General features: G+C 45.5%; 3 protein-coding genes across 4 annotated transcripts; all 3 read right to left on the bottom strand.

Moving 5' to 3' along the window:
* Positions 1-32,566: 32,566 nt before the first annotated feature.
* On the bottom strand, positions 32,567-60,387 carry MALL (mal, T cell differentiation protein like; the record flags this gene model as incomplete). 2 transcript variants are annotated; one of them, XM_079720772.1, is made up of 4 exons in its annotated part: positions 32,567-32,629; positions 34,639-34,761; positions 40,425-40,592; positions 60,283-60,387. In XM_079720772.1, 4 exons carry the CDS (start codon positions 60,385-60,387, stop codon positions 32,567-32,569), a joined length of 459 nt encoding a protein of 152 aa, XP_079576898.1. The 2 variants fall into 2 exon arrangements, with proteins under 2 accessions (XP_079576898.1, XP_079576899.1); XM_079720773.1 differs by lacking the exon at positions 34,639-34,761.
* Positions 60,388-72,209: 11,822 nt separating this feature from the next.
* Positions 72,210-131,533, bottom strand: NPHP1 (nephrocystin 1). The gene is given in 24 exon segments (XM_079720771.1): positions 72,210-72,646; positions 74,109-74,153; positions 76,056-76,129; positions 78,365-78,477; positions 87,007-87,106; positions 88,040-88,116; positions 89,978-90,060; positions 91,132-91,242; positions 93,088-93,107; positions 93,110-93,139; positions 93,142-93,166; positions 93,168-93,170; positions 93,561-93,635; positions 104,142-104,270; positions 106,677-106,771; positions 108,479-108,566; positions 109,533-109,575; positions 109,905-110,005; positions 113,522-113,623; positions 113,937-114,111; positions 118,403-118,527; positions 119,614-119,674; positions 128,481-128,554; positions 131,463-131,533. Coding segments are annotated over 24 exon segments (2,091 nt in total). The 5' UTR covers positions 131,532-131,533; the 3' UTR covers positions 72,210-72,373.
* Positions 131,534-135,274: 3,741 nt separating this feature from the next.
* MTLN (mitoregulin) lies at positions 135,275-136,284 on the bottom strand (the record flags this gene model as incomplete). The annotated part of the gene is made up of 2 exons (XM_079720944.1): positions 135,275-135,357; positions 135,977-136,284. One exon carries the CDS (start codon positions 136,282-136,284, stop codon positions 136,114-136,116), a length of 171 nt encoding a protein of 56 aa, XP_079577070.1. The 3' UTR covers positions 135,275-135,357; positions 135,977-136,113.
* Positions 136,285-144,179: the final 7,895 nt, after the last annotated feature.

Genomic DNA, 144,179 nt, shown 5'->3' with positions numbered 1-144,179 from the left:
GTGGAACTTGGGTTAAAAATCTCTCCTGAGAAGAAGAAGTAAATAGAAGTAGATAGAAATATACTCGCTGCAACTTTAGATGAATTATTTCATTTCTTTGCCTTGGTTTGCTTGTCTATAAAATGGCAAGAATAATCCCTCTCTCACAGGGATATTTGTGAATTAAATGAGGTAATATGTGTCAGGTGCCCTTTGCAGTGCCTGCCATGAGGTAAACTGCAAGACTTGGAAGTTTGTATGCGTAGATGCTCACAAAATTCCCCTGGGATTCATCATTGCCGTGTGTGTGCCCTTTCACACACCTTCATTCTGGGTCCAATAAGGGAGAGGATAAGTTTTCTCCCTTATTGAACCCAGATTCCATTAGAGAACATTCTGGCTTTTATTCACATCCCTGCATCCCTGCCTGGTTTCCTGGTGGTCACTTCCCGGGTCTGAGCCTGTTTCTGTCCTTTCCTCTTTCAGCAAGTGGGAGTTTCTGTTCTGGTCACTCAGGAGACACTGATAGTGAATGCCTTTAACTCAGAAGATGCCAAAACCCTGGGGCCCGATCCACATTTGGCCTCTGAGACCTATACCAAAGGATTATCCTTGTGCATCACCACTGTTTCACTTTGTACTCTTTAAGGAGTCCTCCTGGCCTTCTAATCCCAGGGAAGTAAACAGGTTCAAAAAGGTCCTACAATTTTCATCAGCAAGTAAAATGTCTCAGCCCAGGAGAGGCCCACCCTTGGCGAACTTGCTCCTCCATGGCTCACTCCCATTGTGCCCACCGTGCCATCAGCTGGCATCATCTCATGATGTGAACCAGGCGCCGGCCAGGGCAGCAGCAGGCAGGTGCATCCTCCCCACCCCACCAGCCTGCTCTGGATATTCCACCCTTGGGTGACCTCCTGGGCCTATGGGGTGAATAAGGGTCCACCCAGCTTGGAAGCAGGGGACAGAAGCAGAATTCCCCCTGGCAGCCCCTCGGGCTTGGCCTTGAGTCAGGCCTGGTCCCTTGGGTGCTGGGCAGCTGCCTTCAGCCCAGAAGGCTCCATCTTGCCTCCACGAAAACCTCTGGCCTCAGCTCCAGCACCTCCAGCTCAGGGGGCCTGGGTCCTCTCAGCCACCCTACGCCTGCACCCAGCTTGCGTCTGAGTCCCGGCCCAGGGAGGTGGGGGAGGGTGAGTGTGGCCACCCTGTCACCTGCTCCTCAGCGCTGTGCTCTCCACCCCCAAGGCCTGCTCACACTTCTGCCGCCCTGTCCCAATTACCATCTGCAGGAGCCCCTCCCAGCCCCCAGGCCCCTCCTGTGCAGCCAGTCCAGGCCCAGCTCAGTCACAATTTCTCTTTCCCTCTCCAGAGATCTCTTGCAGTTCACACAATAGATTTACATCTTTCTTCCAGTGATACAGTGTGGGAGTGTGTGTTCCTAATTGTGGGAACAATAAGGGATCCCTTTTGTTAGTGTAATTCCCTGTGTTCATTAATTTACATACATTCTCTCATTAACAATTTTACTTAGAAAACAACTTTTTTTTTTTTTTTTTTTTTGGTATGCGGGCCTCTCACTGTTGTGGCCTCTCCCGTTGCGGAGCACAGGCTCCGGACGCGCAGGCTCAGAGGCCACGGCTCACGGGCCCAGCCGCTCCGCGGCATGTGGGATCTTCCTGGACTGGGGCACAAACCCGCGTCCCCTGCATCGGCAGGCAGACTCTCAACCACTGTGCCACCAGGGAAGCCCACCTTAACCATTTTTGAGTGTGCAGTTCAGTGGTACTGAGTACATGCACACTGTTGTGCCACCAGTAGCACCATCCAGCCCTGTGACTCTTTTCCTCTTGTGAAGCTGCAGTTCCATAACTATTAAGCAAAAATTCCCCACCCCCCTTATCCCCAGCCCCTGGCAGCCACCATTATACTTACTGTCTTTATAAATATGACTACCCAAAGTACCTCATATAATTGGAACCATACAGTATTTTCTCTCTCTTTTTTTTTTAACATCTTTATTGGAATATTTTGTCTTTTTTTGTCTGGCTTATTTCACTTAGCATATTGACCTTAAGGTTCATCCATGTTGTAGGCTGTGTTAGAATTTCTTTCTTTTTTAGGGCTGAATAATATTCCACTATATGTATATAGCACATTTTGTTTATCCATTTATCCTTAGATAGATACCTGTGTTGCTTCCACATTTAGCTGCTGAGAAGAATGCTGCTATGAACCTGAGTGTACAAATATTTCTTCAAGACCCTGCTTTCAGTTCTTTTAGGTGTATACCTAGAAGTGGAATTGCTGGGTCATATGATCATTTTCATGCTAATTGTTTGAGGAATCCACTATACTGTTTTTCTTTTTTTTTGTTGTTTTTTTGTTTTTTTTTTTTTTTTTTTGCGGTACGTGGGCCTCTCACTGCTGTGGCCTCTCCCGTTGCGGAGCACAGGCTCTGGACATGCAGGCTCAGCGGCCATGGCTCACGTGCCCAGCCACTCCGCAGCATGTGGGATCTTCCCGGACCGGGGCACGAACCCGTGTCCCCTGCATCGGCAGGCAGACTCTCAACCACTGCGCCACCAGGGAAGCCCCTACTGTTTTTCTTAGTGGCTGAACCATTTTACATTCTATATTAGTTTTAACAGCTTTGTTTTTTGGTAGAATATTTAGGGTTTTCTACATGTAAGATCATATTGTCTACAAATAGAGATAATTTTACTTCTTCCTTTGCAATTTGAATGCTTATTTCTTGCCTAAATGATCTTGCTAGAACTTCTAGTACCATGTTGAGTAGAAGTGGTGAAATTGGGCATCTTACCTTGTTCCTGATCTTAGAGGATACACTTCTAGCATTTCACCACTGAGTATGATGTTCATCATGGATTTTTCATATATGCTTTTATTATGTTGAAGAAGTTTCCTTCTATTCCTAATGTGTTGAGTGTTGTTATCATGAAAGTTTGTTGAATTTTGTCAAATGCTTTTTCTGCATCAATTGAGATGATCATGTGGTTTTCTCCCCCTTTGTTTTGTTGATGTGGCATTACATTGATTGTTTTTCTTATGTGGAGCCATCTTTGCATTCCAGGAATAAATCTCACTTGGTCATGGTGTATAATCCTTTTAATATGCTGCCAAATTCTGTTTGCTAGTATTTCGTTGAGAATTTTTCCATCGGTGTTCATAGGGGATATCACTCTATGGTTTTCTTGTAGTGGCTTTGTCTGGCTTTGATGTCAGTGTACTACTGGCCTCATAGAATGGGGTTTGAAGTGTTCCCTCCTCTTCAGTGTTTTGTAAAATTTGAGAGGGATTCGTATTAGTCCTTTTGGTGGAATTTACCAGTGAAGCCATCGGGTCCAGGGCTTTTCTTTGTTGGGATATTCTTCATTACTGATTCAAATTCCTTAATAGAAATAGATCTACTCAGATGTTCTATTTCTTTGTTATTTAGTCTTGGTAGGTTTTGTGTTTCTAGGAATTTGTCCATTTCATGCAGATTATCCAATTTGTTGGTATACAGTTTTTCACAGTACTCTCATAATCCTTTTTATATCTGTAGAGTTGGTAGTTATCTCCCCACTCTAATTTCTGATTTTCGTAATTTGAGTCTTCTCTTTTTTTCTTAGTCTATCTGTCTAAATGTTCATCAGTTTTGTTGATCTTTTTGAAGAACCAACTTCTGGTTTCATTGATTTTGTCTATTGTTTTTCTATTCTCTATTTCATTTATCTCTGCTGTAATCTTTATCATTTCTTTCCTTCTCCTAACTTTGAGTTTAGTTTGTTCATTTTTTCTAGTTTCTTAAGTTGTAAAGTAAGGTTGTTTATTTGAGATATTTCTTATTTTGCAATATAAGAGTTATAGCTATAAGTTTCCCCCTTAGCACTGCTTTCACTACACTCATAATTTTTGGTATGTTGTGTTCTAGTCTTCTTTTATCTCTGAGTATTTTCTAATTTTCTTTCTGATTTCTTCTTGATTTATTGATTGTTTAAAAGTGTGTTGCTTAATGGAGAAAAGACAGCCTCTTCAATAAGAGGTGCTGGGAATACTGGACAGCTACACGTAAAAGAATAAAACTAGAACACTACCTAACACTATACACAAAAATAAACTCCAAATGGATTAAAGACCTAAATGTAAGACTGGACACTATAATACTCTTAGAGGAAAACATAGGAAAAACACTCTTTGACATAAACCACAGCAAGATCTTTTTGACTCACCTCCTAGACTAATGAAAATAAAAACAAAAATAAACAAATGGGGCCTAATGAAACTTAAAAGCTTTTGCACAGCAAAGGAAACCATAAACAAGACGAAAAGACAACCCACAGAATGGGAGAAAATATTTGCAAATGAAGCAACGGACAAAGGATTAATCTCCAAAATGTACAAACAGCTCATGGAACTCAGTATCAAAAAAACAAACAAACCAATTAAAAAATGGGCAGAAGATCTAAGTAGACATTTCACCAAAGAAGACATACAGATGGCCAAGAGGCACATGAAAAGATGCTCAACATCACTAACTATTCAAGAAATGCAAATCAAAACTACAATGAGTTATCACCTCACACCAGTCAGAATGGCCAGCATCAAAAAATCTACAAACAGTAAATGCTGGAGAGGGTGTGGAGAAAAGGGAACCCTCTTGTACTGTTGGTGGGAATGTAAATTGATACAGCCACTATGGAGAATAGTATGGAGGTTCCTTAAAAAACTACAAATAGAATTACCATATGACCCAGCAATCCCACTACTGGGCATATACCCTGAGAAAACCATAATTCAAAAAGAGTCATGTACCAAAATGTTCATTGCAGCTCTATTTACAACAGCCTGGAGATGGAAACAACCTAAGTGTCCATCATTGGATGAATGGATAAAGAAGATGTCAAGCTCTTTAAATTTCACCAAACCAATGGGTCTGAGATGTTATATAGGTGTTCTTTATATTTTCAAGTACTAGTCCTGTGTCAGTTTTATCCTTTGCAAATGTCTTTTCCCAGTCTATGGCTTGTTTTCTGACTAACAGAAATTTTGTTTTTTGGTTTTCGTCTTTTACTTGTTTGCTGTGCCGTGCAGCACGTGGGATCTTAGTTCCCCGACCAGGGATCGAAGCCGCACCCCCTGCATTGGAAGCACGGAGTCTTAACCACTGGACCGCCAGGGAAGTCTCAAAGTTTGTTTGGTTTTTTTTGTTTGTTTGTTTGTTTTTTGCGGTACGCGGGCCTCTCACCATTGTGGCCTCTCCCCTTGCGGAGCACAGACTCCGGACGCGCAGGCTCAGCGGCCATGGCTCACGGACCCAGCCGCTCCGCGGCATGTGGGATCTTCCCTCACCGGGGCACGAACCCGTGTCCCCTGCATCGGTAGGCGGACTCTCAACCACTGCGCCACCAGGGAAGCCCAGTTTGTTTGTTTTTAATGAAGTAGATACATTTTTTCAGCCTTCTCCCTTATGGTTTGTATTTTCTGTGTCTTAAGAAATTCTTCCCTATCCCAAGATTATGGTTTTTCTTTTCTCATTTAGGACTTTAATCCACAAAGAAGTGACATTTGTGTATGGTGAAGGTAGGGAGCCACTTTCATCTTTTCATACGATGGACCACTGTCCCAGCAACATCCACTGAATTGTCTGAACTTCCCCCACTGTTCTTGCACCTGCTTTTAGATGCCTGTGATATTTTGGACACACGCACAAGGACCTGGTAGCTGCGGCTGCCTCCTGGGAGGTAAGCTGGGTGCCTGGGGGAGACAGACGGAAAGAAACTTATTTTTCCCCATTCACCCTTTTGTACCTTTTGAGTTCTATTTGAACTAATCAATAAAATAAAAAAGGATGATTTATTTTAACAACTTAAAAGACTATGCTTTTCTCACCATAATTTGATGCTACTTGGAACCTGAAATCAGCTGGCTCAGAGACCCGATTCTCTCGGAGGGCAGGAGAGAGTGACAAGGAACACGTTTACACTCTGAATGGATGTAAGTATGGGGGCCCCTGGGGAACTGACAGGCCAAGAACTGACGTAACAAATCTCCTGAATCTTTCTTGGTTGTTGCTCTTCCTTCCTCCCTTCCTTCCTTCCTTCCTGCATTGGGTCTTCGTTACTGCGCGCAGGCTTTCTCTAGCTGCGGAGAGTGGGGGCTACTCATCATTGCGGTGCGCGGTCTTCTCATTGCGGTGGCTTCTCTTGTTGCGGAGCACCGGCTCTAGGCGTGCAGGCTTCAGTAGTTGTGGCACACGGGCTTCAGTAGTTGTGGCGCACGGGCTTAGTTGCTCAGCGGCATGTGGGATCCTCCCGGATCAGGGATCAAACCCACATCCCCTGCATTGGCAGGTGGATTCTTAACCACTGCGCCACCAGGGAAGTCCTGGTTGTTGCTCTTCTTAACAGGCAAAGGACAGCTGGCTTCCTGGAATTTCCGAATAACTTGTGGATAGCCACAGGGACTTTGTAAGCACTGCTAAAGTCAGTATTCATAAGTGATAAGTTTGGTACTAGAGTTTTCTGAGGCCTTGTTCAGTATTTCTCTAAGAAATCTGTCTGCGAGGAGTGTTTAGCTAAGGTGCCCATTGCTAGACCTGCACATACCCACACGGTGGTTATAATTTTTATAATTTTGAGAAAGGTCACCATATCACAAATATCACCCTGAGTTTCTCATGGGTTTCAAATGTTACTACACTTGTATTAATTAATACGCCTTAGAGTAATTTACTGCTTTCTCTTGTTGATTGCTTTGTTCCTGTGTCGACGCATCATTTCCACTTTGTTGTGGTCTTTGTGGGCACCAAGTTCTCTCTGCATCAGAAAGCAGGAACCACTCCGGTGGCTGGCCACCAAAAACCTTCCAACTCTTGGTTCAAAAGCCCACAAGCTGGGGCCAGAAGGAAAGTTATATTCTTAGCTCCCGGTTCTGGGTTCTGTCTGCCCATACATCCAGTAGAGAAAAGTAACAGCTTGCATTTGTTTTTATCAGCTGTGGCCTGATGGGCAGAGTTGATGGCGTGGAGAAGAGAGCCCAGCCCTTGAACGAGCAGTAGAAACTGCAGCTCTGGGTGGGCCAGGGGGGCAGGATGGGACCCGTGCATAAGCAGATGGTGGGAAGGAGGGCACGTGGAGCCCTAGAAAGCAGCAGTGAGACTGAGGCCAGAAGGCGCCGCTCTCCTGCCAGATCCCCAGGTTTGTGGACACTGTCGGGCGGCTTGACTTCCCTCTCATCATCCTCACACCAAAGCCCATGGAGACCCCAGAAGATTTCACCCTCCGTCCAGTCTCTCCCTCTCCCCCACTGCCCTGGTCCAAGCCCGAGACCTTCCTCGCCACTGCCACTGTGCAGCCTCTGTGCTGGTCTGGAGGTGCTTTCTGCAGCCGTGCTCAGGGCACATCAAGCCTGTGCTTACAGGCTTCTGGTGGCCTCTCCTCCCCAGCACTGCCTGGCTGCCCTGCCCACCCCCCACCCCGACCCGTCCCTCCTCTCCACTCCTCGAGCAGAGGAAACAGGTTCCCACGTCCAGACCTTTGTGCTCTCCCCACCTGATCACCTCTTCCTGGAGGGCTCAGGCACCTGATCTCTTAGAGACCTTCCCTGAGGAACCCTCCTCCCTAGATCATTTATTCTGTCCCCTGATCATTTCTCATGGCACTTTCTTCAATTGAAAATCATCCACTATTTACTTGTTTAATGAACGTTTGCCCTCTGGGACACCTGCCTTGTTCTCCAAGCCTGGAATACCTCTGACACAGAGAGGGTCCTCAGTCACAGGTGTTGCGTGCGTAGATGAATCTCATCAGGTAACATGGTGAGATCCTTTGAGAAACGGGAACGAGGCCTGATTCAGGAAGCATTGCTGGTCCTTCATGTTTCTACACACGAGAATGAGTCTGCAGTTAACAGGATGCTGGAGCTGCCTCAGAGCAAGTGTCAGCAGCTGCGCCCTGGGATGGGGACTGCGGGCTTGTGAGTGGGTCGGGGAGCGGCACGTTCTGAAGTGCCTGGAGTCTGGTTCATGATCTGCGCTGCCTCCACGAGGCTGCCCTACTTTGTAAGATCTCCGATCAGCATCTCATTTTCTCTGTTGATGCGCATGTCCTCTCCCTTGGAGATCAGCCGGAATTCTGTCCACGTGCACTCATTTTGCCCTTGAACTGATGTCTGATGTGAGGCTCACAGGTGACCAGAACCTTCCCTGCCTTGTCTGCTTCTGTGCATTCACCTCCCGCCTCTCCTCCACTTGTTGCATCTCGACTCCAGGTACCCACTCCCTGTGTGGTCCCACTATCTCTCCTTCCCACACTCCCAGGGCAGCTCCTTCCCAGGCCTCTGCTGGCACTCTATTCACTCAGCATTTCTCCTATAGTAATATCTCCTATAGTAAAAAGCAGTGAAAGCACCCAGATCGGTATTAACAAGACCAAGAGTTAATAGCATGGCGTGTAGTTGTACCAGACAGGCTTTTCGGGTCTGCTGTCGATTTTCCCCTGGCATGTGTTATTACAAATGAGGGATTGGCTGGTTTCATCATTATGGGATGCAGTGATTTTTATTTACTGAGTGGACCTTTGGTCTTTTTATCTCTCTTTCTGGTAGTCCACACTATCTGTGGGAACGGCTCTGAGGAAGTAATTACACTTTCCTGGAGAGGATCCTTGGGGAAGCCTGGATGAATTATGCACCCTTAGAACCCAGTCGTTAAGGAAGGAGTGTTGGACGGTGGAAATTTAGTTTCCAACGGGCCCCAAAGCAGATGGGCAGGTGCCTGGCCCATGAGACAATCTGTGGTCAATGCGTCCCGAGGGAATATATGCCCCTGATCTGGCCTCCAGCCCTATGGGATGGGGGCAGGATTGAAAATCCATACAGATAAGGAGAGATGTGAGTAAAGGGCCTCATGTGTAATGAGTCTTCATATATATGAAGTTGAGACATATCTCCCTTTAAATATAGGAAAGGGTAATGGGAATGTATTTTTAAGGTTGGTGTATAATTTCTATATATAATATACATATGTATGAACCTCCTTCTGTATCCAGGTTTCTTTCTTCTGGGGGGCTTCTAGCAGCCTAAAGCTGTGGTTTTGTAGTCTTTGTCTGTAAAGCTGATAGTGTAGGCCTTCTAGGAGGTTAAGGAGAAGGAGTGGGGAAAGGGCCTCCCCCTCCCAGAGATGGGGCTTTGCATTTAGAAGAGCGATAGCAGCCTCTCCTTGGGACAGCACAGCTGGGCCCTCAGTCTGAGGGATCAGTCCCTTTGCATGTTAATAGTTGGGGGCGCTTCGTCAGGCCCAAGCACACGTGGCTCGGGCAGGGGCTGGGGGTGGGTGGGAGAACGTGTAACTCACAATACCCCTGAGGGTCTGGGGAGCGGGGAGTGTGCAGGTGAGAGCAGTGAGGTATGCAGCCACCAAGACACAGAGGCCGCCAGCGCCACCTGAGCAACACAGACAGTGAGACGGGGCCCATTTCTCTACCTCGGGGTGGGGGGTCCAACCAACACATCTTTCCACGGGGATCACCCAAAACACACAGACAAACCAGAGTCCCGCCCCAAAGGACAATTAAAAAAACGGCACCGAAGACAGGATGAGGTCCTGGATAAATGCTGGAGAAACATTGGAACAACCAACCCAGACAAGTGCTGCTCTGGTGACCCACATCACTCCTGTGGCCCTGAAGTGGGCCGCCTGAGGGGGTAGGCAGTCCCCAGAGCTTGGCCAGTTAACACCCTTCATTTGAATGTTCCCATGCCGAGGATGCTTGGGTGAGGGCAGAGGAGCAAGCACACAGCAGCAGCAACAAGCCCGACACGCGAGCCCCGGTCCTGTCCCAAGCCCTCTCACCGTGGTCTACAACCAATAAATAAACCAAGAGCGGTCTCCCGAGAAAGCTCTCCAGAAGCCAACGGTCAGGGCCCCGCCATCCTGCTCACAGCACCAATTGTTTCCTAAGACTTAAAGGTCCCTTTGATGCTGGCCCTAACACAAAGATCCTCAGATATATGAAAGGCAGACTCTGTTACTTACGGCTCCAAGCCGGAGCAAGCTGCCAGGCAAGGCCACACAGGGGCTCGTACCCGGGGACCAGGCAGCTGGAGCTGTAGAGGGCAGCTTGTGTGCAGCAAACGGTTAGCTAGGTTTCTCGGGCTCCCTGTGGACTGGCTGGCTTGAGGAATTTCTCATCTCCTAGAGTGAAGCCCTGGGCTTTCACTCACGTCACGGTGACCCCACCATCTCATCTCCCCAACTGCAGAGACCCCCCGCCCCAGCCTCTGATGTGCAGGGAGCTGGAGATGCACAGCAGCCGTGTACACACAGGGGTGGGGGCGCCAACCGGCTCCAGGGTGTACAGCCTGGCGAGAGACCCTGGAATGTAATCTGGGTTTCCGTCATTCCACAGCCGGAACAGGACTGGCCCTCGCCGGCCCGTGCTGGGCTGGGCCACGGGTCACTGGGTGCCTTTAAGTCTCTGTCCGTGGTGGAGGACTGGAGCCCAGTGAGCCCACGGTGGGACGGACTGGGGCAGAGCTGGGCCCCCGCCCCTGCAGCTCTGCCGCCTGCAAGAGTGTTGTACCAAGTGCTCACGGGAAGGCCTGTTCCGACTCCTGGCCCCTGGGGTGGATAGTATGGGAGTTGTAGGGCAGGGACAACGGGGATCTCAGGAAGGGGCCCTCAGTGGGAGCTGTGAAGTCTGCTGGGTGTGGGTCACATAGCATGAGTTCAAGTCCACTTCTGTCACCTGGAGGCTGCATCAAGTCATTTCACGCCCCGAAGAAGCCTCAGTCTCCTCACTTGTGAAGTAGACACACTTGTGGTACCTCCCCTTGGGGCTGCTGAGGGATTAAACCAGCCTTTCCTACCTGGAGCCCATCCCACCAGCGGGCTAATCAAGGACAGCCTCAGGCACTCGTGATGATGCAGACACCTTCCTGTCTCTCCTCTCTGTAAAGCCCACCCAGCCTGCATTCCCCCCACCACGCCGGCCTTCCCTGTGTCCTGGCCCAGATGGTCCCTTCCTCTTCATCCCCAATTCCTGCTCCTCCAGCAAGCTCTTCCATGAGCCTTCCAGACGGCAGGGACCTCAGGGGCACAGGTTGGAGACACCATCTGAGACACTGCTTTGACCGCAGTGGAGCCAACGGAACAGTGTGGTGTTGAAGAGGCTATTTCCAGGTTGAAAGACGCCCTCATGCACCCCAACCTGCCAGGGAGGGGAGGCTGCTTCCCTCTCAAGGTGCCACACTGCTTTCTAGACAGACAGCTGCCACAGAGACAGGATACAGCAAGCCAAGCTAGAGGCAGTTTCATCACCCCTGCCTTGCAGAGATTCTGGGATCTGCCATGTGGAAACTCTAATGTGAACCTACAGTGACCTGGAGAGATGTTCAAATCTACTACATGGAAGGGAGCGTGTGTAGTAAGAGCCCATTTAGCTGCACACGTGCGCAGCGGATGTTAACACAGAAATGTCAGTTTAGGCAACCATGGACGGTAGATGCTGTGTTTCACAGGAGAGGCCGGACCCCACTGGGTAGAAGGAGGAGGGGGCCAAGTGCAACCTACTAGAAGTCAAGAGGCCTGGCTCTGAACTTGACTGAGGACATGGAGGATGTTGGGGCCCCGGTGCACAGCTGCGTGGAAAGGAAAATGTTCTAGAACAGAGACCAGAGCGACTGCTCAGAGTGGAGCCATCTTCATGGGAGTGAGCACAGCACCATGAGGTCATGTGTGCTAACGTCCATGCATTTACTCGACGAGGAAACCCGGACAGGACCCAGGGAGGTCATCCCTGCAGCAAGGCCGCCACTTTAGGTCACACTGTGGGAAGCTTTGGCCTGGCAGAGAGGGAAGTTCTCATGGGAACCCCCAGGCACGCTGTGCCCTGGAGCTTTGGAAACAAAGCGATGAAAATCAGTTACAAGACTCCTAACAGTGGGCTCACGTCACGGGGTAAAAGGCTGAGAGTTGGAAATGAGAAGGAGTTTGGCGGGCCTCAGGAGCTGATCCCCAAGGGGACGGAGTGGGTACTAACTGCTTCAAGTGCAGGGCTTTAAGGAGCCTGCTTGAAGAGGCTAACATGTGACCCCATGGTTTGGGGAACACAGGGACTGGTCTGGGATTCCAGCCTGAAAAATCCAGAGAGTGAGTGACCAGCTGGTGGTCTGCTCTCCTGCTGGAGCCCCCAAGTGTCGTGGCAAAGGATGCTGGGAAGGTTGACTGTGGACCAGAGAGTGAGGGAGGGGCCTCACATGGGCTCACATGGGAAGAGGGCCACATTGAGGGGCTGGAGGCAAGGCTGGCTGCCCAGGGCTCCTCAGTCAGCAGCCAGGGTGCACAGAGACAACCTCCCTCACTGCGGGTCTGGGGGTCACAGGTGCACAGCAAAGCACTTGAAAGGGGTTGGGGATCTCCCTAGAAGTCATGAAAACACCTGTCTAAGAAAGAGGCAGCTCCCATCTCTGCCAGTGCCCGATCACACCACAGGACCCGTCTGGTAAATCTGGTAAAACCTTTCCCACTGCCATTCCTTCCTCTTCCCTGATTCACCTGGAAGCAGCAGAAACTGCATTGGCAGAGGAAGTGACATAACCAAGGAGGAAGAAGTCTGCAGCAGGCTGGAGCTGGAGCAGGTGGGATGGGGGGAGTGGGAAGGGATGCCGCATTGGATCCAGTCTTTATCACCTAAGAATGACCTGACCACCTGTCTTGGCTGGTATCCAGGATGAGAAGTAGCCCTGAAGAGTGAGTTGAAGGGACAGGGAAATGAAAACGCAGCTGCTTTTCAATTGCTTTGCACAAGTGCCCATGAACATCAGTCTGTTGGAAGGGCTGGGCTTGGTAGGAAAAAGAGGAGCAACTTTCTTTCTCTCTCACCCCACCCTTCAAAGGCCAGTCAGCATCCTTCCTCTCCCCACTCCTGGATGAACTCTCGGCTTCTCTCCTCACAGCAGCGCTGTCCAACAGAAAGCTAACGTGAGCCACAGTTGCCGCCTGCTTAAATCTAACATTCTAGTAACCACAGTAGAAAAAACAAAATGAAACAGGTAGAATTAATCCATTTTAATAATGTCTTTTATTTAACCCAGTATATGTGAAACATTATCATTTAAACATGTAATTAATATAAAAATTGAGCTATACGTTTTTTCCATACTAAGTCTTTGAAATGCAGTGTTTTAAAAAATTTTTTTGTTGATGGTTTCCTTGGCTGTACAGAAGCTTTTCAGTTTTAAGTAGTCCCATTTGTTTACTTTTGCTTTCATTTGCCATTGCCTCTGGAGTCAGATCCAAAAAAAAATACTGCCAAGAGCAAGGTCAGGGAGCTTACTGCCTATGATTTCTGCCTGGAGTTTTATGGTTTCTGGTCTTACATTCAGGTCTTTAATCCACTTTGAGTTAGTTCTGTGTGTGTGGTGTTAGAGAGTGTTCTAATTTCATTCTTTTACTTGTAACTGTCCAGTTTCCCCAACACCAGTTATTGAAGAGACTGTCCTTTCCCCAGTGTGTATACTTGCCTCCTTTGTTGTAAATTAATGGACCATAACTTTATGTTTATTTCTGGGCTCTATTCTGTTCCATTGATCTATGTGTCTGTTGCTAAAGGAAACAGAACAAATGAACAAAGAAAACAAACCAAAACAAAAAACCTCATAGATACAGAGAACAGATTGGGGGTTATCAGAGGGCCAGGGGCTGTGGGTTGGACAAAAGGGTGAAGGGGCCAGTTGTGTGGTGTCGGATGGGAGCTAGACGTTTGTGGTGGTCACTTTGCAGTGTACACACATATCGAATGATTATGTTGTACACCCGAAACTAATGTACTGTTAACACTGCTTTTACGTCAATTAAAAAAATGAAATGCAGTATGTATTTTACAAGTCCAGCACATCTCGGTTCAGACCAGCCTCATTTCAAGCACTCAAGAGCCTCATGTGGCTCTCAGACATCGAGGAATGGTTTTGTTTTCAGGTCTTAAAAACTCTGGTCTAGTCTGGAACCAAAGCTGCGATCGTTTATCCCATTCAGAAGTCCAAACAGACTTGGGCTTGGAAACCAGCAGGAGAAGACCAGAGGGTGGCGGGGTGGAGGGCTGCTTTTCTCCCTTCCTCACTTCACCTGTTCTCCCACTGACAGGCAGTCGTCCTGCCCCTCCGCCCCACCCCCCTTCCTCTGCCCAGGACCGGGGGCAGGGGCCATTACAGGACAAGAACAGAATCCTGGGTCGCTGTGTCTCTCCGAAGTTGCTCCTGTCAGGGTAGCACCCTGGGCTGTCTTCTGCCACCGTGGGCTTCCGTGCTGGGGAGTAGCCACCCCAGGTTCCTTGACAGGGGCTCCTCCCCTGCTGGCTGTTTGCACTCAGCTCTGGGCTGCTGGCTGCTCTCCACTCCTGGATTCCCCCGGGGGAGGTCACCTTGCCTCTCCAGGCCTCCCGGGCTCTTTGGAGATGCCTATTCCTGAGACTGGCCCTGCTGCCCACCCACGGAGGGCAGTGCCCTCTCTGCATTACTCTCCCCGCTCTGCTCTAGGGGCAGCTCCAGCCCAGCTCTTGCTCTTAGATCCTCCAGGCACAAGTCTGGTGCTGCACCCTGGCACCTACCTCCCCACCCCCCAGGCGACCCAGCCAAGTTGTCTGGCCGCTCCTTTGATGCCCCTTTGTTTGCTTTGCGGGTACTGTCCTCCCTTACCCCCTACCATCAAAGTGGGTAACGGACAATAATAGTGGTAGAATATCCCTCTGATAAAACCTACGTGGCTGGCCTTCCCATCTCTCCACGGAGACGCCAAGACCCCATTATCACCCCGTCACATTTACAAAGACCGATAGGAAGGGCACGCCCGCACCAAATTATTAACTTTGGCAGTCCCCAAGGTAGAAGCGTTCCAAGTGAGTTTTATTTTCACTTTTGGCACCTTGAAATTTCCTAAAATATTATTAAAATGTCTGCAATTTACTATTTCTATCATGAGTTTTTTTTTTTTTGAGAAAACCAATGAGCCTAGGAATCAAATAAGAATATGAATATTCTAGAGAAAGTACGCATCAGGAGTGAAGTAAATAGCCGGTGTTTGTGTTCCGGGTCTGTGCACACATGTGTAAACAGGCTGCTGTGTATTTGGAGAGTAAAACTTCTCACCCAGCAGCTCTCCTCCCTTCCTGGGCTCTGTTCTGCGTCATCTCCCAGCCTCCTCACTGGCTGCTGGTGTTTTGGTATCTTTGGCCAATAGCAGAATCTAGCAGGATGTTGGAAGGCGGCGGAAGGAAGGAGCAGCTGTTCTTTCGCTCTGCTTCTGGCGGTCGTTCTGGCTGAAGCAGCAGCCCTGGGCTCCAGGGGCCTCGGGGATCCCCTGTGGCCGTGTCCCACTGCAGCAGTGTCAGCAGCAAGACCTCCTGGCGTCTCCACCTCCCCTCCATGTTCCCCTAGCACTTACCTCCTGCGGCTACTAATCTCTGGGTTACCTCTCATTCCTCGTTTTTGTTCCTTCGGCCCTTCAAACCATTGGTAACAACTTCCCTGAGTTAAACCCCCTCTCTGTGGAACACCTCACGCGGTTGCATTTCTCCGCACCGCACTCTGGCTGATTCAGTCAGCCAAGCGCTTTCCCATCATCAGCCTGGGTAGCTATGTGGGCACAGCGTCACAGTCCGCTTGGCCGCTGCTGCCTCTCTGCCTCCCAGGTCGTAACAGGGAGCGCCTGGCCCTAGGCCAGCTTGTCCCTGGCCGGCAGCGCCGAGTGACCGCTGCAGGCCCGGACTCCTGGTCCCTGTACCGGACATCCTGCGCCGCGCCTGCCCCAGGGCCCCACCCCCAGGGACAGCTCACACCCCTGGAGACCTGTCTGTTCCATAGACCCAAGGGGCCTCTCACCTGTGGCCTCGGGTCACACTGACACCACAGCTACGACTCCAGACCGTCCACACTGAAGGACCCCTTTGGGACATTTAAACCTTTATCTTCTGGGTGAGGGAATGAAATTGACACGGAAGCAGAGAGAAGTGATCTGTCCAGGGTCACATAGGGACTTGATGGAACAGCCAAGGCCAGATCCCAGACCTCCTGCTTCCTGATCTTAACCACTTAAAAAAGAAGCAAGGGGCTTCCCTGGTGGCGCAGTGGTTGAGAGTCCGCCTGCCGATGCAGGGGACACGGGTTCGTGCCCCGGTCCAGGAGGATCCCACATGCCGCGGAGCGGCTGGGCCCGTGAGCCATGGCTGCTGAGCCTGCGGGTCCGGAGCCTGTGCTCCACAACGGGAGAGGCCGCAACAGTGAGAGGCCTGCGTACCAAAAAAAAAAAAAAAAAAAAAGCAAAAACTTTTAATTTTAGATCATTGCAGATTCCTATGCAGTTGTCAGAATAATACAGAGAGACACCTTGGTACCCTCTGCCCAGCGTCCCTCAATAAGAACATGTTGCAAAACCACTGTACGGCATCACAACCAGGATGTGCCGCTGGCACAGGCCACTGGTCCTGCTCAGATTTCCCCAGTGTTATTGTACTTATTTGTGTGTGTGTGTGTGTTTAGTTCTGTGCAGTTTTATCACATGTAGATTTATGTACCCACCACCACAGTCAAGATATAGAACATGTCCACCATCACAAGGAACCCTCATGTGTCCTTTATCATCACACTCAGTATTCACCTGCCCACCCCCTCCTTAGCCCCAGGCCCACTGATCTGTTCTTTATTTCTATAACGTTGTCATTTTTAAAAAATTTATTTATTTTATTTACTGATTTTTGGCTGCATTGGGTCTTCGTCGCTGTGCGCGGGCTTTCTCTAGTTGTGGCGAGCGGGGGCTACTCTTCATTGCAGTGCCCAGGCTTCTCATCGCGGTGGCTTCTCTTGTTGTGGAGCACAGGCTGTAGGCACGCGGGCTTCAGTAATTGTGGCACGTGGGCTCAGTAGTTGTGACTCACGGGCTCTAGAGCACAGGCTCAGTAGTTGTGGCGCACAGGCTTAGTTGTTCCATGGCATGTGGGATCTTCTTGGACCAGGGATTTAACCCGTGTCCCCTACATCGGCAGGCGGATTCTGAACCACTGCGCCACCAAGGAAGCCCCTATAATGTTGGCATTTTAAGGATATTTTTTGATAGAATCACATACTATGTAACATTTGGGGATTTCTTAACTCAGCATAATTCTCTGGAAATTTATCCAGGTTGCTGTGTATATCAATTGTTCTTCCTTTTTAATTACTGAGCAGTGTTCCATGGTATGGATGTACGACTGTTTGCAGAACTAGTCACCTGTTGAAGGGATCTGGGTTGTTTCCAGTTTGGGGCTGTTACAAATAAAGCTGCTGTGAACACTCATGCACAGAGTTTTGTGTGAATATAAGTTTTCATTTCTCTGGCGTAAGTGCCCAGGAGTACGATTATTGGATCATAAGGTAGTTGCATGTTTAATTCCATCGAGTGCTATGCCATTTTACATACACTACCATCAACAATGTATAAGTGATCCAGTTTTTCCATATCCTTGCTAGCTTTTGGTGTTGCCATTGTTTACAATTTTAGCCATCCTGATAGATGTATGGGTTTAATTAACATTTTCTTACTGGTGAATGAAGTCAACTTTGCATGTGCTTATTGACCACTTGTATACCTTTTTTTTCATTCAAATCTTTTGTCCACTTTTTAATGTAGCTTTGTCTTTTTACTATTGAGTTGTAAGAGTTCTTTATATATTGTAGATACAAGTCCCTTCTCAGATATATAATTTGCAAATATCTTCTCCCATTCTGTGAGCTGTCATTTCACTCTTTTAATAGTGTCTTTTGAAGCATAAATGCTTTTGATATTTATCAAAGCCAATTTATTTATTTATTTATTTTGCTTGTAGTTTTGGTGTCTTATCTAAGAATCTATTGCCTCATCCAAGGTCATGAACATTTACTCCTATGTTTTCTTATAAGGTGTTAGTAGTTTTAGCTCTTACATTTAAAAAATATTTTATTTTATTTATTTATTTTTGGCTGCGTTGGGTCTTCTTTGCTGCACGCAGGGTTTCTCTAGTTGCGGCAAGTTGGGGCTACTCATTGTTGCAGTGCGTGGGCTTCTCATTGTGGTGGCTTCTCCCGTTGCGGAGCACGGACTGTAGGTGTGAGGGCCTCAGTAGTTGTGGCATGTGGGTTCAGCAGTTGTGGCTCATGGGCTCCAGAGCACAGGCTCAGTAGTCGTGGCGCACGGGCCTAGTTGCTCTGCGGTGTGTGGGACCAGGGCTCGAACCCATGTCCCCTGCATTGGCAGGTGGATTCCTAACCACTGCACCACCAGGGAAGCCCTTAGTTCTCACATTTAAGTCTTTGATTCATTTGGAGTTAATTTTTGTATCTGGTGCAAAGTAGGAACTCAAGTTCATTCTTTTACACGTGGATATCCAGTTGTCAGCACTGTTTGTTGAAAAGACAATTCTTTCCCCATTGAATTGTCTTGGCACTCATGTCAAAAAACAATTGACCATAAATGTGAGGGTTTAATTCTGGATTTTCAACCCTATTCCTTTGATCTACATGTCTAACCTTTTGCCAGTACCACAATGTCCTGACTACTGTACTTTGTATTGTTTTAAAATTGGGAAATGTGAATCTTCCAACTTTTTCAGAGTTGTTTTGGCTATTCTGGGTCCTTTGCAGTTTCGCATGAATTTTGGGGTCAGCTTGTCAATTTCTACAAAAACTGCCACTGGGATTTTGATAGGGATTGCACTGAGTCTGTTGGTTAAATGGGGGAATATTGCTATCTTAACAATATTAAGTATTCCGATGCATAAACATGGGATATCTTCATATTTGTTTAGGTCTTTTAAAATTTCTTTCAGCAATGGTTTGTAGTTTTCAGTGTGTACAAGTCTTGCAATTTATAAATTAAATTCATTCCTAAGTATTTTTTCTTTTTGATGTTATTTTACATGGAATTGCTTTCTTAATTTTATTTTTGGATTATTCATTGCTAGTGTACAGCCAGCAATCACTTTTAATGGGCCTTTGACTAACATTTGTTTTCAACTGCAAACTTACTTAAGGAAAACTCTTCTAACATTTAAAACTGTATAAGTTTAATATATGTTTTCCTTTTTAAGCATTTCAATGGTCTGATGACAAAGTCATTTTGAGACTTTTAATTTCAAATTCTGAATTTGAATATGATGAACCTTACATTCTCTTAAATATTCCAGCACTGTTTACAAACTTAGATTTCAGCCTAAACCACAAATCTAAAGCAATTACACACCAGAGTCTGAGAGTCCCCAGTCTCTAATATATTACTTGCAAAAAATTCCAGATATGAGACTCCTTCCTGACACCCAGCCCCAAATACCCAAACATTTCTGAATTCATGCGGAGTCCTTCTGATCTCGGCATCCAGGTGCCTGCTGGCAAGGACAGTTCTTGTGCCAGTTACCTGAAGACCTTGGGGGCAAATGCACTCACTCAACTGAGAAATGATCTAAAAGTCTTGATCAGGAGCTGATTGTAGCCAGTTCAGACAAACAAGCTTACCCCCAAAGGTATGTACCTAAATGCAAGTGCAAGTTTTCTTTTTTTGAAAATGTATTTTGATGTTTCATACCAATTCCACATTTAATATCTCCCCCAAACTTTTTTTTTTTTTTTGCGGTACGCGGGCCTCTCACTGTTGTGGCCTCTCCCATTGCAGAGCACAGGCTCCGGACGCGCAGGCTCAGCGGCCATGGCTCACGGGCCCAGCTGCTCCACGGCATGTGGGATCTTCCCAGACCGGGGCATGAACCCGTGTCCCCTGCATCGGCAGGCGGACTCTCAACCACTGCGCCACCAGGGAAGTCCATCCCCTAAACTTTTAAATTTATCTTTATAAGATAATGTAATGAATTTTTTCATTAAGCCCTATATAGTTATCTCAGTTTATCCCAATGTGCAAAAAGAGTTGTATTATTTTCTATGTGTTCCACGATGTGTAAAGGATTGGGAAGTAAAATGTAAGGAGGTTCTACTATGTGCCTGGCTGTCGATCCGCATTACCTTACTTCTCACCTCTGACTGCTGACCAGTTGGCTGTCAATAAACATTGGTGAAGGAAGGAATGGCCTGTGCCTGCCACTTACATTTTGGTGTGAAATTATTTCTAGAGCATTACTTCACCTCTATGTGTGACATGAAAGGCAAAGGTTTCATTTAACCTGCATCAGTAAGAGATGCCCGTGGGACTGGCTGGTTTCAGCCACACAAGTGTTTCGACCCAGGGCTGCAGAATACTCTGGCCTGATTGGGCACTGAAAACCCAGAAGGTCTGTTGATCTTGGGCAGATGCATCCACCTGCCTTGGGGACGGTGACTTCAGGCAGAGGGGAACCAGCAGCTTCCTGTGGTAAGCCCACTGTTTTGCCCACTGCTTTGGCCCCAGAGCTGGGGTCATTCATGCCCTGCTTTTTCCCCCTATCTTTCTTTTCTTTTAAAATTGAAGTATAGTTGATTTACAATATTATATTAGTTTCAAGTGTACAGCACAGTGATTCAACATTTTCACAGATTATACTCCATTAAAAGTTTTTACAAGATAGCAGCTCTAATTCCCTGTGCTATACAATGTATCTTTGTCGCTTATCTATTTTATACACAGCAGTTTGTACCTCTTAATCCCATACCCCTAATTTGTCCCTCCCCGCTTCCCTCTCCCACTGGCAACCACTGCTTTGTTTTCTATATCTGTGAGTCTGTTTTGCTATATTCATTCGTTTTATTTTTTAGGTTCCACATCAACCCTTGGGGACTAAAACATATGCTACTAAAAAAAAAAAACCCAAGAGGTTAAAGAAGAAGCCAAAGAGGAAATCAGGAAACACCTTGAGACAAATGAAAATGGAAACACAACTTTCCAAAATCTATGGGACGCTGCAAAAGTAGTTCAAAGAGGCAAGTTTCTAGTGATACAGGCCTAACTCAAGAAACAAGGAAAATCTCAAATAAACAACCTAACTTACCACACCCTGCTTTATCTTGCCCTTTCTGGAATGCATGGGAGATATTACTAGCCAGTTTCTCACAGAAGCCACCTGAGGTCAAGGGCGGAGCCCTTGTTTCCCTCAGCTTCCCCTCAGCTGTACAGGCCCTGGGGACCTTCGCCGGTCAGAGCCAGGCCTGAACGTGGCAGTGCCCCTGGTCCTCTGCTTCGTGAACTGTGGCCTGGCTGGGTCCCCCCTTCCACCACCCATAAGCTCTCAGCCCACACCGAGCGAGGACCCAAACCTCCATCCCAAGGAAATGGGCACCGGGCGACTGACTCAGCTGGGCGACCGCAGGCGTCCCGGAAACAAGCCCACATGAAGCAGGGCTGTGCTGGGGGCAGGATGGCCCTTCTGGCATCTTTGCAGGTTGCCCGTTGCTCGTCACCTGGCCTGCTCCTTCCCCTCCCTCCTGAACAGAGGAAGACGGAGGCGGACGGGCTTTCCCACAAGCCCTGCAGGTGTTCCCTGCAGCTTCCAGCCAATCCGAACAACACAGTACTGGGCGACAGCTGCTCTGGCCTTTGCTTGTGGGCTGAGCCGAAGAGGAAAGGCTGTCGTGTCCACAGGTGCGAGTTCAGGCTCAGAGATCCCACTGTGGGCAGCACCCTACGCTGAGGGTGTGTGTGTGTGTGCAGGTATGTGTGCAGGTGTGCACACACGTGTGAGCTATGCAGGCTGTAATTTCCAAAACCAAAATGGACTTTTCCCTGCTTTGCACATTCTTTTACATGAAAGAATTTTACGGAAGCATAAAAATGAAATCATAGTCAGCTATGGTTCTAGTGGGTCACCTCTGAATAAAAGCAAAAAATTACTTTCTACGAAATTGGGGCTCTTCTAAGAAACTCCAAGATTCCCAGCACTAGAGATAGTGGCTAAAGACAAACTCAGGCCAATGGTTAAGTGGCGGGAGGGGTGTAGGAGCAAGACAGGATCCATGGCCTGGTTTGGCCCTGAAGATGGCTGTCCCTGGTGGTGGCCTCCGTGACGCCCACCTCAGAGCCCTCAGCACTTTGCTTGGCCTCTTTCCCCTGGTTTCTCTTTTCAGGGGTCTGTGAGCCCCTCAAGGGCAGAGGCCATTTCTTACTCATCACGGCATCCAGTGCCCAGTGCCCAGCCTGGGATGCAGTAGGTGCCCCGAAATTGTCAAGGAGTACCTGAGACGGGGTCCTGGGTTGGGGGGAACAGATGGTCCGGATTCTGTGCTTTGTCCCCTCCTCAGGCCCCAGATCTTCTTACTCTGCACCTTCACATTTCAAGTGACCTCCAGCCAGGACCAAGGCCTCCCGGCCTCCTTGGAGACGTGGGCTCCGAGTGAACTTGGGAGAGGCCCGTATTTGGAGCACCCCCCAACCCTGCTTCCGAGCTGGAGCCTCCTAGGAGCTCTAGCGTGGGGAGCATCTGGGGCCCTTGGAGATGTGGCCCTGGCGCCAGCCCCACCCCTCCGCCTGGAAGGCCCCACCAGAAGACAGCGCTTCCCACTCACTTGCTGGGAGACAGCGAGGCTGTCCCTTAAGACCTGTCACGTCTCCTCACAAGTAGACACCCCGATGGCCAAGGGTGAAGAGTCCATGTGAGGGCTTGGGTCTGCAAGGCTCTATGAGAGGGTTGGCTATTATTCTAAATTACTGATCTAAATTACCAATTTATGACGAATATGAAAAGTGTAATCCTCCTTATATATGTATCATGATGTGGAATCCAAAGTAGTAGTGTTTTGTTCTTGGGGAATTCAAGGATACAGATTTTTTTTGGCCACACCCCGTGGCTTGTGGGATCTTAGCTCCTCGACGAGGGATCGAACCCGGGCCCTCGACAGTGAAAGCACGGAGTCCTAACCACTGGACCACCAGGGAATTCCCGAGAGTACAGATTCTTAACCAGGACACAAGTCTCCAAAGATGCTCTGGTCAGCAGGGTGGCCAGTGCAGGCACAAGGGTCAGAACTCCCTGCTTAACCCGCACCTCTACCCCGAGGTCCTCATCCCTGTGGGAGAATCGTGGTAACTGCTAAGACCTGTGAGCCCAGGCGCTGTCATAGTCCCCCTCCCCACCCCGGCTGCTGTTGGCTCCAGAAACACAGCTGCTTTGGACTCGGAGCCCTTCCTTGCACTGTTCCCCATCCCGATGGCCCTCTTCCACCTAAAGGCTGCATCCCACCTTTAGGACCCCAGCCTGCGACTCCAGGTGGGGGAAGGACTCCAGGTGGGGGAAGGACTCCAGGTGTTTGAACGTGCTGGTAAACTTTCAGGAGGTCCCATTTTCTAGGAGGCCCTTTGTAAATCCCTCCCTGCTATTTCTGAGGCAAGAGATAGATGGGCCCCAGGCCGAACAGCTGGAGTTGGTCCCCTGTGGACAGAAACTCCAAAATAGCAGGAGGGAGGAGAAGCTAAGCCCTGCCCAGATAAGAGATAGGAGACCACATATTTCTCATTCTCAAAGTCAAGGGGACCTTCCAGACTATAAAGCTTCTTGGAGGTCGAAAGGGGAGTGATGTCGAGCTACCCATAGGCCTCTTCCCTGGGATCCATCTTGGCTGAGAGATGTGCGCACACACAAGGGAGGACCCTGAGATAAACCGAATATGGACTCAGAACCAGACAAGTCAAAATGATTGGCCGAAGGAAACCCGGAAGAAATGCCCCATATAAGTGATTTAAACTACCACGAGGGCGCGACTCTCTCTGAGCCCGCCTGTGTGTCTATCCACACGTACCCTTTTTCCTCCTAATAAACACTTGGCTTGTTTCACTACTTTCTGTCTCTATGTGGAAATTCATTTCTACACAGCTGACGGGCCAGGGCCTTGTCACTGGCCACTGGTCCCTGGTGGTCTGAGGCTAGGATTCAGTGCTTTCACTGCCACAGCCTGACCTCAATCTCTGGCGGGGAACCGAAACCCTGCTTCAAGCCGCTGCAGGCCGAGGCCACCCGAGATCACTTCCAGTTTGGGTCAGTGCCCCATTGCCCTAAGACGTGAGCCCTGTGGCCCCTGCCACACCCCACTCCTGAGTCCTTGACAGCAGAGCCCTGCCCAGGGCCAGGCATACAGCAGACACTCAGCAAACATGCAGGCGACACAAGAAAACCTGTGAGTTTTTGCTGACAGCAAACATCGAGAGGCTGCCCCTAGGAGGCATGTGCCCTGCCCCAGAGCTCTCAGCTGCTCCCACCCCTGTCTCCCGAGTCCGCACCAAAGGAACCTGGCTCGGACGGGACCCCCCGGGTTTGACTTGGGCCTCATGACCTGCCCTCCCAGTGCACAAAAGTGGCCTGGGGTCTCCGTCCTCGATTTTCTCCTCCACCCTCCCTGACCACCTCTCTAGGAGGAAGCAGTGGCCCCAGAGGGCCTTCCAGGGCATCTTTGCATCCACAGAGAAGCAGACCAAGGCACAGAGTGAAGGCACATGTCCAGGGTTGCAGGTGTTAGTGCACGCTGGGGGCCCCTCCTTGGACCCAGCTGCAGAATTTCAGCAATGGGTAGGGCCACATAACAGGGCCGGGGCCCAAAAACACCTGCATAAAGGTATCTGTTCAGGGGCGCTGGAGGGGGCTGGGGAGCTGGGTGGGCGGGGTCAGCGATGCCCCTGGAAGCGTCTGGAAACCTGGGCATATACCTGATAGAAGCTGATTAAAGGAAAGGCTGGCTTTTAACATCGTGCTGTAACCCTGGGATCCTCCATGCTCCGCCCTCCCTCCCTCAGTGGCCCCTGGGAGCAGCCTTAGCTCAGCTCCCACCCAGCATGTGTCCATCCCCGGCACAGGCTCATCACCCCAGGGCCCAGGAGTTTGTGGGCGCTCGGTGAACATAGCCCAGTGAAAAGAGTGGAGTGGGTGGTGATGGCTGGGAGGGCATCAGACAGAAGTCCCTCCGCCCCCCTTCCAGGCAGAGCAGACCTCTCCCCTGGCTTGGGCACAGCTATCCCCCCGCCACAGCAACGGTGGATGGACAGAGGGGACCTCCGTGTGACACCCGCCCCCTCTCCTTCAGCCCTGACCCAACATGCAAACTGTGCCAGAGCAGGTCCCTGGGCCTCCTTCCCCATGTGTGAGGCAGTGGGTAAAGCTCCGAGGGCAGGGAGCATCTCTGCTGTCTCCTGCGGCACGGGCCGCCTTTCCTGGCAAAATCCCCAAAGACGCCCGCCTGCGTCGGGTCCCCACTTCCCGCCACTTCCGGCCCGACCACCTCCCGCCACCGGGAAGGTCCGCTCTTTCCCTCATCGGAGCGGAGCCCGCGCGCCACCCAGTGGAGCACTCGGGTAACTGCACCGAGTTCCTTCAACCAGTTTCCCACCTCAGTCTGGCTTCTGAATTATTTTCGCTTAAAAGGAGTCAACTGTGAAAGGAGAAATAGTTTCATGATCTTAATGGAGGTGGAGTCGTTTCCTATTGTTGCTGAAGGAAGGGACCTAACCTCGCGGGCGCCCTCGTGGGTTCCTGCCAAGTCCGATTACACAAGTCAGTAATTATCCCACTTCACAGGTTCCCATCCTACAGCTGCCATGGCGTCGACAGGTGCCCCATAGCTGACCTACACCTTGAGATAACTTGGCATGAGTACACCATAACATAAGCACATCCTGGTATAGCTCCACTGAACCCTGACATAACACTCCCTGACATATCTAAACCTTGCATAACTGCATCTTGACATAAATGCACCTTAATATTACTCCACCTCTGCGTAATTATAGCTTAACATTAGTTGTTCCTGGACCTAACTTCACCTCGGCATAAGCCTACCTTGACACAGCTCCTCTTGATGCAACTGCACCTAGATATCATAGTGTAGGGATCCCGTGCATCCCACTTTACAGATTGGAAATGTGAGGCCTGAAGCGGTGACGCGCCTTGCTTGAGTTCACAAGGCTGGAAAGGGGCAGAAGCAGCCTCCTCTGCACAGCCTTCCCTGCCCTCCACCATCCCCCCACTCCAGGCCTGCTGGAGTTGACCCCCAGAGAGATGGCCCCTGCGTTTGTTTCTTCCTAAAGACCTCCTCTCCAGGTAAAGAAACAAAGACATGAGGAAGGAGGTGCCCTAAAAAGAGCAGCCGTTGGGCCTCCCTGGTGGCGCAGTGGTTGAGAGTCCGCCTGCCGATGCAGGGGATGCGGGTTCGTGCCCCGGTCTGGGAGGATCCCATATGCCGCGGAGCGGCTGGGCCCGTGAGCCATGGCCGCTGGGCCTGCGCGTCCGGAGCCTGTGCTCCGCGGCGGGAGAGGCCACAGCAGTGAGAGGCCCGCGTACCGCAAAAAAAAAAAAAAAAAAAAAAAAGAGCAGCCGCAGCCCGAAGCCAGGGTCCTCCTAGTGCAGAGGGGAGGACCTGGCTCCCAGTAACACCCGAAGCTCACAGCTCCCAAATCCCCGTGCTTCTCACGTCTGGCTCTGACGTTTCTGGAGGCATTGTCTTAACAGTCCCCTCGGAGGAGCCGCCTCTATACCCGGGCCCTCGGAGCTCTAGGGCGCACTTAGTGCCTTTTTATCCACCCTACTGTGTGCTGGGCCCGGAACCAGTGTGGACCAGGAAGCAAGCGTGCCAGATGGGTAGCTCCAGCCGACTGCAGCAGGGCCACCTGTGCTGGACTGGGCCCTGGCGGTGGCACACTGGGCTCTTCCTCATTGTAGATGGGATTCTAGGGTGAAAGGAGCTGAACTGTCATGTGAAAGTCCAGGAAGAAAAGGGACAGGGCAGAGAATACCTGTTTGCCCCCAGGAGGTCAGACCGGGGGCTGGAGGTGAGACCCGGGAGGGAGGGCTTGGGAGCCAGCTCTGCCACCAGTCCCTGCAGGCTGGCAATGGCCTTTGCAAGGCCGCATCTCTGTCATCAGAGCCGGCCAAGCACTCAGAGCTGAGGTTAGGGGGCCCTGGCAGGGGACAGTAGGGAAGGGCAAAGACAATAAAAACATCCAAGACCCAAACCCCTGCCCTTGAAACGTCCTGGTTTGGTGGGGGGACACCACAGCATTTGGAGCAACGCAGTGGGACGGCAGCACACGCCCCAGGTACAGAGGCGGCCTGAGAAGGCAAAGATGAACTCCAAGGGACAAGAAATCCATCTTGAAAGATAAACAAGAGTTTTTTACGCACGCAGCAAGGTCAGGGCCTTCGAGTTCCCAGGAGGAGGGAATAGAACGTCCACCACAGGCACAGACACAGCGACAGTGCTGAGCTGGACTATCAGAGCTGGGTGAGTCCAGGGTGAGAGCCAGGCAGCGATGCAGCTGGACTTGGGACAGGGGTCAGACCTGCATTTAGAGCCTGGGCGGTCACTTTCCAAGGGGTTTGGACTTTATTCTGAGGGCAGTGAAGGATTTGGAGCCAGGGAGGGACAGAATCTTATCCATGACTGGCTGCCTGGCTCTGGGGACCTAGGTCCTGGGATTCCCAGTGATGAGGACCTGGGAGGTAGCACAGAGAAGACAAATTTCAGATTCATTCAGGACATAGGGTGTCTGGGGATAGCGCTGAGGGGAGGCCAGGCTTTGCGGGTGGAGGGGACGGCAGGAAAGAATACAAGTCTCAGGCAGCTGTGCGTTCAGCCGCTGTATCGGCCAGCAGACCACGGTGGATTAAGCAAACAGGGAGTCATCTTTCTCACATAATGAGAAAGAAGTCTGAGGAAAGACATGACTATGTTTGTCCAACAGTCATCAGTGTCTGGGCCGATGTCTTTGCCCTCTCCTTGACAGTAGCCCGGCCATGATGTTCTTATTCACGGCAGGAAGGGACATGGCCGAGCAGTGGGCATGGTGGTGCCTGCCCAGCCCACCTCTTCACACTGATGGACATGCCTCCCTCCCCTCTGGAAACGACCTGATACCAATGATTGCCAATGATGGCTGATGTGGGAGACAAAGGCTCCGCCCTCTGGACTCAGGCAGGGCATCCCTGCAAGGCGGCCAGCTCATCCACCAAGGCCTCGGATGCCACCTCACTGCAGACCACCTCCTCCCTCTGCCTGGTCCTGCGTCTCCCACCTGTCCCAGGTGCATCTCCCAAGAGCCCTCCCCAGTGAAGCTGCACACACACAGCCTCGGTCTCAGAGTCTTTCCCCGGGGAAACTCAATCTAAGACAACCAGTGATGTCTGACCCTTTTATCCAGAGAGCAAAAGGTTTCCCCAATCTTGTACCCCACCCTCCACTGGAGCAGACCTCTGCTTCTCTCTCAGGAGCCAGAATCGAGCCCCAGCTGCAAGGCAGCCTGGGTACATTGCTGCTGTAAGCAATAGCTGGATCCTGCCGGCAAAGGGGGAGCCAGACATGGGTGAGGGAACCCTGACTGTCACACGCGCTTAATTTAACAACTCGGCGCTAACGTGAAAGTGAGAAGAAAGTGTGATTCAGGGATGCACAACCTTCCTGGGATGACTTTCTGCATCTTTTGATAAACTGGGCCATATTTTTCTGTTTCCTGTGCTTTGAGAACGTCTCCTTACAGCTAAGGGTCAAGGCAAGGAAGAAAACTTGGAGAAACACTGGGGCTTTGAGCTATGACTTGATGGTGCAGCGTTCTAGATGTGAGATCCAGATGTCTTCCTCTTCTGTAAGGTAAGGATGCACCGCCTCTGAGGGGGCTGATACAGGGAGGAGGGCTGGTGCAGAGGCCTGGGGGGCGGGGCTGGGAGGGGAAGGATGGGCCAGAGATGACCCTCCTGGCTTGAACCCTGCAGGAGATGCAGCCAAAGGCCCTGGAGCAAGGGTGGAAGTGGGGTACTGGGGCCAATGGGACACTTTAAAGTGGGCAGAAACCAGTGTGCTTCTTGGAGGCCCTGGTGGATAAGTTAGAATAAAAGAGGTGTCTAGGTGGGGTCTTGACTCATCCCAGGTGCTTAATCACTACCTCTAACATTTCTTCTCTGATAAGACACACACACAGAGGAGATAGAGGGTCTTACACGCCCCTTCCAGATTTGTAAGCAGAGGTCAATCCCAACGCAGTCAGGCTGATTAGGTCAGTACAAGTTCCTGGGAGTAAAGCCTCTGTGCAGGGGAGGTCCAGCGTCACCATGGAAATGTCACCCACAGCCTCCACCCCCCGGACCGCGAGTCGCTGAGAGGTGATGGGCCAGCTGCTGTGTAACGACCAGGCTAGGACAGAGGCAGGGACATGCGGCCTTGGAGATGGTTGACCGAGGGACAGGAGTGCTGGGAATAGGATTCATCATCTTCTGGTGTCCCAGGCAGCACCGGGTCCCACCCGGGAGAATCTAGCAGCAGAACGTGGGGTGTGAGCTCTGCAGATGTCGGGGGACGTCGGCACTGCTCCCCCACTGCCCGTCATGTTGATCAAGGGCTGCCTGAGGTCCCCCATGGTCAACATCCAGCTTTCGCTGAGATGTGCTCCCCGGCAAATCCCTAACGGGAAGGTCAGTGACAGATCTGGGGGCAGGAGGGGACAGGAGGGTGAGGGTAACACCCTGTCAACTAGGGATTTTCCATTCCTGCTAAGGTAGACCCCAGAGCTAAGTATGTTGTTTATTTTTCAAATTTTAATGGTTGTTTTTTCTTATCTCATTTAAAGAGCACAGCCCAGTTATTGGTCAAAGCAGACCTTCGGCTGTCTGGACAAAGCTGCCAATCAAACCTGCTACCGACTTGTTCAGCCAGGACCATAGAGTGCAGCGGGCAGGACCCTGCATCCCAATGCCCGTGGCCCCAGTGCCCAGCATGGGCTTGAGGCTCAGGACAAGGTCGTGGGATTGAGGTAGGAGATAGATGGGCCCCAGGCTGAGCTCCAAAATAGCAGGAGTGAGAGAGGAGCTGAGACCTGCCCAGATAGGAGATAGAGACCACACATTCCTTGTTCTCGAGGTCAAGGAGACCTTCCCGACTATACGTGCTCAGGAGGTCCAAAAGGGAGTGATGTCAACCTAGCTATACTCCTCTTTGCTAGAATCCATCTTGGCTAAGAGATGCATGCGCACACATGGGAGGACCCTGAGGTAAACCAAATATGGACTCAGAACCAGGCAAAGCAAGATAATTGGCCAAAGGAAACCTGGAAGAAATGCCCCATGTAAGTGATTCAAACTACCCTGAGGGCGCAGCTCTCTCTCTGAGTCCACCCCTGTGTCTATCCACACGTACTCTTTTTCTTCCTAATAAACACTTTACTTGTTTTGCTACTTTCTGTCTTTGTGGGAATTCATTTCTGCAAAGCCAAAGGGTCAGGGGCCTTGTCACTGGCCATCGTGGTGTAGAGGCTAGGAGTCAGCGTTCTCACTGCCTTGGCCTGACTTCAATCTCTGGCTGGGGAACCGAAACCCTGCTTTAAGCTGCTGCAGGCTGAGGCCACCTGAGATCAGGATGTCTTAGTCTGAGCTCCCCTGAAGAAGTCCACCCTGAGGCGAGGACTTCAGTGCAGGATCCAGGGAGCCCAATGGGAAAGCAGGGGCTCCCTGGATCCTGCCGGGTGAGAGCCACCCAGCAAAGCCCAGCCTGGCTCGGCCCAGGGGGTGCACCCCTCTGCTGGGAGCTCTGAGGAGTCTGGTGGGCTGCCTCGGGTCTTCCCCACAGAAGATGAGAGCTGGGGAGAGTCCTAGAGAGAGAGAGGACAGCCGTCCTGAAGGCAGGAAGGTGGCCGGGAGCTACAGCAGCTGCAGGTGAACTAGGGGGTGCCGGGGCTCAGGGCTGGGTCCACAGTGTCTGCCCAGTGGGTGGGGGGCTTTGCAATGTGATGGGAGGACAGGACAGCACCCCATGAAGGAGAGCAGGGACATGAGGACAGAGGGCTGGGCAAGGGGTCTTCTCCTGCCCACCCAGGCCTCTGCACCTCCCAGGCCTGGCCAGGGCATCCCTGACTTTGCTTAAGCTGCATGAGTTTGGTTTCCGGAACTTGCACCCAAACTATTCTTACTGAAGTGGAAATGACACCACAAACCGGAGCCCTGGAGACAGTCTCAGTGTCCCTGTGTAGCTGCCCTAGAAGCAAGGCCTGGTGGGCTGGGCCTTAAAACCCTCCACGGGGTGCTTTCTGTGCAATTGCTGTCGGGACCTGTCACCTGGTGGCCCGTTCCAGTGCGGACACCACGAAATCGACCAACTCCAGGCTTTTGACTGTACAAATGACTTTTATTTGGATGTGGCTACTCAGTAAATATTTAACAATGACCATCTCAGATAGCCACCAGGCAAGACTGTGAGAGATGAACGGTGGCTTTTCAAGCTACGGGGGTGATTAGAAAGTGAGCTGTCAGGGAATGAAGCCGGAGTTTTCTCTCTGGTGACTTTCCCTCCTGCCTCCCCCTCCCCTTCAGGAGCAGAAAAGAGTCAATACAAAACTGTAAGCCCTAGAATAGGCTAAGACAAGTCCCTTCCACATAATAATTTATTTCATTTCAAAACGGCATCGTGCCCATGCAGTTAAGGGGCTGAGCCCTGACTCAACGTTAGAGATTGAGGCCAAGCAGCTGGAACCCCAGCACAGGGACAGAAATGCCAGAGGGCACAGCCTACTTTTGAAAAACATTTACTTGGGAATCCAGCACCTCAATTGTACATTTCTCTGTGCCTTTTCTTTGAGAATGGCCCCGAAGTGCAAATGCATTGGCAAGTCCTGGCCCCTGGGAGCCCTTCAGTGCAGGAGGCTGGCTGGGTGGTTCCAGGCCCCTCCCAGCTGGACCACTCAGGGATGCGTGGGAAACAGTAGGAACCCTGGGATGGGTCCTTTCCGGCCTCATCGATGTCCCACGTGTGACAGGAGCCCAGAGGAGAATCCTGGCATGTAACGTCCTGCCGGCTTCCTTTTCTGAGGGACAGGGTGACTCCCAGTCCTTAGGGGGTGGGGTCTGGAGGCCTGACCCAGGGGTCCTGCAGCCCTGCAGTTCTCTGAGCAGCGCGGCCTGACTTACAGTTACAGAGAAGCGGGTTACACCCTTCCCTCCCCGACCCCTCCCGTAGGTCTTGCTGTGTAAAAATTCTGTAGAACCAATCTCTTATTTCCCCCACAAATCTACCTTCAAAGCTGATTTTACACAGACTTCCCTTGGCTCCCAAAGCTGGGGAGGAAAGGAGAGGGGATGTGAATGGGGGTCGGGCAGCGGGTTTGGACCACTGCTGAGAAGCAGAGACAGGACCACGGGACAGAAACAAGGTTTGTGGGCCTTCAGGTATGAAGGCGTTGACAGCACCATTTCGATTTTAAGAAAATTATGAAGGTTCCCGTAGACCTGCTGTGGGGAATCTCGTTGCTGAGGCAGGATCCCCAAACAGGCCTGATGATGGTAGACCTGGAATTGTCAGTAGTGAGGGCTTACAGATGTTAGTTTTCTAGAAGACAGAGGTTCCTTGTCAGATAATTCCAAGAGACAGTTACTTTCCCAGGCAACACAAAACAAAACACAAAACAAAACAAAACAACAAAGCCCTCCTCCCAGCTTTTTCATATTCATCACAATGAATTAAAATGTCCAAACAGATCTGCCCAGCATGTGATTTCATCACTCGTTCTGAGAAGATGGTCTGTTGATGCAGTGATGTCATCGCTGAGCTTCTGTTTATCACCCAGATGGCAAATGCTGAAAACCAGCTTCTGGGAGCGGATACTCCAGGCTTCCAAAGAGCATCTCCCATGTCGGCCCAGCTCCCTGCTTCTTCAGTGGTAATAGATGCTGAAGGCATGGAGGATGTAGAGCAGGGAGGTGACGAAGGCGAATAACTGGAAGAGCCCGGGAGTGACCTCCTTAGGGATGCTGGTGATCGCCCCCCGCTCCCAGCCCACAGAGGCCCTTAGCTGCTGGGAGGCCCTTGTTCTGACCCTGCTGCATCGCCTCTCTGCCCAAGCCCTGCCTGGCTTAAGGGCGGCAACCACTGGCCAGCCTCTCATCCTCCTTGAAACGCTCCATCCCCGTGTTCCACTGTGACTGTGCAGCGTCCCTGTCACCTGCAGACGTGGGCTCCTCTACCTGGCCATAAAGTGGGTCCATCTCCATCCCTGCCCTGGACCCACTCCCCCTCTTCTCTCTCTCTCTCTCTCTGTATCTCTCTCTCTTGCTGTCTGGTTCTGGGCACTCTCCCCCCACCCACCTTCAGCCACTGTCTGGGCTCTGATGACGAGTTTCACTCACCGGTCCAGAACTCAACTCTGTGCACCCACCTCTCAGCCCCTCCGAGCCTCAGAGGCCCCACGAGCTCCCTGGGGTCCAAACTGAACTCCTGAGATTTCCTCACAAGCTCAGTCGGCCCCAGGACCCTCATCTCATCCAGCTACCCAAGCCACAAACCTGTGATCCCTCCCACCCCTCCCTCCCCAGGGGTCCCTCCCCAACCCGCCACGTCCAAAGCCATCCGCAGAGTCGCCCAGCTGCACTGCCTGATGATGTCCTGGCCCAGCAGACGACTCCAGCCTCACTTGAACCCCCTGTCCAATCACACTCTGTTCCATTCATTCATTCATCCAACAAATATCTTGTAAGCACCTGCTGTGCTTCATGAGCAACTGTGGCTCTAACGCTGAACAAAAATTCAACAATTCCTGTCCTCCTAGAGCTTACATTTTAGTGGCAGAAGCAGAAAATAAGCAAGATAAACCAGTCGAGTAGTATGGAAGGTGGGGCTAAGCGCGCAGAAGAAAATAAAGCAGGAAGGGGACGGGGAGGGGAACGGCCTCACCCAGAAGGAGACGGAGCTGCGGTGCTTGTCCTGGGGCCAAGGCCGAGGCGAGAGCGGGTCCAGGGGCAGCAAGGAGACGGATGTGGCTGGAGCAGCAGAGCAAGGGCGAGCAGCCGGGCTGGGTGGGGGTGGGGGTGGGGGGTGGGGGTGCAGAGCGGTGCTGGGCCAGGAACGGGAGGAAGCAGACAGGCCGGAAAGGCAGCCAAAGTCCCCTGAGGCCTCCTTAGTGGGTCATCTCCCTTGCCTGGCATCCTTCTTACAGTGGGGTCAGCACCCTGCGCCACACCCCTTCCTCCTGCTGCCTGACCCCTGTGGGAGTCCCCGACTGACACAGGACCTTTCCGGTCACAGCGACAGGTGGGACCCAGCCTGGGTATTAGACCCTCCTGGGAAGGTGTAAGGAAGGGTAGGCGGCTCCAGAGGTGACATTCCCCAGCTGTGAGCCACCTGCCACGTGAGGGCGCCATCCCACCAAGAGAGGAAGGAGGCTGCCTCGCGGGGTCTGGAAAGGCCGGGCCCTGCTGGCCTAGAGTCTCCGGTCCCAGTGGACCTAAAGTCCAGGGGTCCTGCTCGTCCCATGACTCGCCTGGACCACCTTGCCTTGGATTCCATCAGCCAATATGTTACCCTGTGCACGTCTGTCGTTGAAATAAAAGGACACGGGAACTTGAGCCATGCTGAGGAATTCCGGCTCCGTTCCAGCAGCAATGGGAGTCACTGAAGAGTTTTCAATAAGAGATGTGTATTTTGGAAAGTTTACGTTTTGGAAAAACATATTCTGAGGGCAGCGTAGTGGGTGTAAGAGAGGGCAAGAAAACCAAGACGAGAGATGACACCTGAACTGGGGCTTGGTACCCTGCGAGCTTGGGCACACCTGATTGCGTGCGTGTGCGTGCACACACACACACACACACACACACACACACACCCCTCCTCCTATCCTGCAAGGCTCCTTCAGCCTGAGGGCTCAGGAACATCTATTCTGCAGGAGACAGAATTAAACCTCATGCATTTCCCTCCATGGTGGCAGCTGTCATGCTCTTGTCCAGCACTCACCGAGGCTGCAGTGTTTATGTAGTAGTTTTTCAGGTCCGAGGTCTCAGACACGATCGTGGCATGTACTTGTAAGACGGCGGCACTCATGTACAGGATGCCAGTGGTCCCGTGGTACAGGCTGTCCTGGAAAGATGGAACAGAGGCCACGGCCACAGTCACGCGGACACGCGAGCAGGCAACACTTTCCTCTTTGACTACGTAGCTGGGAAGAGGCGGCAAAAGAGACTAGCCTTCTCCCGAAACTCCTGCTTTTTTCTTTTGCAGTGTTTCTAATGAAATTTCTATGTGGTGAACAATAGTGGATTAATATACAGCAATAATAATACCACTATGAACCAACATATTGGTTGGTTATTGAGTGCTTCTTCCCAGCCAAGCTCTAGGCTAAGCCTTTTCCCCATTTATCTCATTTAAACTTGTCAACTACGAGGTCGCTACTATTTATCATTAGTGCCATTCTGAGGAAAGAGAAATTCAAGGTTAAAGTCAGTGAACAAAAGCTGAGCCAGGATTTGAGCCCAGGCCACATTAACACCAAGCCTGTGCTCCTAACCATTAGGGCTATGAAGACCTGCTGTGTGCTGGGCGCTGTCCTAACAGTATACACATGTGTCATTTCATCTTCACAGCTAATTTCATAAGGCTGCTACTATTAACATCTCCACTTTACAGATGAGAAAACTGAGGCTTAGCTGAGACATGGCAGAGTCAGGCTAATCTGACTCTAGATTTCAATTTTTGAACCTCTATGTTAAACTCTCAGCAGAGTTTTCAATACCACAAGGATGTCATAGTTATCAATTCTGGGAGAAATGTCATAATAGGTAAATCGGCATTTTGCAGCCCCTAAAGAATATTCATCAGTAGATGAAAGAAAGCATTAGGGAAAAAGTTGATGGGGTAAGGTTGTCACAGTGAAAGAGGGACCACCAGTCCCTGTGTGTGATGTGACTTGAAGCCACTTCTGAAGCCTTCTTGCCAGAAAGGTTTAACCCATCTTCAGTTTAGCCTTTAGATGCTAACTTCCAGCTCACAGAAAATTCAGGGACTAGACGAGCAAGTCAAATCACACCAGGAAGAAGCAAACAAACCCAAAATGTGGGACCTTCTACAGGACAGCTGACCACCCAGTTTCTTCAGCAAGTCCCCGTCAGGGGGAATCATTCTAGATTAAAGGTACCCAAGAACCATCACTACCAAGTGCAAGTGGGCGTGGTGAGGACCCCGATTCAAACAGGCCAACTGCAAAAAGATGTTTCAGTTACAATGGGGGAAACCTGAATGTGACCTGCGTCTTTGATGATACCGAGGAATTATTGTTCACTTTATGTAAGTGTGATAATATAAGAAAATTTGTGTATTTTTTGGAGGTATACTGACGTGTCTGGAATGGAATGACATGATGTTTGGGGTTTGCTTTAAAATTCTTCAGGGGGAAAAATAAAGGCTAGGTGAAGCAAGTGTGATAAAATCTTGAAAATTCTGGAATCTGGGTTATGGTTACATGAGGGTCCATAATATAATCCTCCCTCCTTTTTGTATATGTTTTGACTTGTTCAATATAGAAAAAATTTTCAGTGGTTATCAAGATGATGTGATGAAAAAAGTTAACGACATAATATTAAACGAAAGACTCTACATCCAAGATGATTGGTTCAGTGCGATTTATACATTTTGCATAGAATTTGCCGGGAATATGGAAGAATGGATTGTGATAGGTGATTGTGGTAGGATCCTGAGATTGGGGTGATTCTCTTTCTACTAGCCTTTCCTTCAATGCTGCTCCAGTGCTTTTACCATAAATTAAATCTAGAGGGAAAACGCTTCCGGAGGCGCTTGCTGCAGGAGTAGCCAGGCCATGGGTATTCCCTAATGAGGGAGGCAATGGGGGGCGTACAGTGAAGGATGGACTCTGGCAGAGGAAAGCTTTCATCCCGACCTAATAGTGAACACATTGAAACAAAAAGTCGGGGTTCCCTAGGCCAGGGGTCCCCAACCCCTGTTAGGAACCGGGCCTCACAGCAGGAGGTGAGGGGAGTGAGCAAAGCTTCATCTGCCGCTCCCCATCGCTCCCCATCGCTCCCCATTGCTCCCCATAGCTCCCCATAGCTCCCCATCGCTCCCCATAGCTCCCCATCGCTCCCCATAGCTCCCCATTGTTCCCCATAGCTCCCCATCGCTCCCCATCGCTCCCCATCGTTCCCCATCGCTCCCCATCGCTCCCCATCGCTCCCCATCGCTCCCCATAGCTCCCCATCGTTCCCCATCGTTCCCCATCGCTCCCCATCGCTCCCCATCGTTCCCCATCGCTCCCCATCGCTCCCCATCGCTCCCCATCGCTCCCCATCGCTCCCCATCGTTCCCCATCGCTCCCCATCGCTCCCCATCGCTCCCCATCGCTCCCCATCGTTCCCCATCGTTCCCCATCGCTCCCCATCGCTCCCCATCGCTCCCCATCGCTCCCCATCGCTCCCCATCGCTCCCCATAGCTCCCCATCGTTCCCCATCGCTCCCCATCGCTCCCCATCGCTCCCCATCGCTCCCCATCGCTCCCCATAGCTCCCCATTGTTCCCCATAGCTCCCCATCGCTCCCCATCGCTCCCCATCGTTCCCCATCGCTCCCCATCGCTCCCCATCGCTCCCCATCGCTCCCCATCGCTCCCCATAGCTCCCCATCGCTCCCCATCGCTCCCCATCGCTCCCCATCGCTCCCCATCGCTCCCCATCGCTCCCCATCGCTCCCCATCGTTCCCCATAGCTCCCCATCGTTCCCCATCGCTCCCCATAGCTCCCCATCGCTCCCCATCGCTCCCCATCGCTCCCCATCGCTCCCCATCGCTCCCCATCGCTCCCCATCGTTCCCCATCGCTCCCCATAGCTCCCCATCGTTCCCCATAGCTCCCCATCGTTCCCCATCGCTCCCCATCGCTCCCCATCGCTCCCCATAGCTCCCCATCGCTCCCCATCGCTCCCCATCGCTCCCCATCGCTCCCCATCGCTCCCCATCGCTCCCCATCGTTCCCCATCGCTCCCCATAGCTCCCCATCGTTCCCCATCGCTCCCCATCGCTCCCCATCGCTCCCCATCGCTCCCCATCGCTCCCCATCGCTCCCCATCGCTCCCCATCGCTCCCCATCGCTCCCCATCGTTCCCCATCGCTCCCCATCGTTCCCCATCGCTCCCCATTGTTCCCCATTGCTCCCCATCGCTCCCCATAGCTCCCCATTGTTCCCCATTGCTCCCCATCGCTCCCCATAGCTCCCCATTGTTCCCCATTGCTCCCCATCGCTCCCCATAGCTCCCCATTGTTCCCCATTGCTCCCCATTGTTCCCCATTGCTCCCCATTGTTCCCCATCGCTCCCCATCGCTCCCCATAGCTCCCCATTGTTCCCCATTGCTCCCCATCGCTCCCCATAGCTCCCCATTGCTCCCCATTGTTCCCCATTGCTCCCCATCGCTCCCCATCGCTCCCCATAGCTCCCCATTGTTCCCCATTGCTCCCCATCGCTCCCCATAGCTCCCCATTGTTCCCCATCGCTCCCCATCGCTCCCCATAGCTCCCCATTGTTCCCCATTGCTCCCCATCGCTCCCCATAGCTCCCCATTGTTCCCCATTGCTCCCCATTGTTCCCCATCGCTCCCCATCGCTCCCCATAGCTCCCCATTGTTCCCCATTGCTCCCCATCGCTCCCCATCGCTCCCCATCGCTCCCCATCGCTCCCCATAGCTCCCCATTGTTCCCCATCGCTCCCCATCGCTCCCCATCGCTCCCCATCGCTCCCCATCGCTCCCCATCGCTCCCCATCGCTCCCCATCGCTCCCCATAGCTCCCCATCGCTCCCCATCGCTCCCCATCGCTCCCCATAGCTCCCCATTGTTCCCCATCGCTCCCCATAGCTCCCCATTGTTCCCCATTGCTCCCCATTGTTCCCCATTGCTCCCCATTGCTCCCCATAGCTCCCCATCGCTCCCCATCGCTCCCCATCGCTCCCCATCGCTCCCCATTGTTCCCCATCGCTCCCCATCGCTCCCCATAGCTCCCCATTGTTCCCCATTGCTCCCCATTGTTCCCCATTGCTCCCCATTGTTCCCCATTGCTCCCCATCGCTCCCCATAGCTCCCCATTGTTCCCCATTGCTCCCCATCGCTCCCCATCGCTCCCCATAGCTCCCCATTGTTCCCCATTGCTCCCCATCGCTCCCCATAGCTCCCCATTGTTCCCCATTGCTCCCCATTGTTCCCCATTGCTCCCCATTGTTCCCCATCGCTCCCCATCGCTCCCCATAGCTCCCCATTGTTCCCCATTGCTCCCCATCGCTCCCCATAGCTCCCCATTGCTCCCCATTGTTCCCCATTGCTCCCCATCGCTCCCCATCGCTCCCCATAGCTCCCCATTGTTCCCCATTGCTCCCCATCGCTCCCCATAGCTCCCCATTGCTCCCCATTGTTCCCCATCGCTCCCCATAGCTCCCCATTGCTCCCCATTGTTCCCCATTGCTCCCCATTGTTCCCCATCGCTCCCCATCGCTCCCCATAGCTCCCCATTGTTCCCCATTGCTCCCCATCGCTCCCCATAGCTCCCCATTGCTCCCCATTGTTCCCCATTGCTCCCCATTGTTCCCCATCGCTCCCCATCGCTCCCCATAGCTCCCCATTGTTCCCCATTGCTCCCCATTGTTCCCCATTGCTCCCCATTGTTCCCCATTGCTCCCCATCGCTCCCCATAGCTCCCCATTGTTCCCCATTGCTCCCCATCGCTCCCCATAGCTCCCCATTGTTCCCCATTGCTCCCCATCGCTCCCCATAGCTCCCCATTGTTCCCCATTGCTCCCCATTGTTCCCCATTGCTCCCCATTGTTCCCCATTGCTCCCCATCGCTCCCCATCGCTCCCCATCGCTCCCCATCGTTCCCCATCGCTCCCCATCGCTCCCCATAGCTCCCCATTGTTCCCCATTGCTCCCCATCGCTCCCCATAGCTCCCCATTGCTCCCCATTGTTCCCCATTGCTCCCCATCGCTCCCCATCGCTCCCCATAGCTCCCCATTGTTCCCCATTGCTCCCCATCGCTCCCCATAGCTCCCCATAGCTCCCCATTGTTCCCCATTGCTCCCCATTGTTCCCCATTGCTCCCCATTGTTCCCCATTGCTCCCCATCGCTCCCCATAGCTCCCCATTGTTCCCCATTGCTCCCCATCGCTCCCCATAGCTCCCCATTGTTCCCCATTGCTCCCCATCGCTCCCCATAGCTCCCCATTGTTCCCCATTGCTCCCCATTGTTCCCCATTGCTCCCCATTGTTCCCCATTGCTCCCCATCGCTCCCCATCGCTCCCCATCGCTCCCCATCGTTCCCCATCGCTCCCCATCGCTCCCCATAGCTCCCCATTGTTCCCCATTGCTCCCCATCGCTCCCCATAGCTCCCCATTGTTCCCCATTGCTCCCCATCGCTCCCCATCGCTCCCCATCGCTCCCCATCGCTCCCCATCGCTCCCCATCGCTCCCCATCGCTCCCCATCGCTCCCCATAGCTCCCATCACCGCCTGAACCATGGCTCGTATCACCGCCTGAAGCACCCACCCACCCCCCACCCCGGTCCGTAGAAAAATTGTCTTCCACAAAACCGGTCCCTGGTGCCAAAAATGTTGGGGACCGCTGCCCTAGGGGCCCAGGCCAGGAGAGGTCTCTGGTTCTCCTTACCGCCCAGGAGGCCTGCTGTCCTCACCACACCCGGGACGTTGGCCTGGGAGGAGCCTGAGGGCCTGGGTCGCTCTCACTTGTTCTTACCAGGATTTTCCAGGACTCCAAACTTTTGTAAAACCCGAACACATAAGAGAACAGGAGCATCAGAGAGATGAGGAACGAGGTGAGCGAGACGTACATCACCCATCCTTGTAGCAGGGGGTTTGCTACCTGGGTGGCGGCCACCAGGATCCAGACCCAGCACCCAAATATCTGTAAGAGAAAACCACAGGAGAAGGGGTTTTATTGGCGGGTGTGGGGCATGTTTCCCTTTGCAGGTCACCTCTCTCCTCCTCTGGCTCTGGTTAAACGCTCTTCGGGTGGAGTTAGTGGGGTTCAAGAGGGAAATGGGGAAGGAAGGCTGGCCCCTGAGTCAGAGTCGATTTTGTGAGGAAAGTCACCTGGTTAACACAGAGGTTTCCAGGGGAAGGACTTGGTTAAATTTGGGCTGTGGATAGGTCTTCTTGGCCCAAACAGTGTTGGCATATAGAGTTTTTGAAACATTTCTGCGTAAGTTGACAACATTTAAAACGGGATATTTCACACAAAAAATTCAGATTTCAGACATTTTCTTGAGAAATCCATAGTTCTGGCCACAGTGAACCCATTTCCCAGGCCAGAGTAGCCTGAAACCAGTTGTGACTGGCTCTTTAAAAAGGACCTGGACTTCTCAGTGGACCACATCCCCAACCTTCCCAATCCCTATGCCATTGTGTGGCACATTCCCGGTTGCTCACTTTCACTGAGGAATAGTATTCTCCTTCTGGCTCCCTTCATCCACTGACAGTGCCTGCCTGGCCCTGTGGCTATTTGGTTTGGAGCCTCCTGGGTATAGTATCTGGCGCCCTGGAGTCAGTTACCAGTTGGGCCGTACAGTTCCAGTTAAATCACCTCTCAACTCTGTCTAGCCACTTATTATCCCTTTGGTGGAAAAGCCAAAACTTTTTCCTGTTGCCTCGGGCTCTGCATTTGTTTGCTTTGGGGCTGGGCTTGCAGCCATGTTGGTGAGCCCAGGGAGGAACTAAATGTCCACCAGACAGCACATTCAGTTAGAGGCCTGGAGGACAAGGGTTTACGGGCACATGAGCACCAAGGAGTTTTGTTCTTGGTTTGTCTCCTCTCCTTCCCGGCCCTCCTTAGAATGTCCTGGCGAGTCTCCTGGGTTCCCCCTGTCTTCACTCCTGTTACATCTGTGCTTTTAAGCACCACATGGGCTGGCGATCCCAGGAACCCAGTGCAGGACATTTCTCTCTCTGCAGCCTTCAGCCCTGCATGCACGCTTGATGTCTCTACTTGGACATCTCTCTGCACTTGTATGACCCCTGAGAGCAAGTGCCTCATTACAATTTGCACCCTAGGCACCCCACTTGCCTCACCCCACTCCTGGCCCTGCCCCCCAAGCTTTTCAAGTCTAACAGGTACAAAATCTGAACTCACTGCCTCTCCCCAATTCCTTCAAGACCCTCATCCGCACCTCCTGAGAATGATCCTTCTAGAGGAAGAGACTTATGGGATTGGGAACGAGTGTACGGTGGCCTCCAAAGATAATGATAATGTTCTATTTCTTTCACTTCATAGTAGGTACATGGGAGTATATCTTTTATTAAGTAATACAATAATTCTGAAAAAGAAGAATTTGTTGGACTATGAGACCACTGGGGATTCGGAGGGATGGGAAACGGGGAGCCAAGGATGTCTCTTGGGTTTGTGCTTTGGCGGATTCACACTACTAGATTTAAAATTTTTTTTCTCTAAAGTTACAGCACTCAAAATAGTTGTCAGTGTGGGTGACTCACATTTCTGTCCATCTCAGGAGAAAGCTCATCCCCTTCCCTAGTCCTATTGTCTTTTCACACAAATTTTATTTTAAAATTTTTTACTTAAGAATTTTATTTTATTTAGTTTTTGTCTGTGTTGGGTCTTCTTTGCTGCGCACGGGCTTTCTCTAGTTGTGGCGAGCGGGGGCTAGTCTTCGTTGCAGTGCACGGGCTTCTCTTTGCCATGGCTTCTCTTGTTGCGGACCATGAGCTCTAGGCGTGTGGGCTTCATTAGTTGTGGCACGCAGGCTCAGTAGTTGTGACTTGAAGGCTTAGTTGCTTCACGGCATGTGGGATCTTCCTGGACCAGGGATAGAACCTGTGAGCCATGGCCACTGAGCCTGCACGTCCGGAGCCTGTGCTCCACAACGGGAGAGGCCACAACAGTGAGAGGACAGCGTACCGCAAAAAAAAAAAAAAAAAAAAAAAAAAATGCATTCACTCAGACGGCCTTATTTCTGTACAGCAATTCTAACTCCCTTGGGCTTTCTAAGACCAGAGAGCTGCCACTTGACACCTGCCGCCACTTACTGGCAGCTCACCTGTGCCAGGCCCGCGGGAGCGGGAGAGTGTGCCTCAGCCCCAGCCGGCCTGTCAGTGCTGGCAAAGGGGTCCCCGCCCAGCTCCTGCCATCAGAGGCCACACCGGGCAGACACTGCTGCATGCACGCAGTCTATATGTCCCCACTCATTCTCACCACGGTCTGTGAGGTGCTGCTGACCTGGAGGAGACTGAGGTCTGAGGCCACGCAGGACACAGGGTAGGCACCTGTGCGTCTCGCCTCACAACCAGATTTCACACCCCAAAGGTAGGGCCTCTGGTCATTTGGGAATCTACTCAAATTGCACGGGAATCTTCTTGGCGTAAAGGTTGCATAATCCATAATTAACATTACACAGAGGAATGTTACTTACTTTTTATTTCCACGCCCTCTACCTTCTGAACAGTTGAAGGGACCAGGGCCAAGGACAAACTCCAGGTGAACTGAAACCCAGTGGAGTTTGTTATCCTGTTTCTGTCTCAAGCAGCCTAGGTTGGATTCATTACAAGGAAGGCAATTTCGAGTATTTGTCTTGACTTCTTTTTTTAACTTATATTTAGCTTTCCAAATTTTCTTTGGCAACCTAAACTGCTGTCTCCTTTTAATCCTCATTTTGTATTTCTCAAGAGCAGGAGATATTTTTAGATGTTTGGGGCTGGCCTTCAACTCAGAAGAATATTTTATTAGAGGCAGACATTTTGAGCAAGTGTATTTCAAATACAGTTCTGGCAATTTCTTAAGCCTGTTCCTTAAGACCAAACGCAGATTACTCATCTATGCATTTTCTAAAGGCTGAACCTAAACTGGAAAGGATCACTTAAGGGAGGACAGAGCTTAACAAGAAGTTTATTAATTTCTCATTCTTCTCTAAAACATGGAGAATAGCTCCCTCACGTTTAGAGAGCTGGTTAAAGACCTAGAGGATGAGAACCGGGGTAACAGCTCCCAGATGGGAGCGACGGCTGATTCCAGGTCTAGGGTGGGAAGTTGGGCAGGATACCTCATCACAGCAGGTAGCAAAGGCTTCTGGGGTTAGGTCAGAAGGATTCAGAAGGTTCCTGCTGGCCAAAGATGGGACAATTTGACCTCGAACTAAATATAATAACTACTATGGGATTGGACTCTATCAACCAGTCACAAGTCATGAGTTGAAAATGATACTCTTTAAAAAGCCCTACTTTGGTCACTTTTGGAGGATGCTTATTATTTTGGAAGTCATGAGTTGAAAATGATACTCTTTAAAAAATCCTACTTTGGTCACTTTTGGAGGATGCTTATTAGTTTGGAAGGCAGCTATGTTCACCACTATACCGCCAATAATTATTATTTTGAAAAATGCTCAATAAAGGAAAAGAATTAAGCCAAAAATATGGCATAAGGGTAAGGAGCTTCTAAAATACATGGATTCCTGAGTCTTAACCCTCAGAGCAGCACCCTGAGTCTTGCTACTCCTGGAACCATCCGGGGACTTTGAGGAAGCCCCAAGGTCTGGGTCCTGCCCCAGAGATTCTGATGGAACTGGTGAGGGAGGCTGCGTTGTTAAAAGATCCCCAGGGGCTGCAGCCAGGACTGAGAACCCCCAAAGCCCCTCTCTTTGCTTCCAGGCTCATCCACTTCAGTTCATCAATGTTCCCGGATTCGAATCCTACCTCTGCCTATTGGGCAGGTTATTTAACTCATCCACGTGTCCATGTCCTGGTCCATCAAACAGAGGAGGTGGGGATGGCTTCTCTCTCCTGGTTTCTGTGAAAATTAGATGAGTTTCTCTGGACAGGGGGAGTGTTGAGTAACCATTTTTGGCCATGTGATAAGCTATAATGAGATTGGAGGGTATCTTCCCTGAGAAAGACCCAGAAGAGGGAAACTCCAAGGCCAGCCTTCCTGAGGGATGGGAGGTTCACTTCTGTCAGAGCTGGAAGACTAATTAGCGGGGTGAGTGAGAACATTCAGCGAGCACAGACCCTTTTACGGAGTTGATGAAAGCTTTGGTCACCTAGAAAAATGTACCGATGTATGTGCACGAGTTTTGTCTACAAATCTTGGGACTCACAGACCCTCAAAGCCCACCTGCAGCCCCCAGGTTGAAGTCAATTGCCATTGCCATTGCCAGGTTAAATAACGGTGCTGTCAGCCAATCTACTATTTTGACAATATTGATCAAGACATTAAATGCACATATTGTTCGACCCAGTAATTTCACTTTTTGGAATTTGTCCTATAAATAATGCACATGCACAAAATGATGCATGTATAAGGTTGTTTATTAAAGCCTTGCTGCAGAAATAGAGACACAAATGTAGAGAACAAACGTATGGACACCAAGGGGGGGAAAGTGATGTTGGGGGTGGTGGTGGTGGGATGAATTGGGAGATTGGGATTGCCATGTATACACTAATATGTGTAAAATAGATAACTAATAAGAACCTGCCGGGGACTTCCCTGGTGGCTCAGTGGTTAGGAATCTGCCTGCCAATGCAGGGGACACGGGTTCGAGCCCTGGTCCAGGAAGATCCCACATGCCACGGAGCAACTAAGCCCGTGCGCTAAAACTACTGAGCCTGCACTCTGGAGCCCGCAGACCACAACTACTGAAGCCCGCGTGCCTAGAGCCCGTGCTCCACAACAAGAGAGGCCACTGCAATGAGAAGCCCGCACACTGCAATGGAGAGTAGCTCCCGCTCACCACAACTAGAGAAAGCCTGTGTGCAGCGACGAAGACCCAATGCAGCCAAAAATAAATAAATAAATTTATATATATATAAAAAAGAACCTGCTGTATAAAAAATAAATAAATAAAATAAAATTTAAAAATTCAACCCCCCCAAAAAAAAGCCTCGCTGGCTACAGAAAGATAAAGAAACATCTCAAATGTTCATTCAGACGGGGCTAGTGAAAACAATTATGTCTGCACAATGAAACACTCAGCAGCCTTCAAAAAGAATGAAAACTCTGTATACCAAAATGAAATGAACTCTAAGAACTGTACAAGGCAGAGACCAGCGTGCCCAGTGTGCTATGATTTATATAGAAAAAGAAGAAAATGGATGTGTGTGCGCTTGTGTATTATGTGCATTTGTTTGTAGATGCACAGAATGTTTTTGGAATGAGACTCAATAAACCAATCAGTGCCCTGGCCTCCTGGGAGGAAAATTTCTTGGCTCAGGGACAGGGTTGGGAAGGTTTAAACTAATCCAAATCACCAACATATACACTGAAAAAGAAAGAAGAAAGACGCTGTGCTGGATGATGGATGCTCGTTTCAAAAGTCAAAAGATTTTGTAGCAACATGGATGGACCTAGAGATTGTCATACTGAGTGAAGTAAGTCAGAGAAAGACAAATATCATAGGATACCGCTTATATGTGGAATCTAAAAAAATGGTACACATGAACTTATTTACAAAACAGAAATAGAGTCACAGATGTAGAAAACAAACTTATAGTTAGCAGGGGTGAAAGGGAGGAGAGGGATAAACTGGGAGATTGGGAGTGACATATACACACTATTATATATAAAATAGATAACTAATAAGGACAGCACAGGGCACTCTACTCAATACTCTGTAATGACCTATGTGGGAAAAGAATCTAAAAATTTTTTTTAAAAGAGTGGATATAGGTATATATATAACCGATTCACTTTGCTGTACACCTGAAACTAACACAATATTGTAAATCAACTATACTCCAATAAAAATTAAAAAAAAAAAGATTTTGAATGGGAGAGACAAAAACAGAATTGCCTTTCCTTTGGGGAGAATTGCCTTTCCTTTGATCTGTACACCTGGACAGAGCAGCAGAGAGCTGAGGGGCCTCCAAAGGGCCCATGCAGGGGCTGGGCTGCCACAGGGCAGTGAACTTCACACCCTGAGAGCTTCTGAAGACAGAGCTGCCCTAGCGATGACCCCATGTGAAGGGGGGAGGAGGAGCCAGAAGACACCTGGCTCAGGTCTGCACCTGGGCTCCTGGCTGCACCTGGCAGGTGTGGTCCAGGTGGGGCGGACCAGGTACTGAGAACCAAGAGGAGATACTGGCGATACTACAGGTGATACTACTGGTGATACTACAGGTGGCAGGTTTTTCTGCATAGCTGGGCAGTATTTCAGCCTGGCTGGTCCACTCACCACCAACACTGCATTCCTTTTCTTACCACTTGCCTTAATCTTCATGAAGCGTTCATGGCCCCTCCTTCCCTTTCCTGGTACTCGGGTGAACGCAGACCGTACCACAAAGCCTCAGAAACTGCAGGCTGGGAGGAAAAGGCCTGACTCAAGATGGGGAGGCCCAGGAGGTCAGCAGTGCCAAGTGAACTGGGGACTCCCACCCGTTCTGATGGCCCGGGAGGAACTGGCTCCATGAAGGACAAGTTCTGGCCTTGAACACGGTGGGAACCAGAACTCCCTGAGGGCTCCCTCTGATGCTGAGATGTCTCGAGATGAAGAAAATGATTGTCCCTCACATTCAGGTATCCATGGCCCACGTTGTGTAAGTCCAGGGTCTTTTGGCCATTGTTTACCCCCCTTCCCTTTAAAAAAAACTGTGGTAAAACACACTGAACAAAATTTACCATTTAAACCATTTTTAAGTGTACAGTTCAGTGGTATTAAGTGCATTCACGTCATTGTGTAACCATCTCCACCATCCATCCATCTCCAGAATACTTTTCATCTGGCAAAGCTGATACCTTGCACCCATTCAACAATAACTTACTACTTCCCCCCTCCCCAGCCCCTGGCAACCATCCTTCTTTTGTCCCTATAAATGTGACGCCTCTAAGTACCTCGTATGTGTGGAATCACAGAGTATTTGTTCTTTTGTGTCTGGCTTATTTCACTCAGTGTATTGTCCTCAAGGTTCATCCATGTTGTCAGAATTTCCTTCCTTTTTAAGGCTGAATAATATTCCATTATACCATGTACCTATTTTGCTTATCCATTCATCCATCGATGGACACGTGGGCTGCTTCCACCTTTTGGCTATTGTGAGTAGTGCTGCTGTGAACATGAACGTACAACTACCTGTTTGATGCACCTCCTTTAAATGGGAAAAATAAGAGGAGATGCATCCAGGGGCTGCACTTTGGACCCCATCGGGCAGTTCTGGTGCAAATGCCCGAGAGACACAGCTCCTTTGAACAGAGCACCCCTGTTTGTGCCACTGTGGCCAGAGCACACGTCCCTTCGGAGTTTGGTACCGTCCACTCAAAATGCCTTAACTCCGGGGTGATTTTAATGGCTTAAACGGCATGCCAGGAATTAGATCTGTTATTATTTTTCAACCCTAATATTTTAAATTGATTGTAAAAATAATGTTAGGGGCTTCCCTGGTGGCGCAGTGGTTGAGAGTCCGCCTGCCGATGCAGGGGATGCGGGTTCGTGCCCCGGTCCGGGAAGATCCCACATGCCCCGGAGCGGCTGGGCCCATGAGCCATGGCCGCTGAGCCTGCGCGTCCGGAGCCTGTGCTCCGCAACGGAAGAGGCCACAACAGTGAGAGGCCCGTGTACTGCAAAAAAAACAAAAAAAAAACCCAAAACAAAACAAAACAAAAATAATGTTAGTAGCAAAGGAATTTTTTAGTATGTTTCTTCCCAGGCCTAGTGCTGGTGTATACATATTCTTTATAAAGTTGTAAATCATAGTGAATATACATTTTGTTTTCAACTTTTCATATTTTTCTATTTTGCTACGTGGCTCAGTAATACAGTCGATTCTTGTCGTTCAAGGTAGTTCTGTAAAGTTGCCCTCAGCACTGGCAAATTTAGTTGTGAATTGTGAAGCATTGCTCCTGGGAAAATACAGAGCTAGGTTCCTGTGAGATTGTGGTCACAATATTTTCATCAATTGATCAACACATAACTTTGTTTTATGTGTGTTTCTGTTTAAAGACACCTTATTTTAATATATACTGTTGATCCATTAACATTGAGCTCTCAGCCAACAGCTCTATAACTATAAGCTTATCTAACACGTATTTTCTACATAAGGCAAATCACTGCCTTGTCAAACTTAGGAACACTAGAAATAAGTTCAGCAGAGGACTTGGGGCTATTTTAAACAGCAAAATCACCAACCAAAAGCACAAAAATATGCATGACATGGCACTAACCAGGCCTGGGAAAGGACCTTGTTTATAGCATGAGCTGTAAGAAGGCAGCTATCAACCTCAGGTTTACCGTGTGTGTCTCAAATTTGTGACTTAAATGTTTTTCCACTCTGCACATGTCCTCAAATGCCAGTGACAACACTGCAAGCATTGACTTGGGGGTTACACATACATTTTAGTAAGTGAATTTGCAAATGCAGAATCCGTGAGTAATGAGGCCTGACTATACTTTCAATGCCACCATTACATTCCATCAAGTTGATAAAACTTCATTTACTCAATGAGGCCCCAGGGCAAGGAGGTTGGATGTTTCTAGCTTTTCCCTGTTATAGATGATGCCACAGTAAATAACACTGCAGAGATAGTTGTCTTCTTTTAAATTCTTTCTATGGAGGAAATTGCCCAACTGGGCGTACTGGTGGGTGGCGTGGGGAGAGAGGGGATGTAGTGGGTGACTTTCCAACATGCGTTAGGTTCAACGCATCCCTTGGCTGGGACACATACGTGACTGCCCTGGCCGGTGAGATGCAAGCCTTCTGGGGACTCCTGGGAAGGGCTTCTTCCTGCCCCAGTGATGAGACAGTCCCACTCCTGCTCTGGCCATGGCTGTGTCTGGTATTAGGCCTGAAGCTATGATGAGGAAGAGGAGAGAGAGAGAAGGAAAGATGCATGGCACAACTGCACTGCCAAAGAACCAGCCCTGGCAGAGCCTGCCTAACTTCGGGCTTCCCGGGACATGAGATTGTCTACCTCCCTTCTGCTGGAGCCAGTCTGAGCCAGCGACAGCTCTTGTCATAGCCCTGCTGAGGACGTGGGATGCGAGTCTGCACACATCACCCACACCCCTCACCCCCTCACTGGCTCCCCGTGACCCCCAGGCCACACTCGGCTACCACCCAGCAGGCCCTGCCTGTGCCAGTCTCCCTGAGGCCCCTGCAGTGACCCCAGCATCGGGCTGAGATCTGTTAGTGGGTGTTGAAGTCCATCTAGTCACCACCAGCGTTAAGAGGTTAAGTAAACTAGCAGCAACGTGGATGGACCTAGAGATGATCATACTAAGTGAAGGAAGTCAGGCAGAGAAAGACAAATATCGTATGATATCACTTAGATGTGGAATCTAAAAAATGATACAAATGAATTTACTACAAAACAGAAGCAGACTCACAGACATAGAAAGCAAACCTATGGTTACTAAAGGGGAAAAGGGGGGAAGGATAAATTAGGAGTTTGGGATTAACAGATACAACCTACTATATGTAAAATAGGTAAACAACAAGGACCTACTGTCTAGCACAGGAAACTATATTCAATACTTGTAATGACCTACAATGCAAAACAATCTGAAAAAATATATACATATAACTGAATTGCTTTGCTGCATACCCGAGACTAACACAACACTGTAAATCAACTATACTTCAATAAAAAGGAGCTTGTTTTGAAAAAAAAGTTAAGTAGACTAGAAGAAAAACTACAGTGCATTGTCCATAGAAAGGGAAATACTGTTTCCTGAATCTTTTGTTTCAGCTACACACACACACACACACACTCACACACACACGAAGTTGCCATGAAAATACATTTCTTCAGTGCATCACAGTCAGCTGTGGAAACCCCAGCTCCAGCCTGCCTTCCTGCCTCTGGCCCTCTCCACAGTCCCTTCCTGCACTGTGCCAGCAGGCGGACACTCCCCCGGCATCAGCTCAAAGCCCTGGCAGCTGCTGCAGCCAGAGCCCCATCCTGCGTCCTGGGGGGGCCACGCTGAGGCCTGTGTGGGAAGCGTGAGCCACTGAGAGGGAGGGAGAGGGCACGGTGGGTTGTCAGACACGCGGGGGAGTCCTGGAACGTCCCCTATCTGCGGTGATGGGACTTAGCATAAAGGCACTGGCGGCCTCCACAGCTGGGGGGTTGGGGCCCAGCCTCCTCCAGGCCGCACCCCCCCACTCCGTGGGGTCAGGCACCCCTCAGCAGTCCTCCCCTGGCCGCAGGCCTCCCTGCGGGCAGCGCAGGGCCCCCAGTGCCCACGTGGGTCCTCTTTAGCACACACGAGGCCACTCCCATTTCCACACCTGGGGCTCTCAGCCTGTGAGGATCTCTGGGCTGACAGGTCACCTCCTCTGACCCGGGAGGAAACCGGTTTGAGAGGCGGAGCGACTTCCCCGTGGGGGCGCGGCCGGCCCGGGCTGCCGTCCCGGACCCCGAGGCCAGCCAGGCCACTGGCATTGCGTGGAAGCGCTACGCTCCATAATTCAACCCAGGACCCTTCCATACAGCAGCCGCTCCATCCTGACTCCCCGAGTGAGAATTTTCTCTCTGTGGCTTTAAGGTGAGCAGGAAGCTGCCGGCCCAGGCCCCTTGGCCTCCACGTGAGGACCCCTGTCTTATTCGGTCCAATCCAGGAACAATGGTGCGGGCCAGAGCTGCGGCCCCGGCAGAAGAAGTCATATACGAACCCCTGGTACCCACAAGGGCTCGCAAGACTGGGCTGGCCGCGCGCCAGGAGATCAGCCCCTGCCCTGGGGTGTGAGCCTGGGAGGGGCAGGATGCCGCTGGGAGGGGCTGGTGAGTCAGCGGCCAGGCCTCCTCTGCCTTCCTCCCCTCGCCACCACCCCCCCGTCGGCTTCCTCCCCTCCCCATGGGCTTCCTCCCCCCACCACCATCGGCTTCCTCCCCCAGGACCGCGCCTGCCCATTCAGACACCCACCCCCACTGGCCCCGCTTCTCATGGACTCAACAGTCCAGATTTACGATGTAACATAAACTAAGGTAATAAAAACCTTATTCCTCCAAAGTCTAAAGGGCTTAAAAAAACAAACAAAAACCTAAGAATTTTAGGGGCAAATTTGTTTCCTTTAAAAAAAAAATTTGAGCACCTTAGAAAAGTTAGAAAGTACAGAAAAGATGTGAAGAAGTGGATAAATACATCCCACTCCCCGCAGTGGTCCCCATTTCCTAGGCCTCCCCCGGTCTCTCCCTCCTTGGCTCCCACTATGTTTATTAACCTTGGCTCCCTTCACACGTCCCCAGGAAGTCCCCAGATGAGCCCTGGAATTGGGCTCAGGGGAGGGCCCCACCTTCTCCTTCCCTCAGGAACCGCAGACATCCTGTGACCCGTGGCCACGTTCCTGCCCCTCACCAGGCACCGAGGACCCACCCACTCTAGTTCCAGTTGACTCTTGCTCAGCTTGCCCTTCCCCTGCTTGTCTAAGACCAGACCCTCGAGGGCAGGGACCAGACCAATTGTCACCTCCTCCAGGAAGCCTCTCCTGCCTACTCCTCCCCAGTCCCTGAGCTCCTGGATGCAGGACTCTGACCTGTGGTCTTTGCGTCCCCGATGTGGGGCACGGAGCCTGGCATGAAGCAGGTGCGCAGCACGGGCTATTGATCCACTCCAGAGGCAGGTGGCAGCTTGCTGGACTCTCCCCTCCTGGCAGCGCAGTCTCATCTACCTGGGCCTGATTCCCACACAGGTGGCAGTACCTGATGCCTTCTGGGCCAGCCACTGGCCCAGCCACGGACTGGCATTTCTGCCAGGAGCCGGGACCACATGGGAACCAACACCCATCTGTTTCATCCTCACGCATTTCCCGCTCCATCACCTCCCGGGCCCTAGAAGTTCTCTAGGTCGGGAGCATCTCCCCTGGGAGAGCAGCTGGGCTTCCCTGGAAAGCTTTTCCAACCCCCTTCCTCCTCCCCCGGCACAGCACGTAGGAAGGACTGGGCAAGAACGTGCTGTCGGAGAGGACGGTGTTCAAATAAACACACACACTCCCACTGCCACCCAGCATCACGTGGGCAGAGAGAGGGGCCGGGTGTCAGGGGCTGGAAATGTAAGCAGTAAGCAGTGCAGGCGCAGAGAAGCAAAGCTCAGAGAATCCCTCCAAGGGAAGGGGCTGGGGGGCGACGTCTTCGTAATAGGTCAAAGGACTCTGGAGCCCCAAAGCCATGATGTCTGGCCCCCGCTGGGTGGGGAGTCCACGGAGGCCCCACTCTGGGGCCTACCTGGTACCTTCTGGGTCCAACCTGAGGCTGGAGGTTGGGGGCAACTGTGGGACATGGGCACCGGCCGACTCTGCTACAACAGGGCTGGGCCGAGATGGGGAAGGTCTGACCAGGTGGCGACAGCTGAGGGGCAGGCAGGCTGGCTGGCAGGTAGGGAAGGAAGCAGGGAAGGGCTGGGGAGACGGGAGAGGGGTCCAGTCCAGGGAACCGGCGTGGGGCTCCTCCACCCCGCGCTACTCTGGCCTGCTTCCCTGCTCTGCCACTTGCCCGCCTGGACGACACTCTGGCAGCCTCTCCTGCCTCCCACGGGGAAAGTTCCCCAGGAAAGTTCCCTTGGAAGGGCACTGGCAGAGGTGGAGCCTTCTTATCAGTGAGGCTTCTTATCTGGGGCTCCCTCAGCCCAGCGGGGACTCACTGTGCTGGGCCGCTCCCTGGTTCCCTCTGCCCGGGGGCCCGGTTATTCCCTTCAGGGCACCTGCCGGTTAAGAGAAGTCCTCCTGGTGGGCTGACCTTCCAGCAGCAGCCTTGGTGGCCTGTCTTGTCTGAGCTGAGAAAGGCCACCAGCTCAGGGAAGGTTGCTTATGGTTTGACTGAATGGTCGGGGGAAGAACGGGACCAGACGTCCAGACACAGGCAGAGGGGAGTGTGCAGCTGTGGGCATGTGGGCTGTTTGTTAGTTAGCTCTGAGGGTCTCAGCTCAAGCCCATCCTGCCGTGCTGTGCCCCGCCATGCGGCTGGAGCCCTGCAAGCCACGTTTCCCGGTTCCCTTTGAAGCTGGATTCTTGCTAGGTTCTGGCACTGGGAGAACTTGGAGGGGACTGGAAAAGGAGACTTTTCCAGGTCCTGTCACTGTCACGCCAGCAACAGTTGGCTCCAACCCCAAGGTCCCTGTGCCTCTCCTCCGGGGCAACCACTGCCTCACTGCAGCCCCACCGCACCCCCGCCAGGGCTGGGCTTCCTCTAGAGGCTGGAGGATGCACGGTGCTTGCTTTGTGTACTCATCACTCTCTGGTGCTTCAGCATCTCCTTGCCGCTCCGTCAGCCTTTCAACAACTGCAGGAACAATTCCCTATGTCGAATGCCCTCTGTGGGCAGAACGCCCTGTGCTTTCCGTTCCCTCCTGCATTGAAAGGCACCACTTACTGGTCGCCTTGGCTTGTCTCCATCTGCCCCCATTAAGCATCAAACTCCCTGAGACGGGGCCATGTCTGTCTTCTTCCTCATTATATTCCCGTGGTAGGCACAGGGTAGGGGCTCAATACATATTTGTTGAGTGAATACATGGGATTTAAGTGGGGCCGACTTCTTCTTTCCTTACAGCTTGATTTTATATATTTGTTAACCTCTCAGACCTAGGAAGTCTTAGTCTGAACAAGCAAATATCTCATCCCTAATCCAAGCTCTTTAAGAATGCCAAGCCCTCACCCTGAGGGAGCTTGTCCTGACAACTTCTCTAGTGGCAGGAGCCTTTGACAAGTGAGGCTGTGCACCCCTGCTTTTTACCCTGTTTCCTGTCTTGGGATGCTCCTCAGTGTTCATGCATCACTCCTTTAAGACAGGGTCCGGGATTTACCATATCCCTCTTATTATTACATTTTGATTCTTGTATGCCCCTGAAAGCAAAGCATGGGGCTAGAGCAATAGTAGAATCTCAGTAAATATTTCTTGGTTTACAACTGGGATTTGCTCACAAGAGACCCACGCTTTCTAGTAAGAGGTCCAGACGACCACCAACAATAACATAGTATGGGCTCACATTTCTAGAACAGTTGTTACTGAAACCCCAGAGCCGTCTTAGGAGATCTTTGCTGCTGCTGCCTCCTTGTTGAGGCTCAGAGTGGTTAAGTAACCTGCCCAGGGTCTCACAGCCGTTAGGCGGCAGAGCCAGGCTCACCCCTCCCAACTGACTCTATTTTACTGAACCTGAACAGCACAGGGGTGGGGGCGGGGGGCCTCCCAGGGTAAGGGCTGGGCCTGGGGCCAGGAAGCCAAAATGGGTCCAGGCAACTGGGGAGGCTGACATCCGACTCCTTTCCACACGGCGCCTCCCATCCTCCTCAGGATGCTTGCTCTTCCCAGCACCACACTTTGATTTACCTTCCCTTTGCCCTGTCCGCCCTCCCTGTCGCAGCTTTCCTGGGGCCTCCTTGGGCATCACTGCGTTGGGTCTCAGTGGCGCCCTGGCCATGGAGGCCGTTGGCCCCTGGTCCTGCAGGGGCTGGGCAAGGTCAGGGGGGAGGCTGGGGACCAGGTGTGGAATGAAGGGAAGGCCAGACGCCACCAAGAGGAAGTAAAGCTGGGGCACATTGAGCTTACTTTTACTGATCCCCAGAAGTATGCAGAATTGAAAAGGGAGCAGAGGGAAACAAGAGAAAGGATCTTTCCTTTTGGAAAACTCAACTTCTCAAGAAGTGTTGTAACAAAGGGGAGGTACCTGCCCTAAGCCAGGCCCAAGATGAGCCCTAATTCCCTCTCTCAGCCCCACACCGTTGACTGACGGTTCTGGGGCTCAGTAAGCTCTCAAACGGGCTTTTACATGTAAACAGAGTAGAAAAAGAAACAGGCTGGGGCTTCCCTGGTGGCGCAGTGGTTGAGAGTCCGCATGCCGATGCAGGGGACACGGGTTCGTGCCCCGGTCCGGGAAGATCCCACATGCCGCGGAGCGGCTGGGCCCGTGAGCCATGGCCGCTGAGCCTGCGCGTCCGGAGCCTGTGCTCCGCGATGGGAGAGGCCACAACAGTGAGAGGCCCGCGTACCGCAAAAGAAACAAAAAACAAAAACAAGCTGAAATGAAGGGGAAGCTGGGGATCTGGATAAGATATAAAGGTGAGCTTCCCCAGCGGGAAGGTTCTGGAATGAGCTTCTAGGGTGGTCAGAGTATTTCCTTCTGACCACTGTGTGGGCAAATTAAACAGCTGAAAGCATCAGACACCAGAGTGTCCAAACTGACTCTCCTTTTAACTGGCTGACTCTCTAGAAACCTTCTTAGCTGTTTCTTTGTAATTAGTCAAGTATCTAATTAATAAGTTAACTAGTGAAAAGCTTGAAAATTAAAAGACTTCCTTGGACTCTTATTTACAAAGCTGTCCCTCAGCTGTAGTCACCAGGGCCAGCTGTGTGTCCACCTTTCATCTTGTAAAAAAGCTGATGAGCCAACTCACAGCAGGCGGGTAACAGTCATGTGATCCCTGCCCCAGGCTGGCCACCCACACGCTGTTTGCTCTGAAGAGCCAGGCAGTGGGGCTGTGAGTCACCTGGTCCCCAGCCCACCAGGCACTGGCACCAGCAGGCTCCCACACTCACTGAGGAAAGGAGGGAATAAACAATGTCTGTTCACTGAATGAAGGAGCAAGGAAATAAACGACATCTGTTCTCACCTTAAAATGCACTGATTCAAAGGCTCCTCACGCTTGGAGCTTACGTTTTGAAATTAATATTGTTTTCAGATGAGAAATCTGAATTCAACTGTAAACCAGACGAAATACAAACTTTAATGTTAAAACCCCCAAAGTCTTATCCGTTGCCGGTGGGAATGTAAAATGGCCCAGCCACTCCGGAAAACAGTTTGTCTGTTTCTTAATAAAAATGAAGCAGACACTTTATTATACATACAACCCAGCAATCACACTCACTCTGGCATTTCCCCAGAGACGTGAAAATTACATCCACCCAATAACCTATATGAGAAAAGAATCGAAAAAAGAATGAATAAATGTATATGCCATAACTACTGAAGCCGGCGCGCCTAGAGCCCATGCTCCGCAACAGGAGAAGCCAGCACAATGAGAAGCCCGCGCACCACAACGAAGAGTGGCCCCCGCTCACCACAACCAGAGAAAGCCCGCGGCAGCAATGAAGACCCAACGCAGCCAAAAATAAAAATAAAAAATAAATAAATTTATAGAAAAAAAATTATAGGGATGGAATTAATAGTCTCCAGGGGTGAGAGAGAGAGTGAAGGAAGACAAGATGGGGTGACTATGAAACAGAAACAGGAGGGGAGATCCTCACGGTGATGGAACGGTTCTGTGTCTTGGTGGTAGGGGTCACGTAAATCTACACGTGTGAGAAAATGGCATGGAAGTAGAGACATAGCTTATAAATGTCGGCTCTCTGGTGTCATATTGTAAGAGAGAGCTATTACAAAAGGTGTGACTACAGGAAGAGGCTGGGGGAAGGGTGTGGGAGGCCTCTCGGAACTATGTTTGCCTATCAATGTATAACTATGACAAAGGTTTGAAAATGTGCATTTTAGTGTTAAAAGCTCTAAAATAAAGCCACTTAGGCAAAGATGGTTCACAGCAGGCTGTGGGGAGCTGAGCAGAGCCCCTGGTGTCTGGGCCATCCTAGCCTGTCGTCATCGTTGATACAAAATAGCTGGAGGCTGTTGGCAGCGGGGCTGCCGTGAGGCCCCAGGGGAGCCTTCTGCTGTCCCTGTGTTTTGGGGCCCTCGTTTTATAAGAAGACCTTCGCTGTCTTAGGAAACAGTGGCTGGAGGAAGCTGTGCCTGCAGTCACCCCTGATGTACACCCTGGCCGCCCCCATCATGGACCACATCTGAATCCAGGTTATAGAGTTTGCTTTCTCTGCCCCTTTTGGCTGGTCGGAGCTCCCAATTTGAGAATCCACTCTCTGGACTCATGGCCTTAGAAAAGCATACGCCTGTCCCTGATGCCTTAGGCCCCCCAGACTGAGAATCTGGGACCCCCCCAAGGTCTGGGGCTCTGTGGTCAGACCCACGGGTGGCAGCAGGCAGCATACCCAAGCGGCCGGGGACAGAGGGGCTTCTGCTAGGCTGATCCTGCACTCTTCTCTCCAGCCCAGCACATCTCCCGCTCAGGGGGATCAGAATCAACCACCAGGGCGTTCCCTGGTGGTCCAGTGGTTAAGACTCCGTGCTTCCACTTAAGGGGGCGCAGGTTCGATCCCTGGTTGGGGAACTAAGATCCCTCAGGCCACGCGATGCGGTTAAAAAAAAAAAAAAGAATTAACCACCAACTGGACATTCTCCCGTCCTTGCCCGTTTACCTTCCCATCCACACCCCAGATGTGATGCACACTTGGTCCTATATTCCATGCTAGGAACGCTGGTTTAAGGAGAAAGCAGGTACAGAAGAGCATGTACCGAATAAACCCATTAAACATATACTCATATGTGTATAAATACAAATATATGCATATACATGGATTATAATTCTTCCTGTATTTTCTAAGTGTTCAGCGATGAACAAGGATTACTTACGAATTAAAACTGAAGTTGTAATGAGGAAACATCAGACAAGGCCAAATAGAAGGACATTCTACAAAATAACTGATCAGTATTTTCAAAAGTCTCAAGACAAAGATGGAGGGAATCGGCCCAGATCAAAGTAGATGAAGGAGTTACGGCCACCAAATGACATGCAGAATTCTGAACTGGATCCTGGACCAGGAAAAGGACATTTGTGGGGAATTCAGCACAATCTGAACAAGGTTCATTAGAACAGTGGCTAGCATGGTATCAATGTTAATTCCCTGATTTTGACAGTTGTACTATGTAAGATGTGGCCCTTAAGGGAAGCTGAGTAGAGAGTATATGGGAACACTGTTCTACTGTTACTAGCGTTGCTATAAATCTAAAATGATTTCAAAAGAAAAAGAAATGAATGATGTGGAACCAGTGACATCATCCCATGCCCTGGGATACTCAAGGCCCCAGAGCCCAGCATAACCAAGCACTTTTCTTCCCTGCCGGGAATTCGCTGCAGGAGCCCAGCGTCCTGGGGCTGTGGGCACCAGATGGCCCTTCTCACGACTGCCGGGTATCTTCCTGACTCCTGAAGCCCCATCCCTCCAGCCTCCTGCCTGCCAGCCTCTCCTGGGGTCCAGGCCTTTCCCTCTCCTGCCCCCCAGCCTGGAAATCCAGCCTGTCCTTTGAGGTCCAACTGCAAAGTCACCTCCTCAGTGACAGGCTCAGACCCCTCTCCGAGGTGACAAGGTCAGATGGCCTCTCCTTGCTGGTGTCACAGCGCAGGACCTTCGCCCCCTCAAGCACCGTCTGACTGTAGCGAGGAAGTGCTCACGGGCCTCTGTCCAGCAGACAGAGAACCTGGGAGGGCATGGGTCCTGTCGCCAGTGGCTGGTGTGACTGACACGGAGCATGTGCTCCATAAAAAGGGGAGGGGTCGACCCCGACCCTGTCCATTCTTGTGGCTGTTCTGAGGCGAGGGGCGCGCCTGGTCCAGAGAACTCGCAGGAGCGCTGAGATGCTATCAGTCTGGTGGGATGCCCTGACTTGTATCCCCCTAGGGGCCAGGCTTGGCAGAAACCTGCTTCTTGGGTGGGGTTTCAGCTGGAGCCACCCAAACGTGGGGCCCACCCTGCCTGGCTTCCCTTTCTTTCTTTCTTTCTTTTTTTTTTTTTTAAGGCAGTGCCACACGGCATGCAGGATGTTAGTTCCCCGACCAGGGATCGAACCTGAGCCCCCTGCAGTGGAAGCGTGGAGTCCTAACCACTGGACCACCAGGGAATTCCCAGGCTTAGCTTTCTTGTTGCCATCAATGGGCTCCCTTTAGCCAGTTTGCCAAAAGATCACTCAATCAGGCCAGCCTTCCAGGCAGATGACAGGGTGACAGGGCCGTCAGTTCCAACTGGAAGTTGGAACCACTTTCTTTTTCTCCCTGCCTGGAGGCAGCACTGCCAAACTCAGAGTTGGTAAGAAAATATCACCCACAAACTAGATATTTCAGAAGGTGCTCGAAAACCAAAAGAAACTTCTCTGCCCTAAATTGTTCACCAGACTTGTGATCCCCGTCAGTGAAAAGGACATGGTGACAGCCAGCTCGGAGTGGACTCGAATTCTGTTGAACACTCTGGACCCAGCAGGGATTGGGACTCCGTTTCAGCCCAGGGACCCAGAGAGGAAGGCAGTGACAGGTCGTTGAGAGCACCCGGGGCATCTCACACGACTGTTCTATGGCAGATGTTGTCATAAGCAACTTCCCACACAGCTCCAAGTTCAACGTTAGCTGACGTGACAATTAAGAAAATCCTGGAAGAGCTGCTCTCAGAAGGAAAGACAGAGTGCCCCCGTTGTGAACTTTAGAAAAGCACAAACAACAAGTAGTTGGAGAAAAGAAACCACATAATAAAAGTCCGTTCCCAACATCTTCCTGAGGACCCAGGATACTTCAGCAGTTCGCCCACACCTCCGATCACCAGGTCGCCTGCCCAGTTACCCCGGTGGGTTTCATTTTGGGAGGAGGTGACCCACCCATACTGCAGAAGCCCAGAGGCGCTCAGGGAAGGATTAGGGGACACCCAGCCTGGAGCCCCGTGGGGGAGACTGGAGGCCACGGCAGCTCTGGCCTTGGAGCCTCTTCCCCAGGGAGCTGCTTCCAGCTCCAGGCCTGCGTCTCCCAGCCCCGGCTTTATGCAGGTGGCCCCCACGGGCCGCACTCACCAGCTCGGGCAAGAAGAAGGCGTAGGGGATGGTGAGGAACAGCGCGACCCCCGAGGGCACTTCGGGCTGGGTGTAGCTGGTGGGAGGTGGGTCGCGGGAGGCCATGCTCTCACCCACTGCCTGGCGCCCTGGCTCCACAGCCTGTGCCCGCAGCCCTTCAAATATCACCTCCTGCCCGACACACCCATCAGAGGACGTTGCCTGGAAGGAAAAAAAAAAAAAAAAAAAAAAAACCGTTCCAGCCCAGCAGGTCCTTCCACTGGCTCCAGCCAAGAGAATCCTCAGTGAAATGCGGTTTGTGCATCAGACAGGCTTTCGCCCGGGCTGAGGCAGAGTCGCTAAGGAAGGAGAGCCGGAGCCTCTTCCTAGACTTTTCCTCCTAAGGAAGTTTTGAGTCCCAGGCGTGCTACTCCAGGGGAGGCCGGCTATAGCCACCACCCCAACCGGGTGCCCAGAATACAGGCTGAGCCGCTTGAATGACAAGGACCGTTTATTGAGGAGCTACTAGGAGCTAAGAAATCTGCAGTCAACTCTGGTGCTCCCACAGCCCGGCACGTGACTGGGTGGCCCCTTTCCCAAGTGAGGAGACCAAGAATCTGCCAGGTCAAGTCAAGGTCACAGCATGCCCTGCCCCCGCCTTCTCCATCCTTGGGGGCCTCAAGCCAGAGGGAGAGAAGCAGCCCTCACTTCCAGCTCCTGCCCCGTCCTGGGGACGTGGCACTTCCTTCTCTCTCTGCACCCTTGTCACCATCCTCCTCTGCTACTTTTCTCTCCCAGCAGAGGAGGAGGCCTCCCTCTCTGGGAAGAATCCGCCCCAGTGGGCACCCGAGCTCTCCTCCCCTCTCTGCCCCAGCGCCCCAGCCGGTGCTTCCAGGAGCCAGGCTTGGGGCCAAGCGGTTCCTTCCTGCCTTCCGCCTGCCTGCTGGCCGAGCTCCAGGGCTGCGACCCAGCGACCAAGTGATATAAAGAAAGGGCCTCTAAAGAAAGGGCCTGGAGACGTGGGCCCTTTGCCTGTCAATCTGAGAATCTGCCACCCTGCAGGAAGGCCCGGTGCCCCAAAGTCTGCTGGGGATGCTCGGGGTTTGGAGGTCCATTCTCCCTGCCCTCCGTGGCCTCAGCCCTGGAGTGGAGGGGATGTGGGAGGACCGCTCTGTGTGCTGGGGTCAGGAGATGTCCACCACAAGGGGCCAGTTCCTGAACAGCCAGGACCGGCCCTCCCGGGCACAGGTCGGGGTGGCAATCTGCTGGGCCTTCGCCTGGTTGGGAGAGAGCTGGGTGAGAGCCAGGGGCCAGGGGAGTTTGGACAAATGAGCCCAAAGCAAAGTCACTGCAAAGAGAGGCAAAGGGCACATGGAGTAAACGTCAAGCCAGCCCGGTCATGCCCTCCTTCAGGCCTGGGGGGATCCAGCGGGGAAGTGAGGCCCTGATCCCACCTGCCTTCCAGCCCCACCTCATTTGCAGGATGAACCCAGCACAGCAGGCGCTGCCCCAGGAATCCCACCTCTTGCCTCCTCTCCGGACTGTTGTAAATCAGCCATGGCCACTCTCTTGGGCTGTAGGATGCCCTGGACTCAGCCACCGACAACATGGCACATAGTCTATGGGAACAGCTCAGGGAAAACAAGAAGGAAAATAACCTTTCTCGGGTTATGAAGTAGAGTTAATACCAGAACCTGGACAGGGCCTGAGCCACTTCTACCTTCTGAGACAATTCATATGTTTAGAAGGGAAGATGCGACAAAACAAGGCTGTACAACATTTGGCATAGTTTAAACATTTTACGTTTAGCCAAGTCATGTTTAATTATATGCGATGAAGTATAGCGCACTCTACTGAGGCTCTTCATAAGAAAGCTGTAGGATTCATAATGCACCACAGGCAACGGGATGCCGGGACGAACAGAGGTTTAGAGCTGTGAGAACATCTTCGCCTTCCAGTCCAGTTGATGCCTCGCTGGGGCTGTAGGTGTGGATGCGCTGTGAGACAAGGTCAGAGCCTGGTGTGAGGCTGTGGGGTCACATTTTCTCCTTTGTGTGTTGGGGCGAGTTAAATGAGATACAGTCTATTTGAAAACTTCCAGGACAGTTCTGGCTACCGGCAGACGCTTTACAAGTAGTTGTTCATCTAATTCTAATCCTGAAATCACTTCTCTTTGCTTCTCCTTTCCATAGTAAGACCAGCACCTTCTCTGTTAATATTTCCATCCTGATTTTTTAAAAAAATTTATTTAATTTTGGCTGCGTTGGGTCTTCATTGCTGCGTGCGGGCTTTCTCTAGTTGTGGCCAGCAGGGGCTACTCTTCATTGCGGTGCATGGGCTTCTCACTGCGGTGGCTTCTCTTGTTGCAGAGCAGGGGCTCTAGGCGTGTGGGCTTCAGTAGTTGCAGCACTCGGGCTCAGTAGTTGTGGCTCGCAGGCTCTAGAGCGCAGGCTCAGTAATTGTGGCGCACGGCTTAGCTGCTCCGCGGCATGTGGGATCTCCCCAGACCAGGGATCGAACCTGTATCCCCTGCATTCGCAGGTGGATTCTTAACCACTGTGCCACCAGGGAAGTCCCTCCATTCTGATTTTAAAACATCATTTCAAAATTGTTTTTGTTGATGTATAATATGCTTACAGAAAAAATGCACAAAACATACAGGCCATGAAACCACCACCCAGAGCAAGAACTAGAACGTTGCCAGACTCCACCCAGTCATTTCACCGTCCCTTCTCCCCAGATGTCTGCTCCCACGATGTCTAACCCTATCACTCAGTTCTGCTTGGTTTTGCATGAATTTCTGTGTGTCTGGCTTCTTTCGCCCAACATTATGCCTGGGAAACTCATCCACGTTGTTGTGTGCTGCTGTAGTTTACTCACTGCTGCACAGTATTCCATTGTATAAATATTCTACACTTTATCCATTCTATTGTTTATGAACATTTGGGTTATTTCAATTTGGGGTCTTAATTAGTAACACTGCTATGGAAATTCTAGAACATATCTTTTAGGGCATATAAGTATGCATTTCTATTGGGAATATCTCAGGAATGGAATTGTGGGTCATGTGGTGTGCGTTTTTAGAAAATGTCAAGCTATTTTTCAAAGTGGTTAAACCATTTATACTCCCACCAACAATGTATGCAAATACTGTTGCTTATAATTGATGTTTGTGTGTTTATTATAATACACTTGGTGTTTGCATGATATATATGTTCCTACTCTTTTACTTCTAACTTACCTATATCACTATATTTATAATGGTTTGTGTGTGTGTGTGTGTGTGTGTGTGTGTGTGGTTATGACAGAGTTGGGCCTTTGTTTTTAATCCGTTTTGCAATTTGCTGTTTTTTTTTTTTTTTGTCTGTGTCACACAGCCTGTGGGATCTTAGTTCCCAGACCAGGGATTGAACCCTCGGCCATGGCGGTGAAAGTGCTGTGTCCTGACCACTGGACCACTAGAGAACTCCCAACAATCTGCTGCCTTTAATTGGTATTTTTAGGCTATTTACATTTAATGTAATTATTGATATATTTGGATTTTGGACTACCATTTCATTTTTTGTTTTTTATTTGTTTGCTCTGTGTTTCATTTCTTTGTTTCATCTTTTGGGCCTTCTTTTGGATTTTAAAATCATTTTTAGTATTCCATCTTAATTCATCTATTGAGTTTTTTACCATGTCTCTTTGTATTATTTGTTTAGAAGTTGCTCTAGGAGTTACAGTATACATACTTAACTTTCCAGTCGACTCAAGAGTACTTTGCCACTTCGGATGCAGTGAAGACCATACAGGTCCCTTTACCCTCTTCTTTTCAGTTGTAGTTGTCATTCATGTTATAAATGCATATGTTGAAAACCCCATCAGACAATGTTATGTTTTTTGCTTTCAACCATCATACATATTTTAAAGAACTTAAGAGAAAAATTTAATCTGTTTACCCAGATATTTACCATTTCTGTTGCTGTTCCTTCATTCTTGATGTTCCAAGCTTTCCTTTGGTATCATTTCCCTTCTGCCTGAAGAACTTCATTTAGCATTTCTTTCAGAGCAAGTCTGTTGACAATAGATTCCCTTAGTTTTCCCTCATCTGAGAATGTCTTAATTCCACCTTCGTTCCTATAGGGTATTGTTGCAGAATATAGAATTCCGGGTTGCCAGTTTTGTTTTTTCTTTCAGCACTTAAGAAATGTTTTGGCCTCTGGTTTTGATGAGAAATTCTCAGTAATTCAAACTGTTGTTCCCTCTGTTGAATGCATTGTTTTTCTTTGGTTGCTTTCAAGACTTTTTTTCTTCGTGTTTAGTTTTATAGTTTGATTCTGATATGGCTGTGCATGGCTTTCCCTGAGTTTATCTTTTTTGTTGTTCACTAAGCTCTTGAATCTGTAACTTTTAAGTCTTTCATCAAATTTTAAAACTTTTCAGCCATTATTTCTTCAAAAAAACTTTTTTTTTTTTTCTGTACTACACTATTTCTCCCCTCCTACTGAGACTCTGGTGACAAGAATGTTAGACCTTTTGGCATTGTCCCATGGGTTCTTAAGGATTTGTTTATTTTTTCAATCTATTTCCTTTCTATTCTTCAACTGGACAATTTGTATTGACCTATCTATATTGATTTATGTTGACCTATTGAACTATCTTTAAATTTACTGACTTTTCTATCATCTGCATTGTTACTGAGTTCATCCAATTAATCTTTTTCATTTTGGTTATTGTATTTTTTATTTCTAAAACTTCAATTTGGTTCTTTTTATATCATGTTTCTCTGATGAGACTATTCATTTCGAGGGGATTTGCCCTTACTTCTTTTTTTTTTTTTGGTACGCGGGCCTCTCACTGTTGTGGCCTCTCCCGTTGTGGAGCACAGGCTCTGGACGCGCAGGCTCAGCGGCCATGGCTCACGGGCCCAGCCGCTCCGTGGCATGTGGGATCTTCCCAGACCAGGGCACGAACCCGTGTCCCCTGCATCGGCAGGCGGACTCTCAACCACTGCGCCACCAGGGAAGCCCCTGCCCTTACTTCTTAGAGCATGATTATAACAGCTGCTTTAATGTCTCAATTCCAACAACCATGTCATCTCAGACTTGTTGTCTCTTATTGTCTTTTCATCTTTCCCCTTTGAGAGATTTTCCTGGGTCATCAAATATCAAGTAATTGTGGATTTTACCTTGGACATTTTGAATATTATGTTATAGGATTATGGGTCTTCTTTAAATCCTATAGAAAATGTTGATTTTTTTGTTTGCTTTAGCAGGTGACCAACCTGGTTAGAGGTAGGCTGCAAGTAAGTTCCTGTCTACCTTCTCTGGTCTGAAACCACCTGAACAATGTCAGTTCAGTTTTTAAGGCTTTGCAGTGCTACTGAGATCTGTTTGGTGTGTGTGCTAGTCTTGGACCTAGGATCAGTCTGGGACTGTGCTGCTCAGTTCTAAAGTCCTTTGGCATGCTGTTTAGGGGCAGCTAAGACATTCACACACTACTTTATGGGATCACTTTCTTTAGCTCCCTCCTCCCCATGATCCCCCCCCACCACTTTCCAGTTCCCAGGTGATCCTGACCCCTCCACCCTCACCTTGGTCCCCTGGCTAAAAAGCCAGGGTTTTACTTTCCCTGCTCTACTGTGACAAAAAGCAACAAGATATATTTACACAGAGAAAGAGAGAGAAAGAAGGATTTCCCCCCATGCTCTTAGGACCACAGTTCCTTTGGTCAGAGAGAAGGGTGCCCCTCCTTAGAGTTTAGTCACCTGTCTGGCTGCCACTGCCATTGTCACCCCTACTGTCACTAGATTGCCTGGGGGCAGGAAAGAATGGAAAAACTCCACAAATAAACAGGGGTTTTCTATACCCTCTCTGACCTATACGGGCTCTCTTTCCCATTCCTAAGCCCAGAAATGGAGGGCTTTTTCGGAGACATTTTTGGTCTGTATCCTGTACACAGTTCTAGGTTTCATGTTGTCTGAGCCCAGGCCTGAAGAATCTGGAGGGAAAAAATGGGAAACTCACCACCACTTCGGTAGTATTTTCAATTCTGGTTTCCTTCCCAAATAGTCCCACTTCTACTTATTTTTCAGAGTCCTCAGAAAGCTGTTCCATGTATCCTGTCCAGGGCTTTAGTTGCATTCAGTGGGGAGGAAAGGGTAGAATATCCATCTCTATTTGACCAGAACCAAAACTCTACCAGCCTGTTTTGATTCTCTGTATAGCACTTATCACTACCTCGTATTTTTGTTTATTGATTCGTTTGCATATTGCATATTGTTTGTCTCCCGCCCCTGCCCTCCCTCGGATGTTGGCTTCAGGGGAGTAGTAACTTTGTTTGTATTGAATATTGCCTGGCACACAGTAAGCACTCAATAAATGTTTTCGAATGATTGAATCTACCCTCTCCATCAGAAAGACTTTGGAGACAACTGCTTCTCTCTTTTTTTTTTGTCTCTTCTTCCTCAAACTCTCTCCCCACCAATAAATCGCCTTATACATTTTTCATAAGAGCTTTATTGGTTGCCTGACAGATAAGGGGCAGGCCAGGAGAAAGCCAGAGATGCTTGGAGAAGGGACAGCGTATCCATTCCTCCCACTGCACGTGTTAGAAGAACCCATCCCACCTGGCTCTAACAACCAAGGGAATTTATTACCTCAGGTAAGTGAGAAGTTGGGGGAATGTTGGCTTCAGGTGAGGCTTGATCCAGGGACTCAAACAATGCTACCAAGGACCTAAGATCCCCTGTTTGGTCAGCCCTGCCTGCCTGTCGCTGTCACTACCATTGGCTTTGTTCTTAACCTCACTCAGTGCTACCCCCATGTACACACAGCTCTAGGCTTTCACTTCCCAGTAGTAAAATCGCTGCAATACACAGTGGCTCCAGATCTCACATCTCCTGCTACACTGGGCAGGGAAGGAGAGGGCTCTGGAGTAAATCTTCTGGGGTTTGCTCTCTATTGGCCCATTCTTAATCCAATGACTGTGACCAGGGGAGTGGCATATCCTGATCTTCTTGAGCCAATCATAGCCCCTCCTGGAGCTGTGATGAAAAGAATGAAAGGGTGTGGTGTAGTGGGGGGAGGGCTCCTCCAGAAGGAGAAGGGGGGTGGAGCTACCAGAAGTCTATGGATACTGGACAGCAAATGCACCAGATGTCCATGCACTTGCTTCCCCCTGTAGAAGGAGTAGCCCAGCCCTCCCCCTTCACCCTGCAGGGACACTCATGTCTCACTGGCTCTGGCCTGCTCATTCAGACACAGCTGGATTGCAGCTACTATCTCTACAAATCAACCTGACTCCCAAATGGGGGAGTTAGAAGGCACACACCCACAGGACCAGGCTTGGGAGGAGGCTGCGGTTAATGCTGGTTGTGGCCATCAGGAAGAACTGAGTCTGGTTCTCAGCGTCCTTGGGGTCTGGGCAGGCACAGAATGCTTCAGGGTCAAAGGACAGCTGGCAGGAAAAAGGACAGACTCATGGGATAATGACTGGGTCCTCCAGAGAGACCTCCCTGGAGAATGGCTCAGAAAGCCTGGAGCCTTTTTTGTTATCTCCCCAAGTGGCCTCTTCGAAAGGGCAAAGTTCGGCAAAGTTAATCTTTGTTGGCAAAGTCAAATACAAATGAGCAGGTTAAGGTCCAGTCTGTCTCCAGAGCATGAGAAATGGACTACCCAATGGCCATATTACCAAAGTCCCGAGTGCAAGCTGTTTTCCATCCATGATTTCTGATTTCCATTTTATACTCTGCCCGCACGCCTGCACGCCCTCATTCAGTGTCTGTCACTGAGACATAAATTCCGAGGCCTCCGTTTTCCTACCCATCATGCACAGCCCTTCACTCACCATTCATTTATCACTCCTCCCATCCCTCCCCGTCCAAATCTATGTGATTACTCGATTACTGCCTTCAAGTATCAGAATTTCTGCTAGCAAGTCTGGCTCTTGAGGGACCCACATGTTATTAAATCCACATATTCCTGAGTTTCAGACAGCAAACGGTGGGAGTGCAGAGAGTGAGGGATTCATCCAGAAACTGAGTGGAAGCCAGCTGGTCCCCAACGTGGGATGGCGGTGTCTGGGGAGAGAGAGCACGGTAAGAAGGACCACCTGTGCTGATCGCTTACTCGGTGCCCGCTGCAGGGCTCTTAACCCTGCAGACACGGGATGGCTGGAATTTAAATATCACGGCAGCAACGGAAAGACACAGCGAGAGGCCCTTCCAGCAGTCTGTGCCCTTCTTCATGGTTCTCATGTGTGATTACGTCCACATCGTGCATTGTAAGTCAGGACAGGGATCTCATCAGGGCTGCTCCCACCGGGTCCTCCAAGCCGATGCTGTGCCTGGAGCATAGTAGGTGCTCAGCAAATGCATAATGAATGAATGAATGAACGAACGAATGGGCGATTATAAACCTCAGATGTACGGTGCCTTGAATCAGTAGGGCTCTGTCTCAGATTCTCTGTTTTGAGGAAGTAGAACACAAAGCAGCTAGGTTACAGCCAGCTCTGGTCACCTCCACGCCCAGAGAAAACCTCCCAGCTTGGAATGCTTCACACCAGAGGAAGTGAGCAAGTCCACAGCAAAGGATGTCCTGTAACACTGTAAACTGACAAAGCCCTGGGCTGGCAGATGTCACTTCCAGCGCCCTCCCTGGTCCCTGGAGGTTTCCCAGATGCTGCTGGGTTGGCAAGTCAAACCTGCTCCGTTTGTATGTGGTATCATGCATTTCAACCACTCCCTTGTGAGTTGTTCTGGCCTCAATCTTAGACCATAAAACCACTGGCGACTGAGGTGGTACCTGCTCTGTAGTACACGCCCCGTCCCTTGCCATCCAGACGGGGCCCCCAGGCCAGGGAATTGCAACAATTTCCGCCTCCAGCAGATCTGATGGATATGATGCTCAATCCATTGTATGAGGCTGGAGGTGGAGGGAACGGGCCAATCCCCCCGTCCTCCACAATGGTTCTTTTTTCTTTTTTTTTTTAAGATTTTTTTTGTTTTTTGATGTGGACCATTTTAAAAGTCTCTATTGAATTTGTTTCAATATTGCTTCTGTTTTATGCTTTGGTTTTCTGGCTGCCAGGCATGTGGGATCTTGGCTCCCCGAGCAGGGATCGAACCCACACCCCCTGCACTGGAAGGCAAAGTCTTAACCACTGGACCACCAGGGAAGGTCCCCCTGCCCCGACCCGTGATTCTGATGCGGGGACCCCCCCTCACAGGGAGGCACCCCGTACTTGCTGCCCTCTTCCTGCTCCCCCGCGTCAGTTCACGGTTAAGTTGGTGTGTTGCCAAGTCACGCTCCTTGACACGCGGACCCCCAAGGGCTCATTTCCAGGATGTTTTTGGCTCCTTGCCAGCCTCTTCCTGTTTTGGAAGCTAAAAGGTGGCATTAAAAAGCCAGAGAGGTTTCATTGTTTTGAAAAAAAAAAAGCCTCCACTGACTGAGGAGGTAATTTCAGCCTCTCGATGGCAGAGACACGCTCACCCTTGCGGAACAGCCTCCTCCGTGCGGGCCAACTGCCTCCGCGCTTTCCTTTTGGGCCTGAGCATGACTAAAACTGTTTTCTCTCCTGTCTCCGTGTTTTGCTTATGTGTCAGAAACCCTGAAGTTGGCCGCATTCGTCAAACACGACACATTTCAAATGAACACAGAAGACAGTCTGTGAAAACACCCCCTAAGGAAAGCTCCCTCGCTCCACGCCGTGCATTCACTGAAAGGAATTCACCAGCAGTATTTTCTTTCACTCAGAATGCCCCACCTCTGGCTTGATGCTAAGAATAAGCTAAATGATTAGAAAAAGTAAAAGGTGGCAGCTAGGAATTAAAGAGTCTACAGAAAAATGACCTTCGCAATGGGGAGTGACATGGTTTCACGTTCTCTCAAACGAGACAGCAGGGACCTCAGATGAAACACCTCTGACAGACGGGGAAATCTCTGTACACACGCCCGCCACCTCCGTTTACACAGGCGGGGACCCCTCTGCTGCAGCAGGAGCTGTGGAGGGCCGTGGTCCCAGAGGGAGAGAGGCACCGCCCTGGGAAGGGGACAGGCAGCTCGTCATGATGGCTTCCCACACGTCACTGAAGGCATGGGGTGGGGTCTGGGGCGGGGGCGGTGGAGACGTAGCGAAGTCTCTTCTCCAAGGCCATGTTCTCTCATGACATTTGTGGCTGGGAGCCCTTTCATGCCATGTTAAGTTCGGAGATGAAGGCCCACGCTGAGTTTCGGTTAAGGGTTTAGCGGAAGCTGACTAAAGATGTAGCCCAGGAGTTTCATAATACAATGGATCTCTAAAAGTAAATGCCTCCTTTAAGGCAGCACGCTGTCAAAAAAAGTTCCTCAGTTGGTGCTCTGATAGTTTAGGTTAAACTCTAATTTGATCGTCTTTTTCTTCCAATAGCCTTCTCATGTTTTATTTTCACATGCAATTCTTTTTTTTTTTTTTTTTTTTTTTTTTTTTTTTACGGTATGTGGGCCTCTCACTGTTGTGGCCTCTCCTGTTGCGGAGCACAGGCTCCGGACACACAGGCTCAGCGGCCATGGCTCATGGGCCCAGCCGCTCCGCGGCATGTGGGATCTTCCCGGACTGGGGCACGAACCCGTGTCCCCTGCACCGGCAGGCGGGCTCTCAACCACTGCGCCACCAGGGAAGCCCTCACATGCAATTCTTAAATGTTTGCACTGATGAGGGGAATGTCTTAGGTTGTAGATTATACATGGTCTCTCTACGAGGTACATTAGCTGTGCCACTTACTAGCTCTGACTTTAGGACAGTTATCGAATCTGCCTGGCCTGTTTCTTCAGCAGTAGTAATACAGGATAAAAACAGTGCTGGCCTCCTATAGTAGCTGTGAGCGCTAACCTAGTAAATGAGAACACACGCAGCAGGCGCTCAACAAATGCCAGCTGTACTGTTATTGTTAACAGTGAAGCCTTGGGACAATTTACTGGCAGTCACCGGTTTATTTGAAATGCAACAAAATCTTTGTTCTTTGACACAGGGGTGGGTTAACTTAGTCTCCAAAGCGTGGAGGTGTTTTGTTTTATTTTCTTTTTAAGAGCACCAATTATATGGACTTGAAAAGGTAAAACTAGGTTCTGTTTTTATATCTAATTAGAATAAATCACATTCAAATATTAGACTGAATTCAGTGATTAATAACACAACTTTCTCAAATAGATTATTACTCTGATTTCCCCTACATTTCACAACACAAAGTTTATTAGCAAAATCGTATATTTAATATATTCTGGGTCCTAGACTCTTATCAGATATATCATTTGCAAATATCTTCTCCTATTCTGTGGATTATATTTTCACTTTCTTGAATAGTCATAAATTTAGCTTTTGATAAAATCTTGCTTTCATACAAATCTATAGATACAGTTAACTTAAATTTGTTACTTGGTATTACATACAGAATGGACGGACAACAAGGTCCTACTGCATGGCACAGGGAACTATATCCAATATCCTATGACAAGCCATAATGGAAAAGAATATAAAAAAGAGTGTATATATATGTATAACTGAGTCACTTTGCTATACAGAAGAAATTAACACAACATTGTAAATCAACTATACTTCAATAAGAAAAAAAGAAACAGACTCACAGATATAGAGAACAAATTAGTGGTTACCAGTGGGGAGAGGCAAGATAGGGGTAGGGAATTAAGAGGCACAACTATTAAGTATAAAATAAATAAGCTACAAGGATATATTGTACAGCACAGGGAATATAGCCAGTATTAATAACTTTAAATGGAGTATAATCTTTAAAAATTGTTAATCACTACATTGTACACCTGAAACTTTCATAATATGGTAAATCAACTCTACTCAATAAAAAAGAAAAACAAAACAAAAATTTGTTAGTTGGTTTTTGAAAAAAAATTCTTTAAATTTAGATATAATAGTATTTCTTATAAAAATTTACTTCATTGTATTAACACATATTCAAATTACCAGATAAATATTTCTTATAGAATGTGGCCTGGACAAAAAAGAATAAAGCCTAAGTTATGATGGGACAGTTACTTCTGGTTTTGTCATGCGATGCAGGTTGTCATGGAGGGTCTATCAGATTCAGCGGGAAGTGGAAGGTCAAGGGGCACCGCTGTCAGGCGGCGATCTTTCTTATTTCACCCAAGAAGTCATAGGTCTGCTCTGAAATGTCGAAAGGCTCATGGAGCCCCGCTGGCGACAGCAGAGCCTGGAGGGCGCCCTCGTTTTCTCGGTTTTGCTTGAGGAGGTCGGCGATGACCTTCCATCGGGCAGCCTCGGTCTCCTCCTCTGCCCACCTGAACGGGGGCAGGAGCGCGGAGTGGAGGAGGGGGAGCACGCAGTCGTGGTAAACCAGGAGGAACACGGCCTTCAGGAGCTCCTTGTCTCTCTGGGAAAACAGCGGCACCACCAGTGACTGTGAGTGGACCCAGCTCATTACTCCTCACGTGTTACACTGTATGAGCTCTGTTCACTAGAAGCCGCCTAGGGGGTGGGAGGGAGGTGCCATCAGTGTCTGGCAGGGAGTCGGCTCTGAATCGGCTGCTCAGTCAGGACGTGGAGAGAGACAAGTGGTTCTCTCTGAGGGTCTGCAAGGTGCTCCTTGAGGCCAGGGTGCCCCCTGGGTGCCACGGAGTGTATCGGACATTCCATCAAGCAGACTGGGGTGCCAGAATCTAATTCCGGGGACAAGGGTGCGGTTCCAGGTAAATGGAACTAAGACACAGTGTGACATCAGCTGTATTGCTGAATGAGGTCAAGGTGATACGGGGGTATCAAGGGCTCTGCGTGAAATCCAGAGAAAGGAGCCCCGAGCAGTAAGAACGTGTTGTCAACCCCGCCTCCCCATAACAAGAGCTGGGCAATATCCACACGGGTAAGCAGCCCGGCTCCGACAGCTGGGGTGGGAATCACAGCCGGGGTGGTGGTCTACACTGCGATGTGGCCCCCGCAGGCTACCGTGTGTGGAGAGGCAGCTTCTACAGGCCCGAGGCCCAGCACCTGTCCACTGCCAAGCTAGGAGGGCATTAAACCTGCCAGTTTTAGTCAAACAAAAACTCAAACAAGGATACAATATATACACTTTTTTTGTTCAATTTTTAGTGTCTTTGTTTGTTCTCCCACGATTCCTTGAGGATAATGAAAAGTTCAGATTAGTAGTCCTAAAACCATGGACCATGGGCCCAATGCAGCCCACTGCCATCTCTTTTTAGAAATAGTTTTACAGAAAACAGCCCTGCCCAGGTGTTTACATATTGCCTGAAGCTGCCTTGCATTACAGTGGCAGAGCTGGGTGTTTGAGACAGACCACATGTGGCCTGCAAAGCCAAAAATATTTACTCTCTGGCCCTTTACCAGAAAAGTTTGTCAATCCCAGACTAGAGCAGTCAAGCCACTGCTCACTGCTCACTGCAAGTTCTGTTTGGTAATGACCACATGCTCTGGCCACGTAAGCACAGCCATGCATGCTTTCAACGTGTGCTACAGCTTGTGCCAATTTTCTTCCTCCTTCTCCTTACCTGATATGGACTTTGAGAGCTAGGGGAATTTTTTTTTTTTTTTTAATGAGAGAAATTTGATAGCCAACTGGGACACTTTGGCTTAGAAAGTTCCCCTCAGTTCAATAAACTCAGTGATCTGAAATGACTGTCTCCATCAAGTGTTTCTCTTTACACTTGGAATCCATCACCCATACCCTTCTTGGAAGGTGTCTTTGCAACCGTAATAACACCGTTTAACTGTCAAGAGGGATTAGGACCACGGTTACTTCAGCTAAAAAAGAGGCACGATTAGGGAGTGCAGCAGACACTGAGCACAAAACGTGTGAAGCTCGGGGTGCACAATCACGTTACCTTCTCTGATCTTTTTAATGTACTCTCTTTCTCAGCCCAGGAACTCTAAAAAGCAAATAGAAATATTATGTTAATCCGAGTATTCACAAGTCTTTGCCACACCTCTGCGACTTCACTCTGTAACTACACTTACGGACAGGATTACAAACGCTGTACAGATCCTGCACGTGTAAGGAGTGAATCTCTAATTAGGCATCAAGTGCTAATGACCCAGAACCAGACTGACTAGGCGGGATGTATCAGTGAACGATTCCTCAGAAGCCCGTGATTCTTACAAGTCAAAACTAATTTAAGAACAGAATCAGTGCAACGCTAACACATGCATGCAAACTGCACCAACGCAGCACCTAAACAATAAAATACCATTAAGCTTTCAAGGTAAGACAGTCATGAAAATAGAACAGTCTGTCAAATACCATACTCCTTGACAATCCTGTTGGCCGTGATGAGGAAGATGGTCAGGGAGAGGTGGGATGAAGTATAGCTTTGCTAGTAAATATTTCCAATCTGTGCACAAAGTTTCACAAAAGCTTCTTTAAAGAAATAAAACACCCAGAGTTCAATTAACCCCACGGAAGTATGAATCAGAGACCTTCCAGGGCCCAGCATGGCGCCTTAGCCATAGTGGGCTCTCGTGAAATATCTGTTGAATGAATCAATGTATGTACGTTTTGTATAACGAGTAAATATTAATATACTAATGCTTTATAGGGGAAGAAAGAGAAATTCTGCATTATCTAACTACAGTGCCAGATGAGCTTGTCTGAAATTACAGATAAGCATACGCCAAGAACATTTTCTTACATCTTTTTGCTAAAACATCATTACTGTTGACACCCCCCCGCCAGCCAAACCAGCACGTGCAATCAGTTTCAGAGTCTAATAAAAACCTCCGTAGATGATGCTCCCTCCTTCCAACTCCACCAGGCCGTGACCTCCCTCCTTAGCAAGAGGACTCACCTCCCAACACAGCTCCCCTCCCTCCTGCGCATGTGCTTCTCCACGGCTCTGTGCTGTCCGGGGTCCCTAAAGCAAAACGCTTCATGGGTTGCCCACCACCTACCACACTCTTCACCCACAGGATGAGACTGAGATCGCCCTTGACCGTCTACACACGACATCCGACAGGCCAGACTGGGTCATCTGCTCTCCTCAAGAACACGCCCTATTCCCTGCTGCCTCAAACTGTTTGCCTGTGCTGATCATCCCATGTGTGATGTCTTCTTCTCCCAGCTCAGGATGTCGAAACCCGACTTGGCCCCCAGGCTTTCATTAGGTGCATCTCCCTGAGGACCTCTTTAATGAAACAGGCTCCTGATCCTCAGAGGCTGCCTTCTTTAAATCTGCAAGGACCTGGATTACACATCCCCTACGGCACTTATGTTATCTGAGTATTTGCCTCACAGGCCTAATGTTTGTTGATTCTAATATGTAAGTTGAACTTTGTGAAACTGCCGTTTTTGAAGGCCAATAAATGGCTAAAAATTAGAGATTTCACATGGTTCAATCTAATATCCAGCTGCTTTTTCATACAACAGATAACATACTTCAAATTAAAATAAAAATGATATGCATGCTCTGATTCGCCCCTGAAAACTCAGTCAATTTATCTAACAAACCATTTTGGATTTTTGCTCTTAGGACACAGTTGGTGGCCATCTTAAGTCAAGGAACAAACAATAGGGAGGAGATAGCAACGGGGTAGACGGCAGGCACTCCATCTGCTTATTGGGTCAGGGAAGGCAGCCCTGGGGAAGTAACATCCACATGAAGAAAGGACAGATGAGACCAAGTTAGCTAGATAATAGACAGGGATCGGGAGACATCATCCAAATAGGGAAGAAACAAACCCCACAAAAACCTAGAGCTGGTGTCAGAACTCATTATGCAGTAAGTCTAACCGCTTTTAGAACCCGCCGGGTTTCCACCATGCCGCATACTACTCACCCTGAGTGCATCCATGATGTCAGGCTGCTCCAAGAGCTTGGGGAAGGTGGCCAGCACTGGATTACTGATTAAATCTGAAATACAAAAGAATCAAAAGGATTTTATATAACCTTCAGCCAATGTATTTTATAGCAACGGACATAAAAACATTCATTCAGATTGAAATTACCGTGCCACGTGATCTGTTGATAACACATCCTACCCACTTGACCCTCTCGGAGGGCTGGAAGCTGCCCCCTCAGCCTCCATCCGCCCCTATATCCACACCCCGGGGAAGTCTGAAATGAGTCTGGTACCAAGGAGATAAAGCTTTTAGGTGGGAGTAAAGTGGCTCCGAACAGAGTAAGACAAGAACATGTTGTTCTTCTTTCTATGTTTTTTTTTTCAACCTCTCTTTCCTCCTCACGACTGAAGTGTGGTGTGGTAAGAGAAATCTTCCAATTAGGAGGCTCCCGCACTCTCAGGAGGCTGAGTGGGAACCAGGGGGCACCAAGGGAAAGGAGGTGGAGGGCGGGCAGCTCCTGCCCAGCCTGGGGCCAACGGACGGTGCTGGATGACATCGGAAGGAATGAGGAGTTGGGGATTCTGACCACGTGCCTAAATACTGTGCAGGAGAATACTGATATTACACAATCAATAATGGCACGTGGAGGGCTGTGCAGAGAGGCCCACCAGGAAAGACACTTCAGAAACGGCAAGGGCAGTGACTTCTATAATTTTGTGTCCTCAGTAGAGAAAAATCCTCTCTCTAGGTCTTACTAAGTATATTCTGATGCACAGATTCAAATGAAGCCAACAATTCTGAGTAGGCTTCTCCCTACCTACGGGAAAACTAATAAGCCTTCTCCTCTTTAAGGAGTCAGGTCGTTCGTGAAGTTTTTCTAGAGTCATTGAAACGAATTCAGAGGCAAGTGATGACTAAAAGGCTTAAACTGTCCTTCCTTTAGAACTACAATTATTCCTTGAGAAATGTTGGTGCTTCTCTGACTCTAGGTAGTTCCATTTCTATCTACCTATCCAGGTGGTGTGTCCCTGGGAGGGGACTCGTGTCTAACTATGAACTCCACTTGTCCATGAGAGCCGAGTCACCATGGGGCTCTCTCTCCCTCTCACTCGATTCCAGCCACACTGGCCTGCCTTCAATTTCAATCCTTCCAGTGCACTCAGGTTTTCTTGCCTTGGGTCTTCAGACATGCTGGTCCCTCTATCAAGAAAGGATCCGCCCCCAGCCATCTCCCCTGTATGTCTAACTCCTCTCTCAGGTCTTATCTTAAATATTCCTTGGGCTTCCCTGGTGGCGCAGTGGTTGAGAGTCTGCCTGCCGGTGCAGGGGACACGGGTTCGTGCCCTGGTGCAGGAAGATCCCACATGCCGCGGAGCGGCTGGGCCCGTGAGCCGTGGCCGCTGAACCTGCGCGTCCGGAGCCTGTGCTCCGCAACGGGAGAGGCCATAACAGTGAGGGGCCCGCGTACCGCAAAAAAAAAAATTCCTTGTCCAGAGAAGCCTTCCCTCATCCTATGAATTAATTCAGGTCTTCCTAGGGTATGCTCTTGTTGTGTATTTCCCTTCAGAACACTTGAGGTTGAGAAGGATTATTCATATAATTTTGTGTTTGAAGTCTGTTGCTCCACGAGAGTAGGGATGATGGTGCCTGTCTCATTCATCACTGGGTCCTGGCACAACGCCTGGCATATACTAGGCACTCAATAAAGAATATCCAATAAAATTCAACTTTCTCTGGAGGTAATTCTTACAACACATGCATATCTCTGTGCAAGTTCAATCATGTGTGACAGCTCACTGATTTTTTAAAATTACTTTTTAACATTTTACTTGGAAAAAGTTTCAAGCTGACAAAAAAGTTGCAAGAATAAAAATAGAACCCCTGAACACCGCTTACCTGGATTCACCAATTTTATTGATTTTTAAATTTCTTGCATTAAGAACCAGTTATTTTGGGTAATTTTGGTCTCTTTCCAAAAAGATGATATACATATCAAACACGTAGTAAAAACATTATTAAAGACATTAAAGGAAAATATGATTATATCTGAAATTTAGGATCTCAAGTCCCCAGAATCTGAATGGTAAAAAGTGTATATTGTAAAGAACGGAACACGTACGGAGCTCACACAGGATGCACACTGAGCACAATGCTTTGCATCTGAAGTAAGTGATTGACTGATGCTATTCTAAATATTTTATTCCAAATGTCACCTTCAGAAGCAGAAGATAAAGGCTGGCAGAGGTTACATTTACTCAAAGCATGATGCACTGTTGTATGTAAGGAAACTGCAAAGACTTCTCACCAGCACTGTGCATGCTCATCCTGTCTTTCAGGAGCACGTCTCCAAGAATCTGGCGATAAAATATCAACAAATGAACGGAGCACATACTTCCAATTAATGTTTCCGGCAGTAGACTATTAAAGAAGAAAAAAAAATGTATTCATTAAACAATCCCCTATGATCCAAACTATGGTGTTTTTAAAATGTATACTTATTACTCGAATGAAGAGTTTCAAGTTTTGCTTCATTGAAAAAAATTTTTAATAATTTTGAGGAAAACTTCCACTATAAGTTGACCACGTTAAACTTCAGAAAACTTTTATTTTTACGTGTATACTTTCAAGTTGCAACTCTGAGTTACCATTTCTGTGTTTCCATGTTCGCATATACACCCATGTTAAATGTCGAATAAAAAATAAAAGTCATCAATTATGTGTTTTAGAAAGAACGGGACTAGTCAGCTACAAGTTTTAACAAAGCCATGTTGCCACCCCACCTGACGTGACGAATGCAGAGGAAACGAGTTCAGACTGTTCCCGGTGCTGGGTGGAACACAGCAGGGTGTGGCAGATCAGACTGATTCTGACTTTGCTATGCTACCTCCTAGCTATGTGATTTTGGGTTAATTATTTATTCTCCTTGTGTTTTGGTTTCTTCATTTGTAGAACACAGATAGTCATAGCTGCATCTCAGGTTACTAAAAGGATTAAAATGAGGTAAATGTGGACTGCTTAATGCAATGCCTGGTACATACTGTAGTAAGGTCTCAAGGACAAGAAAATTTCAATATTGAAGTTACATTGATATCAGTTTAAAATAGACTGTAAGAATTTTAGGATGTTGTATGTAATCCTCATGGTAACCACAAAAAAATGTACAGAATATACACACAAGGAAATCAAAATGTATCATTACAAAAAAAATCAATTAAAAACAAAGGAAGGCAGTAAGGGAGGAAAGGAGGGACAAAAAAAAACCCCTTAAAACATATAGAAAACAAATAACAAAACGGCAATTAAGTCCTTCCCCATTAGTAATTATTTTCAATGTAAGTGGATTAAACTCCCCAACCCAAAGACATAGATTGGCAGAATGGATTAAAAAAACAGGATCCAACTATATTGTGTCTACAAGAGACCCACTCTAGATCTAAGGACATTCATAGGTTGAAAATGAAAGGATAGTTAAAGATATTCCATGCAAATAGTAAACAAAAGAGAGCAGGGATAGCTATACTAACATCAGACAAAACACATCTTAAGCCAAAAAGCTGTTACAATGAAAGATATTATATAATGATAAAAGGGTCAATTCATCAAGAAGATATAACAATTATAAACGTATACAACAAACATCAGAGCTCCTAAATATAGGAAGTAAACAGTGACAAAAGTGAAGAGAGAAATAGATCTACAATCAGAGCAGGCGACTTCAATACCCCACTTTCAATAAGGGATAGAACAACCAGACAGAAGATCAATAAGGAAAGAGAACTTGAACAACACTGCAGACCAACTGTAACTGACCGACATATACAGAACACTCTGCCCAATAGCAGAATATACATTTTTCTCAAGCGCACACGGGACATTCTCCAGGACATTCTCCTAACATATGTGGTCATATATTAGGCCACAAAACAAGTCTTAACAGCTTAAAAGACAAATTATACAAAGTATATTTTCTTTTTTCCAAAGTATATTTTCTGATCACAATGGAATGAAACTAGGAATCAATAGCAGAAGGAAAACTGGAAAATTCACAAATATGTGGATATCAAACAACATACTTTTAAGCAACCAATGGCTCAAAGAAGAAATCACATGGGAAATCAGAAAATATCTTGAGACAAATAAAATGAAAATACAACACACCAAAACTTATGGGATGCAGTGACAGCAGTGTTAAGAGGGAAAATTTATAGCTATAAACACTTACATTAAAAAAGAAGAAAGATTTCAAATCACCAACCTAACTTTACACCTTAAGAAACTTGAAAAGAAAAACAAATGAAACCCAAAGGAAGCAGAAGAAAGGAAATAATAAAGATTAGAGCAGAAATGAACAAAATAGAGAATAGAAAACAACAGAGAAAAATCAATGAAAGCAGAGCTGGTTCTTTGAAAAGACATAAAATTGACAAACCTTTAGCTAGGTTGACTAAGAAAAAAAGAGAGAGACTCAAGTTACTAAAATCAGAAATGAAAGGAGACATTATTACTGATTTTACAAAAATTACAAAGGATTATAAAAGAGTACTATGAATAACTGTATGCCAACAAATTAGATAATCTAGATAAAACAAACTCCTAGAAACACACAACCTACCAAGACTAAATAATGAATAAATACAAAATCTGAACAGACTTATAACTAGAAAGGAGATTGAATAGTAATCAAAAGCCTCCCAACAAAGAAAACCCCAGGACCAGATGGCTTCACTGGTGAATTCTACCAAACATTTAAAGAAGAATTAATACCAATCCCTTTCAAACTCTTCTGAAATGAAAGGAATACTTCCAAACTCATTCTGTGAAGCCAGCATTATCCTGATACCAAAGCCAGACAAAGACACAACAAAAAAACTACTAACCAATATCCCTGATGAATACTGATGCAAAAAATCCTCAACAAAATACTAGTAAACATAATTCAACAGCATATTAAGTTTTATACACTATGACCAAGTAGGATTTACTCTTACAAGGCGAGGATGGTTCAAAATAAGAAAATCAATCGATGTAATACACTAGATTAACAGAATCAAGGGAAAAAAAACACATGATTTTCTTAGCTGATGCTGAAAGCATTTGACAAAATGCAACATATTTTCATAATAAAAACACCCAACAAACTAGGAATAGAAGGAAACTATCTCAACATAATAATGGCCATATGTGAAAATCCCACAGCTAACCTCATACTCAATGGAGAAAGACTGGAGGTTTTCCCTCCAAGATCAAGATCACGATCAAGATCAAGACAAGGATGCTCGTTTTCACCACTTTTATTCAACATATTACTGGAAGCCCTAGCCAGAGCAGTCAGGCAAGAAAAATGAATAAAAAGCATCTAAGTTAGAAAAAAAAGAAGTAAAATTATCTCTGTTCACACACAACGTGATTTCATATGTAGAAGATCCTAAAGATCACACACACACACACACACACAAAACTGTTAGAACTAATAAATGCAGCAAAGTTGCAGGATATAAAATCAACATACACAAATCAGTCATGTTTCTATATACTAACAATGAACAATTTGAAAAGGAAATTAAAACTTTAATTTCATTTAATAGCATATCTAATAGCATTGAAAGAAAGAAAATACTTGGGAATAAAAAAATAGAAATAAAATTTCAATATTGAGATTTCAAAATATAATCCGGAAATACAACAAGTGAGTGCTTTAAAACCTGACACCTGGTACACACTAAATACTTACTGGGAATATTGAGCACCAGAATTAACCTTAGCAGATACTCAAGAAAATGTCTTGAATCATTCTAAACACACATTTTCTGTGTTATTTTTAGAAATACATGAACTCTGTCACTAAGCATGAAGAATGACCATATAGGATATCTCGAAAACCTTGCAAACAATGTCCTCTACCAAGAGGAAGATGTCTTTGGGCTAAGGGAAACCACCTAAAGTTAAAAGAGACTTTAACTTCAGAAAATAATCCTTCCTTCTAACTTCTAGGATGAGAATTTTAGAAGGGAAAATTCATCACAGAGGTAACATCCAGGCTTCCAGCCTGCTGAAAGAGAACAGAAGGAACGTGACCCTGGGGATGGTGCAGGAGTAATGGGTCCCTATGACTAGTTTCACGGAATTTAGATACGTATCCTTGACCACTCCCTAACCCTTGCATTTCTAGAAGTGCCCCAAAACACAAGATAGATTCTCTTACCACACTTATGTTCATATAGAGCATTTCATACACAGAGCCAGAAGCCATCCTTTTCCAGCCCTGCTAAAATTCTGATCGTGTATATACCTGACCTAGATTTCAGGTTGGCTGCAGGGGAACATTTAAGCTGCCTTGATGCCACCACATGCCTTCTCGGTGTTCATGCTGTGATTCCCAAGGGTTGTTCTACACCCCGCCCTCTGGTCTATGGCTCATGTGGGCAGTGTTTCAGCAGCTTGCCCAAACTCATGTCTCATGCTGATAAACAGACATTAATTTTCCGAGGGGAAGGGGTGGAACCTTCCTTCCATTCTCTCCTCCCCTTCTCTCCCAGACTGGCCTGCACTGTCTGGCAGGCATCGCGGCCAGCCTGCAGTAGAGGCCTTCAGCGCCCACAGTGCAGGCACTCCTTTCCTTCTGGCACCTCCCCATAACATGAAGCAATGCTGCTGGCTCTTTATCAGAGCTTCCTTTAGGGAAATCCTTTGATTTTCCCAAATCCAAGGTGACCAGGAAGCTCTGAGCTGAAGAAGTAAAGATATACTTCTTTCTGACCTCACAGACAGACCAACAGAAGGGCAATAAACATGATACTGGGCCCCCCTCAAGCAACACTATTACTTCATTTATTTTTAGCAATAATACAATGAAAGTAAAAGAGAAAAAAAGATGGCATACGTCAAAAAGGCAAAGGAAAATAAACAAATTTGTAGCAAATTTATATACAGGCATGTAGCCTACTGCCACAGACCAGTATGTCTCGGTATTCAGAACCCGTGCTCTGGGAGTCTGGGTCTAAATTCAGGGCTTTCCCTCATCAGAGGCTTAAAAGCATGCATTTGGCCAAATCACACCAAGTTAAACCCCATCAAAAAAACAGCTCCAAAATCAGAAAGGCAAGTCCTGGTGAAACAGGAGGATCTATTTGCTCCTCTTCCATCTCAGCTGAGGGTCAACATGATCAGAGTTGTCTCTGTAAAAGGAGACCCAGGGACAGGATTCTGGTGTTGTTTCTTTGGTCAAGGAGATGAGTCCACATTGATTCATCGGATTTTCACAGGGCTCCTGACAGCCAAAGGAGACACACACGGAAGACTGCTGGCTAGTGAGAGGGCAGGATGAAGCCAACCAGCAAGGATACTGGGGAAACTGGGCACTAATGCAGATTATAACTGGGCTTCCCACCCTTGGCCCTGCCCGCAGTTTTGTAGGTCCCTTGGCATAACAAAAAGAGTCCCTGTCCTTTCTCCTTCAAGCAGAGAACTTGGCTAAACAAAGATGAAGGGTTTATTTATTTATTTTTTTATTTTTATTTTTATTTTTTTTAACATCTTTATTGGAGTATAATTGCTTTACAATGGTGTGTTAGTTTCTGCTTTATAACAAAGTGAATCAGTTATACATGTACATAAGATGAAGGGTATTTTTGTTTGTTTGTTTTGTTTTTTCTTTTGCGGCACGTAGGATCCTAGTTCCCCAACCAGGGATCGAACTCGTGCCCCCTGCAGTTGAAGCGTGGGGTCTTAACCACTGGACCACCAGGGAAATCCCCAAAGATGAAGTTCCTAAGCAAGGGAGAGTGGGGACAGAGGCGGGACTGGCTTTTGGAGGAGAGAAGGAGGAGGGCTGTTGGTAGCATCATCCGCCTTCTTTCCCCACTTGCTGCGGGTGGCAGGTCAGGGAGAGGAGACTGAGAAGGGTCAGCCCCGCCTCAGGCTCCACCTCCAGGGCGCACAGGCCTGATCCCAGCCTCTCATCCTGGACCCACAGCACAGCCCTCACACCCCAGCCCATGGCCCGGCAGTAGGGCCCAAGGCCTCTGGCTTCACCATGCCCACGGCCTGCCTCTGGGAGAGCCTGCCCGAGGCCGGCGGGCCCTGCGGCCCACGCTTGACACTACCAGGAGAGCAGAGTGCATTTCTGAATCAGGCAAGGTGGAGCGGCAATTTCAAGACGGTGCTCAGGTCTCTGGGAGGAGACAGGAGCGCACACCAAGACAAGGTGGGGGAGGCCAGGGACCGCAGAAGGCAGAGCAGAGCTCCCGACCTCTTTTACACCAGCAGGAAGAGCTCTACTTGGAAATTATTTCACAAACATTTTTCGGGTGCCTACTGTATGCTGTAACCAACAAGGGCTCAGCTCCTGAGGTCAGGGGATGCGGACCTGGGACCCTTCTTTGAGAACCCAGCATACAGAAGAACATTCATTGCTTTGGGAGAATGGGCCCGCCCATCTGACCGCCGCGCACCCAAGTCAGATTTGATCTCTAGATTGTAAAGCATATCTGCAAACTGATATTTGGGGCCAAAGAAACACTATTAAGAGCTGTACTTGACAGACACGCTTGGGAGTGCTTCGGACTCTCGAAAGCTTATCAACAAGAGGTGTAGCGGGAGGCTGAAGAAGTAGGAAGAATGGGGCCAAACAGGATTCTAGCTTTTCTTCTACAAAGACCGCTACTGTGCTGCTTTTATTAATCTTGAAAAATAAAAACTGTCCAAGGAAAGATTGGCCAAAAAAAGGGAATTTATAGGCTCTATGAACATCCAGGGAAAAAAAGAGCCAAGAGAATGAATACTACCCATGAACACATAATTAATGGTTATTGAAAGATTTAACTGTTAACACTATAATTATGATACACATTTCAGTACTAGAGATAAGAACAAGGGATATTTAAACTGGGAGCATGGTCTAGAATGAGAAAAGCAACCATTCACAGAGGTGGGCCAAGGTTCCCTGCTTTCTGATAATCCGCGAGCAGAGAGCAGGTCACTGGGGACCAGTCAACTGCATCAGTCTCTGTTCCCGAGCCAGGCTCTTCCCTCTGCCCCTCCTGGCCACTGTGTACTCTCCACATCTCCACGTCATCAAATGGTACCTCTTCCAAACCTTCAAAGCTTATTTTTTTTCCAAAGCTTATTTTGAATCCCCCTGATCCTACCAGCTACATAGCACATCCTCATTTGAACAAATTTGATGGCAGTGCCAGCCACCTGTCATTATATTTACATTTATCTAGACATATGATAATAATAATAGTAATAGTAATAGCTATAGCTGTTTATAATATAGCTATTACTATATAATAGTAATAATTATAGCTGGTACTTATTGTGTGTTACTGTGTGCCATGTACTAGCTAAGTGTTTTATATATTTTCTTTTCCTTAAACCTCTTTAGAGCTTGATGGGGTTAATATTATTATTATGCCCATTTTAAAGACATAAACCTTGAGACCCTGAGAAAGATGGTAAATGACTTGTCCAGGAGGTTACTGAGTTAGAAATGGATTGACCTGGGATTCTACCAGTGCAAAGTCTCCCTGAAGAAAATGCAAATTAAAACCACCAACAGCTACCACTAATCATTTATTAAAATGGGCAAGGACTTCCCTGGTGGCACAGTGGTTAAGAATCTGCCTGCCAATGCAAGGGACACAGGTTTGATCCCTGGTCCAGGAAGATCCCACATGCTGTGAAGCAACTAAGCCTGTGCGCCACAACTACTGAACCTGTGCTCTAGAGCCCGCAAGCCACAACTACTGAGCCCAAGTGCTACAACTACTGAAGCCCATGCGCCTAGAGCCCGTGCTACACAACAAGAGAAGCCACCGCAAGGAGAAGCCCGTGCACCACAACCAAGAGTAGCCCCCGCTTGCTGCAACTAGAGAAAGCCCGCGCGCAGCAACGAAGACCCAATGCAGCTAAAAATAAATAAATAAATAAATAAATAAATCAAATGGGCAAAACAGAAAAAAATTGATCATATCAAATGTTGTCAAGAATACGGAATAACTGGAACTCTCATATGCTGCTGGAGAGAGTGTAAAATGGCCTAGTCATATTGGAAAACAGTTTGGCAGTTTCTTATGAAGTTAAACAAACACCAGATGATCCAGTAATCCCACTCCTAAGTACTTATACCCTCGAGAAAGGAAGACATGCCCCCACACACAAAAAAACTCTTACGCAAATATATAGAGCAGCTTTATTCATAATTGCCCAAATCCAGAAACAACCCAAGTATCTATCAACTAGTGAATAAATAAACACATTATGGTATATCCACCAAATGGAATACTAGTTAGAACAAGAAGGGAAAAACCACTAGCACATGCAACAGCATGGGTGTATCTCAACTGCGTTACACTAAATGAAAGAAGCCAGACTCAAAAGGCTATGTATTGTGTGAGTCCATTGGTAGGACATTCTGGAAAAGGCAAAACCGTTGGGAAAGAAGACAGAGGAGCAGTAGCCTGAGGCCAGAGCTGGAGAGCTGATTACAAAGGGGCATCAGTTCACTGTTTATAGTGATGGAAATATTCTCTATCTTGACTGTGTGGTAGTTATATGACTGTATATACTTGTCAAAACGCAAAGAACTTAAACTAAAAAGGGCAAATTTTACTGCGTGTAAATTATACCTCAACAAACTTGACATTAAAAAAAGTTCCCCAAAGTTCCCTAAGGGTAGGACTGTGGATAATATGTCCCGCTGACTCAAAAGTTTCTATACTATTTCTGACCGTACCTATCATTTGTGCTAACTGGTAAACAGAAGAATAAGCTAATCTGAAATGTATTATTATTCCATTTCCCTACTGATCCTTGGCAGAAGAATTAGTGACGAAAAAAAAATAACTAACAAAAGGTGACCAAGCACGTGGAGAAGCCAGAAGCAGAGATGGTCCACAAACGCTGAATGGGCCCAAGTTCACTGGACAGGTAACAGCAGGTACCAACCTTAGCATGTTCCTTGATCTTCTGTTCAAAGATCTCAGTTTTACTAGAAGCTGAGGCTGCCTTCTCACTGTCATCATCTGATGGAAAACACTACCATGTGCTTTAAAAAAATAAAAAAATACATCTCAAAACTTTAAGTGCTTAGGCAGTGAATATAATAAAATAGAGTATTTTATATTATTTTTTATATATAAAAATAAGACAAAGTTTTTTTCAGCACCAGTGGGGCTGAATTGTATGAGAGGCGGGAGTCGTCCATATGCCCTAAATGGACTGATGAAGTATGATGTGCCCTAAGGACCTTCAGAATGTACCCAACCAGCCCACCCCTGGAGCTGCCACTACATCAGATACCGTGACAGCATCACTGTTGCCAGATGACCAACAAAAAGGGAGTTTAAAAAGCACGTCTGACTCCAAGTAGAACCAGCTGCATCCCAGATCCCAGCTCCTTCCTGTTCCAAGGTGGGACTGGTATTGCTGGGGCGGCAGCAGTGCTGTGTGTCCTAAATCACGAAACAAGGAGGGGGATGTCTGAGGAGCAAGAGGGGAGTTTCAAACCCATCAGGCTCTGAGCTCCAAGAGGCAAGGGCCCTATCTGCCTTACTCTCCATTTTCCCTTTATCTAGCACAGTGCCTGGTCAATGAACACATTAAAAGATGCTCAGTATTTTTGGAGGGCAACCTGGTATGTATACCACAATTTCAAATGTCTACACCCTTTGACCTAGCAATAGGCAATCACTGCATTGGCCTATTCTATCAATTCTGTGGCCCAGTGTTCAATGAAAAGGAACCAGTACAGGGTCCTCATGCATCCTAATTTCCTACGTTACAGTCTCAAATATGCTACCAAGAAAATAAGCACTTAGATAAAAATGATTAAGATTTTAACATCAAACGACATATTTAAAAAAATGTGAATTCACGTGATAAGTGTTACGCTTATTATACTATAGGTATCTTCTCTGATGCATCTTCTGCTTGTTTAATCTTTAAGGAAAGGAAAGAAAGCAACACAGAAGAGTGGTACCTCTTCTGGATACTGAAGGGTCCACTTCAACACCTTTTTCATAAGGGGTGCCTCCATTCAAGAAGAGTTCATAAGTTCTACAAAAGAAAAATATACCATGATGGATACATGTTATGGACATTGAGAAACAGTAGAGTCAGCAGTGGAACATTTTTTAGCACAGATGCATTCACAGACATTTTGTTTATGCCTCACTGGTAAATGAGAATGAAAGTTGTTGATACCTCCATGGGGTTATCATCTCAGTAAATAAAGTCTCTTAACTATGAACCACAGAAAATACATTTTTCTACATAAAAATGAGAAAGATTAATTGATGTCATTAAGGTCTTTTGACTTTAATGACTCGTGTTATTTAAATGCATTTTTCAAATGTTTCAAATCATCATTGGAAATAAAGCTATTATGAATTCATACTATGTTTAAAATATAAAAGTAACATGTAGATTGTTGTAAAAAGTTCAAATGGCATAGAAATGATAAACAAAAAATGAAAAATCCCTCCCCCCTTCTTTCCCCCCTAGTTTGGGAGCCCCTTGTCCTATCTGTTTCAATACAAATGGAAACAAACACATACATTTAACCAGTAAATCTCAAACTGACACACGTTTAAAGCTGCGTATTCCGTAAGTGTGGAAGCAGAAGGTAAGAGGCCTCCTTAATCCTGTGGCACCACCTCCCCAGTTCTGCTCCCCAGAGACAACCTCCGGGAACAGTTTACACCCACGCACACACACACAGCTCTTCGTGAACAGAAGTGGAGTCGGCACACACACGATTCTGCAACTTGCCGTTTTCATATAATAATATACATTGGAGATGTTTCTGTATCAATATGTAGGCCTCCACCTCATTTAAAAAAAATAGCTATGACTTCACTTTAAGAAGGATAGGATAAACACTTTTCCCTCCCACTAAGCACAGCGAGAAACCCTGAACAGTATTAAAGACAAAAAACAAAAGCAGAAAAACAAAAAAAACCCACAAGAAGCCTGGGCCTCTACATCTACAGGCAGTGGCTGGGGAGGTTGGGTGTGATAGAGTGCCCCTCCCCCTCCCACTGGGGTAACATCAGAGGAGGGCTTTTACCTCTGTCCAGTGGTAAGGAGGTCACGCCCACCCCTGTGGTATCAGTAAAGATGGAAGACGGGAGCATTATCTGAATTAAACCTTTGGGCTTGGGAACTATTATGATCCCATTTTAAAGATGGGGGAAGTTGAGGCTTGCAGACAACCTGCTTACAGTTACACGGACAGAGCCCAGGCTACAGCCCTGAATTTTACCATTCCAAATCTGGGATCTCAATCATCATCCTAGTGACTGCCCATCTGTATCTCTTCTGTGGGTTTCTTACCTTCCAGACTTAGATTTGTGTGTGTGTGCCCATTTTCAAATTTGGATTGTCCTCTTTTTAATTTTTGAAAGATCCTTTTGTATTAGGGATAATAATCTTGTGACTGTTAGGTATATATTGCAAATGCATTACAAATATTTGTTTTTGGTCTTAAATTTGTTTACAGTGGCTGCTGCTACAATTTCCATGTACCACCTACGGAAGAAAGGGGGAGTCACGGAGGACCTGGGGACCCCAGACTCAGCTTTCTCACTCTTTGGTGAGAATGAGGCTCTATTCCAGCACTGTGAAATGTACTAATACCACAGGAAATCACTGAAAGAATATTCTCAGCAGACAACCGGTGCAAATATCTTTTAAAATACCTTTGCTACATGTGTCATTTCTTCCCTGCTAGGATGAGATCATGTGTACTGTTTTCATATACTACCTAAAAGAACATTAAAGTCAACATTAAAAGCCCTCTCCACACAAGTTACTGAAATGTAAATAATACACTCTAGAAACCTAAGGTATCTAGATTCTAAAAAAAATGAATTTCCACAAAATTACCCGTTTGGAAGGAATATATAAGCCAACTTACTTTGCTGGAATAGGAATTCCACTGGCATCAAAAAGTTTAAGAAACACCCAGCCACAACTTAATTCTCCTCTCTCACCAGTTGACTAGAAAATAAAAAAGTGTATGAAACTTAATGTCTGAATCAGTCAAATCTATAAGCACATACCAAGTTCTTCTAAAAGGAATAAAACTAGTATTTGCCTTTAGAACTAAAAAATTCTTCACAAGAAAACAAAGTGAAACCCAGTGGAGTCCCATTTGACTTGCAGGCCAGATGGTACAGGCAGGATGTAAAATGAAAATCTCTCATTAAATTGCTCCTGAAAAACCCCTAAAGCTGATGATATGACAACTGTTACTATTGCTTCTTGAGTGACATAAATATGCTGTGGGATGATTCCAGATCGCCTCAATATACATGAGAGTGGGAGGTTCTGTCTCAGTAAGAAATGGGATGAGCCACTTAAAGCATTCAAGGGTCCTTCTGCTCAGAACTTAACCCCACTGTCAATTGTCAGAGGCATCTGGGGTTCACCTGTGGGAGCTGCTCCTGTCCTACCCACCCGCAGCAGACGGATGAATTTGCCTTAAAGAAATGAAAGGACGGTATTACACCATTAACATAATAAAAATTGGCTCTCTGGGTTATCACGAGGCCAAGCACACATACTACACCTATCAAGCTATTACTGGAATATGGAAATATATAATTATTACCACAGACCCACACCCACTGATTCAATAGTCTATATGATGTAAATTAATCCAAGTTTCTGGTGTTCCCTTTATAAAAATTACCCCTCTGCCAGGTCCCTTCATTAGAACCCTCATTTGCAAGGTTAGGGGCACTCTGACCCTCCAGGACAGAGCTAAAGCACTGTGCTGCAAAGCCGCTGAGCATCTTTTATCACTTTCTGCAAGGTCTCATGTTTTTCCAATCTTCATTCTTTAAAAGCACTGGAGTTTGCTCAAGCTATAAATGTAAACAAGTACACTTATTTTAAACACTACTGGAAAAGTAGCATCATAAAAAAATTAGAATCACTGTCACTCTCATTCCTCAAGAGATTAAAATTCTATTACACATAAAAACCTCGACTATTTTACTAAAGACAGACATAAGGGAAAACTTCCCCTTTGACACATTAGAAAGCTGTATCTTTCAACTGACATACATTGCGAATATAAGAAATTCCAAGTTCAAATAATATTCCAAGATCTGGAGAAGAAGAATTGGACCTGATGAAACAGTCACCATCAAGCAAGCAGGGCAAGATGCCAGTAACCTGAAATGATACCAAAAACGAAAATTACTAATAAACATGAAAAATGGTTGGAGGATAAACAATGAGGTCCTACTGATAGCACAGGGAACTATATTCAATATCCTGTCATAAACCATAATGGAAAAGAATATGAAAAAGAATGTATATATGTGTATAACTGAATCAGTTTGCTGTACAGCAGACGTTAACACAACATTGTAAATCAACTACACTTCAATAAAATAAATGTTTTTAAAATGGAGGGAAGGTTCAGCTCTATTCATCTATAAATAGTTTATGTCGCTGCATCATAATAAAGGTCTCTTAAAGGAAACAAAAAGCAGATGGACTGGACTCATCTATACCAATGATTTGAAATTTTAAAATGTAATTTTTGTATTGAAGAAAACTACCTTTACGTTCACTTACTCTATGCTTAGAGCAGAGGCTAATGTGAAACAAGCACTGTACCAAGGTCTTCAGAGGTATCACAAAAATAGTTTGATAAGATTTTTTTGGCGGGGGGCTGTGCCACGCGGCACGCGGGACCCTAGTTCCCCAACCAGGGATCGAACCCGTGCCCCTTGCAGTGGAGGTGCGGAGTCCTAACCACTGGACCGCCAGGAAATCCCCTGATAAGATATTTATATTTGTATTAACCGCTGTCCTTTGGAAACAGAACTAAAATTGCGGACTGCACACACACTTGCTCAACTTTCCTCAGGCACGCCTTGGAAATTTTCCTTTCCTTCCCTTCTGCCCTCTCCATTCCCCCTCCCTGGACAACTACATCCCTCTTCCTTGCCTATAAAATCCTACCCATCCTTCAAAGTTTTGTTTCTCTTCTAGAAAACCTTCGCTGAGCCTAAGGACTAGAATTAATTTCACCCTCCTCTGTGCTTCCACAGCACTTGGATCCCTAGGTGCTGCCTGTGTGACATTACATTCTGCCTACGTGCCAGTTATCAACAGCACCCACTCCTTAGAGCGACTCCAAGGATTAGATGAGAAAATGCACATCACGGCCTACCTCACGCCTGGCACGTGGTCAGAGCTCCATAAATAGAGGATATTGGTGTTTTATGTGTCTTCTCTACTAACGTGTAAGCTCCCACAGTACCTAGGAAGAATGCCTCACACCTAAGGACGCTTAATTTCATTCAACAAAGCAACATACACATATTATTTATCCCTCAAAACAGTTCATCTTTATATCCAGGAAAACCTTGGAAAATTCTACCCTAACCACTTCACAGGCACAGAGACGCACTATCAGAACTGTGAAGTACTGTGTTAAAATGAAAGCAGTAGGGGGACTTCCCTGGCGGTCCAGTGGTTAAGACTCCACCCTTCCACTGCAGAGGGTGTGGGTTCGATCCCTGGTCGGGGAACTAAGATCCCGCGCTCCGCGTGGGGCGGCCAAAACATTAAAAAAAAAAAAAAAAAAAAGGGAAATTAACAAAAAAAAGAGTAGAACAATTATATTGTTACAATTTAAAAAAATGTAAGCAGTAGGATGCTTAGAAGATCAAACTGGGCTTGTAGGAGTCGTGTGGTAGACAAGTGTGGACACACACAGCCCACAGGTGAGGTGACTGGGCCTCCTCCACATGCTGTGTCCTCTCAGTGAACCTCTATCTTGCTGTAAGATCTTCTGATGCAATAGGAGGAGGTTAATGAAGGGTTCTCAGGGGCAGTGACATAAGGGAGTTAGTTGTGGGAGGGAAGTAATGAAACTCTGGAGGTAGAAAAAAAAGTAAAGTAAATAGAACTATAGAAAGTTAATATTATTAAAAGAACATAAAGATATCTTTGTCTCCACTGGCATCTATGTGGCACTGACTCGGTGGTTTCAAGCCACTTAACCTCATTCCAGCCTTTGTTTGTCCCAGTCTTGACAGTTGCTGGGTGTAATGACCAGTTCCCTAGGCGTCACCCTTGATTTTTATCTGAAGAAAGCACAATTCTCATGGGCACAGTTGGAGACTGCATTTTTGAAAAACACGTCCTAAATTTTCTCTTTCTGTTTTCATTTTTCATCAGAGGGAATTTTCTAGAATTAAACCTTGTGACCCATTGAATGAGATGATTCATAGGCATTATAACTTTGGTGAGTCAGAAACATGAGTAATTGTTATCAAAGTCCTCAAAGAACATTAATCTAAGGATTCAAATCTGGCCCCATATATTCTGTGTTAAATACACATACATTATTTCAGGAATACACTTTGACAATCTTGCCTTAGAAATTAATCATATAATACTTATCAGGTAAAAAAAGAAGTTCATGTTTCATTCCAGTCTGCTTACTTCCATTCACAAGTAAGCAGATTACTTACCTGGGGAGAAAAGGTCCATGTTTTGGGTTTCTTAGGTTGCCACGTGGCCCTGACTGTATGAATGTTGCTCAGAACCTGAAATGAGATTTTCCCATTGGAATCATATCATAGAAGCTCTCTGAAACATTACCACTTCCAGGTCCCAAACACTTAACAGCTGGGCAGAGAGAGAGGGGGATATTTTATTTCTTACTTTGTGTAATTCTGTAATTCTTTTTTCTTTCTACATCAGGTATTATACATACCTAACACTTAAAATGATGAACAAAAACACAAGTGTTACAGCACTTATAACACAACGGAAGAACTGATAAATGAACTCAGACTCAGATCTTTGCACTAGTGATAAACTGTATTAAGTGAAATACTTAATATATGAGATACATTAACCAGAAAATTCAGAGAAATGTTAGGTATGAATGACCTTTTAAGAAATATGACCCACAAGAGCATTTTATGTGCAATCCATTACCCTGCCATCAAGACAGACCCTGCTACCAGCTCAGATACACGGTTACAGTTTTCTTCAAGATCCCTAGGCCCATAAAGTATATTTTTCCTGGAATTTAATCTCTTATAAAATGCTATTGCAAGAAGTTAGTCCTATAATATACACAAATCAATAGAATACAAAAAGAGCAAAAACTGTAAAAAAAAAAAAAAAAAAAGAGTTCAAATTCTATAAAGTTATGGCCCAAACTGACATTTTCCAGAAGAAGAGATAATATACAATTTTTATTTTAGATAAAAATATCTTAGTATAGCATTTCTAAAACTAAGCTTTAAAAATAATTAGAAATCATCCTGAACGTGTCCTATGAGGTAAAATTCAATTCACTGCCCTCTGTGTCGCTATTGGTAGGCAGCTAGGAGGGTCTCATGGGCAGCTAAGTTGTTTTCCACAGAGAAAGTCTCCATTTCCTTCCACAACTAATATAAATGAATTTATTTAAACCCTTTCTAAAATGATATATATTCCCAGACTGGGCCCTTGGAGTACAAACTCCTTTTGATTACTATCTGGTGTCTAATCTAAGACGGCATTTTATTTATTCTAAGGTCCTTCTTGGTTTTTCAAGAAGGGTTCCCCGCTTCTAATATCTAAGAAGTCCTCTGCAATCATTGAAATTAAGATCTCATACTATCGCTGCTTTTATCTTCTCAACTTGGAGAATGCTGATTTTGATTGAGGAATAACTTCTTCTGCTTGATAATTTTACATCCTTCTTGAGTTACTGACTCTGAGAGCTAAAAAGGACTTAGTCCAAACATCTCATTATACATTTGAGAAAACTGCCTCGAGAGAGGGTGAATGATGGGCTCAGAGCATAAGGATGAAATAATCAAGGTTTCAAAATTTTAGAGATTTTTCCACTCAGCAAACGGCATCAAGAATGCATAAGGGGGACTTTCCAGATGGTCCAGCAGTTAAGACTCCACACTCCCAATGCAGGGGGCCCGGGTTCGGTCCCTTGTCAGGGAACTAGACCCCGCATGCCACGACTAAATATTCCGCATGCCGCAACTAAAAGATCCCGCGTGCCGCAACGAACATCCCGTGTGCCGCAACCAAGACCCGGCGCAGCCAAATAAATAAATAAATATTTTACAAACAAACAAACCAAAGAAGGCGTAAGGGCTTCTGCTCAAGATGAATTTATGCTCCAACACAGCTGCTCTGCTTCAAACATAAAGCAGTGACGCTTAAAAAGACAGAGGAGGACTCGAAAGTGAGACGACTATTTCAGTGGCCCATAAACAGAAGAGAAAAACAAAGAACCGGGCGAGACTAAAACTGGGGGTCTCCTGGGCTCTGAGTCTAGAGCGGGATGTGGTGACAAGGAGCCGGATTTGTATGTTACAGAGGCTAATGGTACTCAACACATGAGAGAGGAACAGAGACAGCCTGATTGCTTGAAGCCAGTAGGATGGAAGAAGGATGGTGGCCAACCCTCCTCCTCATAGGAAGTAAAGAGCCTAAGCTGGAAGGAGGACAAACATGGAGCTGTGACACCAGGATCAGAACCAAGTAAACAAGTGAACCTTTAAGTGAATCGCTGATGTCCCTGACATCACCTTAGATCAAGAACAGTAAACTTCACTGTAAGATCTGGTTCTGGACTGGAGTTTGGAGGTGGGGGTAGTATTGGTGGTAGCAACCACAACACCATTAGATTGGTGGGGCTTGGCTGGCGGGGGAAGGGTAAAATATCTTCTGCATAAAATGTGCTTCTAAGGACACACGAAGAAATCAAATACTTACAATACAAGAAACAACCCTGAGCATAGATATTAACAAAATATGTCACTATACATAATTACATATTTATTGTTTTTAAAAAAACAGATTTGTTTGCATTAAAAAAAAACCCAAAAAACTTCTAGGCAACGATGACAAGATGGGGCCGTAGGTAGCTAAAGCATGTCAGTATCTTTGGTGTGTTAGGAGAAAGAAACACAGAGTTTAGATTTATGAGAATAATCTACAGCTAAGTAGGTAGGCTAAACATTTACATATTGCAAACTGAAAGGCTTCAATAGAACTAAGTGACAAGGCCATGGGTAGCTGCTATGCTTTTTTCTTCATGTTTCTATGTATTTGAAATAGTTACTAATTTAACAAATATTGCTAATTCCAGTAAAAGTCAGATTGTGGTATAAAATACATGTAAAAGGAAAAGAATAAACAAACTGGAAGATTGTAATGTTCTAAGATAAGAGTCTAAATGTGAGATTTACACTTGTTTTCTATTTCTTTTATTATCGGCAAAACTAATACGATTACTTGATGTATTATTTCTTACTGAGTTCTTAAGGGTTTTCAATCAATTTTTAAGGATGAAACACACAATGGTGGTTAATTATGAAATGTGTCAACTATATCAGACAAGTTAAAAGAAACTTATAGTGAACACCCATAAGCTCATCACCTAGATTCTGCCATCAATATTTTACTATACTTGCTTTACCACATATATCTTCTGTCCATCCATCAATTCATCCATCAATTGCAGTGTATAATTTTTTGATACACTGCAAACTTGCAGACATAAGTAAACTTTCCTCTAAATACATTAGCATGCATATCATTAGCTAGAGTTCATCATTTGTTCACAGTTCTTTTTTTGATCGAAAATTTAACACAATGAAATTCAGTAACCTTATTTTTTATCTTCTTGTAATGTCCAGAATGGAGACAGGAAAGTGGGCTGACTAGGGGTCATAGGTCCTGAGGAATGACACAGTGAGTGCTGTCTCTGGAGGCCTAGAGAGGAGCCTGAACTTCCATTAGGGCCCAAAAGTAAGGAGGCACATCTACCCCCAGGGGTGTGGGCAGAGGCCAAGTGGGGAATCTGGACTTCCATTCTCACCTAGCAGTAATAGTGTCAGAGGCCTGCTAAAATAGAAGTTAGACTTATTAAGATCCAGAGACTCCCAACACTCAAAATGTCCAGGATACAATAAAAAAAAGAAAAAAATCATTCATTATACCAAGTACCAGGAAAATCTCAACTTGAATGAGATTGGTACCAAAAGATACCAATACTGAGATGACACAGATATTGGAATTATTTGACAAGCATTTTAAAGCAGCCATCTAAAAATGTTTCAATAAACAACTATGGAGATGCTTAAAAGAAATTTAAAACATAGAAAGAAATACAAAGTCTCAAGAAAGAAATAAGGACATCTCAACAAAAAAATGAAAGATAAAGGAGACCCTAATGGAAATTCTAGAACTGGAAAATACAATAACCAAGATTAAAAACAGACACACACGCATACCTACACAAGTCACTGAATAGACTCAACCACAGAATAGAAAAGAGAGCAAAGAATCAGTGAACTTGAAGACAGGAAAACAGAAACTATGCAGTCTGAACAACTGAGATAGAATAGACAGGAAAAAATGATCAGAGCCTCAGGAACCTGTGGGATTATAACAAAAGATCTAACTAACATTCATGTCATCGGAGTCCCAGAGGAGAGGGAAGTTTGGAGCTGGAAAAGTATTTGAGAAAATAATGGCTGAAAAATCCCCAAATTTGGCAAAAGACATAAACCTATGGTTTGAAAAGCTGAGAAAACCCTAAACAGATTAAACCCAAGAAGTCCATGACAAAGTACATAAACTTCTAAAAACTAAACATGATATCTTGAAAGCAGTGAGAGACAAACAACACCTAGATTCACCCATAGGGAAAAACCAATTCTCATCAGACAGAGGCCAGAAGGAAATGGAACGATATTTTTTGAGTGCTTAAAGAAAAGAATTGCCAACCTAGAATTGTATGGCTAGTGAAAATATCCCTCAGGAATAAAGGGGAAACAGGCATTCTCAGATAAAGACAAACTAAGAGAATTTGTAGCCTGCAGACCTACCCTAAAAGAATGGTTAAAGGAAGTTCTCTAAATAGAAAAACATGATAAAAGAAATCTCTGAATATCAGGAAGGAAGGAAGAACAGTGGAAAGAGTAAAAACAAGGGTAAATATGAGAGGTTTCTCTTAAGTTTTCTAAATTATGCTTGGCGGTTGAAGGAAAATTATAACACTGTGTGATGTGGTTCTCAATGTATGTAGAGGAGATATTTAAGACAATTAGAAAGCAGGGCGGGTAAAGAGGTTTAAAGGGAGGTAAGGTTTCTACATGTCACTTCAACTGGAATGTTGACACTAGCCATCTGTGGGAAGTTATGTAGGTATAAAGTCATACCAAAAGCTATACAAAGAGATCCGCTCAACAGCACGGCAGACAATTCAGAATGGAGTTCTAAAAAATGTTCAGGTAACACATAGGAAGACAGAAAAAAATAAAACAGAGGAATGAAAAAGAGCGAACAAAGAGAAGAAATAAAACAGCAGACTCAAGAGTTAAAGATGCCCCTCCAGGACCTGCCTGCTTTGGGATGCTTTTCAGAGCCCTGAGAGAGTTGCTTTTCATATATTACCCAAAATTTTACAGTTCTCATCACTGGGCAAGTTATTTGGAGAGGAGCTTACTCAGTCATTATTGGAAGTAGTGTCTCATTAACTAGTTCTAGTAATAATGCTTTTTATTTGTAACTTGGCTTAGGCTTATTAAAGAAGTATTCTTGGGCTTCCCTGGTGGTGCAGTGGTTGGGAGTCCGCCTGCTGATGCAGGGTTCGTGCCCCGGGTCCGGGAAGATCCCACATGCCACGGAGCGGCTGGGCCTGTGAGCCATGGCCGCTGAGCCTGCGTGTCCAGAGCCTGTGCTCCGCAACGGGAGAGGCCACAACAGTGAGAGGCCCGCGTACCGCAAAAAAAAAAAAAAGTACTCTTAAGTAAATAGCATGAGTATGTAACTATTAAATATGTTCTCTAACTCCTCAACTTGGAAAATTTGGCATAAATTTGTTTCATAAACTAACTTCTATTATTTTTATATAAAAGAACTTCTACTATTTTGATATATTATTCAAAATAAAATTCTAATCTTTGTTTTATGTTGTCATGTATGAGAATAGCGAGAGGTACAGCAAAAAGTGTGGAACCAGATCTGGGAAAAAGAAGGCAATTCATCCTTTCTTGGTCACTGGCGACGCCTACTGGCTCGTTTTTGGCAGTGATCTTGTGTAGAGCATGTAGAAGGAAAGATCCTTACAGTAACACAAGTTCATTTATTTACCCCCAGTGCAGATGAAAGAAAGGCACCTTCCTCATGCTGCGAGTTAGAAGTACACTCAGCAGCAGGAAAGATATCTATCAGTGTTCTCTATCTCACTGCACGTCACCACCATCCACCCAGATGTGGAAGTCAAAAACCTAGTGTCATGCTTGGCGTCCCACTCTCTGTCACCTGCCACATCCAACCCACCACCAACCAAACTGTGTTGGGTTTTGCCTCCTCAATATCCCTCCGGCCACAGCTCTCATCTCCACTTCCCTCATCTAAGTTACCATTGTCATCTCTCATCTGGTCAACTTTTGATGTTCCATGTATTGGTCTAAGTGCTTCACTTACATTAACTCATTTAGTCCTCACATCGACCCTAAGGGATGCATATGAGACAGAGAGCAAGGTCGAGTCATTTGGTCAGCGTCCCACACCCAGCTGGCGGAGCCAGGGTTAATTCCAGGCAAAATGGCTCCAGATTTCGTTTTCTTGAGGCGACACTTGCTGCCCTTTGACCACCACTCTGTGACATAGCCCCCAAGTGATCTACTCAGATCCCTCTGACCCCCGCCCGCCTTCAATCCATCTCCAGAGAGGAGCCAGAAATCATCCCCAAACGTAGGTCTAAGTCATGTCCTACCTCCAATGACTTTCCCCGCTTTTAGGGTAAAGACGAAACTCCCTACATCATGACTCACAACGTCTTACGCTGTATCTCCTGCTCCATCCCGTCCTACACCTCCTCTGGCTGCCCCCACTCAGCCCCCTTGGCTCCCCTTCCCGAGTCCTTTCGTGCCAGGGCCCTGGCCTGTGCTGCTCCTTCAGCCAGGTACACACTCCCCTTGTCCCCTTTTCTCTTCATCTCCTTACGGCGTGTTCACCCCTCAAATCTTGGAGGGGTGGGATAGGGAGGGAGACGCAAGAGGGAAGGGATATGGGAACAGATGTATATGTATAACTGATTCACTTTGTTATAAAGCAGAAACTAAAAAAAAAAAAAATAAAAATAAAAAAAAAAATCTCAAGGCAAGCATCACCCCCTCAGGAGGTAGACTATGGAACTGAGAATTCTTTTTTTTTTTTTTAACATCTTTACTGGAGTATAATTGCTTTATAATGGTGTGTTAGTTTCTGCTTTATAACAAAGTGAATCAGCTATACATATACATATGTTTCCATATCTCTTCCCTCTGTGTCTCCCTCCCTCCCACACTCCCTATCCCACCCCTCCAGGTGGTCACAAAGCACCGAGCTGATCTCCCTGTGCCATGCAGCTGCTTCCCACTAGCTATCTGTTTTACGTTTGGTAGTGTATATATGTTCATGCCACTCTCTCACTTTGTCACAACTTACCCTTCCCCCTCCCCATAACAGAATTCTTTTCTGGTGCTACAAATTTCCCTCTAAGCAATGCTTTCGCTAACATCCCACAAATATTATGCTGCATTTTCATCTTTTTGCTCAGTTCAAAATATTTCCTAATTTCCCAATTTCCCTTGAAATTTTCTTTTAAACCATTGATTCTTGAGAAATCTGTTGTTTAATTTCTAAGTAAGGATTTTTCCAGTTATCTTTCTGTTTCTGATTTCTAATTCAATCACATGTGATCAAAGACCGTACACTGTATGATTTCAATTCTTCTAAATCTGCTCAGGACCATCTATTTTGCTGAATGTTCCATACGCACTAAAAAGAATGCGTACTTTCCTCTTTGGGGGTGAACTGTTGTACAAATGTTAATTAGATCCAGTTTGTTCATGGTGTTATTCTGTTCTCTTATATTCTTACTAATTTTCTGTCTACTTGTTCTACAGTACTGTAGAGAGAAGTATTAAAGTCTCCAATTATGATTGTGGCTTTGCCCATTTCTCCTTTCAGTTCTATCCATTTTTACTGCATGTATTTTGAAGCTCTGATGTTAGGTGTATACACATTTAAGATTGTTACATCTTCTTGGTGAATTGTCCATTTTATCATGTAATGTATCACCTTATTCCCGGTAATTTTCCTTCTTCTGAAGTATACTTTGTCTGATATTAATATGTTTTGAATGGTGTATCTTTTTCCATCCTTCTACTTCTAACCTGCCTATATTATTATGTTTAAGGTGGTTTCTTAAGCATAGCCTATGGTTGGCTCTTTCTCATTCTGGTTTTAATTTGCATTTCCTGGATGGCTTATTATATGTTGTGTATCTTTTTATAGGCCCATTGGTTTGTCATATTTTCTTTCTTTTTTTTTTTAAACATTTGTACTATACTTAAAAAAAATTAATTAATTAATTAATTTTTGGCTGCACTGGGTCTTTGTTGCTGCACGCGGGCTTTCTCTAGTTATGGCGAGCAGGAGCTACTCTTCGTTGCAGTGCGTGGGCTTCTCATTGCGGTGGCTTCTCTTGTTGCAGAGCACGGGCTCTAGGCACACACGCTTCAGTAGTTGTGGCGTACAGGCTCATTAGCTGTGGCTCGCGGGCTCTAGAGCGCAGGCTCAGTAGTTGTGGCACACAGGCTTAGTTGCTCCGACACATGTGGGATCTTCCCGGACCAGGGCTTGAACCCATGTCCCCTGCGTTGGCAGGCGGATTCTTAACCACTGTGCCACCAGGGAAGTCCCCATATTTTCTTTCTTTAAGTGCCTGTTCAAGTCTTTTGTCAATTAAAAAAACCTGAGTTATCTTTTTGTTTCTTGGATATCCTTGAAACGTTCCTGACCATAGGGGAAAAGTATGCAATATTTCACATTAAGTATGATGATGCTAGTAGCTGCGCTTTAGTTTTCTCTTGTTGCCCTTTACCAATTTGAAGTTCCCTTCTGTTCTTAGTTTGTTAAGAACTTTTTAAAAATCATAAATGGGTGTTAAAATTTGTCAACTGCTTTTTCCGCGTCTATTGAGATGATCAGGTGATTTTTCTTCTTTAGTTCTGTTAATATGGCAAATTACAATAATCTATTTTCAAATGTTAAATATTGGTTACACAGGTGTGTACATTTGAATTCCTGGAATAAAGCCCAATTAGTCATGATATATTGTCCTTTTTTATACATGGCTAGATTCAATTTGCTAATATTTTGTTTAGGATTTTAGTTTATATATTCATGAGGAATACTGGTCTTGTAATTTTTCTTTTTTGTAATGTCTCGTCACATTTTGGTATCATGTTTTTCCTGGCCTCATGAAATGACATGGGAAGCATTTCCTCTTTATCTATTCTTTGGAAGTTTGTGTACTATTGGTTTTATTTCTTCCTTAAATTGTTTGGAGGAATCCACCAGTGAAACCAGCTGGGTCTGGAGTTTTCTTTACTGGAAGATTTTTAATTACTGTTTCAATTTCTTTAACAGGGGTCATTCAAATTGTTCTATTTCTTCTTGTGTCAGTTTCATTAAGTTATGGTTTTCAAAGAATTTATCTGTTTATTGATGTCATCAAATTTACTGCCATAAAGTTGTTTACAATATCCCCTGCTTATCCCTTTAATGTGTGCAGGATCTGTGCTGAGGTCTCCATTTTCATGTCAGATGGTGACCATGTAACCAAGCAGGACCCTATGAGGCCTTCCCAGAAAAGAGCCCCACCCCTGTCCTCCGCCTGCCTTTTGTCTGTAGAAAAACTTTACTCAAAGCATAAATTTAATCAGAGAAGTGAAAAAATGCAGAAAGAAAGGAAAACAGTCAAGCAAGACAAAATAATAATACTTTAGCCATTAAACAAAGTCAAGGACCTTTAGTTCTTCCTCAAGGGCTATAGATAATATTCTGAGCCATGTTCTGTGAGCTGTTTTGCAGATACTGAAACCCCCTCCAGGTGGGAGAACTTAACTGTGTGCTGCCCACAGGCGCGCAGACCCCAGACTGGTTGGAACCAGAAGGTTGATGACGTTGACTCCCAATGACCTCACCACCAGCCAATCAGGAGAATGTCCATGAGCCGATCACGTTCTGCTCCTTGAGCGCTCTAACACTCTTCATTACCTGCTCCAGGGTGGAGCACACAGTTCTGAGGGCATTAGCCTACTGTGGCCCCTTTTGCCTGGCAAAGCAATAAAGCTCTTCTTTTCTACTTCACCCAGAACTCTGTTTCCGTGTTTCTATTTGGCACCGGTGAACAGAGGCAGAGTTTCGGCAACAATCATTTGTTTTCTTTCTTTCTCTCTTTTAAAATTTCTTGATCAGTCTTACTAGGCATCTCTCAATTTTATTAATCTTTTCAAAGAATAAACTTTGCCTTTTCTGGTTTTCTCTTATTTCCTATTTCATTAATTTCTCCTCTTTATTATTTCCTCCATTCTACTTCCTTGGGGGTTGACTCACTCTTCCTTTTCTAGGCTCTTGAGTTCGAGCTTAGATCACTGATTTAAAAACCTTCTTGTCTAGTGTACGCAATTAAAGTCATAAAGTTCCATACAAGCACTGTTTCATCTGTATCTCATAAATCAATTAATTAAGAGTTATTCAAATTTTTTGGTACTGGGTAAAAAATATTCTCTTAGGAATCAGAGAGGAACAGAATGGAAAAGGACACAAGGCAACTTTGTCAGGTGATGGTAATGCTCCATATGTTGACTGGGATGTTGGTTATACAGGTGTGTACACCTGTCAAAAATGCAATACTCTAACCTTCAAACCTGAACTGTATACAATACTAGAAGATAGGCATCAGTACCTTTTTGTAAGTGAAAAATCTAAGGCTCAGAGGCGTTAACTGTGATGTATAAATATCACACACTTAGCAACTGAAAGAGCCAGGAGTTAAGTCTGTGTCATCAGAACACATGTAGTTTGCACTCTACCGCACATTATTTTATATAGATACTTATGTACACACACACGGAGAGAGAGAGAGGTTGAGAGGGAGAAAGAGACAGACAGACCCTGTGCAGTATGCGGTTAATATGTGGCATTAACATATCATGGGAACTGGTTTAACTCCTCAGCAAGCTCACCTTATTGCCGTCAAACAGACAGAAGCGCACGTGTCTGCTCAGAACCTGGATGCTCACTCCTGGAAGAGGAATCATCTTACAGCTCCAGAGGGTCAGAATCAAGGAAACACGACTTGGTCTTGACCTAATCTGAGAGAAAAATTAGTTACGAGGAAGGTTTACTTTTTTTTTTTTTTTTGCGGTACGCAGGCCTCTCACTGTTATGGCCTCTCCCGTTGCGGAGCACAAGCTCTGGACGCGCAGGCCCAGTGGCCATGGCCCACGAGCCCAGCCGCTCCGTGGCATGTGGGATCTTCCTGGACCGGGGCACGAACCCGTGCCCCCTGAATCGGCAGGCGGACTCTCAACCACCGTGCCACCAGGGAAGCCCTGGAAGGTTTACTTTTATGACTTATAAGACAAATTCATTTTCAAAGCACCTTTTGTAAATGCTTAAGAAAATGCATATAGAATAAAAAAGAACAAAAGAATAAATTTTGCACACAACATACACACACAAGAAAAGTTTCAATAGTCTGTTTAGTTTAACCCAAAACTTCAGTTAAAATTTTCATAAATATTTATATTTAAAATATTTGCTTTTGGGACTTCCCTGGTGGTCCAGCGGTAAAGAATCCACCTTACAATGCAGGGGACGTGGGTTTGATCCCTGGTCAGGGAACTAAGATCCCACATGCCGCAGGGCAACTAAGCCCGTGTGCCACAACTACTGAGCTTGCGCACCTCAACAAGAGAGCCCGCGGGCCACAAACTACAGAGCCCACGTGCTCTGGACCCCGCATGCCACAACTAGAGAAGAGAAAACCCGCACGCCACAACTAGAGAGAGGCCTGAGTGCCGCAACGAACCTCCCGCATGCCACAACTAAAATCTGACACCTTCAAAAATAAATAAATAATAAATAAATCTTTTTTAAAATTTTGCATTTTTTTCTTAAATACACAAAAATTGTGATGAAAAGAACAGTCAGTACAATCAGGGAAGAAGAATGACCTGACCATGGAATCAACTGTATTCCAGGTTCGTTCTTACAGCTCCTTCTTACATAAGGCAGGTCCCCATAGAAGGTCACCACAGCATAGAGACCTGTGACACCTGGCGTTAATATTATCCAGCTAGCTCCTCCTTGTTTCAATTCCAAGCATTTATCTACATTGTTCCCTGGCTTCTTATCAAGATGTTTTGACAGAGAGAACGCACTGACCATTGGATGTAGTTATTCAGTTCTACTTCACAAGATAATTCAGAATGTCAATTAAAAAAACTGGCATTCTAGTTTTTTTTGTTTTTTTTTTTTCTTTTCTTTTCTGCGGTACACGGGCCTCTCACTGCTGTGGCCTCTCCCGTTGCGGAGAACAGGCTCCGGACGCGCAGGCTCAGCGGCCATGGCTCACGGGCCCAGCCGCTCCGCGGCATGTGGGATCCTCCCGGACCGGGGCATGAACCTGTGTCCCCTGCATCGGCAGGTGGACTCTCAACCACTGCGCCACCAGGGAAGCCCTAGTTTTTTTTTATTTAAGAACATCTTCACTTCTTAACATTCTGCTTTATGGTCCTGGGCCTTTCCATTTAAATAACATATCACTGAAAAAAATCAGACAATGTTTAACAGTTTGTCACCTTTTCAACTTAAGAAATGAGAGCTGACAATTGAGCTCTCTGGGTACAAGTTCACAAAATTAAATGCTATTTATTCAGTACTAGTATACTACACACACCAAATATAACATATTTGTAAACTTGCAATAGGAGATATTTAATGCTAAAAAAGATTCCAGGCACTGCTCGGGTTGAGAAGGAAAAGAGCACGATAATTCTGCACCACCCCTCCCCACAAAACCTGACCACACTGGGTTCTCTTATTCTTCCCTGAGGCTCTGGGGGAGCAAGGGAGAAAAAGCAGAAGGTAAACAGGCAGGGGAGTGAGGGGCTCAAATGCACTTTATACCTTCTAAGGAGGAGAAGAGGAGAATTAAACGTCGAGAGCATTTCCTACTTCAAATAAGGGGGAGACCAGTAATCCTTCACTCCACGCTCCCCACAAAATATAATCAGAAGGTACTGCCAAGTTCCTCATTCCTATTTAATTAAAATAATATTACTACTACCACTAATAATGATGATACTGGCTAACATTTACTAAGTTATCATCATGGGTCAGGCACTGTTCTAAGCCCTTCACACATTCAGTGCAATTCTCATAATAACCCTATGTCGGAAGTATTATTACTATTTTTCCCTTTTTACAGATGAAAAAATTGAGGCAACGAATGATTAAGACTGATACCTAGTATTATTTCCTTTGTAACAATGGGAGAAGAGAGCAGTGGAGAAGAGAAACAAGATAAAGTCAAGGTAACAGACCCTAGTTTTGTCTCAGCTATGAAACTGTCGCTAAGTGTTTCAAAATTACAATACAGAGACAATTGTTTTTTGTTTTTTTATAACGCATTAATCAATTTACGTTACCTGTATATTTGCAACCATGACAAAATCTGGAAAATTTATAATTTTACTAACAGTAACCATACTTACAGAGCCCGTTTTAGCATCCCACATTAGATCTCTGAAGGCCAGTTGTGAAGTAGTGAGTTCTGGTTGTAAGAAGTAACTTGCTCGAAATTGATTCCCTGCAAAAATAAGTGTTCCTTTATTTTCTTACAAAGAACGAATGAAATTCAAAACCCCAAATTCATGATGTTATGGTACAGACTTAGGAAACAGACGTCGAAAATGCCAAGCTGTTTACTAGCAACTTGCTTCCTAAGACAGACATACCAACAGAGATAAGAGCAACAGCAGGAAACGTAAGGATAGAAGCACATGAGAGCTGATCTTAAAGTGGCTTCAGGAAAGATCTTAAAGGCTTTTAGGCCAGTAACATGCCCCAGGATGAAGATGATCCATTCAGATATTTTTGTAAAATGCAGAAAATCTGTGAACACTTTTTAGATATTTTAGAAAAAGTATATAATCATTAATTTTACTTCTTAACACAAGAGCATTTTAATACTGTTCTTCCATACTTGTGTGATGACGAATACCTATTACAAAATCATTTACTCACCCAAGAACTCATTTTTGAGTTCCTACTCTGCCAGGTGCTATGCTGGGAGCTGGAAACATAAACGTGAATCAGAGAAATATGGCCCCTGCCCTCATTAGCTTACACTTCAGTGGGGGAAAGAGTTATGAAAAATAAGTAGACAAAAGACAAAATAATTATAAGCTGACTTAGACTTATAAAGGTGCTCAAGTGGGCTTCCCTGGTGGCGCAGTGGTTGAGGGTCCGCCTGCCGATGCAGGGGACACGGGTTCGTGCCCCGGTCCGAGAAGATCCCACATGCCGCGGAGCAGCTGGGCCCGTGAGCCATGGCCGCTGAGCCTGTGCGTCCGGAGCCTGTGCTCCGCAACGGGAGAGGCCACAACAGTGAGAGGCCCGCGTACCGCGGAAAAAAAAAAAAAAAAAGGTGCTCAAGTGAATGGGAGTAGGGGGGCCTACATGGAAGGTGTCTCTGGGAAGGTACCCTGAGACCCAAAGCATGAGAAGCGGGGAATTCCCTGGCGGTCCAGTGGTTAGGACTCCACGAGGGCCCGGGTTTGATCCCTGGTGGGGGAACTAAGGTCCCGCAAGCTGCGCAGCACAGCCCAAAAGAATAATAATAATAAATAGATAAATAAATAAATAAAGAGAGATTTATAATAAAAAAATAAAACAAAGCATGAGAAGGAGCTGGGTGTTCAGCGAGGGCTGAGAAGAGCTTCCCGACAGAGACGCCTCAAAGCAGCCCCTCCACAGATGACTCAGCAGCTCAGGGTATACAGGGGAGCCTCCCCACAGCATTATTCCTCTTTAAAATGAGCTTATGAACAAATGTTGCCAAGTACAGGGCAATCCAAGAATGAATAAGGAAACAGAAGCAGCGAATAGGGAAAACTCTTTGGAAAAGTCTCACTGTGAGGAAAAGCAGAGAAAGGGAGGCTTCATCCAGAATGGGACAGGGCTGCGGGGAGCTGGTCCATAAAGGTGGGAGGTTTTAGGTTTGCTAGGACTGCTGATGAGGGAATCAGCCAGTGGGGCAGGGGAGAGCAGGCTGAAGACACAGGAAAGCGTTGATCAAAGAGTCATGTTTTTGAAATAAAGGAAGGGGGCTTGGCCTCTGATAGGATCAGGGCTCCTTCCTCCTTCACAGGCAAGATGAAGGAAAAGATGAGCGTCCAAGAGATGTGAGATGTTACATCTTTTTCAATGACTTGCTTTGGCTGTGCCAGAAAAATGAGATGTAAACCGTGACCGCTTAACTAAAAGTCTGTGGTGGCTGATGGACACCTGTTACCTTCCTCCAGAAGCTGGAAGAGGGTGGAAGGCCTGAACCCAGCAGGAATAGCTCCCATCGTGGTCAATACGTCAACGGTGTTAATCTGCTGAAGAGAGTAAAACAAAAATTTGCTTGGTTTAATTCATGTTTCCTCACCTCTAGGATACTCTCTCTTTATCACTATAGCAACTACAACCCCCGAAAGACAAATACAAATGTACAGACTTTAGCGGAAGAATATAGCAATTTAACCCCCAATTCCTGAGAAGACGCCATTGCTGAATCCTGGCCTTTCCTGAGGACCTAAGCCCCATGCAGTGCCCAGGGGGCTGAGCTCTGTGCTCCAGACCTGTTGCTTCCTGCATGGCCCCCATCAAAATGGCCTGTCCTTCTCCACAAAGTACGGCCATGTCACAGATCAGCTGATATCATAAACTGATATGCACTGAAAAATTAATGGCTTTTTTGTACACTATATGTACACACACACACACACGTATGCGCACACGTGCATGTCCATGTAAGTGATAAGTAGAGTAAAAAAGGCAGAAAGAATATATTTACTAAATGGTTAGTGATGATCACTTATGGAAGGAGTGGATTTTCATTTTGTTATGCAACTTTTTAAATGACAGGATTATTGATAGTTTCCTACTTTTTCTTTTTTTTTGGTTGCGCCCTGAGGCATGTCTTAGTTCCCTGACCAGGGATCAAACCCATGCCCCCTACATTGGAAGTGTGGAGTCTCAACCACTGGACCACAAGGGAAGTCCCAAGTTTCTTACTTATTTGAGCTTTTTGGAATTTTTAAATATTAACAAAATTTAACAACTCTCTTTACCCAAATGATAGAAAATTCAAGCAGAATCAATGAGAGACATTTCCAAGCCCTCACAGGCATAGGCTTACTAAACCAGAAATACATTTTAATGCTCTGTGCATTCCATGCTCTGTATCCTGCTTAAGATCCAATGCTTTCATTTAAAGTTTCCATCCTGTTTTGAATCTGAACTCTTATCAGAGCTATTAGGTAACAAAATGAGACATCATTAATAAGACAGGAGATACCAACCTCTGAGACGGCTTTTCGGACAGCACTCCAATGAGAATCGGTTCTAGGGAGAAACGGTAGCTAGGTGAGTGTACAGAAAGGTTACGCCTATTCACTCAATTATGGAATTTCATTAATCAAAGAACAAAGTATATAATTGTAACTTCTGAAAACCTAAAAGAGTCTACCCGAAACTAAGCATAATATCATGTGCTAACAATAATCACCAAGTTAAAGTTGTAATGATCTTAAGCAAACTGTAATATGAAAAGCCCTGCTCCCAAACTATAAGCTGTTTCCATTTCAAGACATTCTTGAATTACTTATAATAGTAAAAATAAACAAACAAAATGTTCCCTAAACCTACTTTGATGTCCCCTCACACCTTTTTACCTTTGTTTAACTTCTGTTCCTTCTGCCGTTTCACCCCCTACCTCTAGGTCTTCTTCACTGCCTTCTTCACTAGACTCCTGGCCTTCTTCTTTATTATAGGGCTGAAAAATTATTGAAATATGAAGGACTTTTTACCTAATGCAAAAATCAACCAATAAACATACTTTCAGAAAGGCTCAAGTGTAGATAGGGATTTAGTATATGATGGGCATATAAAAAAATCAGTGGAAAAAGATTTCAATACATGGTTGATAATGTCACTATATGAAAAAATTACAATGACAGAGGTAGAGAACAAGTTTAATAAAAACAAATGCCAGATGGGACTTATTCAAATGAAAAAAAAGAAGAAGAAAAGACAAAAAAGCAAAAAGAACTATAGAAGTGTTAGAAGAAAATAATCTTTTTTTTTTTCTTTTTTTTGGCCATGCCACATGGCATGTGGATCTTAGTTCCCAAACCAGGGATCAAACCCGCACGCCCTGCAGTGGAAGTGTGGAGTCTTAACCACTGGACCTCCAGGGAAGTCCCCGAAGAAAATAATCTTGAGATTCGAAAGCCCTTTCCAGTCATGATACCAAAACCATGGAACTTTGATTGAACTACATAAAAAATAACACATGGGTAAAAGTCAACCAAGAAGATATCTGCCACAAGTTTCTAAGGGTTGATATCCTTATTATCAAGATATTACAAAAACTCTTATAAATCAATACAATTTTCAAAAATCCTTAGAAAAATGAACTGAAAAGGCAATTTACAAAGAAGAAATAGAAATGGTCATAAAGCAAATGAAATCATGCTCAACCTCACTAGCAGTACAATAAGTGCAAATAAAAAACAATAATGAGCTTTTTGGGGTTTTTTTTGGTCTATCACAATGGCAAAAAGATTGATGACAACCATCACTGGCAAATGTGTAGACAAGCAAGCACTCTCGGCTGCTGGAGATGGGAGTCCAAATAGGCATAACTTTGCTAAAAGGAAAAATGGCAAATTCAATCAAAATACAAAGGTGTAAACCCTTTGCACCAGCAATGAGCATTTAGGAATTTATTTAAGGGGAATAACCAGACAGTCTACAAGGTATATGTGCAGACTGATCACAACACAGGGTCTTCTTTTCTAACAGAATCCCTGAATATAGCAATGAATCAGCTAAAAGACTACATTTTCCAAGCCCTCCTTGCAGCTAGGTGTTGTCAAGAAACTAAATTCTGGCCAAGGAGATATAACTGGAAGCTTTTTGTGTAACTTCCAAGAAACCTTTAAAAGACGGCAACTCATGCCTTTTGACTTCTTCTTCCCCTTTCCTCTTTCACTGCTTGGAATTGTTAATAACGAAAGATCTAGCAGCCAACCTAAGCTAAAGAGATAACAACTCTAGGAAGAGCCACTCGCACCTACCCACAGGGTAAAATATTAGATAGGGCCTTACCATTCCTTGATTGCCCATCTCCACACTTCCTCCACACACAAGAGAAATATGCTTCTACCTTATTTAGGCCACTATTTTGGAGCTCTTCTGTAACTCATAGCGGAAGCTAATCTTACCTTCCTTGCAATGTCATTTATAGTTATTATAGGTTGGAAACCTAAATGTCCATCTAAATGAGACTGGAATACTATGCTACCATTGAAACAGATGACCCAGAACTGAGCTGGGCAATAGGGCAGGCACTCACCACCTGTGCCTACTGACACTTGAAATGTGACCAGTCTAAACTGAGATGTGCTATTTAAGTGTAAAATACACACTAGAATTTGAAGACTTAGCATTAAAAAAAAAGAAAGGATTTAAAAATATTGATTATATGTTGAAATGAGATAATGTTTAATATACTGGATAAAATAAATTATTAAAAATAATGCCACCGGGCTTCCCTGGTGGCGCAGTGGTTAAGAATCCGCCTGCCAATGCAGGGGACACGGGTTCAAGTCCTGGTCCGGGAAGATCCCACATACCGCGGAGCAACTAAGCTCGTGCGCCACAACTACTGAGCCTGTGCTCTAGAGCCCACAAGCCACAACTACTGAGCCCGTGTGCCACAACTACTGGAGCCTGCGCGCCTAGAGCCCGTGCTCCGCAACAAGAGAAGCCACCGCAATGAGAAGCCCGCACACTGCAATGAAGAGTAGCCCCCGCTCACCACAACTAAAGAAAGCCTGTGCGCAGCAATGAAGACCCAACACAGCCAAAAATAAACAAATTAATGTTTTAAAAAATTAATAATGTCACCTGTTTCCGTTTACTTTAAAAAAATGTGTGTGGTATAATAAAAATACACTTTTGGTCTTTACGCCCAGTCCTTGGCACAGAGTTCCTAAAATTCTTAGAATTTCCTGAGTGACGGGAGTGTCTTTTGTTATTCATAACAAGCCCCTTTCAAACATACTTGAGTTTATGCTCATGAGGTCATGGCTTGGGGAGGGGTGGGTGCTGGTGGCCAGAGGAACCAGTGATTAGAAGGTGGAAACTTTTGGTGCCACTCACCCCCTCACCTTCAGGGAGGGAAAAGGAGCTAGAGATTGAATTTAATCACCGACGACCAATGATTCGATCAATCGTGTCTATGTAATGAAACCTCCAAAAAACCCCTAAAAGACAGTGTTTAGGGAGCTTCTGGGTTGGCCATCACTGGAAGTGCTGGCAGGGTGGCTCCAGGAGCACATGGAAGAACCAGGTCCCACTCCCTCCCTCTCCCAATACCTTGTCCTGTGCACCTCTTCCATTTGGCTGTTCCTGAACTATATCCTTTATAATGAACTGGGAAGCAAAAGTGAGGTGTTTCCTGAGATCTGTGGGTCCCTCTAGCAAATTATTGAACCTGAGGAAAGGTGTGGGAACTTCCAAGTTTAGAGCCGGTCACTCAGAAGCACAGCTAGCCCCGGGGACTTGCGACTGGCATCTGAAGTGGGGCAGTCTTGCGGGACTGAGCCCTTACCTTGTGGAGGTCTGTGCTAACTCCAGGAGCTAGTGTCAGAACTGAACTGAATTGTGGATACCTGGTTGGTTTCAAAGAATCAGTGTGGAAAAACAACATGTATTTGGTGTCAGAAAAGAAACACACAGTTGGTGTTAGAAGTGGTGTGAAGAAAAACAAGACAGCTCAGTGTCGTTACTATAAAATTTTAAATTATACTTGTGGTTTGCATTATATTTCTATTGGACAGCACTGATCTATATATATTGGCACAGAAAATGACCATGCTATATTATGAAATGTGAAAGAAATAGGCCATAAACATGCATATATAGTATGTCCACATCTTAGTAAAGGATCATATATTTTTGGAAGTTAACACAAAGTTAACTGTGGTTTTGTCTCACAACAAATAATAAATACCTATTAATTTTTATGATCAACATTAATCCACAGAACATCTTCATTGTGGGATAACATTCTAGGGCTCAGCTACATAAGAGCACTTCACAGGTCCCCAGAACTATAACACACAGTATTTTTCCCATGTTCTGTCCCTCTAAAATTGAGGCAAATTCTATATCTTAACTCATTCACTAGTCAATTGATCAAAGACTACATCTTAGTGTTTTCTTATAAATGAAAAAAATGTCTTGAAGAAGAAAAAGGAAAGAATAAACAAAAAAGACTAACCTCCAAGTACGTTCTGGGAATAAGACCTTTGTTTCCTTTGGCATTCTTAGCCATCCACCAACCATCAGGGTTTTTTTCAATTATAAGGAGAATTTCCCCTTTCTTAAAGAAAATAAAAGTAAAAATTTTTAAATTAAAATTTACCCCTAAATTCAGAATTATCAACATGAAAACTATTTTCAAAAACAGAAGAGCGTCTACTCTTTTTACCATTTTACTACCAGGTAACTTTGATAACAGAATTTTGCCTGACTACCGCTTGTAAATCTTAATTACCACTTATTTTATTTAAACAGATTGAGTCTTTAAAAAGTTAATATCAGGAATATCTAATCCAGGGGTACAGGTAGAGTTTTCTAACTATGTTAGGTACGAAAATTTATCCTTCGGTTAGCTTCCAGTCTGTTTCTACTACCTTAAATGTAAGGTCTCCGACTTGCTGAGCTGTAAAATCTCCAACAGCAATGTATTCTCCACTTGTGGCCTCTTCATCATCATCATCATCATCATCTTCTTCTTCTTCTTCTTCTTCTTCTTCATCTTCTTCAGCAGAATTGTCATCGTCCTCTCCTTCAGTAAGCGCCCCAGTTCTGCAAAAAATAATTCTTTGACAAGGGTCACCTGCAATAACGTATAAGAACAGATCCAGACTGAGTATGAATATAACTTCTACATATAGAACTGGCCTATATTTGGAAGTGGCAAATAAAGGGAATAAAGGGAAAGTGCAACTAACAGTTTCTACCATCTAGCAAAGAATATATGACCGAGGAACTGAGAGTGATGAGGAGTTAATATATCTGAGGAACGTATGTGACCTGGTGAAGCATGTGCTGGACTTGAGGCCAAGAGACTTGCACTGAAATCTTGGATTCATCCATTCAGCAGATGCTGCTTGAGCATTATTGTACAGTGATGAGAGCACGGGCTCTGAGTTTAAGTTCTGGTTCTATCTCCTTCTCATTGAGTGACCTTGGATAGGTTTCTTTTAATCTCCCCATTTCTCATTGGTAAAGTGGAGATAATAATAGAACCTGCCTCATAAGGTCATCATGAAGATGAGAGGAGTTACAAACTTGCAAAGTGTTTACAACAGTGTCTGCAGGCTTTCAATAAAAGTCGGCGATGATGATGATGATGATGATGATGATGATGATGATGATATATGTCAGGTTCCATGTCAGACACAGTAGATACAGAGATAAATGAGACACAATTCCCTGTCCTCAAGGAGGACAATGAAACAATCTATCAGACGGATAAGTACTATATAGTTCAACAGATACTGCAATAGAGGTAAACACAGGATACCAAGGAAGCACACAAGAGGGACACCTAACCTCGACTGCATGGGTGGGGATCAGAAAGGCTTAGAATTAGGTCTTGAGGGATGAGTTGGAATTAATCAGGTAAAAGGGGAGTAGAAAGGTAAGGAAGGGAGTGGAGAAAGGAGGCTCAAGATCAGGGAACTTCAAGTAGCTCATGAGTGGTAGGACGAGGCTTGGGAGAAATAAGCAAGAGATGAGATTGAAAAGAGGTGAGCAGAACGCAGCCCATGTGAGCTTTATCTCTAAAGGTATTCCCTAAAAATGAAGGGAAAGGCATGATCTGATCTGCACTTCAGGAAGATGATCAGGTGTCACGTGGGCAAGAGATTGGAAGAAGGACTAAAGACAAAGATGGCTGTTAAAAGTGAGACATGAAACAGTTTAAACTAAGAATTAGGGATGAAGAGAAAGGTGTTTGGGAAAGATACTGAGGAGGGAAGAGAGAGGAGCTAAAATACTAGCTTGGATAAGTCGTTAAGTCTCCCTGAGCTTTATTTATTCATTCAACATGCAGCATTTACTGGGCACCTACTGTGTGACAGACACTATGTGCTGGGGGTGTAACAATGAACAAAATAGAGGTCTTTGCTCTCCTAACGCTTACATTAGAGACGCTTATCTTTAAAATGGGATAACAGGGGCTTCCCTGGTGGTGCAGTGGTTGAGAGTCCGCCTGCCAATGCAGGGGACACGGGTTCGAGCCCTGGTCCGGGAAGATCCCACATGCCATGGAGCAACTAAGCCTGTGTGCCACAACTACTGAGCCTGTGCTCTAGAGCCCATGCTCCACAACAAGAGAAGCCACCACAATGAGAAACCCACACACTGCAACGAAGAGTAACCCCCACTTGCCACAACTAGAGAAAGCCCGCACGCAGCAACGAAGAGCCAACACAGCCAAAAATAAATAAATGAAATAAATTAAAAAAAATAAAAAATAAAAAAATAAAATGGGATAACAATACTTTGATGCAAATGGACATTGCTAACCATAAAACTAGCCAAATAGACCCAAATGGCTCTTCTTTATTATGCTAATACAGTAAATTTCAATTAGTGATTTTTCAATGTTAAATTAACCTTGCATTCTAGAATAAATCCCACTTAGTCATGATGTACTGTCATTTTTATATGCCCTGGATTCTATTTGCTAATATTTTATATTGAGTTTGTGCATTCATTCATGAAGGCCTTGTATTTTTCTTATAATACTCATCAGGTTTTGATACTGAAGTTATCTAGCACTCATGAAATGACTTGGGAAATGTTTCTTTTTCAATTCTCTAGAAAGATTTTATAATACTGGTATTATTTCTTACTTAAATGCAGAAATTTATCAGTGAAGCAACCTGAGGGTTTATTCTGTGGAAAGGTTTTAATTATATATTCAACTTTAGTAGATATTTTGGTAGTATTATTAAGATTTTCTATTTATCTTGTGTAAATTGAGTACATTTTATTTTTCAAGGAACTTATTTTATCTAAATTTTCAAATTTATTGGCATTAAGATGTTCATAGTATCTTCATAGTATCTTTTTAATTTCTGTAGACTCTGTAGTGATTAGTTTTCTTCCCTGTTTTATTGTTGCTGTTTTCCTTCTCTTTCTCTTTTCTTAATCAGTCTTGCTTGGAATTTACCCGTTTAATTAACTTTTCCAAAGAACCAGCTATTGGTTTATTGATTTTATCTACTGTATGTCTGTTTATTATTCACTGTCTTCTGCTCTTTATTATTTCCTTACTTCTATTTTTCTTGGGTTTAATTTGTTATTCTTCTTCTGGCTTCTTAGGTTGGAAACTTCAGTAATTAATTTTCAACTTTTCTAAACTATGCATTTAAAGTCATAAATTTCCCTCTAAACGCTGCTTTAGCTGCAGCCCACAGTTGTATTTTATTATCATTCAAACTATTTTAAGATTTCCATTGTAATATTTTCTTTGACCCCTAGGTTACATAGAAGTATGTGACTTAATTTGCAAACATTTGGAGATTTTTAGTTATTTTTCTGTCATTTGAGTTTTTAAAAAAATTGATATATAATTGACATATACCATTGTATTAGTTTTAGATTGTCACTGAGTTTTAATGTAATTCCAAGTCATCAGACTACACACTACATGATTTCAATCCTTTGACATTTGTTGACAATTGGTTTATGGTCCATTATGATTCATTTTGGTTAACATTACACATGCACTTGGAAGAGAGGTGTATTATCTAGTTGGATACAGCATTCTACAAACATATTTTTAATTAGGTAAAGGTGGTTAAGGTTTGTGGATTATATAGCTCTCCTTCAGTGCTAACAATTTTTACTTTATACATTGCAAAGCTATGTTATGAGGTGTCTACACATTAGGGATAATTTTTTTCTATTGAATTTATTATTATAAGATGTATTATTATTTATTTTATAAGATTATTATTTTTTTATTATTATAAGATGTATTTTTATTTTTTATTATTATAAGATGTATTATTTTTTATTATTTATAAAAAATTATTATTATTATTTATTATTATTATAAGATGTATTTTATTATTTTATTATTATTATAAGATGTATTTATCTATTAAATTACTTTTGACCTTAAAGTCTTCTCTGCCTGATACTACTATAGCTGCATCACCTTTGTTTTGGTCAGGGTTAACATGGAATACCTTTTTCCAATCTTTTACTTGTAACCTACCTATGCTGTTTTAAATGGCCTCCAAACATACTGCTGAAATGCTGTGTAGTGTTCCCAAGCACAAGAAGGCTGTGATGTGCCCTAATGGAGAAAATAAGTGTGTTAAGATTTCTTCAGGCATGAATTATAGGGTTGTTGGCTGTATAACAATCCAAATAATCCAAATAATTTTCTTTTTACACATCAACACTGACATTAAAGGCATGGTCCTTATTTTCTTTTTTTAAAATTTTTTAATATATTTATTTATTTATTTATTTTTGGCTATGTTGGGTCTTTGTTGCTGCTCGTGGGCTTTCTCTAGTTGTGGCAAGCGGGGGCTACTCTTCGTTGTAGTGCGCGGGCTTCTCATTGCAGTGGCTTCTCTTGTTGCAGAGCACAGGCTCTAGGCGTGCAGGCTTCAGTAGTTGTGGCACGCGGGCTCAGTAGTTGTGGCTCGTGGGCTCTAGAGCACAGGCTCAGTAGTTGTGGCACATGGGCTTAGTTGCTCCATGGCATGTGGGATCTTCCCAGACCAGGGCTTGAACCCGTGTCCCCTGCATTGGCAGGCCGATTCTTAATCACTGCACCACCAGGGAAGCCCGATCCTTATTTTCTAACATCTGTTTATTTAGCTTTTCCGACCTCTGTTTTATTTCCCCAGCTAGCTTATAAATGACCTGAGAGCAGAGATTATGGCTTCTACTTCTTTACATCTCTCATGGGATCTCACACTTTCTACTATACACAATAAATAAATGTTGACTAATTGTACTGTTACTGCCATTTGTTTTTATCTATATATGACTTTATTCTGAGTCAAACATTAAAACTGCTGGCGACATCATATCTGAAAGAAAGAAAGGAAGGAAGGGAGCATACTCAGCAACATTTTCTCTACTTATGGACACAGCAAGTTCCTGCAGTTGGTGGGTAAGCTTATCCAAAAGATTGTGTTCCTCCTCTTTCTTCTGATTGTAACTCCCAACAGGGGCAGGTTCATCAGCCTATGAGAGAATATAAGTCTATTTCACTAAAAAAATAAAAATAAAATTTCAGTTTCAGATTACATTTATTTTAAAAGTAAAAAACTCCAATAAGTGCTAAAAGACAAAGCAAATATTGATATGAGACTATGCCTACCTTAGAGAAATAAGTTTAAAAGAAATGTAGATTATTATGTTGGAATGCAAACCACATGACAAAATAAAAGTATACCTCCTGTTTTTTTGTTTTGTTTTCTTGCTTGGTATGGCAGCCCCTCTATAGTCAGTAAGGGACAGGTTCCAGACAGAGGACCGGCTTTGGAGTCAAAAACACAAGTGCCAAGTCCAAGTTCTGCCACTTACTGGCAGTGAGACTGGGAAAGCTGCTTCACCTTCGGAAGCCTCAGTTTCCTCATTTGTGAAACAGGAATAGTTAGGTTTTCAAATTTAGGGTCAGTCTGCCTCCGGAATTACAGTTTTGTGTCACTGGAGAAATGCAGAAGAGACACTCAGTGACCGCTTGTCTCAGACGCAGTAAAGGAGATTCACATGCAGGCAGGCAGATGACTTTCAAATGCCTTCCACCCTAAATGCTCTGTGAGTCTCTGGCCCGGACACCTAGCTGAAGCTCAGGCTCATATTAAAAGAGGAAATCCTGATGGGAACTGACCAGAGTAAATTCTAGTTTGCCCTGTTTCTGCAGAGTCACCAATATCAGGGCTGCCATGTGATATAAGAAGTTTCTCTACCACTTACCCTCAGGGCCAGATTATGTACTCTCCCCACAATGTAATTAAAATGAAATAATTCTAAACTGTAAAACACAAAACTTACTCAATGCAAAAATAAAAATAGCTCCTTCCGGGTTTTTCCGAGTCCTCAATGCTGGGTGAGTTCATTAAAGCTGAACTTTTACCAGGATTTGGAGCCCTGGCTTTTCTGCTCCCAAGCACATTCAGTAAGCCCATCGGGCAGGTCAGCACTGACCACAGTTACACTTCATAACTTACGTGAACCCAGGAACTTACCCCCTCTAATGAACTTCCACTTAACAAAATATTTGGGTAAAAACAGAATTTTTTTAACATGATTAACCGTAATACTTACTTTGCTTAATTTTTGAAGAGCATTTTTATTTTCATCTATTGCCTGTTTTAATTGGATACATCTAAATTTTAAAAAAGAAACAAAATATTGATTTTTTAATTGTCAGAACGAAAAGCTATTTTATAAAATCATACATAAGTCTTTAAGCAGGTAAGGCAATTTCTTTTTTTTTTTTAAAGCAAGCATCTGCCTTTTAAAAATTAATTAATTAATTAATTAATTAATTTTTGGCTGTGTTGGGTCTTCGTTTCTGTGAGAGGGCTTTCTCTAGTTGTGGCGAGCGGGGGCCACTCTTCATCACGGTGCGCAGGCCTCTCACTGTCGCGGCCTCTCTTGTTGCGGAGCACAGGCTCCAGACGCGCAGGCTCAGTAGTTGTGGCTCACGGGCCTAGTTGCTCCGCGGCATGTGGGATCTTTCTAGACCAGGGCTCGAACCCATATCCCCTGCATTGGCAGGCAGACTCTCAGCCACTGCACCACTAGGGAAGCCCAGGTAAGGCAATTTCTATTGCATGAATGATGTTTAAAAATTCACATGTAAATGCCTTTCCATTCATTAGCTTGGGTGATGCTCATAGTCAAGATCTCAGGTATGAAGTATGATAACCAGAACTCAGAAAACTTCAGTGACTCTGGGCTTCAGTTCCCTATCTCTAAACTAAGGAAAGCACTGGACTTTAAAAATGCTTCTCCAGCTATAAAATTCCATAAACCTAGGATGCAACCAAGACGACAAAACTAATAATGATAATAACAGCTAAAATTTATTTTTTGCGTCACAAATACTGCTAAGCAGTTTACAAGCATCACCTCATTTGAGTCTCATAACAACCCTCACTCCAGTTGAAGAAAGTGAGGTTCTGAAAAGGGACCAGAGCTAGTCAGAGGGAGAGTAGCCATGTGAAGGCAGAGTTTAGGATTCTACAGCTGGCCTCTCGCCGCAACAGCACACTCCCCTCGTGAACATGGCCCATCCATATGGGTACAGTGTTTTAGATATTTCATGGACAGCTCATATAATTTGGCTTAAGTCTTAGACACCCAAATTAGAAGTATGAAAACGACCGAGTTTGGGGTTAGTGGAGGCAAACGATTATATATAGAATGGATAAACAACAAGGTCCTACAGCAAGGCACAGCAAACTATATTCAGTATCCTGAGATAAACCATAAAGGAAAAGAATATAAAGAAGAATGTATATATAGGTATAACTGAATCACTTTGCTGTACAGCAGAAATTAACACAACACTGTAACTCAACTGTACTTCAATTTTAAAAAAAGAGAGAGAAAAAAATGACTGAAAATGGGCTACAGCTAGTTATGAGTTTTCAAAAATCAAATGTTTTCTCCACCAATAACCTGAAAAAGTCATTATTTTTTATGCTGAGTTATTTTTTTTTCTTCCAGAGACTCATAAAATGAAATGAGCAGTGAAAAGGGGGACAAAAATCCTTTGTGAAAGAGGCAGAAAAGAGAAGTAGAAACATCAACCCGCAGCTGACCCTGCTAGTTATTTACCCCAAAGCCCTTCTGCCACCCTCCTCCATGCTGGCATGCTTGGCCTCCCACTGACACGCAAGTGCTCAGCCTCCACTGCAGGTAGGGTGTGTGTATGGCCCAGCACTGGCCAATGATACATAAAAGAAATGTGTTGGGCAGTTCCTCCCATTTTATTCTCCCTGATGGAGCAGGTAAAGAACCATCACCCTTTCTGCTTTTAGGTAATGATGACTGGGGACTTTGTAATGGTATGCAGGGCTGTCACGGACAAGCTGAAGATGACAGAGCAAAATGACAGGAAGGGCTGGTCCTTGAGACCTATATACACAACAGTAGAAGAACCCATGGCAACTCTCTAGAATAATCAGCTTAGTCCCTCATTCTTAAAAAAAAAAAAGATAATCCAAGGACCATTGGGCATAATGAAGAAAACTAGCAACATGGAATATAAAATTTAAGACTAACCAAAAGGAAACAAATAAAAAAAATCTGAGCCCAGAGGAACCAAAGACAACTCAGAGAACAGAAAAGAACTTAAAAAAAAAAAAACAACAACTCCCAATCATGGAAGTATTAATGAGATAACCTAAAAACAGGAACACAATGCTAGAAAAAAGAAAAATTAAAGAACAAGGAAAAAGACTTGTAAATTAACAATACAGCTGCTGAAATAAAACATCCACGGAAAAGTTAAAAGAAAAAGTTGGCTGCTCTCGCCTTCTGAGATGGCCCACACTCTGTGGAGTGTGTTTCTCTCTAAATAAATCCACGTCTTACCTATCACTTTGTCTCTCACTGAATTCTTTCTGCAATGAGACATCAAGAACCTGAGCTTCATTAAGTCCTGAAACCAGGTGTGTGATCTCAGTTAAAAGAAGTCCCAAGCTGGGTTTTGGCTGGGTCTGAGACCTGGCCCATGGGTTCAAATCCCAACCTGAGTTGCACGGTTTCAGAAGGTTTGAGGAAAAGGAACACTGAGAAAGGCTTGTGCAAGGTCAGGATTGGCTAAGATAAGACTGAATTTAGGGACTTCCCTGGCGGTCCAGTGGTTAGGACTCCGCACTTCTACTGCAGGGGACACGGGTTCGATCCCTGGTCAGGGAATTAAGATCCCACAAGCCAAAAAAAAAAAAAAAGTGTCAAGAGAACCTCTCAGGCATAAACAAAAAAACAAAGAAACAAAAACTAGTGGGGAGAGACCTAGAGGAAAATTCCAGGAGGTTCAATACCTGACTCAAAGGTGTTTCAGGAAGAAACAAACAGAAGTAAAAAAATTATCTTTTAGTAAAAGAAACTCCCGGAGCCCATGAGAGACAAGAGTTTTCAAACTGAAAAGACCCCTTGAGTGTTGAGAAGAATTAAAACAACACCTAAATACACCATGACAAAATTTCAAAACACCAAGGCCGAGAAGAAAAGCCTCAAACAGAGATCAATTACAAAGGAATGACCATGAAACTTGGCAGCATCACTGGGTGTAAAGGAACCAGACAATGTCTTCAAAGGTTTAAGTACAAAAATTTTTTACTCCATATCTACCCAATTATTAATCAAACGTAAGGGTTGAATGTTGTTTTCAGACATGCAAATATCAATGTGTATTTTAAAATGACTGTGAGGGGATCTTTTTATACACAGAGAAGACTATTACTTGGGTATAAAAATAATTATTAGCTTATTAAAATAAAATTTTAAAATCTAGTTTTCCCTGGTACTTCAATTCAGCATATAACTCTCATTCTATATTAAAATCTAGTAAAGCAAGGACAATTACCTTCTCTTTTTCTTTCATTATTGTTTGATTAATTCAACTTGAGCTAAATTCCTCAAGTAATCAATCCTACTAATGAAGGTAGTTAATTAAATTCCCACATCTTAAAATTGATTTAAATTTTATTTTGCTTTTAAGCACTCTGAATGCCTGACTTAAGCAAAATTTTTTCAAATGTTCTAATGAATCATTTAAACTAGCAGCACAAATCTCACATCCATTTGAATGTTATAAATTCTTTAAATACCCAAAGCATACAGATTATTTTAATGATGTCCTAAACTTAATACAAAAGTAATAATAGTCTAATTTGATTTAGTTCATCATGTCTATGTAATTTTAAACTCTAGTTAATTTTAAACTCTCCCAAGGATTAAAAAGAAAATTCAAAACAAAACAAAAAACAATCATCCATCATGAGAACAGTTTTCCCATCTCAAGAGAGCTAAGGTCACCATCCCAAGCAAGGCAGAATTGCTAATAGACAGAGACTTCTGACAGGTCACAGGATCTGGGGCTACATAGGCCAAGGACTTACCATAATTTGGCCTAAGCCACTGATGTTCACTCTGAGCTGTTTTTATAGTTGCTGTCACAACAGCAAGTCCATAACCTTCAGGCTTAGGTTGTTTGCTCTTAGACCCAAATTATACCATGACATAATTCTTGCATTTGATTCAAATGGACCAAAGGCTGCAACTCCACTGAGACTGTAGTGAAGTTCCTTCTCTTGCTTAACTAAATTCTGCATTTCTTGGACAAGTTTCTAGGAACATACAGCCCACCAAAACTGAATCAAAAAGAGCTAGATAATTTGAACAGACCAATCACTAGAGGTGAAATAGAATCTATAATTTTAAAAACTCCCTGCAAACAAAAGTCCAGGACCAAATGGCTTCACTGGGGAGTTTTACCAAGCATACAAAAAAGAACTATACTGATCCTTCTCAAACTCTTCCAAAAGACTGAAGAGGAGGGAACACTCCCAAAGTCATTCTATGAAACCATCACCCTGATACCAAAATGAGACAAGGATAACACCAAAAAAGAAAATTACTGGCCAATATCTTTGACGAATATAGATACAAAAATTCTTAACAAAATATTAGCAAACCGAATCCAACAACACATAAAGAAGATCACACACCATGATCAAGTTGTCAGGGTCACATAGATGGTTCAACATATGCAAATCAATGTGATACACCACAACAACAAAAGAAAAGACAAAAACCACATGATCATCTCAATCGATGCAGAAAAAGCATTTGATAAAATTCAACATTTATTCATGATAAAAACTCTTACCAAGGGGCTTCCCTGGTGGCGCAGTGGTTGGGAGTCCGCCTGCCGATGCAGGGGACACGGGTTCATGCCCTGGTCTGGGAAGATCCCACATGCCACGGAGCGGTTGGGCCCGTGAGCCATGGCCGCTGAGCCTGTGCATCTGGAGCCTGTGCTCTGCAACGGGAGAGCCCACAACAGTGAGAGGCCCGCGTACCGCAAAAAAGGAAAAAAAAAAACTCTTACCAAGGAACTTCCCTGGTGGTGCAGTGGTTAAGAATCTGCCTGCCAATACAGGGGACATGGGTTCGATCCCTGGTCTAGGAAGATCCCACATGCTGCAGAGCAACTAAGCCCATGCACCACAACTACTGAGCCTGAGCTCTAGAACCTGCGAGCCACAACTACTGAGCCCATGAGCTGCAACGAGTGAGCCCACATGCCACAACTACTGAGCCTGTGTGCTGCAACTACTGAAGTCTGCGTGCCTAGAGCCCGTGCTCCACAACAGGAGAAGCCACCACAATGAGAAGCCCACGCACTGCAACAAAGAGTAGCCCCCCACTCACCGCAAATAGCGAACGCCCGTGCGCAGCAACAAAGACCCAACGCAGCCAAAAGTAAATAATAAATAAATAAAATTTTTAAAAAAACAAAGAAAAACCTCTTACCAAAATGGGTATAGAGGCAACATATCTCAACATAATAAAAGCTACTTATGACAAACACACAGCCAACATAATACTCAATGGTGAAAAGCTGACAGCCTTCCCACTAAAATCTGGAACAAGACAAGGATGCCCACTCTCACCACTTCTATTCAACATAGTATTAGAAGTCCTAGCCACAACAATCAAACAAGAGAAAGAAATAAAACGTATCCAGATTGAAAGAGAAGAGGTAAAATTGTCATTATATGCAGATGACATGATATTATATATAGAAAACCTTTAAAGACTCCACACAGAAACTACTAGAACTGATAAAGAAATTCAGCAAGGTAGCAGGATACGAGATTAACATACAGAAATCAGTTGCATTTCTTTACACTAATGATGAAATATCAGAAACGGAAAATGAAAAAAAAAATATATATATATATCAGAAAGGGAAAGTAAAAAAAAAAAGTCCCTTTTAAAATCACATCAAAAGGGACTCCCCTGGTGGTGCAGTGGTTAAGAATCTGCCTGCCAATGCAGGGCACACGGGTTCAAGCCCTGGTCTGGGAAGATCCCACATGCCACAGAACAACTAAGTCCATGCGCCACAACTACTGAGCCTGCGCTCTAGAGCCCGTGAGCCACAACTATTCAGCCCACGTGCCACAACTACTGAAGCCCGTGCACCTAGAGCCCGAGCTCTGCAGCAAGAGAAGCCACCGCGATGAGAAGCCTGCGCATTGCAACAAAGAGTAGCCTCCACTTGCCACAACTAGAGAAAGCCCACGCACACCAATGAAGACCCAACAAGGAAGACCCAATGCAGCCAAAAATAAATAAATAAATTTATTTTAAAAAAATAATAAAATACTTAGGAATAAACCTGAGTAAGGAGGTGAAAGACTTATGCTGAGAACTATAAAACACTGATAAAGGAAACTGAAGATGATTCAAAGAAATAGAAAGAATATTAATTTGACTGGAAGAATTACTATTGGATTAATTAGATTGGAAGAATTAATATTATTAAAATGACCATGCTACCCAAAGCAATCTACAGATTTGATGCAATTCCTATCAAATTACCCATGACGTTTTTCACAGAACTAGAGCAAGTAATCCTAAAAGGTATATGGAACCATGAAAGACCCAGAATTGCCAAAGCAATCCTGAGGAAAAAGAACAAAGCAGGAGGCTTAACCCTCCCAGACTTCAGACAATACTACAAAGCTACAGTAATCAAAACAGCATGGTACTGGCACAAAAACAGACATATGGGTCAATGGAACAGAATAGAGAGCCCAGAAATAAACCCACACACCTACAGTCAATTAATCTTCAATGAAGGAGGCAAGAATATACAATGGAGAAAAGACAGTCTCTTCAGCAAGCGGTATTGGGAAAGCTGGACAGCTGCGTGTAAATCAATGAAGTTAGAACATACACTCACAATATACACAAAAATAAACTCAAAATGGCTTAAAGATTTAAATATAAGACATAGAACCACAAAACTCCTGGAAGAGAACATAGGCAAAACATTCTCTGACATAAATTGTAGCAATGTTTTCTTAGGTCAGCCTCCCAAGGCAATAGAAATAAAAACAAAAATAAACAAATGGGACCTAATCAAACTTACAAGCTTTTCCACAGAAAAGGAAACCATAAACAAAACGAAATGACAACCTATGGACTGGGAGAAAATATTTGCAAATGATGCAACCAACAAGGGCTTAATTTCCAAAATATACATACAGCTCATACAACTCAGTAACAAGAAAACAAACAACCCAATCAAAAAATGGGCAGAAGACCTAAATAGACATTTTTCCAAAGAAGATATACAAATGGCCAATAGGCACATGAAAAGATGTTCAAAATCACTAATTATTAGAGAAATGAAAATCAAAACTACAATGATGTACCACCTCACACTGGTCAGAATGGCCATGATTAAAAAGTCTACAGGGCTTCCCTGGTGGCGCAGTGGTTGAGAATCTGCCTGCCAATGCAGGGGACACAGGTTCGAGCCCTGCTCTGGGAAGATCCCACATGCCGCGGAGCAACTGGCCCCGTGAGCCACAAATACTGAGCCTGCGTGTCTGGAGCCTGTGCTCCACAACAAGAGGCCGCGATAGTGAGAGGCCTGTGTACCACAATGAGGAGTGGCCCCCACTTGCCGCAACTAGAGAAAGCCCTCACACAGAAACGAAGAGCCAACACAGCCATAAATAAATAAATAAATAAAAATTAAAAAAAAAAAAAGTCTACAAAAAAACAAATGCTGGAGAGGGTATGGAGAAAAGGGAACCCTCCTACACTGTTGGTGGGAATGTAAATTGGTGCAGCCACTATGGAAAACAGTATGGAGGTTCCTCAAAAAACTAAAAATAAAGCTACCCTATGATCCAGCAATCCCACTCCTGGGCATATATCCAGACAAAACTCTAATTTGAAAAGATACATGCATCCCTCTGTTCACAGCAGCACTATTTACAATAGCCAAGACATGGAAGCAACCTAAATGTCCATCAACAGATGAATGGATACAGAAGATGTTTATATATATATATATATATATATATATACACACACACACACACACACACACACACACATACACACACACACAGTGGAACACTACTCAGCCACAAAAAAGAATGACATACTGCCATTTGCAGCAACATGGATGAACCTAGAGATTATCATATTAAGTAAGTCAGAAAGAGAAAGAAAAATACCATATGATAACACTTATATGTGGAATCTAAAATATGACACAAATGAACTTATCAGTGAAACAGAAACTGACTCAGAGCCATAGAGAACAGACTTGTGGTTGCCAAGGGAGGGGTGGGGGTGTGGGGGAGGGATGGATTCGGAGTTTGGGACTAGCAGATGCAAACTATTATGTATAGGATGGATAAACAGCAAGGTCCTACTGAATAGCACAGAGAACTACATTCAATATCCTGTGATAAACCATAATGGAAAGAATATGAAAAAGAACATATATATATATATATATATATATATATATATATATGCACACATACACATATATATGTATAACTAAACCACTTTGCTGTACACCAGAAACTAACACAACATTGTAAGTCAACTATACTTGAATTTAATTAATTAATTAAATATATCTATAAATTCTGCATTTATCTTAAAACATTTTTATTGCCTTCCCACTTTAATGTCTTATAGCTAAGTAATGTTAGACATATTAACTAACCACTGTGAACCTTAATTTTCTCATCTATATTAATGAGTATCTCAAAATGTTATTGTAAAAATTAATTAAGAAAAAGTTTTTAGAGTATGGACCACACTGCTTGGTACACACAGAGTACAAAATAAATGTAAGCTGCCCCTTTTTAACATTTGTAATTCTCTATTTAATCTTATCATTCCAACATTTAGACTAGGTAGACATAGATAATTAGAAGAAATATTGTAAAATACATTTTGGAAAATTTCATTCATTGTTACCTCAATATTACTTCCCATTATTATTTTGTCTTTTTAGAAATGTTATTAATTAAAAAAGGAAATAATTCCTCAATTTCAATGCTGTAAATACTGCTCACTGAAATGTAAGTATAGTCCTTACAAAGCTAACATAATTTCATATGCTTTACCTTTGGTAAATATCTCGCCTTTTACTGGCTTCTAGAGCTCCTTTCAATCGACTCTCAGAAAGCAAATCATCAACCTACAATAAATGGAGACTGTTTAAAATATCATATTGATAAATACCATATAACCTCAGGAAATAAAATTTTAATTCTTTTTTCCCAATATTTTATAATGAATACTTTTAAATATACAATAAAGTTGAAAGAACTTTATAGTGAACATCCAAATACCCACCACCTAGATTCTACCATTAATATTTTACTATACTTTTATGACCCATCTATTCATCAATTCATCTTATTTTTTATGTATTTCAAAGTGAACTACAATCATCAATATATTTCCCCTTAATACACCATGGGTATCACTAACTAGAGTTCAATATTTGGTGTAAAATTTACATACAAATGAAATGCACAAATCTTAAGTATACATTTACTGAGTTTTGGCAAATGCATACACCATGTAATCCAAACCCCTATCAACGTACAGAAAATTACCATTACTCCAGAAAGTATGTACTCGTTTGTGTAATCATTTCACAAGAATGTTTTTGAGATACTTCCATATTGTTGTGTGTATCATTAGTTTATTCCTTCTTATTGCTGAGTAGTGTTCATTCTATGAATAAACCACAACATTTTTAATTCTCATTATTATATCTTATATTGTGATTTAGTAATTTCCAAACACTACGTTTAACTTTGCCAACATACCCACAAAAGAGGCACATACATCTTTTGCATTCTATAGATACTGTGGAGAAAAAGTGGATGAAAAAAGAGAAATAAAAATTCTCTACTCTTGCCATTTTGCATCTGTCTGTTATTTACAAAATTCACACACATGGTAACAGAGTCAGTCATCACATGCATGACCCAGATGGGCACTTGATCACTTGTCCCATGGATACCAAGTTGGAAATATGTTCCATTTTTTGCTTCAGGTATCTTCCATGGAGCCAGGGAAGAATGAGCTCACACTACCTACAGAGTCCTTCACAGACATGCAGGGTATCAAAAGGCTCCGGAGCCAGTTTGTCTCCGACTTGAATAATCCTGGCAATAGTTTGCTTTGTTACATCTTTGTAATAATGATAATTTTTTTAGTTTACTTCTACATTTCCTGGTTCTCTCAATGTCCCACTAAATTTAAAATTAAATACAAAACCATATTAAGCATCTGGCCAAAGCTTAGCTTAAGTCAATGTCACATCAAGTTTTATTTTTATTTCTACCAGAAGAGTATTCTATTTTGTTGTACCACTATAATTCCAATAGAGTCCATTAAGAAACATTTATCCATCCCATCTTTTGTACTTTTTAAGTGAAAGTCCAAAAGTGGATAAAATATGAGCATTCAGTACATCTCTTACCTGCTAAAGTTTATAAAATAATTCTATTTAGTGGAAACTATTTGGTAATAGGTCAAATGAAAAATAAAAAGTAAAATTAGCAAAGTAAAATAGGAATTTCAGAAAATAAATTAACAACCCATTAATTACTACTTACTTTTTTCTTAAAAAATTTTTTTTTTCTTGGCCATGCCACGTGGCCTGTGGGATCCTAGTTCCCCGACCAGGGATTGAACCAGGACCCTCAGCAGTGAAAGCGTGGAGTCCCAACCACTGGACCACCAGGGAATTCCCTTTCTTAATTTTTTTTTAAAGATTTTTTTTAAACGTGGACCATTTTTAAAGTCTTTATTGAATTTGTTACAATATTGCTTCTGTTTTATGTTCTGTTTTTTTGGCCCCCAAGCATGTGGGATCTTAGTTCCCCGACCAGGGGTTGAACCCACACCCCCTGCACTGGAAGGCGAAGTCTTAACAAATGGACCGCCAGGGAAGTCTCCCCACCCCAACCCAAAATTATGAAAATATCAAAAATTATGAAGCGAAACATAATAGTCATTAGTATTCTGCCACATAGAGCTACCATGCTGGCATGTTTCCTCCCATCTTTTTTTCTATGTATATTACATATAAAATTTTTAAACTGAAATACTGTATATTCAATTTTATATTCTTTTTCTAACTTGACATTTTATCACAAATATTTTCCCTAACATGTTAAAATCTCCTTAAAATTTTAATCTCAGTATTATATCCCAACATGTTATTTATCCATTCCCCTACTACTGATCATTTAAGTTGCATCCAGCCTTTTGTATTATAAGTAATACTATGATGAATACCTCCATACCTCAACCTGTGTCTCAATTTTTTATTATTATGTACGGTAAATTCCTGGAAATGTAATTCCCAGCTTAGGAGCATGAATACTTGCTACATCTTGTCAAACCACTTTCCAGAAATGCTGTGCCTTATACCCTGCAGCAGTGTAAGTGCCTGTTTCATCACAGCCTCCCCAATACCGGGTATTGTGATATTTTAAGTGTTTGTTATCTCTTACTTCCTTCGCAATTACTTGATTATCTTTTAAGTTAACTTTTCTCATATTTGTGTGTTACTAGTATTTCTCCTTTAGTTCAAGTCCTTTGCTCATTTGTCAGGTCTTATTTTTCTTATATATTAGGACTATTCCTTGACACCTATTTCGCTTGGATTCATGTGAAGCAAAAACACTCAATAGCTCCACTGGATGAGGGATAAAGGAAAGGGGGCATGAAAAGTGGAGGAGAGTGATGTTGGGCGAAGTGGTTGGAATAATTATTGTTAAAAGTTTAGATTTGGAGGTGAGATGGGTTAAGGGAGTTGTTAGGTTGGAGATGGAGCCGTTAGGGTGAGGTGCGGGGGAGGGCAGCACTTAGTCGATGGTCCCGATTTTCTAGCCTCCCCGGGGTTGGGTTGGGAGTGTGAAGGATTAGAATCAGTTTGGTGCTGGAGTCAGTTTGATGCTGGGGGTGGGGTAGGTTACAACTTAGAAAGGGAAGGGGGTTGGGTAGGCTCCCAGGGTTAGGGTGCGACCCAGAGCTCGCCCGTCGCCAGAGCCCAGGTCCCCCACTGGACAGCCAGATGATACCTGCTGCTTCAGCTCCCGATTGCGACGCTGCAGGGACTGGAGGGGATCGCGCTGCCGCCTCGCCAGCATCTCCTTCGCCTTGGCGCGGAGCTCACGCCGGTCGCCAGGGAAACCAAGACGGCGGCACCGGAAGGTGACGCCATCACCGCGCGCCCGCCTCGCAGCCCGACTGCTTGGTGCGGGAAGAGGGTGGGGATGATTCTCCCTTGAGGAAGCCGCTCCGCCAGCCCGCAGGTCCTGAGCTCACTGCCCAGCTACTCACCTTTTTCTCGCCAGTCCCAAAGGATTGGGGTGGAGATGAGGGAGAATGCCCCGCAGCGGCCGAAACTACAAGTCCCATGATACTCAGTACTACCACGACATTCCTCCTGGGGTACTTGGTGTTTTGGCACTTGTTTTCTGACACCAGTTTTTCTAAACTTAAGATACAATTTAAGCATCTCAATGTCTTAACTGCAAGGATAGCTTTCCTATATGGCCTTAATGGGATACGTGGTTCTGGCGCATACTCTCACTTCAAAAAGGCAGTTTAAAATTATTTGCCACTTGGGATACTGCTGAAGTATCACTTCATTGTAGTTTTGCACATTGTCCATCCTGAGTTCTGGGAGGATGGTGACTCTGCTCTACAGCAATTTTGTGAGCACCTAATTATGAGCCCCATTTTACATCTCTCAGGGGGGTTGTAATAACATTTCCCCAAGTGGGACTCACTCCTATAAATTCAGTTCCCAAACTCTTTCCACTACACCGAATAAGAATGACGACCTGAGCTCACTTTTCAAAGATGAACCATACTGATGTGTTCTTCAGTACAACACACAAGGTAATTCCACAGGCCCAACTGCCATGCTATTTGCGATACTTTTTTCTTCAATAAAGAGAAGTGACAAGCGCCCACCGCACTGAATTTTCAGGGTGAACACACCCCCATGTAAGTAACATAACCCAGATTTGGATACAGAATGTGACCAGCACCCTAGTAGTCTTCCCCTCCTTCTAGTCCCTGCCCACCTCCACCCTCTACACCAAAAGTAAACACTATCCCAATCTCTAACTGGAAAAATCTGTCTTGCCTCTTTTTGAACTGAATAATGGAATCACGCAGTGTACTGGCATCTTGTCAGGCTTTCATTCAACCTGTTTGTGCAATGAATCTATATCATCGTGTGGGTTGTAGTTTGTTCATTCTCATTGCTCTCTGATGTTTCCTTGTATGACATACTCTAATATACTCATCCATTCTACTTTTTTGTATCTCATGTCTTTACTTTGAATTAATTTCTCCATCATGGCTCATGATACTTAAAAGTTCACTTAAACAGCCATAGTTTTTCCATTGAAAATCTAACAACAAATGAGGAAGTAGTAAGTACTATAAAGTATTTTTAGATGGATTAATAAATCGGTACGTCTAAGTGATCTTGTTAGAGGTAAGCAAAAAGAAAAAACTGAACTAAAGACAACCTGTCATTTATGAAATCCTTATTTATTTTACATATGTCTATAAAATTTTTTTTTAATCTACCTACTTTATAGGGATTTCCATATTTTAAATGGAAAAGTTACAGGGTCATGAAGATGGTACAATTCTATGTTGGTAAAAATAAACAAAATAAACCCCCTACACATGTATATATGTATGAGGAAGGGTGCAAAAAAGGTTTATTCCTCTTGTTCATCTCGGGTGGAAAGATGCTTTGATTTTATACATTTTTGTACACTATTCAGCATGAAAAGTGTTTATTCCTTATGATTCCTGTATCAGTATCATCAATATCACCTGGGTGACTGTTAGAAATGCATATTCTCAGGCCTCACCATAGACCCACAGGATCAGAATCTAAACTTTAACAATACCCCAGTGTTTCATGTGCACCTTCAAGTTTGAGAAATACCACTTAGGTATTCACCACGCTGTAAGGAATGAGATTACTCAGCTAGCTGCCTTCTTTTTCATTAACTTACATTTCTTTTGACTTGTAATGCTCAGTATAGTCACTTTAGCACTAGTCACTGCTTCTGTTGTCATCCCTTGATGACATTACGAAAATCAGAGTAACCTACAAGACCGTTTTGAAGTGAGGTAACTGAAACCAAAGCAAACCATGGCCATTGTTTCTCCCGAGAACAAGCTATTTCATAAAACTCCTTATGATTTTCTTCCATCAGTGTGTTACAATGTATATCAACTTTGTGTTACAATGTATAACTTTGTACTGCTGTCTCACAGGAGATACTGAAAAAGAATTTAATAGCTTCGGAGAGACTCATAGTGTAGAACTAGTGGTTAACATGGAAAATGTAACATCTCCATGTAAGGCAATAGTTTCAGGGAAAAAACCAAACACATTTAAGTAGGGCAAGGGGTAGACAGCTAGAGGGGAAACAGTGAGAGGCAATGCCAGGGGGGAATTGTCCACCACAGGGCTGGGAACACATGGGCACAGTGTAAAGAGGCAGTAGGCAGAAAATGAGGGGCAGATTGAGTGGTGTAGGGTGGCTGAAAACCGCATAAGGACTAGACAGTCCTCGGGGGTGAATAGCACAGGTCCAGAGGGGCAGGATGACAGAACACTGGGGTGAGACAGGAGAGGGAGACGAGTGTGTCCGGGTGCTGCACATAAGTAATGGGAAAGGAGTCACATTGGAAAGACCAGGTCCACCAGGAACGTGGCACAAGAACAGGCCCATACAGGCAGAACTGGTCATAACCTAGATGCTTAACCAGGCACATACCAACAGTCTGGAGGCACCGTGGATGTGCCATAAGAAACCTACCTTGTCTCAAAGAGCCTCAACTCTTTGACCCTCCGTGATGAATGGTGACTCAGATACTTCAGCCACCTGCAGCCCAGATGGAATGGAGCTCTAAGAACCAACATTTCAGTCCTTAAGTACTGCATTCACAGAATGCAAATAAAATTGGAAGGAATAAAGCATAACGGCCCTACTAAAATGGAAAAAAAAAAAAAGCTTTCTGTGGAAACAACTTTCCTGAATTTTCTTATGTTAATACGGAGCTGATCCTAAATGTACTGAGAAACAAAATTAATCTTTATAGGAATGAGCAAGGGCAGTGTTCTAGAAAACACCTCTGGAAAATCAAAAATAACCTGGGACTTGGTCACTCACTCTTGATTTTCAGACACAGTGATCCCTCGGTATCATCGGAGGATATCATCCTGGAACCCCAGGAGCTGCCACGGATACCAAAATCCAAGGATGCTCAAGTGCCACAGTTGGCCCTTCCTATCCATGTTTCCGCATGCGCAGACTCAACCAGCCATGGATAGTAAGTGGACAGTGGTCCACTTACGTATAGATTTATTGAAAAAAATCTACATGTAAGTGAACCTGTGCAATTCAAACCCATGTTCAAGGGTCAACTGTAGTTGGGATTTATCACTAAGGTCTATTCAATGAGGTTTCTCCTTCACATGTATACTCCATAATGACACAAATGAAATTTTTGTCAATAAAAACTTATACTCTGTGCTTGGAGTATGTTGTCAGCCCCAGATGTGTAAAGGTCTTACATAATTACCCTTACCTCAGTTATTTTTACATAGCCATTTGCTTTCCAGAATAGGTCCAGCAAAACTGCTAACCAAAGGGAATCATAATGGTTCCTAGACCAACTTTGCTTTGCAGTTGTACCAAGGAACTAGCATAGATTCTTTAGAAAACAAGGTATCTGACCAAAAACAGTAATTATAAGTTTTGAGGATCCAAATCTCTTAATGCAGTAAGCTGCATGGGAAGCAAGATACTCCTTTTCCTTTTAATAAAAGGTTCAATATGTTTAATTTTTTTTATTTTAAAAATAAAATTGATTCATAAAGTGCAAGGAGAAACTATTTCTGTCCAGTTCTCTAATTTCATCTTCAACAAGCTGTTGGAAACAGAAAAGAGAAATAAAAATTAGGAATACATAATGGTTAACTTCAAATCATTCTATTGTTTAGTTAAACCATGAACAACAAAATCTGCTGTTACGGATAAGAAAACTGAGACCCTGTAAATTTGCAGAGTTCTGATGAAAAAGCCAGGACTAGACTCAAGGCTCCTGACTTTCAAGCCATTGTCAGCCTGCCAAGGACCTAAGAATTTAGACTGGAGATGACAAAACATGAATGCAAAGATGTACTATAGTGCTACCAAGGATATTTTAAAAAATAAATTTATGTGGGGAGGGGGGAAGGGTGTGGTAGGAACACCTCCACGGTCCTTTTTTTCATTTTCTATTCTTTCCAGTATTTTCCATTTTGAAGTTTAATGTTGCCAAGGTGCAACGACTTTGCACGTGGTTAAGACAGTCCCGTTAAACACACGCAGTGAACTGAACTACGACACCAAAATGTGAGTTATTAAGGAAAACAGAACTTCCTCCTCCTTCTGGTGCCTGGGGGGACAAGTCACCTCCTGTGGGCTCTCCAAAGACCCTCCTGTCCCAAGATATCCGGCCGTCCCCGAAGTCTCCCCTTAGAGCGCCGCTGTTAAGTACTGCTCACCGACTCCGGCAAGAGCCCGGCACTGCGGGCGGAGAGAGTGAGGCGAGCCTGGCTTCGGCTGGAGCCCCGCGCCGGAGAGGCGAGGTGGCTTCGAGGTGGCCGCCCGGTGGCCGGCGGGGACCGACAGCGCAGGGATCTCAGGCCAGGTCCAGCTTCTTCTGCGTCGCCGCCAGCTTGTCTTGCAGCCTCTTCTTTCTCCAGTCCAGGTAGCGCCGCCGCAGCCGGTGTGCCTGCCAGCCCACGAGCACTCCGGAGGCGAAAGCCACCAGCACGGACAGCTGCAACGTCCTCTCGGACACGTTCGCCATCGCGGCTCCCAGGCTTACAGCGCGGCCTACGGCGCGGCGGCCGGGTCAAAAAGCGCAGCGCGTTTCGGGGCGGGGCGCGGGCCGTGAGTGCCCGGCGCGCCCTGCCGCTCATCTCTTGCGATTTAAAGATTTGTCGATCTCGCCTGCTGCTGAAGACTTCCCCCGCCCTTAGATAGCTCCACAGTTCCCTCCTCTGAACCCCTACCATACTTATTGTTTGGCATTCATCAGATGTTGCCTTGATTTATTATTATTAGCTAACTACGGTGGTGCGTCTTTCCAACCTCATGGTCAGCTCAACCTCTGTATTTTCTCTCAGCAGCAGAATGCGAGCCAAATATGTGACTTTAAATTTTCTGGGAACCCATTTTAAAAAATGCAAACAGATGAAATTATTGTTAATAACGTATTTTACTTAGTTTAATATACATAAAGGATGTTATCTTTTCAACAAGTAATCAGAAAAGCTATTAATGAGATCTTTTATTCTTTTTTTATACTAAGACTGAAATCTGGTATAGATGTTATAATTAACAGCACATCTCAATTTGAACACTTAAGTTTTCAGGGGAGATACTTGATCAGTTTCTAGAATTCACAAAAGTTAGCTGAAAAATTAGATTCATATACCCACGTTGTTTCAAACACATGTAAAAATTTCTCCAATATCTGAGTTGAGTATCTTTTTAAAAATAAATTATTTATTTATTTTTGGCCGCTTTGGGTCTTCATTGCTGCGTGCGGGCTTTCTCTAGTGAGCAGGGGCTACTCTTTGTTGCGGTGTGTGAGCTTCTCATTTCAGTGGCTTCTCTTGTTGGGGAGCACGGGCTCTAGGCACACGGGCTTCAGTAGTTGTGGCACGTGGGCTCTAGAGCACAGGCTCAGTAGTTATGGCTCATGAGCTTAGTTGCTCCACGGCATGTGGGATCTTCCTGGACCAGGGATCAAACCTGTGTCCCCTGCATTGGCAGGCGGATTCATAACCACTGTGTCAACAGGGAAGTCCGAGTATTGGTTTTTAAACTAAATTTTATTAAGTTGTTATTAAAAATTCAGAAATCAGTTCTTCAGTCACACTAGTCACATAAGGGGCTAGTGGCTACCATATTGGACAGCAAGGTCTAGAGAGCCATTCTATTCCACAACTAACACTGGGTCAGAGTTGTGGGGATAGAGGGAAAACAAATTCTAATGATGAAATTCATTCTGGTGGACAGACCCTAAGGTAACCCCCAACAATTTCCACTCCTGAAGTTCATGTATTAAGTCCTTCCCCTAGAGTATGGGCTGATCTGTGATTTGCTGGGAGGTCACTCCTGTGTTTACCTTATGTGATATAAAACTTCTTAACAGACTGAAGACTCCCGTTGTGGGCTTGATGAAGTAAGCAAACATGTTGGAGAAGCTTATATAGTAAAGAACTATGTGTAGCCTCTAGGAACAGCAGCATGCCTCCAGCCAACAGCCAGCAAAAAGCTAGAGCTCTCAGTCCTACAACCACAAGGAAATTAACTTTGCCTGTAACATGAATAGGCTTGGAAGCAGATTCTTCCCTCAGTGCAGCCTCCAGATGAGATTACAGCTTGGCTCATACTTTGATTGTAGCCTTGTGAGACCCTAACAGAGGACCCATGTGCCTGGACCCCTAACCCATGGAAAGTTGAGATTATAAATGTGTGTTGTGGTAATTCATTACACAGCAATAGAAAACAGATACAGTCATGAAAGGGAGACCAGCACGTGGAGCCTGAACTCTTTTAGAGCATGGGCCTGACCTAGCCTCTCTATAGATATCAGCAAATGGACTTTCATACTTGAGATGAAACCTATTATTATTATTATTAGGGTGATGATACAGACAGTACTGGGTCCAATGTGAATTCAAGTCTGCCATGCTTAATGATCATTTACTTAGCAAATATTTCTTGAATGTTGCAGTAGGTATTGGGAATGTAGAGGTGAATATGGCACAACAGCTGCCCTCAGACAGCTTAGTGCAGAGTGAAAGAGATGGAAAAAAATAATTATGACACACTCTGATGAATTGGAATATACAGTTAAGTATGTAGCTTAGCCTTTAAAAAAGAAAAAAAACCCTCAGAAACCTTCTTTTCTTTCATATTCCGTTCAATCTATTAGTCAATCCTGTAGGTTCTAGTGGAAGAAATCTTCACATATTGAGGTACAGGGAAGTCATTCTGGCTTATGCGTGATGTGCCTTGAACTTTATGCTAACTAAAACAGCCTGTCTTATGGCCTGTCAAACATACATTATACATCTGCATTAACCATTAAAGAAATTGCCCACCATCTAGTAATACAAAGGGATAAGTAGCAACCCACTGCAGTTGCCCACCTAGAGTACCCCCTGAGGGAAATTCAGGGAAAAAAAAAAAGGATGGGTCATTCTGTGATTTGAATATATGGTACCTAGGTAGTTAAGATGCATACCTCAGAAAGAATTTCAATGACCCCAGATTTTTGCATCTTCTCTTACATAGAAAGGCACTAAAATCATTAAGTTGTGATATGTGTTCTTTGTGATTGGCAGTAATCTTTTACCAAGATGTATGCTTGACTACGTGTATTTCCTAGCCCCCAAATAATCATGTATATATACTCCTCCCCTACCCCTTCAGAGCAGTCCCTCAGAGCTACTGAGAGGCTGTTTCCCAGGCTATAGTCCTCAGTTTGGCTCAAATAAAACTCTCTTCTATTCTTATTATAGATTGTTTATTGATTATTTGCATCAACATTTCTACTTTCAAAATATGACCAGAATTAAACTTGTTCTCACCTGACTGCTACCACTGCACCCAAGCTACCATCATCTCTTACCTGAGATACTGCAATAGCCCCTATCAGGTTTGTGTGCTTCCATATCTGTCCATGACATTCTATTCTCAATACAGCAGCCAGAGTGAGCCTTTGAAATCAGAAGGTGGACCATGCAATGCCTCCGCTCCAGCTCTGCAGTGCCCAAAGCCCCTGCATGGTCAGACCTCCTCTACCTCTTACATCTCACTGGTCTGCTCACTGTTTCATTTGTTTTTCGGCTCATTGTTGTTTTTTTTTTTTAAGATTTTTTTTGATGTGGACCATTTTTAAAGTCTTTATTGAATTTGTTACATTATTGCTTCTGTTTTATGTTTTTGGTTTTTTGGCCGCGAGGCTTTTGGGATCTTAGCTCCCCGACCAGAGATCGAACCGGCACCCCCTGCATTGGAAGGTGAAGTCTCAACCACTGGACGGCCAGGGAAGTCCCTGCTCATTGTTTCTTGAGCTCACGAGGTTCTGTGCTACCTAAGAACATTTGCATGTGCAGTTCCCCTGCCTGGCATACTCTTCCCCCAGATACTTGCATGACTAACTCCTTCACCTTCACCTCCTTTTTTTTTTTTTTTTTTTTTGGCCATGTTACTTGGCATGTGGGATCTTAGTTCCTTGACCAGGGATCAACCTGTGCCCCCTGCACTGGAAGCGCAGAATCTTAACCACTCCCTCACCTCCTTTAGGTTTTTGTCAACTGTCACCTTCTCAATGAGACCTACCTGACTATTTAAAAGTCACAAGCCCGGGCTTCCCTGGTGGCGCAGTGGTTGAGAGTCCGCCTGCCGATGCAGGGGACACGGATTCATAACCCGGTCCAGGAAGATCCCACATGCCACGGAGTGGCTGGGCCCGTGAGCCATGGCTGCTGAGCCTGCGTGTCTGGAGCCTGTGCTCGCAACGGGAGAGGCCACAACAGTGAGAGGCCCGCTTACTGGAAAAAAAATAATAATAAAAAAATAAAATAACATAAAAGTCACAAGCCCAACCAATCCCCACTCTCTGGCACTCCTGATCTCTGTTCTCCTACTGCATAGTACTTACTGCCTTCCACTTGCTGTAGGATTTACTTATTACACTAATTGTTTATCTCCAGCTCTCCCACTATAATGTAAACTACTTGAGGGCAGGGTTTTTTTTCTCAGTTGTATGCTGATGAATCCCAAGTGCCTATGACAGGGGCTGGCACATAACAGACCCTCAATAAACATTTGGTGCTGATAACAGGCTGGGAGTGGTCAGAGGAGGCTTCTTTGTGGGTGGCTGAACTGAATCTTGAAAGATAAGTAGGATAATCAGAAGAAAAAACTAAATTTCCCTGAACCTTAGTTTTCTCAGTTGTAAAATGAGGAGCTTGATATGATTCAATAGCTCTAAGGCATTTTTAAAAGCCAGTTTTGGCAGCCTGACCTTGTGTACTTGGGCCACTGGTGTTATTGCAAATTAGAATTTCACTTGGAATCCTACCTCATCCCTAAGTGGCCTTTGTGTTAAAAATAAGCCCGATGGGAATTCCCTGGGGGTCCAGGGGTTAGGACTCCACCCTTTTGCTGCCGAGGGCCCAGGTTTGATTCCTGGTCAGGGAACTAAGATCCCACAAGCCACGAGGCACAGCCAAAAAAAACCCAGATCATGTACATTGAAGCCTTAAATATGGGAAAACCTTAGACACATAGACCTGGCAGAGACCATAGAAATGCCCTTGTTTTAGCAGAAGGGAACTCTGGCCAGACAGAAGAATGGAACTTCTGGAGAGGAGACAGCTGTGTAAGATTTAAATCCCTCTTAAAAAGCCGGTGTGTCCCTGGCTTGAGACTTTGTATTTTTCCCCTGGGTACGTTGTTTCAACTGGACATTTTAGTAGACTTGATAATGGTCAACCAACTCTGAGGTGATGATTACTGTGGATTTACAGGCTGAATAGTCAAGTGTAATGACTTAACTGATTACAAGAGTGTCTTTTGAATAATACATTAACTGCCACTATTGAGTTTGCTGTTTGAAGTGCTTGCCAAGGGAAAAGATACTACCATTTACAGTATTAGACTTTTATTCATTGTAGGTTCATTTAAAGTATATATGTATTGCAACTAGAGATGATCATACTAAGTGAAGTAAGTCAGAAAGAGGAAGACAAATACCATATGATATCACTTAGATGTGGAATCTAAAATATGGCACAAACAAACCTATCTACAAAACAGAAATAGGCTCACAGACATAGAGATCAGACTTGTGGTTGCCAAGGTGGGGGGGGGGTGGAGGGGGAGAGGGAGAGGGAGAGGGATGGACCGGGAATTTGGGGTTGGTAGATGCAAACCATTACATTTAGAATGGATAAACAACAAGGTCCTACTGTATAGCACAGGGAACTACATCCAATCTCCTGAGATAAACCATAACAGAAAAGAATATTCACAAAAAAAGAATATTAAAAATAGTATATATGTAAATGGAATTGGTTTCCTCTACAACTCCAGGGCCATAAGCAATGCAGCAGGCATTTTACACCCTAAAAGGTATAGCTTTGTCATGATTAAAATGGAACATTCAACTCAGTAGGCCCTTGAGTTCTGGCCCTGAAGAACTCTTGCTGGGCCAGTTGTCCCCAGGCCACAAGCCCACACCCTGAGTCTCCGAGTTTAACTGCCAGAGCCTTTGTTTCCCATTCTTATCCCCTGAACTGTTGGATGTGGGAAGAGAAATCCCTGCATGGTTGGGTGTCATGCTGAACGAACTCACCTGCCTCCACCAGTAAGTACACACTCTAAGAGTCTGGGACTGAGGGGAGGTGGGCAAGCAATATCAACTAAATATACCTTGTGTGATTTCTAAGTGTGAATCATTTCCTCCCAGTACAGAATCAAAAATGCAAGGGATGCTACGGGGAAAGCTGATTCTTCTCTTTGGCAGAAACCATAAAACACTTCTTCATGTCTGCCTCTCTATGCTATAATTCTGGAGACATGCACCGTAGAGTGATCTCCTATAATCCTTCAGAGAGAACAGAAAAATCCTGAGTAAGACCCCAAACCAGTCTCCTCATAATTCCAAGGTAAGTGGTCACCTATAATTCACTAACTATCACCAGTATTTCCTGAGTGCATACTCTGTGCCAGATATTTAGTGCAACGTAGTCTATGCTGAGCCAGTCTCCAGGATCTACTGGCTAGAAGAAAAAAATGACAACAACCAAATCCTCACACAAATAAATACAGCATTACAAACATTAATCAGTGTGTAGACGGAAAAGTACCATGTACCATGTCTGAGGGAACCCAAAGGAGGGTCATCAAGGTTGGGAGGGTGGGAGTGGTCAAGGGAATCCTCCTATGGACTTTACGTTTAAAATCTGAAGGCAGACTTAGGAGTAGGAATAGCAGGGAAGGGACTTCTCTTGGCTGAGGGAATACATCTGTGAACACTGTGAGGCTGCAAAAGGCTGACTTAGTGAGAACTTGAGTGGCAGGAGAGGAAGGGAGGTAGGAAATGTAGACAGGACTTTCAGGCCACTCTGATTTTTTTTTTATATTTTTAATTTTATATTTTAGTAGAGTTGATTAACAATGTGCTAGTTTCAGGTGTACAGCAAAGTTATACATATACATGTATCTATTCTTTTTCAAATTCTTTTCCCATTTAGGTTATTACAGAGTATTGAGTAGAGTTCCCAAAGTCCCAGTCTGTCCCCACTCTGATTTTATTCACAGTGAAATAGGCAGGCTTTTTTTTTTTTTTTTAATAGCAGGGGAGCTGCATCATCCTATTTGCATATTATTAAAATTAACCTGATTTTAGTGATTTAACAGAATGGAAACCAAACCTTTCCTTTCATGTACATACACAGACACACACAAAGGTTTATGCTAATCTGGAAGATCCAGTTTAGCTGATTGTAGAAAGATGTTGTGAGATCACAGAAAGCTTTTTCCTTTTCTGCATTCCATGGAAGACGTTCTAAGATATTCGACTTGGTCAAATTATATAGAGCCCTTGCTCTTTCAGAAGAGTTTGGTACCCACTGTATCCAATATCTAATTAAACCCAGAAATCCTTCTGACTGTCTTTCCGTGGTTGATCTTGGATAATTTTGATTAGTTTGTAATCGCTCCTTAGATATTGTCCTTCCTTCAGCCAATATGTCTTGGCCAGGTCAGTGAGCAGATGGTTACAGTAAGTCTTAGAATCATCCAGATCAGAGGAACTTAAGAAGAGGACATTTCCATATGGGATCAAAGGGATCACCTATGAGAATAGCATATCCTTACAGTTTAGGTTTAAGACTTGGGAGAACTATGATGAGGTCTCAATGAATTCCTGGGTCAAGTAATATTGACCATCTTTCTTAACTGGGACACTAAAGAAAGTCAAGTATAAAACTATTACAGTGAGGAGAAGATGGTGTTTAGGTTAGGCACTGCAAGGAAGTGAGGTATAACTATTTTGCTAATTCCTCACAGATCTCAAGTCTATATTCTCAGCCATTAGGTATTTTAACAACAAAGCAGATGTATTACATAAACTGGTATAAGGAAGAATTGGTTAGTTACAGTAATGCCCACCAGTGGCTGCTCTTAGGCCTAACTAGACAACCAAACTCAATGACTATAAGGCTTCCCTGGTGGCGCAGTGGTTGAGAGTCCGCCTGCCGATGCAGGGGACACGGGTTCGTGCCCTGGTCCTTGAGGATCCCACATGCCACGGAGCGGCTGGGTCCGTGAGCCATGGCCGCTGACCCTGCGCGTCCGGAGCCTGTGCTTCGCAACAGGAGAGGCCACAACAATGAGAGGCCCGCGTACCACAAAAAAACAAAAACAAACAAACAAAACCCCCTTAATGACTATAATAGGCCACACTTGGATAGGATAGAGGTTAGGAAACAGTATTCTGACCTGGCAGTGTCAGGTGTGTTTCTCAGCAATAGTTTCATAGCAGCACACAGAGCAGTCCAAGTGGAGAGTTACATGTGAGAGAATGAGATCACAGAGGTGGGTGTGAGAGCCAAGCTCAAGTCCCAAATAGGAATCAGTATCCTGCGTAATCATCCCAATAGGCAGAGCTTCCAG

The sequence above is a fragment of the Hyperoodon ampullatus genome, assembly GCF_949752795.1.
Source record: "Hyperoodon ampullatus genome assembly, chromosome: 15".
Classification (NCBI taxonomy): Eukaryota; Metazoa; Chordata; class Mammalia; order Artiodactyla; family Ziphiidae; genus Hyperoodon; species Hyperoodon ampullatus.
The sequence above is the reverse complement of the archived record's forward strand: the minus strand, read 5'-3'. Positions and strand labels throughout refer to the sequence as shown.